The 105,666-nt window shown below is 45.5% G+C and overlaps 3 protein-coding genes across 8 annotated transcripts; 2 read left to right on the plus strand and 1 right to left on the minus strand.

Moving 5' to 3' along the window:
* Positions 1-1,810: 1,810 nt before the first annotated feature.
* On the plus strand, positions 1,811-8,084 carry C13H22orf39 (chromosome 13 C22orf39 homolog). Its single transcript, XM_036104247.2, has 3 exons — positions 1,811-2,060; positions 2,208-2,375; positions 5,097-8,084. Exons 1-3 carry the CDS (start codon positions 1,884-1,886, stop codon positions 5,223-5,225), a joined length of 474 nt encoding a protein of 157 aa, XP_035960140.2. The 5' UTR covers positions 1,811-1,883; the 3' UTR covers positions 5,226-8,084.
* Positions 8,085-9,793: 1,709 nt separating this feature from the next.
* On the minus strand, positions 9,794-14,385 carry MRPL40 (mitochondrial ribosomal protein L40). The gene is made up of 4 exons (XM_036104246.2): positions 13,518-14,385; positions 13,119-13,202; positions 11,098-11,256; positions 9,794-10,233 (listed from the first exon to the last, which is right to left on the minus strand). The coding sequence occupies exons 1-4, from the start codon at positions 13,568-13,570 to the stop codon at positions 9,909-9,911; spliced, it is 621 nt and encodes a 206-aa protein (XP_035960139.1). The 5' UTR covers positions 13,571-14,385; the 3' UTR covers positions 9,794-9,908.
* Positions 14,386-14,527: 142 nt separating this feature from the next.
* Positions 14,528-103,273, plus strand: HIRA (histone cell cycle regulator). Of its 6 annotated transcripts, XM_036104253.2 has the most exons (25): positions 14,531-14,733; positions 33,182-33,244; positions 35,106-35,216; positions 36,461-36,551; positions 37,914-38,008; positions 44,761-44,856; positions 46,475-46,635; positions 48,441-48,608; positions 50,715-50,828; positions 52,784-52,854; positions 53,541-53,646; positions 55,728-55,943; positions 56,909-56,994; positions 61,404-61,601; positions 62,742-62,903; positions 80,763-80,967; positions 81,341-81,445; positions 82,711-82,859; positions 84,022-84,183; positions 84,788-84,846; positions 85,263-85,368; positions 86,797-86,919; positions 87,408-87,571; positions 89,718-89,806; positions 102,386-102,641. In XM_036104253.2, exons 1-25 carry the CDS (start codon positions 14,697-14,699, stop codon positions 102,500-102,502), a joined length of 3,054 nt encoding a protein of 1,017 aa, XP_035960146.2. In that variant the 5' UTR covers positions 14,531-14,696; the 3' UTR covers positions 102,503-102,641. The 6 variants fall into 6 exon arrangements, with proteins under 6 accessions (XP_035960144.1, XP_035960143.2, XP_077916755.1 ...); XM_036104250.2 differs by lacking the exon at positions 89,718-89,806 and having other exon boundaries at positions 14,530-14,733; positions 102,386-103,273; XM_036104251.2 differs by lacking the exons at positions 61,404-61,601; positions 89,718-89,806 and having other exon boundaries at positions 14,528-14,733; positions 102,386-103,273.
* Positions 103,274-105,666: the final 2,393 nt, after the last annotated feature.

Genomic DNA, 105,666 nt, shown 5'->3' on the forward strand with positions numbered 1-105,666 from the left:
TGATGAAGCACAAATATGAATATTAGAATAAATAAGTGCTAAAGATACATTTCTCCTTCCCTACCCCCCACTCCCAGTTAATGTATTAAATTATCCAAGGTTCTGCTGGCCTACCTTTTTTATTAGCATTAATTTGGTCTCAGATCACTTTCTATAATGTGAGATCTTTTGACATGTTAATCTAATTTAATCTCTTTTGTTCCTTGAAAAGAATTTTACATCAAGAATTTCAAATAAAAACAGGCAATGATTAAACCTGGATTGCCTCTAAATGTTTGATTAGGTATCAACATGGGTTGGTGGTTGGGCCACCAGCCAGGAGTTGGAGGAAGACTTGCTTGCAGGTGTCCCTTGTTCCATCCTGCCATTAGAAAAGAGCTCCTCTGGGGGGCTTCTGGAGAATGTATGGAGAAATGAGGCTCTCTGACCCCTGCATTGGGGATGGTCAGCCTGAGCAGGGTCTCCTCTTGTAGGAGGACTCCTGCTTGAAGGTAGAGGGGTCCATCTCTGGATAGAGCTCCTTCAACACACAAGAGAGGATGTTCCCTTCAGGATGGTGGCCCAGGGTCCACCCACATGTCATCAGATCAAGATCATAGGTGATTGTCATGAAGATGAGGGCTGGGCTATGGCCCAAACAGTCACCACTGATGATGGACAAGGTTTCAAGAGGCATGAAGCACTGCTGTGACCCGTGATCCTCCACTTAAGGCACATCTGTTTCACTAGCCGAGGCAGAAGCCCTCCTTGGTGGGTAGGCAGCCTCCATTTGCAGGATCACATTGGCTAATGTGTCATTTGATGCATAATGAATTTTACAGGAAGGCACTGACTGGCCTTGGGTTTTTGTCTTCCCTAAGCAACACCTACTGTGTAAGCAATGAAATCACTCATGGTCCTTTGCTTGAGCCACACTTCCCTGCCTGGGCCAGCTTCTGGTAACACAAGCGGGGAGGGGTCACCCAGAGCAAAAATCCTGGTCATTACTGCTGCACCCTGGCCTGCAGCCTTCTCTGTCTTCAAGCTTGGTCTGTGAGCCAGCTTAGCAGGAGCCCTGGTAAAATTGCATCTTTCTGGCCCACCTTCAGGGAGTCTGACCCAGTCTCGTTACTGGGGTGGGCCCAGCAACCGCGTTGTAAGGGACTCCCCCGTGGAGGATTAAGTTTGCGTAAGTTGGAGAACCTCTGCATAGGTATTGCAGGGCTACTCTGCAGATTACCAGCCACTTTGCTTTTTACTGCCTCTTGTGCACCTCTCCTGTTTATAAACGTTCCATGTCTTCCCACGCCTCAGAGTAAAGCCTTCACTCCTTTTTTTTTTTTTTTTTTTTAAAGCCTTCACTCCTAATCAGACATGCAAGGCGCCCCACACTTGCAAGGTTCTCTCCTCTACCCCGTGACACACACAGCCTCCACGCCTTTGACCAGCCTACCACTGTGCTCAGAAAACCCTTCGCTCGCCTCCACTACCAGCCTGCGTTCCCTCGGGAAATCATCCGGCGCCCTAGACCGCCAACTACCTACTGGTCACGCCCAGCCACCCTCACCGAGTCCGCTGCAGCCGCAGACTTGGCAGCTTTGCCACAGGGCGTTGATGCTCAGTATGTGCTTATGAAAGCGAACCCTATCTTTTGAGATTTCATTAAACTGCTGAAAACCGGCCCGGACCCCGTGGTTTCAGAAATAGCTAACTTCAGGTGGCTGTGCAGCCCGGGACGCCCGCCGGGCACCAGGCGAAGGGCCGCTGTCATCCATTTGGCCTGGCAGGCTGCACGCCAGGCGTTCTACCTCCGGACACGTCCCCGCCCGCACGGTCCCTAGGCCCTCCTGGGCGTCTCCTCCGCTTGTCGCCGCCCCCCGGCTGTTATTGGCGGCTCAGCCCGGATGTCTTGTTTATCGGCGCGTGTCAGGGTGGGTGCCGAGTCAAGCGTCACATCTCGGAGTTCATTGGTTCCTATCCGTCAAACACGCGGTGCGTCTTGTCTTCAATCTTCATTGGCTAGCGAGCGCAGAGGTGGGGTTCGCAGTCGCCCGGACATGGCGGACGGCGGCGCCTGGCGGGTAAGCGCGGGGGCGCCCGGGACGTGCAGGAACCTCCTTGGGCCCGACGGCCGGATTACCCGAGCCTTCTCCCAAGGAGGGGACGGGATGGGGGTCCCTAGGCGGGCAGTGCAGCGGCCTCCGGCTCAGGCGTGCTTCTCGCTGCAGCCGCCGCGCCCCTGCGAGGCCTACCGCGCCGAGTGGAAACTCTGCCGCAGCGCCAGACACTTCCTGCACCACTACTACGTCCACGGCGAACGGCCGGCCTGCGAGCAGTGGCGGCGCGACCTGGCCAGCTGCCGGGAGTGGGAGGAGCGCCGAAGCGCGGAGGCCCAGGTGCACAGGGGAGACGGGGGTGGCGCTTGGGCCGCGGGGGTGCATTGCCCCGGCGTCCGAGTGCGCGGACCACACCCTCCCCCACATTCCAGGCCCCGGGACACTGGGAGAGGAGTACTGCCTGGGTCCCTCCTTTTGTTGTGCTTCCTTTCTCTTGAGAAATATCAAAAATTAGTATATCAGCGGGGCTTTCAGACATTGAAGGACAAAGAAAGGAGAACGTGGAGTGGTTTGGAGAGAAAGGAGAGATCCCCTAACAGTGATAGTGTCCTCAGCAGGCCTGCGGAGGGGTGATATTGCTGAGGCCTGAAAGACCAGGAACCAGCCTTAACAGCCTTCACCCGGCCCAAGGCGGGGCGCATCTGAGGAACACAAAGAAGGGTCAAGTGCTTGGAGCAGAAGGAGGGTGGGCTGTAGAGGGGTAGGGGATTAGGCTGGAGAGGTACCAGGGACCTGGTGGGCCTTAAAGAAGGGTTTAGATTCAGCCTAAACGTGTGCTGGGAAGCATGACTTGATTTATATCTTTAAAAGATCAGTCTGGGGGTCCTGGGTAGCTCAGTTGGTTAAGCGTCTGACTCTTTGATACCAGCTCAGGTCTTGATCTCAGGGTCATGAGTTCAAGCCCGCATTGGGCGCCAGGCTGGGCATGGTTAAAAGGGGGGGGGGGGGGCAGTGCCGGAAGTGCCTGGGCGGCTCAGTTGGTTGGGCAACTGACTCTTGATTTGGGCTCAGGTCGTGATTTCTGGATTGTGGGATCAGGCTCCACGCTGGTGAGGGAGCCTGCTTGGGATTCATTTTCTCTCTCTCTCTCTCTTTCTCCCTCTCCCCCCACTCCACTCCTCCCCACCTCTCTTAAAAATATATAGATATAGATATTTATCGGTCTGACTGCCAGGGTGGGAGAGTGTATTATGGAGGACCAAAGAGACCAGTGAGGAGGTGGTTCTGGTTTTCCATTCATTCAGCAAATATTTATCATGTTGGGAGCTCTTAAAGATACAGGAGTGATGAGAACAGAGCCCCTGCCCTTCTGGCACCTTCGTTCTAGTCTAGAATAGGCAGTGGTGCCTTGGAACTATTGTGGATGGGGACATGAAGAGAAGCTTGAGGGTGCAGTGCTCATGGGGAAGGGGGAAGGGGACCCAGCAGGACTGGCAACTGCTTCAGCATGGTTAAATGTATGTGATTATCGAAACAAACAGATGTGGAAAGCAAGCTGCTGTATAAAAGAAAATGATGACAGGTCCATTATAAGTGGAAATCAAAAAATTGGGAAAGATAGCTTGTAGCCTATATAGCAAGAGATTAATAACGTTTTTTAGAGAGACCTCATATATCAGAAAAATGGGGATGATTTCAGAATAGAAAAGTGGGCAAAGGGGTGCCTGGGTGGCTCAGTCGGTTAAGCATCTGCCTTCAGGTCGGGTCATGATCCTAGGGTCCTGGGATGGAGCCCCGTGTCAGGCTCCCTGCTCAGCTGAGAGCGTACTTCTCCCTCTTCCCCTCCCTTTCCCCCTGCTCCTGCTTTCTCTCTCTGAAATAAATAAATTTTTTAAAAATCTTAAAAAAAAAAAAAAAGTAAAGTGGGCAAAGGGCACAAAGAAAGAATTCATTCAAAAAGAAAATCAAATGATCTGGTATACAAGGTCAAATGACAAGTGCTTTCTGCCCAGTGAAATATCAGAAGTGCCGATAAGGGTTTGGAGAGTCAGGGGTACTTGTGCAGTGTTGATGGAGTGTTACGTGTTCTGATTATCCTTCAAAAGGATACCTTTTGACCCCCTAGTTCTACTTCTGAAAGTCCATCCTAGGGAAGTAACTGGGTAACAGTGCAGTTAAAAGTTCAAAATATCTGGGGCACCTGGGTGGCTCAGTCAGTTAAGCGTCTGCCTTCAGCTCAGGTCATGATCCCAGGGTCCTGGAATCGAGCCCGCATTGGGCTCCCTGTGTGGCAGGAAGCCTGCTTCTCCCTCTCCCACTCCCCCTGCTTGTGTTCCTGCTCTGTCTCTCTCTCTGTCAAATAAATAAATAAAATCTTTTTTTTTTTAAAGATTTTATTTATTTATTTGACAGAGAGAGACACAGCGAGATGAGAGAGAGAAGATGAAATTATATACGTAAAAAGGCCAGCATAGTGCTTGGCACCTACCAAGTGCACCTTTCATGGTCATAAGGTACTGCCCAGTGTTTATTGTGGGAGGAGAGTGGCAGAGAAAAGCCCGCAGGTTGAGTGGCACCTATTGTGTCTTTCCTCTGGATTCCTTGCCTGTCCAGGGCTCCCTGGGCATGTGTCTCTTGCCTCATCCTCCCCACTGTGGCCACTCTTTCAGACTCCTGTCTCGTGCTCGCTTTGGCAGCACATATACTAAAATCAGATTCTTGTCTCCTCTCAGCTCAGCCTCATGCTGGTCCCAGCAGGTAAATCTGGTTAGGTCAACTGAAGACATCAAGTCCTGAGGCCCAGAAGAAGACATTTTAAACTTTACTCAAATTCTGGTGATCTGCACAATAGTTTTTCACAGTAGCTTGGGAGAAAGAATGATACAGATCTGTGTGTTTTAGTATGGAATAGTCGCCAAGGTTTATTAGGTAGAAGCAGCCAAGTTCTGGAGTGGTATGTGCCATACGCTTTGTTTGTCCAGCTTGTTTGGGAGGGTGCTGAGGAGGAGGGAGGTACAGGGGCCACGTGAGCCGGAAGTGACTGGGGTCTCCTTTGCACAGCGGTCCCTCTGTGAGAGCGAGCGTGCAAGAGTCCAGGCTACACGGAAGCACGCCCTGGTGTGGGCCCTAAGGCAGAGCCCTCCTGCAGACTGGCACCTCCCTCTGCCACAGGACGAGAAAGACCAGTGATGAGCACTCCTGAATGGCTTCCTCTGATCTGTTTCAAATGGGGCTGTCGCAAGACCCTGAGGACGGTGACGGGCCCGAACAGTCTAGTGGGTCCCTGAAGCTTCCACTCGGCTTAGAACACAGAGCCTGAGGTCTCCAGCCCTAATTGCCCACTCCTGCTGCTGCCTTGCTCTGACACAATTTCACTCACTGCACAGCTTCCAGGATGCCGAACACCATTGCAGATCCCGGTGAGCAGCCAGGTCAGGCTGGTTCATGCTCCCCGCTGGGGACAACAGCATTCTCAGGTAAACTCTTGAGTGGTAGCCCTGATCCAAGTGGACACATAGGACGGTCAGAACGAGGTAACTAAATGGTTGTGCTGTGGTGAACACCTGTCCTGGTCCTGGTTTGGTGACACTGTGCATTGCCAGCCCCTGGTGCTTACACGGAGCTATTAGCCCACTCACTTAGTTCCTCTGTGGACACAGACAGGGTGTTGCTCCTCATAGGAGATAGGCCCTCTTGAAGACTCTGGCTTTTAAGAAACGCACACAGCTACAGAATACACAACCTCACGTTAAAAGGGTTCATAGACCCTTGGCTTAAGAAACCCAAGCCCAAGACACGTGGAATTTTAGTCTCTTTCCTTTAAAATTTCCCTTGGTCAGTTTTAGAAAATGTAGATTATATCAAATGCCATTTCGCACATTTGATTTCAAATAGAAGCTGAAAATTAAATCCACAATTTAATAGTTGAGATTGTTAGATTTAGCACCTGACATTATTGTGCTCGGACAGTATTGGAATTTTGTATACTTACACTCTTGTAGATGTTTTTAAAATATATGTTTATGAACCAACAAGAACTCTAGTTCTCGAAGAGGTCTTTTTTTATCACTAATAAAATGATTTAGCATCTGGTGGCTGCAGAGCAGGCCCCGTGGTGTGGGGCCGAGGGCGAGGCTGGCTGTGTGCCCCGAAGCCTCGCTGCTCCTTCCTGGACCAACTGCCATTTTAGTACCTCCCTCACAACTGGGCCCCAACCTGGCCACAGACAGTGGGTCAGACATCTTTTAACTCATTCTTTGGGGCAAAATAATCCCATCACTTCAGAAGGGCGTACATTAAAGAATAGACTTTGCCCTCTCCTGTGTGCATTTTCTCCTGTGTTACCCCAAGAGTCCCTGTGACTTTGCGTACCTGTAAGTGCTGGGGGATCTGCACATAGGACCCCAATAACCTCTCCCTGTGTATGTACCTGTGAGTGGTAGGGGTGTGTGCACACAGGTCCCCAGTGATCCTTCCCTGTGACTGTGTGTACCTGTCAATGGGGGAGAGGGGGTGGGTGCACACAGGTCCCCAGTGGTCCTTCCCTGTGACTGTGTGTACCTGTCAATGGGGGGAGATGGGGTTGTGCACACAGGTCCCCAGTGATCCTTCCCTGTGACTGTGTGTCCCTAGGAGTGGTGAGGGGTGTGCACATAAGTCCCCAGTAGCCTCTCCCTGTGTGTGTGTGTGTGTACCTGTTGAGTGGTGGGAGCGTTTGCACACAGGTCTCCAAAGGTCCTTCCCTGTGACTGTGTGTACCTGTGAGTAGTGGGGGGTGTGCACATAGGGGCCCAGGAGCAGAGGTGAGTATAAAGAAGAACCTATCCCAGGGTGGGTGCCTTGATATCGAAGTCAGCCAGGGTATCTGCCTTGTGTCTGTGGCTACTTTCTGGAGCATTTCCAGCCAAGGAGAGAGGGAAGGCTGCTGGGAATCTACAGGCATTCTCTTCACTCTGAAACACAGGAAGGGACATTTGAATTTTGCAATCTGCATATGATCCCTTGGGGTTCCCGGGCTGGGGCTGCGGTAGCAGCCAGCACAGCAGTCCTGAGGGGCTCACCTCAAGGGATCCACATTCTCTGTGTGCTTGTTTAGGGCTGGAGGCTGCCCGCCGCTGAATGCTGTGTTAGGAAGTCTTATTCCTTCTCTGCTGCTCAATGAGTTCCACACTGACAGATAATCATTGCTGGACAGAATGTTCCTACATCTGCTCCTGTGTTCACCCATCACAACATCTGAGCACCACTACATGGCCAGGTGGGGGTTGAGGCTCTGGGATTGCAGTCTTGAAATGGGCAAGTTGCCTTCAAAGAGTTCCAGTTGAGTTTAGGGGACAGACATAAACATTGAAACCTCATTAAGTAAGTCTAAAATAATGGTAAGTGCTGTGAAGAAAATGGGCAGTGAGAAGATAGAGCAGCAGCTCACATTTTTTGCACAAAACCCGTAACAAGTTTTATGATCTGGTATATACTTTATATACTGCATATATGGTTCAAACAAGCCTCACAGAACAGTCCTTATCTGTACAATGTGTGATACACTGACATTTGCGGTTCTGTGCGACTGAAAATAAACTGCTGTATGTGCAGCAACTTGGGTGAAACTCAAATTATGCCGAGTTAAAAAATCTTAAATGGATGCATATGACATAGTTCCATTTATGTAACATTGGTGAGATGATGTAATAATAGAGATGGAGAATGGCTAATGGTGCCAAGGGTAGGGATGGAAGGAGGGTGTGGATGTGGCTAGGGTACATAAGGGTATCCTGTGGTACTGGAACCTTGACCTCTACAGAGCTGCATGTGTGATGAAATTGTGTACTGTTAGACGTACACACAGATGAGTGCAGACATAGTGGGAAACCCGAATGCATTCTGGGCTGTGCCTGTGTCAGTCTCTAGTCTCTTTCACACGGACTGTACATGGTGTGTAAGATGTTAATACTTGGGGAGGCTGGGAGAACCACACACAGACCCTCCTTGCATCTTTATTTCCAACCTCCTGTAAATCTGTAACTAGTTCAAAATAAAAAGTTAAAACTGCTGGCCCTGACCCCGTGAACTGATTATACAACCTAATGGATGACACGTACTGTTTGAAAAGCACTACTACAAAGCACCTGCAGGGATGCCTGGGTGGCTCAGTCGGTTAAGTGTCTGCCTTTGGCTTGGGTCATGATCCGAGGGACCTGGGATCAAGCCCCACATCAGGCTCCTTGCTCAGCGGGGAGCCTGCTTCTCCTTCTGCCTGCTGCTCCCTGTGCTTGTGCTCTGACAAATAAAATTAAAAAACAAAACAAAGCACCGGCCATGGGCAGGGAGGTGGGGAAGGCCTCAGCATCTGAGCCCAGACCTGGATGAAGAAGCCTGAGCCTTGTAGGGGAAGGAGCACACAGTCCACAAGGAACAATTAAGTGCCGTGTGCTGACTGGGGGGGGGGGGGGGAGGGGGGGGAGGTTGGAAGGTGGAGGGGGGTCTGTAAGGTGTGATCAGGGGTGGCGAACAGCCAAATGCCTGCCCTGGCTTGTGCTTCACGGAACCCTCTGGTTGCTGTGCAGAGGAGCTACAGGGGTTGGGGGGAGTGCCCACCTGGAGAGATCAGTTGGCTGCTGCAGTGGAACAGGCAAAATGTGGCAATGGTGTGGACCTCAAGATAGCAGTGAGGTGGTGAAAAGTGGCCAGATTCAGTATTTGTCTCAGAGGTAGAGTTAAAGAACTTAGAATCCTTCGGCAGCATTTTTATCCAGTAAAAATGTTTATCTAGTAAGTTTTTAAACCAAAAGTGAACCACACACCAGGAAAACAATCTGAATTCTTCCTCAAATGAAATGTTTCCCTGGTTTATCTACACTAAGGCAGCGAAAAACCCAAACCCTTTCTGAGGTAGCAATGCAAGTCACTAGGAGAAATGGCTCTGTTTGCTCACTGGACCTTCACTGTTATGGGCTGAATTGTGTCGTTCCCCACTCCCTCTAAATTCCTGTGTTGAAGCTCTAACCCCTAATACCTCTGAATGTGACTATTTATAGAGATAGGGTGCTTAAAGAGGTAATTAATTTAAAATGAGGTCATTATACTGGGCCCTAATCCACTGACTAGTAGTATCCTTATTACGAGACAGGCACAGAGGGATGACCCTAGGAGGACCCAGGGAGAAGGTGGCTCTCTGCAAGCAAAGGAGAGCAGCTTTGCGGAAAAACCAATCCTGCCAACACCTTGATCTTGGAGTTCTGGCCTCAAGAACTATGAGAAACAAATTGCTGTTGTTTAAGCCCTCGGTCTATGGTACTTTGTTCTCACAGCCCCAGCACACTAATATATTTACTATTCCAGACTGACACTTGAATGAGTCAGGTGCTACGCCCTCCTAGGGAACACAGCAACTTTAAGTAGTGTGTCCCAGGCTTGCTCCACTCTCTTCAGCCTCCCTCCCCAGCTTAAAACCCAAAGCTGGCCCTGCCAAAGATGTGAGGAAGCTCCCGTGCTCCATTTGCCCAATGGAAGGCCCTGCCTCTCCTGTCTGCACAGGTATGCAAACACACAGCACATAGGCCACACATCCTTCACCTCTGCTCCTTGAGGTACTTAGCTGCCTCTTGCTGGTGGTGTCTACTCTACACAACTGGAATCTTCCTTTTTACTGGGGAGCAGCGGTAGATGTCTTGGTCATTCTCTCCCCAGTACAAGGGCAGCATCTCTCACCCCCATCAATCCTCAGGTGAATTAATTCTGACTCAAACTTAAGACAGAGACACTTGATTAAACATTATTTATTCACAGCATGCCTGACTCTGTGACAAGCAGGCCTGAGCCCTGGTCATTCTGGCTCTAAAGGGCAGTGTGTTCTGCACACAGGTGCCTGCCGCTCTACCTCTTAAACTCCACCTGTGTGTACACCTTGGTGATATCATGGTATCTGCCTTCAGGGGGCTGGTAGTTGGAGATTGGTGGCGTGTAATCTGGCCCTTCTCTTTCAAAGGGGAACAGATTGGGGTCCCGCTTGGTGGCCTCCACATGTAGCTCTGGGGACATGAGTTGCAGCTCCTGCAGAGCTTCCTGCTGGGACTCAACCATGGACCTGATGGCATCCCTCTCCTTCTCATGCTCTTGATGCTTGTACAGAGACCACTTCTTCAGGAGCAGAGCTCTCCGCTCACTCTCCTCAAAGGGAAGCTCCACGTGAGGCCGCTGTCTAGGAACACACAAATCCGAAGGTGTGAAGCTGGGAAGCACCGACCTCACTGGCCAGGTAGTCTGGGCGACTGCATACGACCCAAGCGTCCCCACTGCCAGACACAGATGGGACTTAGGGAAAAACGTGGAAGTTAGGGATAAATTAAAGCATGGAATGTTGATGTGGTAGCAGCTGCAACTGATGTTGGAAGCCAGTGCCATTTGCTTTCCATGGACATAAGAAACAGTGATGCTCTAAGAAGAGTGGTAGCACTTCCTCTACCCCATGCCTAGACTACCTTTGGTGAGAGGTGACTGTGGAAATGTAAAGTGGTGTTATGAAAATGGAAGCCCAAGTCCCAGGGAGTCAAGAGCCCAGATCAGCCCTAGAATACCAAAAAACCACCCGCCATGTCCCATCTGTACGGCAAGATGCTACTTTATAAATGGTACACACTTTTTTACAAGGCAGCAACCCTGCCAGGCCTGTACACAACACATCCCAACTATGAGCATTTGTACCGTAAAGCTAGAGGCTAAGGGTTTTCTACCATCAAGATGGGACAAGGGCTGCAGACCCAAGGCCCAAGTCATCAGTCACAGCTAAAACTCATCTTACAAAAAAGCAACAATACGAACTGGCTTATCAAATAGTTATTCTGAGTTTCCTTCCCATTTCTGCCATTCAAGAGCATCACCCAGGAATGCTTTTGCCAAATCCCACAAGAAACAGTCAAGGAGAAAAGGACTCAGACTGGGACCTAGTCTGCCCATGCCCACTCACCTTTTCCTGTCACAGGTGTGAAATGCATTTCACAGACAGAACTACCAGAAGGTGATGGAACTCTTTGTCCTGAGAACCTCGACCCTAGAGAACACTTACCTTGCTTTATCCAAGAGCCTCACAGGTGTAATAAAATCTTCGATGGGAATTAGCTCCTGGCTAGCTTTCTCCAGTCGTCTGATCCTCTTTTTCAACCGGTCCTTTACTGCTTGGTCTTTTTTAGGATCTACCTTTTTCTTCTTTCGCAGAGGTTCTGCTCTAATGGATAAAGCAAACATTAGACATTTTCCTCCTCAGTGTCACAACCATGCTGAGAGACATGGCACTAGGTGAAGTGCCCAGAACTTGTACCATGCTCTCCACTGGGGAAGGAACTATGCATGGGTCTAACCTCATGAGCTGAGTGTGAAAGGGAGACGGCCTCCAACCCAGGGTACTTGTCAGAACTGTGTGTGCACAGTCAACCCAGGAAGGGCTAGAAAAACTTAATGGGGCATCAGGGTATAAATTAAGAATAAGTACTCATCTTTCATGTTGGGTTTGGGTGTGTCTTGGGATTGCAGTGGAAACTGAAAATACCAAATTGATGAGTTAGAAAATCATTACTCACATTTTAAATGGATTTGTGATTTTTTTTTTTAATTTTATTTATTTATTTGAGAGAGTGCACTAGCCGGGGGAGGGAGAAGAACAAGCAGACTTCCCGCTGAACAAGGAGCCCCATGCAATGCGGGGCTCAATCCCGGGTCCCTGGGATCATGACCTGAACCGAAGGCAGATCCTTAACTGACTGAGCCACCAAGGCACCCCTGGAATTGTGATTTGTAAAAGTGATTTGAGTAATAAAAGTGACTGACACGTCCCTGTTCACTTTTCAGGATTTCTTAACAAATTTCCCCATCTTAGAGCATTAACAAAAGTCTGATGTACTCTCAGAGAACAGATCTCCTATGGTGATAATATACTATTAAAGATAAGTAAATCCTCTGGGTCGCCTGGGTGGCTCAGTGGGTTAAGCGTCTGCCTTCCGCTCAGGTCATGATCCCAGGGTCCTGGGATCCAGCCTCGAAGCCAGTCTCGAAGCCAGCCTCACAGCCAGCCAGCAGCCAGCCAGCAACCAGCCAGTGGCCTCCCTGCTCAGCCGGGAGTCTGCTTCTCACTCTGCTCCTACGCCCGCTTGTGCTCTCTCTTGCTCACTCTCATAAATACATACATACATACATACATAAATAAATAAATAAAATCTTACAAAAAAAAATAAGTAAATCCTCTAGCATCAAGACTGAGCTTTGTGCAGATGAATGGATAAAGAAGATGTGGTCCATATATACAATGGAATATTACTCAGCCATCAGAAAGGATGAATACCCACCATTCTCATTGACATGGATGGAACCGGAGGGGATCATGCTAAGTGAAATAAGTCAAGCAGAGAAAGTCAGTTATCATATGGTTTCACTTATTTGTGGAACATAAGGAATAGCATGGAGGACGTTAGGAGAAGGAAGGGAAAAATGAGGGGGTGGAATTGAAGGGAGAGATGAACCATGAGAGACTACGGACTCTGAGAAACAAACAGGGTTTTAGAGGGGAGGGGGGAGGGGGGATTGGTTAGCCCGGTGATGGGTATTAAGGAGGGCACGTACTGCATGGAGCACTGGGTGTTATACGAAAACAATGGATCATGGATCACCACATCAAAAACCAATGATGTATTGTATGGTGACTAACATAACATAATAAAATTAAAAAAAAAAAAAAAGACTGAGCTTTGTGAATCAAGTCCCTAGAAAGCATCCAGACTCCTCTAATCCTCATGCCTCCCCCGAGCTCTCCAAGCAATCAGATGTCTATGCTGTGTCCTTTAAAACATACAACAATCCCTTTAAAACTGATTTTTATTTAAACCATTTTTACGTTTAATTTTTATTTTCTGATTACAGGCAGCAGTATTCCACATACAGAATGCTGAAAAACAGAAAACATCTACCTAAATTTAAACGACAAATTTCGCAATTAATTTTGCAAACCAAATGTCCAGTAGTCTTGTTTTGTTCTGTTTATATGCACATCAGTCTCCTGCTGACACCCCCAAAGAGGTCAGGCCCACGGTAGTTTACCTCATGGGAATGAGCTCCCAGAAGGACAAAAATGAAGCCCGCTGGTGGGTGTCTCTAGTCTGTGTCTGCCAAGTTCCCAGAAGCCTGAAAGAGACAAAAGGATATATAAATATCTGATTCTCCCCACTAACCAGGAAAAGAGGAAAAAATTATGCTACCCTCAAAATCTGGGGCCCTGGTAATTGCTATGTGACGAGGTCAACGTGCGAGACTTTTCCAAAATCCCCCGTTCACACCAGAGAGCACTTGGGCAGGGTCCCTGCTCGCCAGGGTCCTTGTATTTTCATCCACAGGAAGAGGCACGATCAGCTAGCTCCTCCCTGAGATAAAGTGGTCAAGGGCGGTCGGCGAGAGAGCACAGGCGAAGGACCCTACGCCCCTGCTGGGGTCCACACTCACCAACTCCGCGAGCGCAGAGCGCGAGCGGAAACTCCCAGCGCTGCTAAGGCCATGGCCCCTCTGGCAGTCGACCCGCTGCTTCCGGGCGCGCGCCCCTTGGCGGTCCGGCCCGCAGTGCCCCTCTCAAAGGTCCGGCCTTCCCGTCGCTCCGCGTTCCCGCGTTCCGGCTGCGGAGGGCTGGGCTGACCTGGCCCGCCCCCGACGTGGCCCCGCCCCGCACGCCCTGGCGGCGCGCGGGCACGCCCCGAGCGCCTCGCACCTAGGGCGGCGTCCTCTTTTCCGCCTCTGCTTGACGCTGAGAGTCTTTCCCGGCTAAAGGCGCAATCCCGCCAGCGGGTGCTCCAGCTAGTCGGCTTGCGTCCCTGCGAGGGTTAAGACCCCGCAGTGCAGCCGGAGTGGCCGAGAGGTCGTCCTTCCGGGTCCAAGTGCCCACGTCTGTTTAAACGGCCCTGATCTTTCCTAAACGCGCTCGTCTCGGCCTCCCCCGTGACCACCTCCCTCCGCCCTCGGGGCTAACTCGTTCCCCCGCAGTCGTCCGAACCCTGGGGCCGCGGCCACTGCCGGCCACATCATCCCGGCTCCGGCACGTGGCCTGGCGCTCGCGAGATGCCCAATAAACGCGTATTGATGAATGACGGAAGCTAGCTAATTAGTCGGACTCGGAATCAGCGAGGTAGAGCTGGTGAGAGGCCGTTCAGGCCATTCCGACCCCTCCGGACTCCGCCGGCCCAGGCTGCAACTCGAGGCCCGGCTTGCCAGCCGCCCTCCTAGCCGACCCCTTGTGGGCGGCCGCGCCCCGGGCGGGCCCCAAGCGGGGTCACCCTGCCTTGCCCCTGCCCGCGAAGGAGTCCGGGCGGCCCCGTCCGCGTGGGGAGCGGTTTCCCGCCGGGGCGATTTGGCAGGTGCGCGCCGTGACTTCCGGCGTTGCCCGGGAGCCGCCGGAGGAGGAGCGGCGCAGGGGATGCGGCTGTGGCGGCGGCGGCGGCGGCCGAGCGCGGGGGGCGGCTGTGGCGGCGGAGGGGGGCGCGGGCCGGCAATGGCGCGGCGGCGCTGAGGGCGCGGGGCGGGAGGCGGCCGGAGGGCGGCGCGGGAGAAAGCAGCGGCGGTGGCTCCATGGCCCGGGCGCGCTGAGGGACGCGGCTCTCGCCTCAGCCCGGCGGCGGCGGCGGCGGCCGAACAATGAAGCTCCTGAAACCGACCTGGGTCAACCACAATGGTGAGTGCGCGCAGGGGTCGCGGAAGGCCGAGCCCGGAGTCGAGTCGGGGTCTGGAGTGGGGTTGGAGACGCGCGCAGGCCCTGCCCGCCTCGCCCCCGACGCACCCGGTGCCGGGTGCCCAAACTGCGGGGTCGGCGGGAGCGGACTTTGTCCTCCGCCCGGGGAAGCCGGCGAGCACGGGCACGTGCTCCGCCTGTCCTCAGCGAATCCGCCCTCACTCCTGGCACTTGCACTGAGCCCTCGGTCGCCCACCCGTGGTCCGTGGAGGAGCCGCGGCCTGCCTCCGGGGAGCGGCCCTGGGCGCCAGCCAGCTCCTGCCACTCGTCTGCATCAGCCAGGATGTGCTCAGATGGTCCAGTGTGTGAAACTGGGGCCCAGTCCCCTCTGTGGCTTTTCAGTGGCGGGGTGAACACCTGAAATCTGCCTGTCTCTGCCCCGCTGGAGGGGCTGTTACTGTTCCTGCCAGAGGCCTGAATCTGGTGACAGTGCCCTCATTTGGGGGACTATGGCTCGGTCCCCAAGGTCCCCCAGCTGAATGAACCACGTTTATGCTGAGCTGACACATCAGGGTGGCTTGGGTTGGAGCCCATAGGGCCAGGGGTGATCTAGGAGAGGGCTTTCCTTAGCCCTGTGGCAGTGGTCCCAAAGCACACCCTGGGGGAGCAGACTCTTCCACTCCTCTGGTTGAGTACAGATAAGCCCACAAAACTGGTAGAGCGGTTTGTCATAGTTGTACTTTGTTGGCACAAGTGCTGCAGGAGTTGGTCTTCGCTCCCTGGAGAGGTGAGGGGAGAGAGACCCCCATCCTCTTGCTGACAGCACTGAAGCCCGGGGAGCGCCCCTCCAGCCTTGGGCCTGTAGCCCTGATTCCAGCCTGTCTCTGCTGACAGGAAAAGGGTCACCCTGATTCTGTCTTGTTCCTCATTTCTACTTTGCAATGCGACTAGAGGGAGCTAGTGGTTTTTTTTGAGAGCAAGTAGAGGCCCCTTTTTTATACATGTGGAGCTTTTTAGTTTTGAACTTAATCCCGGGACGCTTTCTACTACCGCAACTGACCTGAACATCTGTGTTCTTTCAGTCAGAAGTGTTCTTTCCTTCTGTCTTCTTATGTGACATCTCTCTCATTTTTCAGGGTCCAGATGAGGTCACCTTTTTTGTTGTCGTTGACATTCCTCTTTATTTTTTTTTTTTTAAAGAAAAATATTTTACTTATTTATTTGACAGAGAGAGAGCACAAGTAGGGGGATCAGCAGGTAGAGGGAGAGGGAGAAGCAGGCTTCTCGCTGAGCAGGGAGCCCGATGCAGGGCTTGATCCCAGGACACTGGGATCATGACCTGAGCTAAAGGCAGACACTTACCCTCCTGACCCACCCATGTGCCTCTACATTCCTCCTGTTTTATTCCACTAGATGTGCCCTGTCCCTGTGCATGTACTTTCCATATGCTCTCCCAGGGCAGGGGACTGCCCCATTCCCCTCTGTATTCCCTGCTACATTCAGCAGTACCTTCACACAAAGGTATATGGTAAATATTGGTTGCAACAGGTAAGCTGAGGTTTCCATAATTTACAAAGATACAGCTAGGCTTACTGTGCATGAAAGCAAAAGTGGTGAACTTTAGTTGCATTTCTCCAAGTGCTGATCTCCAAGAGCATTTCCTGATGTGTAGTGTGTAGATCTTTCCCTGGAGAATTGGGCAAATGTTCAGTGATTATATATTATGGTGCTTGTGAGTCAGGAAAGGAAAAATTTTGCTGTGTAAGTGAAGATCTGAAGGAATTTTTATTTTATTTATTTTATTTTATTTTAAAGATTTTATTTATTTGACAGAGAGACACAGCGAGAGAGGGAACACAGGCAGGAGGAGTGGGAGAGGAAGAAGCAGGTTTCCCGCTGAGCAGGGAGCCCAATGCGGGGCTTGATCCCAGGACCTTGGGATCATGACCTGAGTCGAAGGCAGACACTTAACGACTGAGCCACCCAGGCGCCCCGGAATTTTTATTTTAAAATGCTTTGTCTAGATCATTTTTTAAAGATTTACTTATTTTAGAGTGAGAGAGGGCAAGGGAGGGTAGGAGGGTGGGCAGAGGGAGAAAGAATTCTCAAGCAGACTCCCTGCTGAGTGCAGAGCCCAACAAGGGGCTCAATCCCAGGACCCAGAGATCATGACCTGAGCTGAAATCAAGAGACAGCCGCTCAACTGACTGAGCTGCCTAGGCACCCCACAGATCAATTTTTGTGTATAATCTACTCTTCTTCAGTCTTTCTTCTATTTCTTGCCATATAATTTCTAACTTTGTGATAAGCTCCTTAGTAGGACCCAAGTTTTATGCTATGTAAGCATAAGTATGTCAAGATGCTTAAGCGATTATCTAGGTACAAATGAGTGAGAGTCTGCAACCAGGCCAGCAGCCAAACATCCCAGCCTGGCAGAGTGGGCAGAGCAGTGGGCCCTGGCCTCTTGTTGCTGCAGTCTCTCTCTCTCCATGGTCCTAGAATGGAACAGGATGATATTTGCTCTGCTTTCTTCACAGTACAATTGTGATCTTTGGTTGCAAAGGTAAACACAGAAGTGCTCCCCAGACTATAAAGAGCTTTAGAAATCTAAGAGATAATAATAAAAGAAATTGAGACTCTGACAGGATAGGATTTAACTTTCCTTTCTTTAAAAATCTCCTGAAATCAGCCTCTGTTTCTTCAAGTGTTTAAAAGGACTGTCAGGGTAAATTACCACTGTCCAGAAGGACATGATAATAATCTGGATCACTACTGAGTGGTCTTTTAAAGACTGGTAAATAGTGGGAGCTGCTGGGAGCAGGGGCTGCTTAGCCAGAAATCAGAGTTGTGGGCAGTGGCCAGTAAAATCACGCTTACTTTGGATTAACAAACCCAAAGACGCATGGTGCTGTGGAGAGTGCATCATTGCACTTTCAGGCTTCCTGAGTCTGCATTCATACTCCTGACTCGTTAATGTGGCTTGAACATACTTTTTCTGGTGTCTGGGAGTCCAAAGAGGGAAGGAACAGAGAGCCCAGCATTTTCCCTGTGGTGGCAGGGTCCATTTAGCCATGGTGGAGAGGACAGCTAGAATAAAGCAGGTTAAAGGCAAAGGAAGAAATATCTGTTGGGATGTAAGCATACTTTCGGTCTCCATTTTCCTGGCTGATAATAGTGGTAAGACCTTTCCTCTAAGGTAGGGTTTCTCAGCCTCAGCACTATTGACATTTTGGACCACATAATTGTTGTGGGGACCATACTGTGTGTTGTAGGATGTTAGCATCCCTCGCCTCAACTCATCAGGATACCAGTACCACCACCCCCACGCACACCCAATTGTGACAACCAAAAATGTCTCCAGACATTGCCAGTATCCCCTGGTGGCCAGAATCAGCCCCAGTTGAGAATCACTGCTCTAAGGTGATCAGTAAGTTAATAAATTTTGAAGTTGTTATATTCACAGTGAAATGAGCCTTGAACATGGAATCAGACTGGATTCGAGATGCAATCATTTATTAGCTGTAAATTCTTAGGCTTGTGACTCCACTTCTAGGCCTTGTTAAAGTTGAGGAAATAAAAAGATTCATTCCTGTCTTTCCACCCTGTACCCAAATATAAAAAGACTGTCCTATGATACACAATAAGAGCTAATAATATTTATCACATATATGGAAGTATGTGTCAGCCACTGTTAACACATACACCTGTTTTACTCTGTGTTCTTGGATATAGTATTCCTTATATATTTTATTTTATTTTTGAAGGTTCATTTCTAAATTAGGTTATAACCATATATTGGTCACAAAGTGAATGATTGGGTTTTTGGTTGTAGAAAAATGTAATTTATGTGTTTAGAAAATTTCATTGAGACTCATGGTTTTTCCCATCCCTGGGCCTTTGCTTCTGAGAGTTTCTGGAAGTCTTCACTCCTCGGCAGACGATGTTCATGCTCAGCTCTTCAGGGAAGCCCATTCTAACCAGAAGGGCCAGAACTGAAAGAACTCTTGTCCTCCCTTGGCCTCTGGCTCACACTTTGATGACATTGTTGTAAAAAGGCATTTGGCAAATTTTCAGTACTGGGATAATTTGTCAGTTAATCACATTTGCTTTATGGTGTGTGTTTTTCCTCCTGCCCTGTAATTGGATTATTTTTCCCCCTACCCTGTGTCCTTCCAGAAAGGATTTCAAGACATCTTTCGGGGCGCCTGGGTGGCTCAGTCGTTAAGTGTCTGCCTTCAGCTCAGGTCATGATCCCAGGGTCCTGGGATCGAGCCCCACATCGGGCTCCCTGCTCCGCGGACAGCCCACTTCTCCCTCTCCCACTCCCCCTGCTTGTGTTCCCTCTCTCGCTGTCTCTCTCTCTGTCAAATAAATAAATAAAATCTTTAAAAAAAAAAAAAAAGACATCTTTCTGAGACATATACTGGTGAAAATAAATAAATAAGCTTGAAGGGGAAATGCAGGCTGGGTGGTACAATAATGAAGTCAGCAGTGGGTGTGGAAAGGCCCTGCGCAGCTGCTAGAGGGGCACTGCAGACCTATCTCTGAGAACAGTCTGGGAGGGATCCTAATAGTGATATTTTATGATTGCAGTGGTCATTAAGATAAGCTTTGTAGTTTGTCTACATCAGGGGTTCTCAAAGAGACCAATGTCTGGAAACATATTTTGTTTTCACTACTGAAGGGGGGCACTACTGGCATCTAGTAGGTAGAGGGCAGGACTACTGCTGAACACTCTGCAGCATATAGGACATTTCCCCACAATAAAGAATCATCTGGCCCAAGATGTCAGTGGTGCTGAGGTTGAAAAACCCTGCTCTATATAAGAACATTTTTATTGTTATTTGCCTTTTCATGTATTTGTCTCATGGTTCCAACTAGATTGTAAACTTCTTGAGGACAAGAATTTTGCTTTTTATTTCAGAGTCAGATAGTCTTGTTCTTGAATCTCCGTGCTCTGCTGCTCACCAAATATGTGTTACAGAAGGTTCTTTTTATATCATCTCCTGATTTGTTAAATGAAGCCAATAATACCTGCCTCATCTGCTCCCTGTGAAGGCTCAGGAAATCTGAGCTCTCTCCACTCTGTCTCTCATTGAGTTATACCTGAAGACAGTAGGTTGATTTAAAAAAAAATAACCAGAAGGCATCGGAAGATTCAGAAGAAAATGGGTGGGATTTTGCCTTAGATAATACACATGCGGATCTTTCACTTATTTATGGACGAAACTTTGAACCCTTCTGGAGAGAGGGTCTATGGTGATCAGAGGTAAATAAGACTACCCCTTTGTATGTAGGTGGGAGAGGACATATAGACCACAATCTAGAATACAGGGCAGGTGGAAACCCGAGCTACACAGTGAGCCATGCTAGCCCTAGGGACAGGAGCCTGGTTTGTGGGTGTACCCTGGGGCTGAGCCTTGATGGGATGTGGAGTGTGGTGGTAGAGAAGGTACTGCCACTGTGGAAGTGTCAGAAGCAATAGGCCCGGGGAGGGTTGAGAGCATTTTAGGAAAGGGAGTAGATGAAACAAACAGCAAGTGTTTTAGAACACCTCTGGCAAAAAGAAAACCTTTTTGACCATTTAGGTCAAAACTTGTTGCTTTTGAAAGCATTACCTGCTTTGATGCATTAACCAACCTAGGACAGACCAAGTCACAGGGAAGTTGCCCTGGTCAGAGCCACTGTATGAGGGACAGACAGAAGAGGCAGTGAGCTTCATTTGAGGGCCAGGAATAGACCTTCATAGGAACGGACTCCAGGTCTGCTACATCGTCCATCAGAAGGTCCTGTACAGAGAGGCACTCAGTGAATTCATCCATTCAACAAATAATGAGTACAGATTGCGTGCCAGGGGCTAAGTGCTGGAAATATAGCAGTGAACCAAGCAGCAGAGCAGGATCTTTTGAGGAGCAGCATGTGATGCATTCTAGCCAGTGAGACTAGGAGGGCTGTCTGCTGGGGGCATCCTGTCTAAGCGGACAGGGAGATGGAGGAGGGGAGAATTATTGGGGAGTGCTAGACGCAGGACTGGACAGAAAGAAGTTGAGCTGTAGTGCAAGTGCAACAAAAGCTGCAGCTGACCCTGTCAGGGGCTCTGCAGCTAGTCCTTATGAGTTGTCCTGAATTGGGGTGAAGGGCCAGGGCTTTCTAATGCCACATCCACAATCATTGGGCGCAGGCTGTCCTGGGGAGGGGACCTGACCTTGATCAAAGCAGTTCTTCCACTGAGGGCAGGTCCCCTATGGAGAAGACCTCAGCTGGGAGTTTTCACAGGCTGCCAGCACTCCCACAGCTGGGGGCAGGTGCTTCAGTTCCTGGAGGGAGGGGGCCTGGCCTGGTACCACAGCATCCATGACAGGCCTGATGGAGGTGAGAGGAAGGCAGCTATCTGAGGGAGGAGCATTCCAGGCAGAGAGAAGAGCCAGAGCTTGCCTGGCAGGTTTGAGGAGTAGCATGGATGTCTTACGATTGGAGTGAGGCTGGAGGAGCAAATGGGCAAGAGCATTAAGAGATGAGGCTGGAGAGAGCTGTGTACTGACTGGGAGGACCTGGTGGCTGCTAGACTTCAGTTCCCAGTGCCATGTGAACAGAGGAGTAACGGTGGTCTGACTTGACTGTTAAAGATCCTCCTGATTTCTTCACTGGAACTAGAATGAGTGTGGGGGCAATGGAGAGAGCTGGGAGACCCATTAAAAGGCAGTCGCAGTGATCCAGGCAAGAGATGACTGTGGTTTGGACCAGGGAAGTGATGGAGGTGATAGTGCTGATGAGAAATGGCTGGACTTTATGTGAGTATACGTATATTATTTTTTTAGATATAGTTTACATGTTATTTCATGTAATAATTATATATTGTAATTATATAAAATATGTAAATTATATATATTTAAGTATATTTTACATAGGGAAATGCACAGTTTGTATACAATTTGATGAATTTTGGCAAACAAATACACTCTCTAACTCATTCCCAACCCAAGATACGAACGTTTGCACCTCTCTAGAAAGTTTGAGTTACAGACATATTGTGAAGGTAGAGTCACCAGGGTAGAATGTGGGATGTGAGATGGGCTGGCTCCCAGGTGAAGAGCAGAGTTGTCATCCACTGAGATCAGTAAGAGAATAGAGCAGAGAGGAAGAGCAAGGATTCAGTTAGAGGGGGTGGGCCAAATGAGGCCATCACACAGGGCTTCCCCTCAGGATCCCCTTTGATAAATGGCTTCTTCACCTTCTCCCTTTTGAAAACACTAGAGCTCCATTCTAGAGCTATTGTTTTTGTTCTTGTTTTTGTTTTTTTTAAGATTTTATTTATTTATTCATAAGAGAGAGAGAGAGAGGCAGAGGGAGAAGCAGGCTCCCCGCTGAGCAGGGAGCCCGATGCGGGACTCGATCCCAGGACCCTGGGATCATGACCTGAGCCGAAGGCAGATGCAACCAACTGAGCCACCCAGGTGCCCTAGAGCTATTGTTAAGGAATAGTACAAACACCTACATTTTTGGCTAGAGACAATCGCCATGTATAATTATACTAGGATACATCTTATAGTGTATGAGTGATCTGGATAATGAAGCATTTTGAACATAAAATTATTTTTCTTATTATCACAGTAATACCTGTTCAATTTAGGAGAAGTTAGAAAATGCTAAAACTTTATATGGTCTTTGAGACCATTTGGGAAAAAAATAAATGGATAACTTGGTGCTTTTAAAAAAACCCACACACATTTTATTTAGTGTACATATCACAATGTAAAAGTATCTGCATTCTTTAAGACCTTAGCCAAATCCCTGATACCGTAGCAAATTCAGTGTTTTTATTGTATAGCCTCCCTTCGGACCTTGGATTACACATATAACTGGAATAGCTAAAATGTTGCTTTGCATTTTCTACTTAAATAATACTGTAGGTTTGTTATTTTCTCTTTTTTTTTTAAGATTTTATTTATTTATTTGATAGAGACACAGCGAGAGAGGGAACACAAGCAGGGGGAGTGGGAGAGGGAGAAGCAGGCTTCCCACTGAGCAGGGAGCCCAACGCGGGGCTGGAGCCCAACGCGGGGCTCAATCCCAGGACCCTGGGATCATGACCTGAGCCGAAGGCAGACACTTAACGACTGAGCCACCCAGGCACCCCTCCCTTTCTTTAAATTGAAGTATTGTATATAGCATTAATGTTTCAGGTGTACAACATCATGATTCCATATTTGTATATATCACAAAATAATCACCACAGTAAGTCTAGTTAACATCCATCACTGTACATAGTTACAGAATTTTTTTTCTTGAGATGAAAGCTTTTAAAATTTACTCTCTTAGCAACTTTCAAGTATGGGATACAGTATTATTAACTGTAGTGTTATTTTCTTAATTGTTAAACAGCTAACAGATTCCCCACCCCCATAGAAGTGTTGTTTTTAATTGCTCTTAATTTTTGAATGAAACTGTATAGAAGAGATGATTATGTTTAGAGAAATCCATTTTGTGGATAACTTTTTTTTTTTTAATTTTTTTATTGTTATGTTAATCCCCATACATTACATCATTAGTTTTAGATATAGTGTTCCATGATTCATTGTTTGTGCATAACACCCAGTGCTCCATGCAGAACGTGCCCTCCTCAATACCCATCACCAGGCTAACCCATCCCCCCACCCTTTTTGTGGATAACTTTTAAGGAATATCTCTGTTCTGCAAAAGTAAAGGAGAAAAAAGTATGAAGAAATAGTCGCTGTTACCAAAACTTCCTAGATTATGCATTGGCAAATGCTGCAGAAGTGATTAAGATTCATAACTGATATACCTGTAACTTTCTTTTTACTTTAGTTTGTGGCAACACACACACACACACACCCAAAACGGTTGCATGATTGCTACAGCTTCCTTCCTGTGCTGTGTTTTGAATCTCTCAGCCACCTGATACCTATGAGATGTCATCGTGGTAGCGCTTACCTAAGGAGACCCGAGAAGTTTTTGTGGTTGAAAGTGGTAGACATAACAGCAGCAGATGGCTTTGTGAGCCAGCCAAGGCCATGCTTCCAACTTGCAGGTGCTTGGTGACATCTGAGTCCTCACTTGAGGAGATGAGGAGCCTGCCTTTCAAAGATTGGGATGCTAATGACACTGAAGGTGTTTTTGAATTTTGGGCCTCTGCTGCAGTCTTTCTCCAGCCATTAACAATAAGTACTTATTGAGTGCCTACTGGTACTCTTGAGTCACCCTGGTACCTAGAGCTGTGGCTTGACTCTAGGTACCACAGTGACTCTGTGACTAAAACAGACAAAAATTGCTGAGCTCCTGGAATTTACATTCTGGTGGTTGGGGTGGACAGACATGCAATAAAGGAAATTATACAGTATGTAAGAAATTGCTAAGAAAAAAGTAGATGAGAATTGGGATTGGTTGTGCCAAGTTGAGGAAGTAGTACTTTCAGGTAGGGTGGTAAGGGCAGGCCTCAATGAGAGGGCGTCATTTGAGCAAAGACTAAAAGGAGATGAGAGAGGTATGTGTGTGTCTGGGAAGAAACCAGTTCAGGGCACTGGATGGAAACACTCCTGTGCAGTCTAGGAACAAAGGGAAGGCCAGGGCATGGGGCCAGTGATTGGCGGAGGAGGCAGAAGATGGAGGCCAGAAAAGTCATGGGTGGGACCGTTGTGCTGCGCCTCTTGGCTTCCCCTGTCCCAGGCATGATCTTTGCTGATGGGGAGCAGGTTTGGGCCGGAAGATCCGGAGTTCCGTTGTGGAGAAGTTGAAGATGAAATGTCTGTAGATAGCTGGATAGAGGAGCAAGCTGCACATTAGAGTGCTTAGGTGCAAGTCTCTCCAGAGAGATGACTGGTTGTAGATTTGCATGTTATCACCTGCATAAGGAGTCAGTTTTATTGACAGCCACGGATGTTTTGGTATTTGCCTTTATTTTATATTACTACACACAGACATATTTAAAAACATCATATATGTGTGTGTATTTATTTTTTTATTATTGAGAAAGTTGTAGATTACCACACAGGCTAATGAAACAATACTAAGAGATTCTTTGTACTCTTTTCCCAGTTTCTCCCACTGGTAACATTTTATAAAACAGCAATATAATATCACATTGACATTGATATTGACACAATCCAACTGTCTTATTCAGACTTCTCCACTTGTATTTGTACTCACTTGTGTTTGGATAGGTGTTTAGGGTTTTGTTTGGTTGTTGTTGTGTTTTTTGTGTTTTTTTTTTTTAAGATTTTATTTGTTTGAGAAAGAGAGCAGGAGGAGGAGCAGAGGAAGAGGGACAAGCAGACTTCGTGCTTAGCACAGAGCCCGAAGCAGGGCTTGATCCGAGGACCCTGAGATCAGGACCTAAGCCAAAATCAAGAGTCAGTGGCTTAACTGACAGCCACGCAGGCGCCCCCGGGTGTTTAGTTCTATACAGTTTTTCACCTGTGTAGGTTCATGTATCCACCACCACAGTCAAGACACTGAGCAGTTATAATTAATACCTTTTATAGCCCTTCCACACCCCTGTACCTTATAGATAGGTAGGTAGGTAGGTGGGTAGAGTTATAGAGATATATATAGATAGATTGGTTTGGTTTTCGTTAGCATTTTTTTAAGTTGTGGTAAAATACACTTAACAAAATTTACCATCTTAACCATCTTTAAAGTGTATAATTCAGTAGTGTTATGTATGTTCACACTGTTGTGGAACCAATCTCCATAACTTAGTCATTTTGTAAAACTAAGACTATATACACATTAAGCGACAAGTCCCCATTCTCCCTACCTCCAGCCCCTGGCAGCCACCACTCTACTTTCTGTCTTTATAAATTTGACTGCTCTACAGACCTCATATAAGTGGCATCATATATCATTTGTGAATAGCTTATGTTAATTATAACATTTTCAGGGTTCATCCATGTTGTAGAGTGCATCAGAATCTCCTTCCTTTTTAAGGCTGAATGATATTCTGTTGTATGTATATACCACAGTTTGCTTATCCATGCATCTGTCAATGGACACTTACATTGCTTCTATCTCTTGGCTGTTCTGACTAATGCTGCTATGAACACGGGTGTACAATATCTCTTCAAAACCTTGCTTTCAATTCTTTTGGATATATACCCAGAAGTGGAATTGCTGGATTACGGGTAATTCTATTTTTAATTTTTTAAGGAATGCCCATACTATTTTGATAGTGGCTGTACCATTTTACATTCCTACCAGCAATGCACAGAATTCCATTTTCTCCACATCCTTACCAGCACTTGTTATTCTCTCTCTCTCTTTTTTCTAATAGTAGCCAACCTAATAGATGTAAGGTGATAATCTCATTCTGATTTGCATTTTTGTGGTAGCTAATGATGTTGAGCATCTTTTTATATGCTTGTTGGCTCTTTGTATATCTTCTCTGGAGAAATGTCTGTTCAAGTCCTTTGCCTGTTTTTGAATGGGTTTTTCTGTTTTCTCTCATTGAGTTTTAGGAGTTCTCTGTATTTCAGGATATTAATCTTTCATCATATATGTGGTTTACAATATTTTCTCCTGTTTTGTGGGTTGCCTTTTTATTCTGTTGATAGTGCCCTTTGGTGGGCAAAAGTTTTTAATTTCCAAGAAGCCCAATTTGTCTATTTTTTCCTCTTAATGCCTGTGTCTTTGGTATCATATCTAAGAAATCATTGCCAAATCCAGTGTCGTTAAACTTTCCCCCATGTTCTCTTGAGTTTTATAATGTTAGGTTTCACATTTGGATCCTTGATCCATTTTGAGTTAAATCCTTATATGGTGTAAGGATCTAGCTTCATTCTTTTGCATGCAGATGTTCATTTTTTCCAGCACCATTTGTTGACGAAACTGTCCTTTTCCCATGGACTGGTCTTGGTGCCCTTGTCAAAAATCACTTGACCACATATGCAAGGGTTTATTTCTGTGCTCTCTATTCTGCTATGCTGGTCTCTGTGTCTGTCTTCATGCCAGTAACACTGTTTTGATTACTGTAGCTTCGTAGTCAGTTTTGAGATCAGGAAGTGTAAGACTCCAACTTTGTTCTTTTTTTTTTTTTTTTTAAGATTTTTATTTATTTGACAGAGACACAGCGAGAGAGGGAACACAAGCAGGGGGAGTGGGAGAGGGAGAAGCAGGCTTCCCGCTGAGCAGGGACCCCGATGTGGGGCTCCATCCCAGGACTCTGGGATCATGACCCGAGCTGAAGGCAGACGCCCAATTACTGAGCCACCCAGGTGCCCCTCCAACTTTGTTCTTTTCCAAGATTCTTTTAGCTATTCGGGGTCCTGTGAGATTCCATAAGAATTTATAGGATGGGTTTTTCTATTTCTGCAAAAAATGTCATTGCCAGTTTTTGTTTTGTTTTGTTTTGTTTTTTTCAAGTGAACACAGGGCTGGAACTCACAATCCTGAGATAAAGATTCACACACTCCGTACTGATTGAGCCAGCCAAGCTCCCCTATCATTGCAGTTTTGATAGGGATTGCATTAAATCTGTAGAGCTTTGGGTATTATTGACATCTTAACAGTATTAAGTCTTCCAGTTCCTGAACACAGGATGTTTTTCCATTTATTTGTGTCTTTAATTTCTTTCAGCGCTGTTTTCTAGTCTTCAGTGTACATTCAAACATTTCCCCGTGTTTCATTTTTAGTTACAGATTTACCAAAATTTGTTAAAACCAGGTATTAATGGGCTGTATAGGAGAAGTGTTTCCAGGAGCAATGTGCAGTGGGCAAAGGCCTCAACTTCCCCTAAGCTTCCATTCCAGCAGTACGTGCTCACAGATGTTCCAGTTGGATCTGCCCAGTGAGCTGTCAGAGCATAAATGCCCAAAGACAGGAGCCCAAACCAAAGATCTGAAGGCCACCGAGAGGGCCAGCTATTCTCATTTGGGCCCTCCCTGCTTCTCTCTGGCCAGTGCTGTCTGTTCGGACTTTAAGTTCCACATTTGGGCCTCCTCCAGGAGTCTTTTCCCCTGATGCCAAGGAGGAAGATTCTGTCTGACCACGCTCTGTGAAAATCCAGTTTCTGTACCTTACTCTTTATTCCTGCCAGATGGAGAGCATTCATGCTGCAGTTGTCAGATCAGCAACCCCCAGGCAGGGAACAGTGGCCAACTGTTGTAGCTCTGTGGAGAGAGTGACAACAGGGTGCTGTGTGTGGTCTGAGGAGGGGTACAAGACAATGTCCAGGAGGGGTGACCTGGAAGCAGAGCCCCAAGGAGAATGGGCTTTGGTGGGTGTGCAGGGAGAACATGCTGGCCACTGTCATTCAAAGGATGTGAGATTGCCTGGCAGCTCTAGGGCCCCGGGAGGGGATTAATTTCTCTTTTGTCTCTGTTTAAAAAAAAAAAAAATTAAGACTTTATTTATTTAAAAAACAAAAGATTTTATTTATTTATTTATTTATTTGACAGAGAGAGAGCACAAGCAGGGGAAGGGGCAGAGGGAAAGGGAGAAGCAGGCTCCCCACTGAGCAGGAAGCCTGATGCAGGGCTTGATCCCAGGACCCTGAGATCATGACCTGAGCCACCCAGGCACCCCTTGTTTCTGTTTTTGTACAAAGAAAGATGGAATGCAGGAAGCAGTTAGGAATTCATATTTAACATTGTGCCACAGGAAAAGTTCTCTAACTAGTCAGGCCATAGATCCTTTTCCTCAGCTCCACCTCAAAGAGCCCTTTAGAAAAAGGAGGTCTGTTCCTACTGAGGGAATGTGAATCACTGTATTCCTTGGACCACAGAGTCTAGTGCTGGAAGGAGGTAGGGAGCTGATACCATGCTGGTGGCTTTGTGTAGGTACATTACAATATTTCATCGACTCTGTGGCCCATCTCTACAAAAGGAAATATGGTGCCCATTACCCCAGTCACACCTTTCACCAAAGCACATCGTGATCTAGGAAACTTGCACATGTGAAATGTGTGCATCTTTGAAGCAATGTGGCTCAGCATCTTAATCTCTCTCAGAAGGTGCTTGTAAAGGTGACTGTGACTTCCACACCATTCAGATTAGGAAACTGGTGTTTGGAGGCATTCAGTAATTTACTCAAGGCTGCATAGTTGTTAAGCGTCAGGGCTGAGAATTCCACCCACGCTTGTTCATTGTTCAAACCCAGGCCTGTTCCCAGCCCTCGTTTCTGCCTTCCCCTGGAGCCTTGAGGCCCTCTCTGGTCTTAGCAAAAGCCCATGCTCCACACAGCTATGTGGAGCTGAAATGTGAGTCTGACTTTAGCGTTCCCTTGCTTCAGAGGTAGCTGTAGAGGAAGGTCTGCGTTCCTCAGTGGTGTCTTGCTGGGCCCTACCTATCCTCTGAGCCTCCTCTCTCCACACACTCTGCAGCAGCTTGTCAGGATTCTTCTATGCCATGTCCCCTCTGCCTAAAATTCCCTTCCCTACTCTTCTGGCTGATCCTCCTCAGCCTTTGGGACTCACTTCAGTTGTGATTTCTATAGGAAGCCCAGGCTGAGTTAGATAGCTTTCCATTTGTGCAGACACCCATCACTGGGAGCATCCTAAGGGCAGGGCTGAGCCTTTCGTAGCTTTACTTTTCCTCTGCTTAGTCCCATAGCAGGCTCATAGACAACCACCAAGGTGGATGGATGAGAAAACATCTCATTGATGCTGTGAGTGGGTGTGGTGGGGAAGACTTGGGCTGTGATGGGTACCTGTGCAGCAGAGCCCCTCTGCTCACCTACCTAGGCTCAGCTATGTGTGCTCTTGGGGAGTCAGGTTTGTCTTTTATTTGCATGTAAGTCATTTTGATGTGCTTCTTGAGGGGGCATATAATACAATATCTCACAGACTTAAGGAACTGAAAAGCACTCTTATGGCCAGGTGAATGCTCTTCTCTCCCCCCCCCCCCCCCGCCCCCCCATTGGCCTTCTCAAGACTGATGCTGAGTCAGCTAGAACTTTTTTGGTGAAAATGACAGATATGCAACTCCAGTTGCCTTAGGCAGAAAAGTGAATGAATTAGCATAACAAACTACCCCAAAACTTGCTGGTTTAAAACAATAGCTGTTTTATTATTTGTTTGTGATTGTGAAACCTGGCCAGGCTCAGCAGGGACAGCTCATCTTATTTCTGCACTGAATCTGCTGGGATGGCTCGAGCAGTTTGGGGCCAGAACAGTTCACCCTGGGTCCTGTGTCAGGACCCTGATTCTCACTGTTGTCTGGATTCTTTGACCCTTCTTCTGTGGCCAGCTTGGGGGGGGTTGTCTCAGCACAGTGGTCTCAGGGTACTTGGACTTCTTACATGGCAACCACCTGGCCAAAGGAACCAGACAAATGCCACAGGGCTCTGGCTTCCTCCAGAGAGCAAAAGTTGAACTGCGGACCTTCTTTAGGCTTCATCTCAGAACTGGAGCAGCGTTACTTCAGTCACATTCTGTTACTTAAAACAGATCACAGAGCCAACCCAAATTCAAGGAAAGGGACGCACACAAGGGCAGGAGTCCTGAGAGATGGTTCCAGGTAGCAGTCACCCCAGGCCTGTGGGACTGAGGTGTCCAGGGTGATAGATGCTCAGTATAGCAAGTCCAAGGCCAAGTCCAGGTCATTAGGACTAGTTGTGCATGTGTGCATAGCTCTCGCTCTCCCTCTGACTCCCTACTTCACCTTTTACCTGTGGGCTTTGAATTAGTTCCCTCCAGGCAGTATCATCCGAGCCCTCCCAGCCATCTCCAGGCATGTCCCCTCCCAGCTTCACCTGGAGGGGCAGCACATTACATACTTAAAGCTCAGGCTCTGGGGGAGGCAGCTGTGTGGCCTTGGGCAACTTTCCTAACTTGTGTGCCTCAGTTTCCCCCTCTGTCAAATGAGGATGTCAGAACTATCCACTTCACGGGGCAGTGTGAGATTTAGAGAATACCCTGGGCTGTGCTGCCTGCACAGCTTGAGGGGGCACATCAGATGCTCAGTAGAACATGTCATGGGCTGGGAAGAAGAGTTACACAGGGCTTACCCCACTGTGGCTCTGCCTCTCCTGAAAGGAATAGCAGGCTAGCACCTACAAGGACCTCTCGGGAAGGTCCTGAGTGGAGATGGCAGGCACTGATGCGGTTGAGACTCCCTGTCTCTGTCTTTACCATACTTGGAGACGTCTGCTCTTCTGAATCTCACAAGGCTCTTAGTGGTGCTAATTGGTTGCCTTCCTCTGGTGTCTGGCAGGACACTGAACCTCAGTCTCAGCACTAGATGCCATGGTCTGCACAGCTCAAGCCTGGGCCCAGAGCCCTAATTGTCCTTTCTTTTTTCTTGAGGCTTCCCTGTCAGACACTTGTCATGGCCCAGATGGTCAAGAAACCCACCTTCTTGCTACTGCTTCCCTCCCAGGTCCTCAGCCTCTGGGAAAGTATGGCACATTCTCAGCAGCAGCATGTCAGGCTCTCTGGCTTAATACACATGGCAACCACCTGACCTAGGAAGGGCGTGACATGCCGGTGTAGGTCTGAGTGCAGAGGCACAGGAACACCAGTTTGAAAACTTCCAGTCCTTCTTACCCTGTTCTCAGTACCTGCCTTTTACCTACTGTACATAGTTTTCTGGATTCTTCTCTTGAGGATGAAGATGGGGCTAATTAGTGTCTGCCCATCTGGACTATGGAAGAAGAATAGCAATAGCTCTCTCTCCTTGGGTCCTTGTAAGTGCGCTCCACTGCTGGTTCTGGCTCCGGCTCCTTCAAAGCTACATAGAGTGCCAAGCTGTGTTGGGGCTTGTCCTGGGAATCCTTGGAGTGAAAACTCAGAGCAGACCAGGGCTGAATTTCCTGTATGTTTGTGCTCCAGGAAGGCAATCAGTAGCGACTTGGCTGAACTTGACCTGTCACTGTAGAGCTCTGGCTCTTAGATGTGGACCTGGAGGTAACTGAGGGTCTCAAAGACCTGGCTAGAGCTGCCAGCATGACAGGGTCCTGCTGTAGCAGCCTTTGTTGTTTTGGATTTCAGTAAGTAGTAGAGATGAAATAATATGAGATGTGATTTCCAACCTCCCTAGGGTTTCTGCTTGTTCTTTGAGACAAAATTAGGGCCCTTGCATTTGGCACACCTGCTTGCTGGTGGCCTTACATAGCTGTTTCCCCCTACTGTGTAATGACAAGAAGGAGAGCACATTTCCTGTTGTCTTGTGGAAGCTCAGGCTCAGTTTGCCTCTTAGGGGTATGGCTCTGTGGAAGAAGATAAAGTGAGCTGTCTATTCCTTGGGGCCCATGCTGGCCATTGCCTTTTTTGGGTACCAATATTTGATTTTCCATACTTGGACAGTAACCCTGGCAGGACTTTCAGCTGTTAGGCGCCACGGCCTGCCCCTGCCCCACCCCTACCCTGTCTGTACTTGCCATCCTGTGATTCTAGAGCTGGTAACCCTCCTTCTGGTGTCCATGCCAACTCCTCTTGGGTAACGGAGACAGAGCATCCTCAACCAAGAGACTCCTTGGCAACAGTACCTTGTCTGTATTAGCGATTGCTGATGTTCAGTGTATTGTCATGCCTCTAATTTGTCACTGAATAAATGTTACTGAGCCACCACTCAGCAGGCCTGTGCTAGAAGCTGAGGATGTGGTGATAAACTCGACAACAATTGACATGCCACTCTTAGCGTGGAAGCAGACTGGTTAGCCACAGGGCCCAGGGCCCAGGAATACTTCCAGTCTTCTGGGTTTCAATTTGTCATGACTCCTTTGCCAGTCTGGTCCACCAACCTAGCCATATAGCTTCACGGGGTCTTGGTGTGGGTCTGCATCCTGTGGGGACTCCAGGAGCTAGTAGCTACAGTTCTTCCCCCTATAGGGACTGAACATCCAGTTGAAGAGAGCACATCCTGTGGCGGAAGTTCAGCCATATGAAATGCCGAGAAGGCTGACTCTTCACAAACTTTGATGCAGTACAAATACACAGGAGGGCTTTTAGAAACAGAAGCATGAGGGAAGTGATACCTGTGGTCGAAGTCAGCTCCTGGTCCTACCCAGCTGTCAGACAGCAAGGCAGAAAGGCCAGGATGCTTGTGTCCAGGCTGCCAGCCAAGTGCAGGTCCATGGGATGGAGAGGTGGCTGAAGATGTAGCCACTGTGACCTAGAGCTGTTGTTGTTAAAACTCATAACCTTTACAAATGTGTGTCCCCAGAAAGTGGCCAGCTCCTATCCGTTGGACCTCTCTGCAAATGCTCAAGCGACCTATGGACTCAGTTGTGCTAGTGACAGAATGCTTTGTCCTCCTTTGAGACTCAGCTATTTAATGTCACTTGGAGAATCTTTCAGCAGTTTATACTTTAACTAAAACTGTTAGATCATTCCATTCTTAGAAGAGGTAATTTATCAGCAGCCTATTATATTTTCCTAGGAGCAGTGATTAGAGATAGTACTCAATTAATCACTGTTTCAAATTTTTTTACTTTGTTGCTATCCTCCAGTGAATATAAGCCAAGATAGATGTTGTGTGTTTTTTTTTTCCTTTGTTTCCAGGCAAGCCAATTTTTTCAGTTGATATTCACCCTGACGGGACCAAGTTCGCAACTGGAGGACAAGGTATGTTCACAGAGTAACAGAGGGAGCACTCACAGTCCTGACACCTTGCTCTGCTTCTCCTGGTTGCCCACTGAGCTGAAGATAGAATATATTTGTTTTTCAGTATGGATATGACTCCATTTAAAATGTACAGTTATAATCTGTTATCTGAACAGGTTAAATCAAAATCCTTTTTTGGTTCTAGTGTGTTTGCTCCATATAAACATTTTGGTAGTGGGTGTACCTTTCTAATTTCTATTCATTGGGTTAATATTAAAATCAGTTTTCATCTCCAAGTCCCAGCTTATTGAACATGGAGAGTGACAGGTGGTCCTTTGGATAGATCCCCAGCCCCAGAGGTTGAGGTTGGGTCTTCATCTTCGTTCTGGCAGTACTTTCTCATCTGAAAAAGGGGAAGAGGTGGTTAAACTAAACTACGGAGTTAGTTGTATAGTTATTAGGCCCATTTTCTGGGCTCAGAGGAATTCAGCTAAGATAAAGAAGAAGTATGCTGTGGGCAAGTAAAAATGCCCATGCCATTTGAAAATACGGTCCATAGTGTTATTACTGTGCTTCATCCAGTGTTACAGTGTCCCAATAACAGCCCTACTTGGAAAGACAGTCATTTTTCAGACCAGGACACCAAGATGTATATATATGGTGGCACAAGGTAGCATTCCCACAAATCTCAGCCCCCGACAGCTTCACTCTAGAGCAGCGTCTTCCTCTGGCCAAGGCCTCCCTGGACAGCACCTGCAAGTGCCTCTGTGAATTCCAGGACCTCAGGCCAGGTGCTGCAGGGTGGGTTGTCTATGGGCTTCCTGCTGCAGGGGTATGCAGGGAGCCCATGGTCTCCTTCTGGCACATCGTGGACTGCACCCAGAGGTACCCACTGATGTCATCTACGACCACTGGACTAAGCTGGGGGACAGGGTTTTTTCCTCATCCATAAGAAGAGGCATACCTTCCCACCCTTCTCAGTATATAGTAAGGTCAAGAAGAGCTGTTTAGGAAATATCTTTATATACTGGCCAATAGGCAATTTCAGGTATGCCTTATGATAATTCTGACATGTCCATTTGTAGGCATTTATTGGTTTTTGCTCCTCTATAATAGTTAAATGAGGGGCCAGACTTTCATTAGTTATCAGTAAATGGAAAGCTTAGAATGAAAAATCATTGCAAAAAAAAAAAAAAAAAAGAAAAAGAAAAATCATTGCCAAAATGCATAGATAAATTTTTTAGCAGAGTATTACATAACCTTATGACCCCAGGATCCCTAAATGCCCTCTTTTGATTGATCTCCCATCTGTAGGTGATGGCAAAGGGTAGATAAGAAGGGAATGAGCCTTTTTTCCTATCTTTAGTGCACATTTCATTTAGACTTGGGTCTCAAAGCATCCAGTCAGCTCTGGGAGCAACCCTGGACTCTAGGCAGCACCTGGAAAGGGATCAAAGTACTGGTGGGGATGTGCTGTTGCCCTTGGTTGCTAGGGTTCCTGTGCATAAACCTGAAAGGGCCCTGGGACATCAGCTTTTCCAGCTCTTCAACTTACAGATGAGGAGTCTGGGTCCTGGGCAGAGATGAGGACCTTCTAGGGGCTCCTGAGGGATCTGTGTTAGAGGACAGACTAGAGCTCGGTCCAGAGTTCTTTTCAAAGTCAGGTTGGCTTCTCTGTACTCCTAAATCCACATGCTTTTTGATCCCCATCAGCGCTTATCTTTCTTCATTTCTATTCTATAAGTTAAATTAGTAATGCAAATTTAGTCTCCTCCAATCTAGTCCATTATGGTTTATGAAAGCTAAGTGAGGATTATGTCTCAGAGTTAATACCAAATTTCTACTTCTTGCACATTGAATTATTTCTGCTCCTTCATTCCAGGACAGGATTCTGGGAAGGTTGTGATCTGGAATATGTCTCCAGTCCTCCAGGAGGATGACGAGAAGGATGAAAATATTCCCAAGATGCTTTGCCAGATGGACAATCACTTAGGTATTACAGAGTGGCCCTTTGCAGGCTTTGCGTGTTGGCAGAGTGCCCAAGGTTAGCACATGTGTTTGTAATTAGAAAGATAAGGCCCCGTGCGGCGGTAACTCCCCTCGGCCTGCTGTCTGAAGGCACAGATGTTGGCTGCACACCTGGGTGAGTTATTCGGCAGAAGACTCGGCCCGCCCACAGAACCATCTTTGGACAGTCTGCAGGTACCTCTGGTGATTTCCTGCTCATGAGTCGTTACTGCCTGATTCCATGGGGCTTTGGGGCCAGCGACCTGGAAGCAGTAGGGTTCTGGGGAAGGGTGTTTTAAAGACAACTCACCAAAATGTCTCAGAATTGCCACTGTGTCACTCTGAGGCCCTCTGCCAGGATCCTTTTGATGGTCGGACAGTGTTGTGGTTTCCTTTCCTACATTTAGCGCCTTAGTTTCCTGCTTCTGAGCATCAGGGTGACTGTATCTGGCTCTGGTTTCCAACCTAGCTACCTCCCCTGAGATGCTCCATTAACAGCTATGTCCCCTTCCTTAGCTCTGTGTGTTCTTGCTCTCTCCCAGCGTGCCTCATTGCCCTCTGACCTAGAGCACAAGTCACTCACGGGTCATGTGTGGGCTACAGCTTGGACAGTGTCCCTTTTATTGCAGGGTTCCCAAAGGCCAAGCTGTGAGTGCTCCCAGAGGCTCTAACCCATCGGGGGCCTAGGAGGCATTTCTGCTGGTCTTAATTTATAAGTGCAGAACCAGTCAACCTGCAGTGTTGACAAGTTTGGAAAATCTAAATTTAAAAGGGCTACAGATGGGATGAAGTCAGAGTTTTATGCTCTAGCAAGCTGCTCCCCTGAAAGTTTTGGGAAGGGCATTTCAGCCTTTTTAGTACATGCCCTCATTTCAAGAATTCTCCCTGCCCAGAAACACATCTCATTATGAGATAGCCCTTTTGAAATAATGAGATTTAGTTACCAGTTTTCATGGAAATCCACCTCCTGTTGATTGTTTCATCCAGCACTAACACTTCTCAGGTTATGTAGACTTTTCCCTTCCAAACTCTGTCCTGGTCATTTGTTATTACAGCACAAGTAGGATAGTATTTAATCTGGATTTTTCTTCTGGGACTCACCCACAGTGGATGCCTTGAAGAGTTGAGAGAGAATAGGTTTTATGAACCCTTTGCATCTTGCCAGACTCTGCATAAAGCAAATGGGCGTGACTATTGGATTTTCATCACCCTATTTTTTTTTCTTCCCAGCATGTGTGAACTGTGTGCGGTGGTCAAACAGTGGGATGTATTTAGCTTCTGGGGGAGATGACAAACTGATTATGGTGTGGAAGCGGGCTACGTAAGCATCATTTTCCTTTCTTCACATTTTATTTTTAGAAGCTTCTTTGCTGGTCTTAATCACAGTCACCTTTCCCCACTCTGGCACTGAAGTCCCTAGAGCTCCAAACTTCCTGAGTAGCGGGAAGCACACATAGGCCAGGAGCAGCTGGGGCCTGACTAGGGCTTGGGGAGGCGACCCATCTGCCTGGAGACCTGCTCAGTCGCCCCCTCACAGGGCTGCAGGGTTTCTACCGGCAAAGCAGTATTAATCCTTTGCATTGCTGACATTGGTAGCTTTGTTTGTTTTGCTTTTCAAATGAAATTTCCCAACATACAGAATAGGTAAAAGTCAAAGTGCTCTGATGGAATCAGGGGTGGCGGGGGGAGGGGATCTGGATGGAGCCTACCCTCTTTGCCATTCACCTCATTCTCTGTCAGCCAGCCCCACCCTGGGACTCTAAGGAGCCCCCCCTTGAGAGTGCCTGCTCTGTACCCACAATGAACTAACCATCACCTAGAAAACTTTTTCTGTAATTCTAGGCAGAGTCTCTCAGGGTGGGTCCTGGGTCTCTGTTCCATGACCAGCTCCCCAGGTGACTCTGGGGGCTAGTCAGACTAGGGAACCAGACCCTTACCCCACTGCTTAGCCAGAGTGGACCTCCGTGTTCTTGCTTATGGCCATGCGAGCAGAGGCATGCTGTCTCCTTTGGCCCACTCAGTGAGCTCCTCTGTGAGTTTGTAAAGAGTTCTGTGGGAGCAAAGTGTGTTAACAGAGGCTCTGTGCATCAGTGGTGTCAGCGCCACGTCCATGAGGACCTACTCGACTGCTTGCATGGCAGGAGCTAGTAGCCATGCTTTGAGTGCTTTGCAAGAGAGCTTTAAAAAGACTTTTGGCTTTGCTGCTTTAGTCAACATAGGTAACACAGCAGATAATTTGGGAATCTGAAAATATATAAAAATCACCATCCAAAGAAAGCCATGGTTAATATTTTGCTATTTTTCATGTGTGTGTTTCTGATCCATTTTCCATGCATAGATGATACCCATTTACATGTACTTTTTTTCTTTACATAGTGGTGTCTGTCATATTGTATAGGATGTCCTGTGGCCTGCTTCTTTTACTTAATTATATATGGTGAACATTTCCCCATGCAGTGGACTGTCTCTTACCATGAGATTTGTGATGGCTATGTAGTATTTCATTAAGTGCATGGAACATACCTCACCTAATCAGCCCCTGTTGTTCAACAATTTGATGCTTTCCAGCCATTGTCTGGTTTTGCTTTGTTCTGTCTGCCATGATAAGCCATGCTGCAGTGAGCATCTCTGTGCAGTGCCTAGAGCATGCTTGGAGTACCTTTCTGACTCCTCTTTCACACAGGTACATCGGCCCCAGCACCGTGTTTGGCTCCAGTGGTAAGCTTGCCAATGTGGAGCAGTGGCGATGTGTCTCTATCCTCCGGAGTCACTCAGGCGGTGAGTGGGGCTGCCTGTTGGGGTGGGCGGCCCTGGCAGCTGTCTGAGGTCAGCAGCAGCACCTCCATGGCCCCTGTGGACTGTTTTGGTCCTTAAAGCAGCCTTGTGTCTGGGCCGTCCCTCCCCATCACCATCGGTCACACCCTGCCTCTCCCTCAAGGTCTGTGTAGTCACTGTACCCACTGCCTGCCTCCAGCTGCACTCAGTGACCCCACTCCTGCCCTCATTGGGTATATGTTTATATCTTCAATGTAGAACTCCCCATGTTCTGCTGTTTATCCTGGTGAACTGAATCACTACCTTCATCAGTGGATCACTAAGTCCGTAAGCACACTTTATTTATTCCACAGAAACCAGCACACATGAAAAGGGGCCCAATGAAAAGTTTTTTACTTGACCTTGAGTATATTTGAAAAGTGTTTCATAGACTTGGAAAGGGGCACATCTTTACAGATTTGGACTGAAGAGGAGGAAGGTCAGTCAAGAGCAGTCAAAAGCCATGTGCTGTACACTCAGATTCCAGGGATGCTAGAGTGACTATACCGCAGAAAGCCTGTGGTCTAGCCCAAGAATGGCCTGAAGCATTTCCCAGACAGGGGGACAGCAGAAACCAGAAAGGCCTGGTGCACATGGTGGGTCAGCAGCATTTCACCACAGCTGGATCTTTACATACAAGGCAGGGAGCAGTACAGAGTGGAGCTGGCTGAGTGTCAGGGGCCAGGTCATGGAAGGTTTGTGTTCCCTGTTAATGAAGGTGGCCTTTATTGTGAAAGAGACAGGGAGCTTTTAAAAGCTTTGAGGTGTAAGAGGGAGATCATTCAGACAGGTAGAAAAGGAGCTTGTTTCAGTGGTTCAGATGAAAACTGCAAGGGCCTGAACCAGGCCTGGGATGATAATTGGGATGGAGGGGGAGACCGACTTGGGAAATTCTTAGGACAAAGCGGGGAGGGATGAAGGAGATTCCTAGCTGGTGCCTGCATAGCCAATGGTGTCCTCTCTTAGACCATAACGATAGTGGGCTTACAGGATGGACTCCAATTCAATGTGGGATGTGCTGAGTCTGGGAAGTGGGGGCAGGGAAGAATGTCACAAGACTTGGAATTGAGCCTGGAGCTCTGGGAGAAGATGGGGCAAGAGTGAGTGGTTTGGAAGGCATTGGCTGTAATCCGCTGACAGTTTATGCCCTGCAAGTACTCTACAGACACTTCAAAGGTAAACAGACCCACCTCTTGGTGACCATAGATTAAGTCCACATTTTTGAAAGCTGGCAGAGTAGCATTGTATAATTGTTGATAACCATAAAAATGTGTAACTTAACCTCACTTATTCACAGTTGCTCACAGCAGAGTCTAATTGGGCTCCTCCGGAACTTGGAGAGTGTCCATGCAGGTGTTCAAGTGTGTGGTGGGGCCTCAGTGAGGCCTTTGATGGGTTCCCTAACCTGAGACATGGGCTCAGCCATAACCTCAACTTCTTTCCAGGCGCACCATCCCAGTGCTCTCCTTTACTAGGCAAGTAGGGTTGCCCACTTTCAGCAGGGACACCCATTCCTTGTTCAATGGTCCTGATAGCAGTTATGAGCAGAACTCTTTAAGAAGAAAAACCAGTGAAAAAGCAGAAATAAATAAGTAGAAAGCACTGGGTCTTTGAAAGTGAAGTGTGGAAAACATATACTTGGCATATTTAATTGGTGGGGGAGGGGAGGAAGAAAAAAACCTAGATGAAATTAGAAGTAAAGGGTCTAGGAAAACATTTAACCTAGAGGGAAAAAATTATCACAGAGGACAGCATAATGTTTATTAAACTAAAAAATAATAATAATAATGCTAAAAGAAATAAAATTTTCTAGAAAATATAAATTTTCAGAATTGATACCATAAGGTTAGGAAAACTTACAGTAGTAACCAATGAAAAAATTGGAATCATCAGTAATGCTTCCTGATCCTAAGTTATTTTTTGATTTGTTGATGCACTGTTTCAAGCTTTTAAGAAAAATTATTCCAGAATGTAGACCTATTTATTCTTCAAAGGAAGCTGTCACCCTGGGTTTCCAAAACCTAAAAAAATAACAGTAAAACAAAAGCTTAGATGAATATGAAAAAAAGATAGAAAAATCAGAAACATAATGCTTGTGAATTTGGTAACTTTTGAAAACAGTAATTCATTTTGACTAAATATGATTTATAATGGAAGAATTTTCTGTAAAGGGAATCTATTACTATAACAACATACTAGGAGGTTAAATAAGAAAAGACACTCGGGGCGCCTGGTTGGCTCAGTTGGTAGAGCATGTGACTCTTAATCTCAGGGTCGTGAGTTCAAGCCCCAAGATGGGCATGAAGCCTACTTTAAAACAAAACAAAACAACAACAACAATAAAACACAAAAAAACCAGTCATCTTAGGAGGTGTTCTGAAAGGAATATTAGATAATTTAGCCTCAGTTTTTAATAAAAATATTTTTTAAATGGCCGTAGGAAGCTATTTCCTTAACATGAAATGTCTTTTTCAAACCGATGGCAAATATTACAGCACACAGCTATTAGAACTTAAAAAGCATTGAAAAGCACCTAGGGCTAATAATGAGTCATTGAGTTGGTCTCATATAAGAAAATTTTTAATTATTCATCTTTCACTAGTAATAGCCAATTAGAATATCTAATGATACAAAGAGACTCTTACACAGCAGGAAGAAAAACTGTAAATACTCAGGAATACTCTTACCAAGAAATGCATGAGATCTGTAGGACTTAAACCACAAACCTTTTTTGAGAGAGATAAAATGACCACTTCATAAATGGAAAGACCGAATAAAATAGACACTATTTTTTCCCAAATTCATTTAACAAATATTTATTGAGCACCTGGTATATTTTGGGTGCTCTTCTACCCCCAGGGAGTTTACATTCTTATAAGAGAGACAGACAACTAGTCACATCAGAAACTAGAAGATAAGTGCTGAGGAGCAAAATGAGATGGGGTTTTCTAGGAGGCCTCACTGAGAAGGTGACATCCAAGAGGAGACCAGGTGGAGGTTAGGGGACAACTGTGTGCACATCCAAAGAGCTTTCCAGGCTGAAGGAATAGACGGGACAGTAGCTTTGGAGTGTGGATGTGTGCTTGGTGTGTTCACAGAACCACCTGAGACTAGGACATGGCCACTGTGAGGGGCTCTTCTCTGAGTGAGATGGGAAGGCTCAGTAGGATTTTGAGTAGAGGAGTGAGGAGGCCTGTGGCAGCTGCCCAGACTACAGGCAGCACTGGAGAGACCACTGAGGAGGCTGCTGACATAATCTCGGTGAGAGACAGTGGACCTGGGTCATAGCGGTGGAAGTCAGGAGGAGCAGTGGTCAGATGCAGAGTTCTTGGTGGATGGGATGTAGGGTGTGAAATAAGCAAAGGAATCAGGACGGTTTGGACTGTGGTCTGGTGGGTGTCAAGGATGCAGTTGCCATCACCTGATGGCAGGTGTGTAGGTGGGACAGAAATGTTTGCTGAGGGAAATGTTTAGAATTGGCTTTGGGGCATGTTTAGTTTGCATTGCCTAGCAGAGGTGTAAGTGGCCCTGCTGCATAGGCATTTTGATATGTGAGAGTTGAGTACAGGGGAGAAGTACATGGGACTGGAGGCCAAGGGTGGAGGCTGGGTTTCGGAGGGTGATGAGAACCAGTGAAAGAGGCTGAGATGGAGAGGAGGCCAGTTAAGATAGTGGAGAGAGCGTTTGAAGGAGAAGCGATCGAGCAGTGTATCACGTGTTGTCTTGAGGTCAGGTGAGGACTGAGGATATTGACCATTGGACTTGATGACATGGAGGCCTCCCATGGCCTTGGCTGGTGCCCATGGCCTTGGCTGGTGCCCATGGCCTTGGCTAGTGCTGTTCATGTTGGTGCAGTTGGGTGGAAGCCTCATTAGAGGGTCCTCAAGAAAGACCCACGGGAGTACAGAGCTAGATTGAACCAGGCTGGGTTTTGTCAGGCACCCGTGAAAACATAGAAGAGCAGAGGGTATGGTGGACTCTAAGCCAAACAGGGAGACAGACAGCAGAAGGCCCGTAGCACCTGGAAGTTCTGTTGGAGTTGAGAGGAAGCTGGAAGCACCGGTTGATGGTAGGATTATGGGAGGGCTGGAATTCAAACGAGGGAGGAATTACAGTGATTTGTTTTGGGGGATCTCTGGGCATGACTGGGAATGAATGCCTGAGGTAGCAGAAGCCAAGGTTACTAGAGGAGGAGGCGGAGTTTAAGGATCCAAGAGCCTTGGGTATTTAACAGATCATCCTCCCAGAATCACCAAGAATGATGATGAGAATATCTGGAATGACAGTGACCAGAAACTTAACTCTTCAAATGCAGGAGGGTCTCAGATGTATGTAGATGTGCAGTGGGAAAGAGCGGGAATGGTATAGTCTGAAGAAAGGAGCTCCAAAACTGGGGTTTAGGGAGAAAATTAGTGGAAAATTAGTCCATAAGTGGCTTTACTGCATAACTCAGCAGTGACTCCAAAGGGCATTTGGAAGAATAAGGAAGGTTGCAGAAGAAATCATTCAAAGCTGCAATGATTAAAATGTCGTGGGTTTGGGGGCAAAACTAACAACATTGAAGTAGACTTACATGTACCTAGGAACTTGGTGTATTATTGTGAAGGAGGCATCAATTAACCAATTATGGAAAGAAAGAAGTATTCCCCACTTGTGATAGAATAACCATTACACAGTTTGTAGAGAGTAGTGTAGAGCCTCATTACAGCATGCACTGAAATAAATTCCAGATATTAAAGAGAGAAACATTCTAAATAATTAAAGCAGAAGAAAACAGAGTTGAATATTCATCAAACCTCTAGCAGAGGGAATATTTTTTAAGGTTAAAAGGCAATAAAAGACCTCACAAAGGATAATAACAGACTTTACTATATAAATCTCCTACAGTATAGGAAGATAAACTGATAGAATTTGCAGCTAATGCCTGTATTATCAAAGGTATTCACTACCATAAACAGACCTGATTCAACAATGAACTATTAACTGGGTCCCAGGTTTCAAGCTAATGAGCACATGGGTAGTCCATGGAAATTGCTCAGAAAATCACATCTCCCTTCTGGAGTTCCCAGCTGACCACCTCTCTGCTCTAAGACTTAGGTACCATGGTGAAATTCTGATGTTTACATTCTGCCCCTCCTGGCCTCTGAGCTCCTAGAGGAGGTTTTTATTCCTCATTTTTGTAGGCACTGCATTGGTGTTCATTAGACCCGCTGCACAGAAGGCCTCTCAACAGACAGAAGATGGAAGCAAAATAGTTGAAGAAGACAACTTTAGACAGATATGAAAAATCTTCACTTTCATTAGTAAAGTGAAGTTAAAATATAAAAATGTACTTAATAAGTTAGAAGAGAGAATCATAATCCCCAAGATAATAGAATTTTGAAATGGACATTCTGCTTATAAAAGTGTGAAATTATAGAGGTTTCTGGAAAGCTGTCTACAGGGTTAAGAGAATCCAGACTTGGGAAAGTCTTCAGGCATTCTGCCCAGAGTCCCACTTTGGGATATCAGTCACAAGAAATAAGCCAGAGTGTGGTGAATGGCATACACCCGTGTGCTCATTAGCTTGAAACCTGGGACCCAGTTAATAGTTCATTGTTGAATCAGGTCTGTTTATTGTAATGAATGCTCTCAAAGACATAGAATGCAGAGCAAAACAAAAGGAGCCCTTAGGATCACATAGGCTATGAGGATACTAAATGCAGCACACTAGTGCATATGTAGTGTGAAATACAAAGTGCAATACCTTGGAAAAAAATCATCAAGCTGTCCCTGAAGATTGTAAATAATAGAAAAAAACAAAATAGAAGTTTTGAATATTTTGCTTACACCTTTTTTAAAAATACTATGAGAAGAGGACTAGATAGCTATTAACTTGCTGCTGTGTTTCTGTTTCTTCACCTCACCAGCCATTCTTCTGTACACCTAGCATTGCACCAGGCACAGAGGTTAGAAAAATCACACCTGCACGGGGAGATGGGCCCGGTCATCGTCACCGTCACAGTCACAGCTGACCTTTATTGATGCCTTGGTGTGTGCCTGGCACCGTGTTACAGCAGCTTCTCACATTTAATCCTCATAATAATAACCCTCTGAGCATAGGGGTTTTTTTTTTTAATCTGCATTTTATAGATAAGAAAACTGAGTCACAAAGAATTGAACATGAGTGATTATGTCTGGGGGCTCTCTAGGGAAGGGATACTCTGGTGGGGTCTTGGAGCTGAGGTCCCGTTTGTGAGGAGAAGGGCCTAAAGATGGCCTCCCACTCATTGGGCAGCTATTGGACTCTGGCTGTGTGTGCTAGGCATTCTGCTGGGTGCTGTGCCTGTAGTGCTCACAGGGCGCTCAGAAAGGCCCAGTTGGGATCAAGAGAAGCAAGCTTAGCGAGCCTGAGGCCACAGACCCAGCAGGTGTCAGAGCCAGGGTTCTTACACGTGGCCCCAAACTCTCAGCTATGCCCTCAGTTACCTCTTTTGTGAGGGGTGAGGGAGGTCACTTAGATGCCTCAAATGTCATAACCAGTTCATAAACCTTAGTGGGGAAGTTTTACAGATTGGTTTTTAAGAAAGAGTCTAGTTATGATTTCAAGTCAAGTTTCCTCAAACATGAGATGCTAGGGGCTGCTGGCCCACCTGGCAGACGGGTGTTGCCAAGTGCCCCCCTCACTGAGTCTGCACACCAGGTAAGACACTCACCACCAGCCCTCTGTCTTCCAGATGTGATGGATGTAGCATGGTCTCCCCATGATGCCTGGCTGGCCTCGTGTAGCGTGGACAACACTGTCGTCATCTGGAATGCTGTGAAGTTCCCAGGTCTGGGCCTCTGACTGGGTGGCGGCAAAAATGGGCTGATCATCTGGAGCAGGGTGGGCTCTCTGTCTCCTAAGGCTGGTGGTAACAAGTGTCTCACAGTGAATGGGAGGGAATTCATGTGTCTTGTCAGCAACTCAGTTCTTTTTTTCTTCGTCAGTGACATTTGTTTAAGATTTTAAAAGAGGTTTATGTTAAAAAGAAAAATAGTAACTGAGTACTAGCGTGGATGTGCCACAGATCATGAGGGTGATAGGGTGGTGGTGCATGTGCTTGGACACCTGGCGTTCCCCCTACACACACATGCCCTTGAGGGCATGCCTCCCCACTGCTGGGCTCTGGCCTCCACTCAGTTGCCATCTCCTCTCTGAAGCTCTTAAGCAGATATAGGCTAACAAATCCAGTTTTGCAAAAGATTGGTATTTCTTACTAATGTGTTTAAAGTCACAACAGATGGCATAACCTGGCATATCACTGCAGTTTATAACCAGTAAGATACTTTTGTTCCTGTTTGGTATCTGGAATAAGTTTTGTTCATGGGCTAAAAAAGCATCCTCCATGAACCTGGTCCAAGTCATTTTCTCTCTTTGTAAACCACCGGGGTGGGGGGGGGCATTTTCATTGTGGTCACAGCCAGATTTAGAGTTGGGGCGGCATTTAGATCATAGATCTCTAGGACGTGCTGTTTCATACTCCTTTGTCCTCAGTGATGACTTACAAAGAACTTTCAGCATAGTGCTCCATCCCCGAAGCTGTTAGTCCTGCTCATTATCAGGGAGCTGCCAGGGAGGTTCAAATCAGAAATATTAATGTTACAGCCCAGGTGGGCATGGCCTCCTGTTCAGATGGAGAAACCACTGGCAGAGCTGCCTACCACAGACAAGTCAAAGGGGCAGAATTTGGCTCTGGCCCAAGCCTGGATCCCTGCTTCCCTGCCCTTTAGGGGGCTTGTGCAGGCTTGGTATTAGCTGTGGCTAATGGGAAATCACAGTGCCTGTCTCCTGGGTGCAGTCCTTCTTTCAAGTTGCTTTTGCCTTCTGGGTAATAGACATTGGGGAGGGTGTGTGCTATGGTGAGCGCTGTGAATTGTGGAAGACTGTTGAATCACAGATCTGTACCTCTGAAACAATACAATATATGTTAAAAAAAAAAAAAGAAGAAGAAGAAGATAGCAGGAGGGGAAGAATGAAGGGGGGGGGATCGGAGGGGGAGACAAACCATGAGAGACGATGGACTCTGAAAAACAAACTGAGGGTTCTAGAGGGGAGGGGGGGTGGGGGGATGGGTTAGCCTGGTGATGGGTATTAAAGAGGACACGTTCTGCATGGAGCACTGGGTGTTATGCACAAACAATGAATCATGGAACACTACATCAAAAACTAATGATGTAACGTATGGTGATTAACATAACAATAAAAAATTTTTTTTAAAAAGTTGCTTTTGCCTTGATAGGGATCAGATTAGGATGCTTGTGCCCAGGGATGGGAGCTGGCCAAGGTGGACTCCTGAGGTCCCTTCTCTTGGCTAGCCGTTCCATAGCCCATGGATTGCAGCTCATGTTTCTATGTAGACTCATCATTTCCCCCTAGCTAATGCTTTTCCAATCTCTTTTCCTCCACAGAAATTCTAGCTACTCTGAGAGGCCATTCTGGCTTGGTAAAGGGGTTGACTTGGGACCCTGTTGGTAAATACATTGCCTCTCAAGCTGATGACCGCAGCCTAAAGGTATGGAGAACGCTGGACTGGCAGTTGGAGACCAGCATCACCAAGCCTTTTGATGAGGTAAGGAGACAGCTCAGGGAGCTCGGTCCAGCAGCCTCCCTGGCCTCTATGCACAGAAGAGAAGCTGACTGGAGTCCATACCTTGTGGGTGAATGCAGAGTCTAGGGGCCTGAGCAGACTGTCAGGGTTCTCTGGGGATGGGCACTCTGGCCCAAAGAGTCAGATGATGAAAATCTTTCATTTCTCAGACGGTATTAAGTGTCCAACTTTGAAGTGAGGAAAAAGCTGAAGAGAACCTTAGTGATGCCTCCATACCATTGTGCCACACAGGTAGAGGAGGCCCTCTCTTTTATTTTTCCTGACTGTGCTGTGGCTTTACTCACTGACTTGCACTCTACATGCCAGCCAACTTCTTTCTTGGGTAGTGTAAGCAGTACAGCATGCAGAATGTCTGGATGTCAGACTGCAGTGACTTGTGTAGTATTTTACTACCTTTTCTTTTATTTGGGTTCTCGTTTCATGTGGAATCAGAGTTCAAGGTCTCCATTATTTGTTAGATATTTCTTAAGTGCCTACTATGAGAAGGGCAGTACTGGATAAAGGAAATGAAAGTGGACTGAGATGGAGTCTTTTCCTTGAAGCTTAGAGCCTGATGGGAAAGATAGACTTTCACATCCGTTGTGAGTATGGTGATGGAGTTGTCCAGAATGTGCAGAAACAGCCCAGGAGTGCTGATTGCATCAGATGAAGGGCTGTGAGCAAAGTTTTGCAGGAGATGTAGACATGTGCCCCCGGGTCAGGGCTGGTTGCAGAAGGAAGGTGGAAATCATGTATTCAGTTTTCCCCAAATCAACAGCACTACATTAGCACTGGTATTCACCCTATTTAGTCCTGCCCTCCTTGGCTGCAGCCTGGTACAGACAACATGAGTCCTCATGCCTTCTGGAGCTCTTCCTCAGGGCTCCACCAAGCAGGCAGCGGGGTCCCACTAATATGGGTTTCTGGGGTCAGCTATGGAGATAGGCAGGAGTGTTTGGAATCCCAGTGGGAGCTGGTGGGACTCCTCAGCCTCGGGTGGGCCTGAGTGGGCTTGAGGCAGGTATGTTACTACACTCAAGGCCACGCCTTGTCCTACCCTTCTCTGAGGCTATGAGGCCAAGATCTTAATTCCTAAGTCTTTAAGGCTGCCCTGGACTGACCTTGAGCTTTAGGGGGCAGGCTTTCTGACCCATATCATCTCACTTTGCAGGAATAATATGGAGGGATGCCTCACTTCAGCCCTAGTCCAGGTCAGGGGAACAGTGCCTTTCTGCCATGCGTTTTATGGTTTATATGGACTTTAAAATGCTCTTCTCCTTTGCAAGTAGCACCACCAGGCTTCAGTTGAGTCAGGCTGGAGAAAGTGTGTAGTGGCTTATGGTCACTGGTTGCATCACAGAGACAGGCTCCTAAGGGTCCCCAGAGCTCTTTCTCCACTGAAGTGAATGCTCTGCAGACCTCTTGTGGTAGGGTTAACATGCTAGGCAGAAGAAAGAGGTCAGCGGCCGGACAGATTTGTCCCAAACAGAACTGACAGTTAAAAGAGGTGGCTGTCCTACAGATCCCCTCAGGCCTATGCCACTCTGTTGCACTCAGCTCCCATAGGGGAGTGTAGGATGCTGCAGCTCCCAACCTCATCTGACAGAGCCTTTTTTATTAGATCACCTAGAGAGACTGGAATGTTATAGCTATCAGCATAGCCAGAGCTCGTGTACATGCTCCACCATCATACATTTATAAATCAGAATTCAACTTTATTCTTGAGGACAGAGTTTTGGTCACACAGTTGGTCTTGAGCTCCTTCCAAGTGCAGATGTTTCTTTCAGTGTGGAGGGACAACCCATGTGTTGCGGCTCAGCTGGTCACCTGATGGGCACTACCTGGTGTCTGCCCATGCCATGAACAACTCTGGCCCCACTGCCCAGATCATTGAACGGGAGGGCTGGAAGACCAACATGGACTTTGTCGGGCACCGGAAAGCTGTGACTGTCGTGGTGAGTGTACTTAGCCTTCACCTGGGTGGTGTCTTGCCCCAAGGCTGGGTCACATGTGGGACTGAGGTTGTGGGCTCTGAGAGTCAGCACATGCCACATTCTTGTTTCATTTTAATTACTTATGTTTCATAATTTTTAATTTTTTTAAATTTTTTTTTAAAGATTTTATTTATTTATTTGGCAGAGAGAGACACAGCGAGAGAGGGAACACAAGCAGGGGGAGTGTGAGAGGGAGAAACAGTCTTTCTGCTGAGCAGGGAGCCCGATGTGGGGCTCAATCCCAAGACCCTGGGATCATGACCTGAGCCGAAGGCAGACGCTTAACGACTGAGCCACCCAGGCGCCCCGTTTCATAATTTTTAAACAGATTTTATAAAACAGAATACATGCTCACATGTTTTAATGAATATCACCAAAATCGGTCTTTGATTGGGAACATTGTAGCTCCACACTAGCCATTTTACACATTTGGGTCAGGTCCTGGGTGCTCGAGCATGGTAGTCCTGACAAGTGCCCCAGTAGCATGTGCCTGCTAAGCACGTGTGCCTGCACCCCAGCAATGGCCAGGCATAGCTGTGAGGCCGTGCTGTGGATCACCTGAGTCTGGAGCTGCCCCGCCCAACCTTGTCGTGGAGGGTGAAGGGTATCAGAAGATGTGGACTACCATTAATGAGGATTTTCTCAGCACTGGGCAACCAAAACAAAGTAAATAGGTTGGTGGGCTAAGGTTGATAAAAGTGAAGGATCATCCAGGACCCTGATCTCAGTTTTTCATGTTCCTTAAAATGGCCTAATCCTTCCGACTATTTAAATTAATAATAAATATTACAGGGGCGCCTGGGTGGTTCAGTTGGTTAAGCGTCCGACTCGTGATTTCAGCTCAAGTCATGATCTCATGGGTCATGGGATTGAGCCCCTCATTGGGCTCCAGGATCAGCAGGGAGTCTGCTGGAGATTCTCTCCCTCTCCCCCTCCCCCCATGCACTGGCTCTCTCTCTCAAATCTTTAAAATAATAATAATAAATATTATATGTTGTGACTTAAGATATATATGTTTTATACAAATAAAATATTGCTTCTTTAATTTTTTTGTATTGGAGCCCATGGAGGACTTTGTTTGAAGCCAGGTCCTTGTTATGAAAATGTTTGAAAATCACTGCTTCAGGGTAGCACAGGGCTTCCACATGACTGTCAGGTGGTCCTCATAGGCACTGTAAGAGTATCTCTGTGAGACCGTGGTACTGAGGCCTCTCAGCCAACTCAGAGTGAGACTCAAACCCAGGGTGCACACCTCCAGGTTCCGTGTTGCCTGGTCTCTGTGCACCACTAGCCATTCCTGCCTGCCCTCAGGAATTAAAACCCCTGTGGGCCAGGCCTGCTGATATCAGGCTCCAGGGAGCCACCCTTCCTCCTCAGCTGTCCTGGCTTGGGGATTCCAGCTCTGAGTCTAGAGTACCCATCCCTTTCAATCCAGGAATGTGGCAGGAGCTCTTTGTGTGCTTCCAACCTTGCCAAAAGCAGCACCCAGGTTACACCGAGGATAGCCCCCAGTGCGGACTTTAGCGTGACTTAGCCATCGTCCCTGGCCAAGTGAGATTATTCAGGGCTGATCAGTATATGCTAGACAGTTTTGACTCTGAGCAACAACTACAGTGAAGGGGAAGGGATTATTGGAGTGGATATCTGACAATCCCATTGACCTCTGTCAAGACTTTGTCCGTAAAGCCAGGTCCTGGAACTGGCCTTGGTCAGGCCAGGAGGAATTCAGAGAGCCAGTTTCAGTAGCTCCCATGCCATCAACCTGGCTGCAGGCCCAGAAATGGGGAGTTGGTAGAGCCAACTTCAAATCCTTGTCCCACCACTTACTCATTGGGTGACTTGGCCAACATTTCCTGGCCTCCCCAAGACTCCATTTCAACCTCAGCAAAATGCCTCCTGGGTAGTTATAAAGATGAAGTAAAGCATGACGAGTGCCTGGGGCTCGGAGGATATGTCATTGTGGGTTTCCTGCAGACAAGGCTGGTATTGTGGTATATTTCTAATACTTGGCATAGGGTATATGCTTGATGCTTGATTAATTATTTTAACGTTGTTATTTGGCTTTAGAAATTCAACCCAAAAATCTTCAAAAAGAAGCAGAAGAATGGGAGTTCTGCAAAGCCCAGCTGCCCATATTGCTGCTGTGCTGTTGGCAGCAAGGACCGTTCTCTCTCTGTCTGGGTGAGCCCCCACTCCCTCCCCCCAACCCCCTACCAAGAGCTTCTGTGGCTCCTGCAGGGGGAAGGAAAAGGAGCTGGTGAAGGAGGCGGAGCCCAGAGGCCTGGAAGGGGAGAGACCTCCCCCACACTTCTAGTGGTGCTCAATGTGTCCTTCCGCCCTACACCTGGGATCAGGCCCCCTCATTACCCCAGGAAGAGGGAAGGACTGAAGACTGGGCTCGGGCCCAGCTTGGAGAGGCCACCCTGAGCCCCAGTCAGAGCAGCTGTGTGTCCAGACTCAGGGAATACCCTCAGTTGGTGTGTTGTGTTTGCTTCCTTTTAGAAAACCTTTCTATCTATATATAACCTACAGCAAATGTATTCACCTAAAGTATACACCTCGGTGCATTGTCATACATGTATGACATGCATACATACAGTCTAACCACCACGCCATAACCCCTCATCCCTGCCCAGTCAAAACCCCACTTCCCAACCCCCCTTGGCCAAGGCAACCACTCCAGTGATGTCTGTCACATTGATGAGTTGTGTAGTTGTGTTGCTTTCACTTGGCATAATATTGTTGAGATTCATGTTTGTTGTTGCATTTTGTAATCAGTGGTTTGTTCCTTACTAGTTATTACTTTCCCCCATAAGCAGAATGGATTTGTAGTTGTAGACTTGAAGGTTATCCTCTGGCTCCATTTGTTACAGTTTTTTGTCACAGAGAAATTGCGGTGTACACTGTGGGTTTTTTTCAGGCCCTTATTCACGTGACATTTCAGAACCTGAACCCTAGTGCCATCATAGGCAGTTCCAGGAATGTTCTTCCCGGGTTCCTTCTGGCCTGGGGCTCCATTTGTGGTGCTTTGACCAAAACATCACTGATCGTGTCCTCATTTTCCTATAATGCTGAGTCAGGTGTTAACACAGGCTCCAGATTTCTGAGTGGTCTGTAGGCACATTTTTGGGAGGACAGACAGGGCTATTTTTTTCTGGAAGTGGAAATTAGGGGAGGGGCAAGATTCTTCTTGTGGATTCCAGGTAGCTCAGATTCCCTATTCTCAGGACTAGGGTAGCTGCAGCAGCTCTTCCCCCACAGAAGCAGCACCTGATGGGAACCATGCAGAACGTGTTCCCTCCCAGCCCATTACGCTGTGGCCCCTAGACCTGTCAGCAGGGTGGCCAGACACTAGCATGTGAGCTGTGGGGTTGTGGAGATGGCACACAGCCCAACCTTTGAGTGACTAGATACAAGTATACATGTGATGAATGTTGTGCAGTCATCAAAGAGAGGTTTTTACAGTGTTTAATTATGTACTTATTATGTATTAGATGAAAAAGCAAGCACAATCATGTGCCAAAGAATAAAATATTTGCATAAGAGAGACCAAGAGAAAATAACTCAAGTGTTATAGTGGTTAACTGTGGGTCTGGATTCAAGGCAACTTAAACTGTTTTTGGTGTTGCTGGATTATCCGCACACACTTTGTAGAATGAGCCCATGTGATGTATGTAGCCAGTTACACCGAGCTTTGCATTAATACGTACCAGAACTCCTTGGGCCCAAAGAAGATGTGCTGGCTTCTCTCCGAGGCTGTTTTCCTCTCCTGGGTGCTACTTTTGCTGCTTCATTTTCTACCCAGGCCTTGGCATCCTACACCTGCTTGTAGACGTCTGCTCAGGTCATGGCCTTTCTAGAGCCCTCTTCTCCATTTTTGGTTGTCTATGTATAAAGCCATCTCCTCTGCCAGACCACAGCGAGCCCTTCAGACAGGGGCCACACTAAAATGCCTATTTTGGCAGGTTTTGGTTTCCACAGTTTGGGATCTTGCTGATTGCTGTTTGAATAGAGTCAAATATGCCCTATATGTCAACAAAAACTCAGACCAAGGCTTCTAGGACTGTTGGTGAGCTGAGTGGACAGAAAGCAGTTTTCATTCATTTCATTAACCTTTCCCGCTTCTTTCCTTCCAGCTCACGTGTCTGAAACGGCCTTTGGTTGTCATCCATGAGCTATTCGACAAATCCATCATGGATATTTCCTGGTAAGATGGATTCTTCTTACAATGCACAGGCTAGGAAAAGAGAAGCCACACATTGGAACACGAGGCCTCCGGATGTGATTAGGGTCAGGCAGCCAGGGATTCCCCCCCACCTCCTACTCCCCAAGGTGTGGCAGCCAGAGCAGACCCCTGGGTGCTGTCTGCACATGATTCAGAAAAGGGCAGCTTGGGCCTGCCATTGGGAGAGTGTCTGCTGCTGTGCTCCTTGCTTTGTTGGCATTTGCCCCTGGAAAATACTTATTAGGCAAACTGGCATTTGGGAAATGGAGAGTGCTGTGATTCTGGTTTCACTTTACTTTGTCATTGCATGAACCAGATGCGCACAAGTGCGGAGACACATTTTCTGCTTCTCAATGACTTCATTTAGATGTATACTTAATGTTTTTTTAAAAGTGGTTTCAAAAACAAATAAAAATGAAATTCTTACAAAATACAAGATGAGATATAATTTGCACATTTGCTTAGAATTAGAACTAAAGGACACCAGAACCTGCTAGGGTGTGATTGTCTCCCCTGCCCCCACCCTACCAGGGAATGCCACAGAAGGGAATGAAGGGTTTCTGGCATCTCTGTAAAGTCCTGCATGCCATCCTCCTGGTCCAGCCTTGGAGTTGTAGTAAGCCCCATAGGCACTTGCTCCCCAGGCTGCTAATAGCCATCTCTTTCAGGACTCTGAATGGGCTGGGCATCTTGGTGTGCTCCATGGATGGCTCTGTGGCATTCCTAGATTTCTCCCAGGATGAGCTCGGAGACCCCTTGAGTGAGGAGGAGAAGGTAAGAGAACAGTACACCTTCAGCTAGTGGCCTGAGTGCTGCACTTGCTATCGGGCCATGGAAATAGCCACCACCACTCTGACAGGCCTCTTCAATTGGACCCTCCTCTTAGGATATACACAGACACATTGTTTCTTAAAGTATTATTGGGTATTTGTCTTTATAGCTCATAATGCTTATCTTCTTTACAAAATAGATTAAAGATGAGACTCTTATTCATGTCAGAAATCAGTTCTGGAATTAAGAATAAAACAAGTTGGGCATCTTTTCTTGAGCTTATAACTAGCCACACACCGGAAGGTTTTCACCCTGGGAGATAGTGAGAGTGACTCCCAAGGGTCCCTGCTCATGTCACTTTCCTTGTCTTGTAGAGACATAGTTGCCACAGAGCAGCAACTATAACAGTAATATTCGTCATTTCTTAGGACTTACTGCATGCCAGACTCTGGGCCATGCATTTTGCATGTATTATTTCATATGAATTATACAAAACCCTTCAAGCAGGGCTCATTCATTTTATCAATGAGGTAACTAAGCCTCAGAAAATAGTGTGGCTCTTTGCAGAGACCATACATGACCCTTAGGTGTGAGAACAGAACCATGAGCCATGCCCATAGGCCTCCCCACTGTGCTTTGCCCAGGACAGGGTGGCCCATGTGCTCTTCTTCAAGGACTTTGGGAAAGGCCCTGCTTAATGGACCGTAGACTTAGAAAGCAGACATTTCTATAGATGGGCCTTCGATGACACTTAGTGAAATGTGTTTGTCTGAAAGAAGCCTTATGAAAGCCCAGAGGAGGTGGGCGGCTCTCCCCTTCAAGGTGCAATTACTGGTAGAGGCTCCCTCATAAGCTACTGTGTGGACCTCCCACAATGATGTAAACCCCTTGGGGATAGGGGTCTGCCTTCTTGACATACCTAGAATGGCCTGGCTCCCTAGGAATCACTGGTCAGTGAAGGGATGAGTATCTCAGTGGCCTCAGGTCTTCTTTCTACCCTGTCACTGTTGTCAGGTATCCTGGGACTGCTGTGCACTCCCCTCCCTCTTGTTGAGTCCTGGTTTGTCGGGGGGAGCCCTACAGAATAATACTGTCTAGCTTACCATTTCCCAGGTGTCAGGCAGGGACCCCATGTTTAAGAAACATAGGTAAACATCTGCCAAACTCTGAATTCTGCCTCCAGATTTCAGGGAGGGATTGAGGGGAGAAGGGACAGGTAACAAGGGAGGGAGGTTCCTGGCCACATACAGCACACCAGGCCCTGCAGAAATGGATCCCAGGGCATCACCTCCCCCTGCCCAGTATCCTCTGCTCTGAGGCATATGTCCTGTTGGCCTCAGTTGGTCATTAGCACATCCTTGTATGAATCTGCTTCTCATCACACCGGTCACTCTGATGTGCTGTGGACACTGTCCCTGCCCACTTGGGGTCCTATCTGGTTTGTTGTCGCATGGGACTAGTGAGACCTGGGAAGGTGGAGGGAGGGGCCCTGCTCAGAAGCGTCAGGACATGTTAGGGAACAGCAGGGGCAGAGAAAGATTTCCCTAGGTCTGTTGTGCCAGGCCTTCCCTTACTCTAAGACACTGTTAGTAGCCTCATGTCAACTTCCAACCACATGGGGCTGATGACTGCAGACAAGAACAGGGAAAGGAAGCTCAGGATTTTAGCATCTGATTCCCAAAAAGTGTTTGGGGTCCTTGGAGTGATTTAAGAACCTTACATTAGCAATGTGAGTGTCTTAATTACGGTTCAGCAAATGTTTATTGCCATTCATTCTGCACCAGACCACGTGGTAGGTGTTTCATCAGTTACTCATTCACTTTCATCCCTGGTTCTAGATACACAAGAGGCTCTAAACATCTGGAGAGGGTGTAAGACTTCTCCAGAGTCATCTAGTCAGCCACAGGCAGAAAAGTGTGGGAGGCGAGGGCGAGCTGGCACCCAGGGCCCTGGGACCACTGCCCAGGACCCTTTCCACTCTCAGAATCAGGAGAGCCAAGATGCAGCTCGCCCACACCAGTGGGCACTAGCCACCACTTTGCTGCTCACAACTGGTCTGTTGCACTTCTCTCTGCTTCCCATAGAGCCGCATTCACCAGTCCACATATGGCAAGAGCTTGGCCATCATGACTGAGGCCCAGCTCTCCACAGCCGTCATTGAAAACCCAGAGATGCTCAAATACCAACGCAGGCAGCAACAACAGCAGCTGGATCAGAAGAGTGCCTCGGCCAGAGAGACAAGCTCAGCTGCCTCAGTTGCTGGTGTCGTCAATGGGGAAAGTCTGGAAGACATTAGGAAGGTGAGGGCTCGGCCCCATAGCACTGAGGACTTGGGTACATACCCAGGGACAGGGCAAGGGGAGCATGCAGTCTGTTGAACAGAGTACAGACACAAGTGGTAGGGAGGCAAGTGTATGCTGTGCCTAGAACAGGACCCGGGGTGAGCCAGCTTGGGGCTACTTGGCCCTATTGCCATCAGCTGCATGAGGTAGTAATGGAGTCTAAGGCACTTTATCAAAAGCCTCTTTGTCCCAAGGAGCTCTAGAGGAGGTCATCTCTTGTGGGAACTTCCAAACCTCACTTTTAGCCTTTCTAGGAAATTCTCCATACTGAGAAGAGTAGGTTTCAGATTCTGACCTTAGGAGATGTATGTGGACTCCCTGCTTCTTCCTCTGGAAGCCCATGTCTCACTGTGGACATGGGGCAGGAACAGAGCAGGAAATGTCAGGATCACCTGGGGAGCTTAAACCACCTCCAGGAGCTTGTGCAGGGTAACAAACCTCCCCAGGTAATTGAGACACAATGTGTGACTGGAAACCTTTGATTTTATGAGCCTTCAGTGGAAGAAATGACTCTGATGAGAGAATGTCTGGAGATCACAGCTTAGAGACAAGAGTGGCTTGCAGATGCAGGTTTCCTTCATTCTTTCCTTCAGTAAGCCCCATAGCTGCTGGGCAGGAGTGGCCAAACAGCGCGTGCTCACTGCCCAGGAAACCTGGCCGGGCCTGCAGTACTGGTGGTGGAGAGCAAGGTGCTGCAGCCAGTTCAGCTGGGAGCTTTCTGTCCTTGCTGCTTTATTGTGCAGGAAGTTGAACACCCACCTGACAAAAATGCTTGTTTTTTGATTCAGTGGCTTAGTTTAGTTGGACCAGAAAGGCCATAGAAAGGGAAGTTAAAATTCATTTCCTTGGAAGCCTTATTTTTTGATATGTGGAAATACTTGGCCGGAACTTTTCTATTCATATATGTCACTCTACTTTGCCAGAATCTTTTGAAGAAACAAGTTGAGACTCGGACAGCAGATGGTCGCAGAAGAATCACGCCTCTCTGCATAGCACAGCTGGACACCGGGTACTTGTTCACTCAACGAGCTTTCTGTGGCCTTATCTGGGGAGGTCTTCCTCTCTCCTTTCACCAGTTAGCACTTTCATAATCAGGGTCTTCACAGGCTCTTGGGCCAATCTGACCCATAGAATCTGGAAATGGGGGCGTTGAGCCCGGCTCCCACCAGCCTCAAAGCCCTGTGGTTCCTACAGAGCCCTTATGCACATTTGACTCATGCAGAAGGTGGGCAGGGAGGAGCCCGTGACAAGCCAGAGGGCGAGGGCGCCTTCACAGGGCCAGTGTGTCCACATGGCCAGCTCTGCTTCATTGTTGGTGGGGCATTGAAGACACCAGGGAGAGAAGTTGGACTGATTTTTTTCTGTTTCATTTTTCCCTTTTATACCCTTCTATATACACACTGTTGAATAGTAAAAACCCAAAGAAGGACATAAACATTACCCGTAATCCGGTCTCTAAGATATAATTACTGTTAACATTTTGGCATCTGTATCTCTGGTCCTTTTTTCCCCACTTGTTCCTGTATCTTGACCTTGCATCCTTTTTAATAAATAGTCCTCTGAAGCATTGGCTTGCTGATTGTCCAGGTTCCCAGGCTGTGAATGCACCATGATTTACTTGACCAGCCCCTTAACTGTGGACTTGTAGTTTGTGTCCAGTGTTTTGTGATTGTAAATGAATCTTTGAGCACAACTGTGACTGTTACCTCAGGATACTTCCCAGAAGTGGAATTGCTGGACAGAGAATAGGGCTCTACGGCACATTTCCCTGAGGGGGCAAAGAAGGGGGAAAGTGGACTCAGTCACCATTTGCTGTGTAGCATCTGTAGTCAGGCTTGCTTTAATATTGGTCATTCTCCCCAAAACAGTGTAGGTTGATTCAAAGGATGATAAGGCCCTGCATGAAAGAAATAGACCCCCACTGTCAAGGTGATTCATTCTGGTTTTATACTCATTCAACCAGTCTGCTCAGGGCACCACACACACAGTAGTCCTTTGCACTTTGCAGTTGTTCGTCCATGAGCTATCCTAAATCTTCCTTGAAGTCTGAAGTGACCTTCAGTCATATGATATGCTGATCTGACCTCCTCATGTTAGAGTGTGCAGGTTCTGAGGCCCTGGAGGGCAGAGACCTCACCAGATGGAGCCAGAACCAGGTCTTACTCCTCCCGAAGAGTGGTTTTCCCTTGATCAAGTCTTTTTCCCATTATTAACCTACTAGTGGGTAATGCCATATGCTTACTTTTTATTCGGACCAAATGAGACAGGTATGTGACTGAGCTTTGAACACTGAAGGGCTTGTGGGAGTGAGGGTCCTGGAGGTGGTGGTGATGGTGGCACTTTTCTTCTATGGATCCTTTCAGGCCTTACTTGATGAGGAGACAGAGGTGGTAGGTGGCTTTCTACCTGGCCTTAAACCAACTTTCTGCCACAGGGCACATATTTCTGGCACCAGAACTTGATTCTTTTGGTCTTAAAGGCTGTTTTGCCCTCTTGATTTCCATGTTAAAACGAATAGCAACAGAATAGGTAATGATTAGCTTAGCTAATCAAGCAAGAAAAGAAAAAGCGCAAGTATTTTAAATGGAAATAATCACAGATAAAGAATGAATCAAAAGTTTGGAGGACTTCTGTACTGAATTCTGTGCAAATAAATTTGAAAGTAGATGATTTTGAAGAAAATAAAATTATAAAAACTGAAGAATCTATACAACTAAATTATTATAGAAGAAATAGAGGATGCTATCACAGAGCTAATCTACCAAAAGCCACCAGACTAAGAAGGTATCACAGGGAAATTCTAATAAAGTTTTCATTCTAATCATTCTAATGATTAGAAGGACAGATCATTCTCATACTATTAAAAATACTCCAGTGCATAGAAAAAGAAGGAAAATTTGCAAAACCTTTTTTGAAATGAACATAATATTTACACCAAAAACATGACAAAGATAGAACATAATAAATGCGTGATCAATCTCATTTCTGAATGTCAGTGCAAAGATGTTAAGGAAAATAGTAACAGAAACTTATAGTGTGTTACATTGCTAATACACTATGACCAAGTAAGGTTTATTTCAGGGAAGCAAGGTGGTTCAAATTTTGGGAAACTTAATTTGCTTCTACATGTCAAAAGATCAAAAGAAATACATGATCATCTCCACAAATGCCTAAGAGACATTTTTACTAAATTCAACATTGTTCTGATTTAAAATTTAGTTAAATATGAATAGATGGATACTTCCTTAATTTGATAAAAACTCTCCCTTATTTTAAAGTAACTTCAAAAACTAAACAAGTGTCCACTCTTGCTGACTATACTTTAACATAGTTCTGGAGGTCCTAGCTCATACAGTTAGTCAAGAGAAAGAATAAATTGGAAAGGAGGTGGTAAAATGTATCATTATTTAAAGATGGTATGATCTACAAGAGAATCAACTGGGAAAACTGCCATAGATAATAAAAGAAGACAATAAAATGACTGGATACAACCGATCAAGTAGCAGCAACTACCTTTAGAAGATATAAAGGAAGAAATCACTTTCACAAATGCAATACCTAGAATGTAACAAAAAAATGTAGATCCTTATGAAGAAAAAATTTAAGACTGAGAGAACTAAAAGAAAATTCAAAGAAATAACTAGAAATGCATACCATTTATTCCCTAGGGTGACTCAACATCATAAGATGATCGATCTCTCTCAACATGAGCCCATACAAATAACTAACAGGAGTTTTCAGAATTAGGCTGATTCTAAATTTATGTGGAAAAATAAGTAAGAATAGCTGAAATATTTCTGAAAAGGAAAATCAGAGAATACTAGCTCCACCAGAAATTAAAACTTATAAACTATAATAAAATGGATACTAACACATGAATACAGTAATAGACTACAATGGAAAACACAAAAGTAAACCCAAATATTTATGGGAATTTTAAAGGTAGCATTTTGCATCAGTGATGAAACATCAGCTAATCTAATCAATGAGAGTCAGGACTATCTACCCTCTAGAAACAAAGTTACCTCACAACTTAAAATTAGATTCTGAACAGCTCAGAGATTTTTTTTTTCTTAATGTTTAGCTTTTTTGTTTAAAATTTTAGAAGATTCCCTGAAAGAATATTTTTATGATCTCAGGGGTAAAAAAAAAAAAAAAAAAAGTCGTTTTTTAAAAATGGCATAAAATTTAGACCACACAAAAATAACGTTTTGGGGGCAAGGAAAATTGCACCATAAAAAGTCGCTCAAGCTCCATGATGGTTGTAGATATTACTTAAAAATAAGATCTTAAAAAAAAAAATCCTAGGGAAAATACTTCTTGCTCATATAGGGAATTTTTTAGTATGTTAAATAGGTCTTACAATCAATAATAAAGACCAGTAACCAGATAGAACAAAATACAAAGGATATAAACGGTTCACCAAAAAAGGAAATCAGGTGCTTCTATATGAAAAAATTTCAATCTCACATCAAAATAATTGCAAATTAAAACTACAGTAAGGTACTGTTTTTCATCAGATTGTCAAGTTATCAAATTGGTAAGACTGTTGGTGGGAGTTTGGGGAAATAAGCACTCTCATACACAGCTGGAATTTAAACCTCCAAGGAAGGCACTTAGAACTATTAATCAGAACTCATTAATGAACATTCTATCTGCTGCTGCAATTCCACTTCTAGGAATTTATCCCATGTAATATGTGAAACAACTAGTGCAATGACGATTATGATAGGGAGCATCTTTGAGCAGCTACTGTGTGTTCTAAATGTGTGCTACACTGACCACATTAGTCCTGACCTCATGGGGAGGGTCCTGTCACTTTCTGTTTTGCAGATAGGAATCTGAAACACAGAGTGGTTGAAGTGCCCAAGGTCCCAGCGCTTGTGTATGGCAAAGGAGTGAGACCTGGCTGGATTGGCCCAGGGCCCTTAGCCTTAGCACTGCGGTATCTTGCCTCCTGTTACAGCAGTGTCTATTACAGAAAAAGCTGGGATACAGCCCTGGCATTCCTCAGTAGAGGCTGGTTAGGTAAATTATGGTATATCCATACAGCCCATAATGAAAGGGAGTTTTACTCCGTATGCTGCATTTCATGACTTCTGAGACACATGTTGCACATTTTAGCATCTCTGAAGTCGGTACATTTTATAATCAGTGGCATCTAACAATTACATTTGGTAGTAATTTTTTCTTTCTTAGTGGTACATAAAGTACCAGTTCATCTTAGATTCAATTACACATAGTGTACGACATAATTTTAGTTTTCTTTTTACTTTTCTGTAACTTTGCACATTTTCTTCCACAAAAAGACTTCATCTTTGGACCCAGAAAAAAATTACTTCAAACATAGAAAGTACTTGATGTGGTGTCTAATTTCCCAGGCTGATTTCCCAGGCTGATTTTTGTTCTTGACAACAGGGACTTCTCCACGGCATTCTTTAACAGCATCCCACTCTCGGGCTCCCTGGCGGGCACCATGCTCTCCTCTCATAGCAATCCACAGCTACTGCCCCTGGACTCCAATACCCCCAACTCCTTTGGCGCCTCGAAGCCCTCCACAGAGCCTGTGGCTACAACTGGCGCCAGGCCGGCTGGTGATACTGTCAGTAAGGACAGGTGAGTGGGCATGCCAAGGCTTGCTCCTGTCCCTGGGGAAAGTTCAGGTTTGGACACAGTTCCACTGACACTTCATGGCTTCTTCAATAAAAAAAGAAAGAGATGCTTGATTTTTTTATGAGGGCCTGCTTGGGAGGGGGACCTTGTTCAGGTGAGTCTCTTGATACACAGGACCATAAGGACTTCACCTCCTGGGGCAAGATGCAGTCCCAAGATGTGCTCCTAAAGGTGGGAACCGGCCAGGGACACATCGCCGGCCGCAGGGTCAGCCCCACCTCTCAGCAGGTCTGCACTGGAAGTGGCTTAGGCCCTCACTGCACAGTCAGGAGCATTGCCACACCAGTTATCTCAGGAAGGGTATCTGGGGAAGGACAGACAGCTCCAGATCTGTGAGACATTTTAACAGTTGGCCCTGCAGATCCTGGGAGAGGAGGAGGGGGCTCCCAGATGCCTGCCAGGTGTCTGGTATGGGGTCCAGGCAGGTAGATGTGGTCAGTAGGAGGCCCCGTGGCTTTGGGACTCAGCATGTGTGATGTGCTTGGGCATGGGGGAAAGTTTACAGGCTCAAGCCTAGGCCTCTCCTGTGGAGAAAACAAGGGCTATGGGGTGTGCACTTGGAGGAGAGTATGAAGAATGCATAATTGCCAAGGTAAGGTGAGAGGGGCCACCCAGGCCACAGTGTGTTTGGCCAAGGATGAAGGCCAGGGATAGACCGTGGCTTCAGGACTCTGGGTGGGGACTTCTCTCATCAGACCATTTGTTGAAGCAGGAAAAGCTGGTGGTTTGGGGTGGAGATGCTGTATTCAGGTTGTGGAGATATGGCTGTATGGAGAGAAAAAAGGGTTGTAAGAGCCACTTTCTAGGCCTCATGCTACCCCAGAAGCTCTCAGAACAATGCAGTGGGGCAAATGTGAGTGCATTTGCTCATGACCTTCTTAGATAGCCAGACTTCAGATTTTAACACATGAAAATATTAAAAGAAATAGCAGTATTAGATTACATCTTGAAATTGGGTTTATATAACTTTGGTATTTGTGCCCCTTTTAGTTGGCTCCAAGTAACACAAATCTAGGACTCCCAAATGCTTGATGGATTGTGCTTGACGTGCTCTCCAATCTTTTTACCCCCCCCCCCCCCCAGTGTGAATGCTACCTCTACTCCTGCTGCATCGTCACCCTCCGTGTTAACGACCCCGTCCAAGATTGAACCCATGAAAGCATTTGACTCCAGATTCACGGAGCGGTCCAAAGCCACGCCAGGTGCTCCTGCCTTGACCAGTGTGACTCCAACAGCTGTGGAAAGGTAGGTGGTGGTTATGTGGGGCCCCGAGAGACCAGGGAGGGTATAGGCTCAGCCAGCAGTGCAGTGTCTGCTTTCCCACCCAGCAGCTTGCCTTCCCATGCAGGAGCAGACTCTGGTCCCTCTGTACTCGGGAGCCTCTGGGTCCAAGGAGAAAGGAGCAGCTTCTTCAAGTGGGAAGATGGTTGGAAGGAGCCATGGGGGCCATGGAACAGGCATAAAGGACAATGAAGGCAATGACATCAGGGCTGGTCAGTGCAGAGGCTATGCTGAGAATAAGGTGGTCATTTGAATAGAGCCCAGAGTGCCCAGAAGAGGAGCGGGAGATTGGCTCTGATACTGTTGCACCATGAAAGTAATGGCCCGCTCAGACACTGACCAGGCATTTGGGAGCTTGAGATAAAAGTGATAGAGGAGAGGTTTTTTTTGTTTGTTTTAAAGATTTTATTTATTTATTTGACAGAGAGAGACACAGCGAGAGAGGGAACACAAGCAGGGGGAGTGGGAGAGGGAGAAGCAGGCTTCCCGCGGAGCAGGGAGCTGGATGTGGGGCTCGATCCCAGGACCCTGGGATCATGACCTGAGCGGAAGGCAGACGCTTAACGACTGAGCCATCCAGGTGCCCCTAGAGGAGAGGTTTTTATGAAATTAGGCTTCTGAGCTCTTCCAGGCTCTATGCCACTCGCCCATTCTCTGCACCTCCCTTAGCACACAGCAACCAAGCCATGTAGGATGTAGTCTGTTTCTTGGAATTGTAGGAGTCCTCTTGAGGTGGCTTTGGGACTCAGCATGTGTGTTTGTTGGCACAGAACTTTTCTGATTCCTGGGGAGCATATCCCCACCCCCACGACTATGAACCCACCACGACACAGAGCTCATTGCATAGCCAGTGAGGTGGGGGCTGAGGGAGTTAGAGGTGGGCTGGGCCAGCTTCCTACAGAGAGTCCAAGGGCTTAAGTGATGTCCTCTTGGGGTTACACTCCACCTTGAGGCCATAGGAGCTCAGCAGCCCTTTGCCACTATCAGCCGAATTCAGGGACATTGGTCACAGACTCTTGCAGTAGCCACACAACCAGCAGGTGCTTAATGAAAGGAGCATTTGTGATGAGACCTGACCTTGCAGTAGATGATATCTTGGAGCTAAAGCTGTAGTACACTGTCCCCAGGACTTGACTCATCTCAAAATTGCTTATCTGATCAGGATTTGTTCTCCTTGAGAACAGCCTCTGGAAACCAGCATGGGAGGACTCTCCCTTCAAGTCAGCTGCTGCATCTATGACCTTGGTGCAGGACCTCATATTCTACTCTGTAGTGTGATCACGCCTATTTTCGTATACAGATGTTCAATGTGATCTCTTTATCTAGCAGTTCCTCTGTCCAGCAGTATGGAGGATCTGAAAACCTTCCTGCTGCTTAGTACTCTGAAATGGTGGATGAACTGCAATATATATCCTTAAAACATGTAACCAGTTCATGAGAAAGTAAGGGAAGTCCCCAGGAGCCAAAATCTAAGGGTGGTAAACAAAACAACCAGAGCAGTGGGCAGGACCACTTGAGATAAACACTGTGGGTGTTGGGCTAGGGGTTACTGACAAGGTGGGTGACGTTGAGTTTTAATGGCCACACAGATTCAAGACGGGGCCTTGGACCTGAGCCATGTAGGGGTTTAGAACTAAGATACTACCATTAAGTCAAGCTGCTTGAGAAAGTACACCTCCAGTGAGGGAGAGGACAGAAAAAACCTGAAGGGCAGCATGAGAACATGGCCAAAAAGTTGAAATGTCTCAGCCAGTCCTCAGGGTTAGGAAAACAGACTGTGTATCCACAGACCTGCGTTCCTGTGGACTGGGGATGTTTAACGCTACCCAGGTCATCGGGAAACCAAGCGAAGAAATGAACACAAAAGGAGATTTTGGCCTAATTAACACCCAGAGGCACTTGGCAAAACTGATGCAAACTCCCCCTGCCAGCGACATTTCCCTGACCCCCCAAGATGTACTGCATTCCCACTGATGAAGCACAGCCAAAAAGGGACTCAAAATCCAAAGGAACAAAACACATGAAGAAACAGTGCATTCCACACAAATGTCAGGAGAAATAATGAGCAGGTTAGACCTTTTTATAAATTTGATCATATATCAGAGAATTGCCAGATAAAGACAGATAAATAAATACGCTTAAATAATCAAAGACATGAAAGATAAAATAGGAAATGTGAGGAAAGGCTAATTTACCATCCCTTATACAAAAATTAACCCAAAGATGGGTCAAAGAACTAAATGTAAGAGCTAAAACTTTAAAACTCAGAAGAAAACAGATGTAGATATATATGACCCTGGATTAGGAAACTTTCTTAGATATACCTAAAGCACAAGCAACTAAAGAACTAAACAACTAAAACCAACTAAAAGATTTAGGATCCAAAATGTATAAAGAACTTAAAATTCAACAATAGAATTAGTTAGAATAACCCAATTTAAAAATGAACAAAGGATTTGAATAGAAATTTCTCCAAAAATATACAGATGACCAATAAGCACATAAAAAGACTCTCAATGTCTTTAGTCATCAGGGAAATGCAAATCGGAAATCACAATGAGATACCACTAGGATGGCTATAATCAGAAAGTCATAATAAGAAGTATTGGTGAGGGGGCGCCTGGGTGGCCAATCAGTTAAGCGTCTGCCTTAGGCTCAGGTCATGATCCCAGAGTCGGGATAGAGCCCCACATCGGGCTCCCTGCTCAGCAGGGAGCCTGCTTCTCCCTCTCCTTCTGCCTGCCACTCCCCATGCTGTGCTCTCTCTCTCTCTCTCCCTGTCAAATAAATAAATAAATCTTAAAAATTAATATATTAAGAAGTGTTGGTGAGGATGGGAAGAAATCAGAACCCTCATAAATTGCTGCTTTAGAACACAATCTAGCAGTTTCTGAAATATAAAATAGAGTTATAAACATACAGTTACCATATGACCCAACAATTTCATACCTACATATATACCCAAGAGAACTGAAAACATATATTCATGTAAAAATTTGTACACAAATGTTCAATCAGTATTACTCATAATAACCACAAAGTAGAAACAACCCAAATGTCTATCAGCTGATGAATGGATAAACAAAATGTGGTATACCCATTCAATATATTATTTGGCAATAAAAAGGAGTAGAGTACTTATACGTGCTGCCACACATGCAAGCTTTGAAAACATGCTAAATGAAGGGAGCCAGTCACAAAGGACCACATGTTGTTTGATTCCACTGATAATGAAATGTCCAGAATAGACAAATTTACAGAGACAGAAAGTAGGTTAGTGGTTGCCAGGGATGAGGGGAGGGGAGGTTGGGATGATTGCTGGTGGATACAGAGTTTCTTTTTGGGATTATGAAAATGCACTGGTGTTAGATAGTGGTGGTGGTTGCATAACCTTACAAATACACTAAAAACTACTGAATTTTATACTTTAAAATGATGAATTTTGTGGTATGTGAATTATGGCTCAAAAGGAATAATGCACCATCAAGAAAGACCAGATAGATTTGGAAAGAAACCAAAAATTACATACATACATTTATTTATTTATTATTTTTTAGAGAGGGAATGGGGAGAGGGAGAGGGAGAATCTTAAGCAGGCTCCACGCTAGGCATGGAGCCCGACGCAGGGCTCAATCTCACAACCCTGAGATCATGACCTGAGCTGAAATCAAGAGTTGGACACTTAACTGACTGAGCCACCCAGGCATCCCTCAAAAATTACTTTTAAAAAAGAAAAATAAAAATCATTGCAATTGAAAAGCCACAGAGAACATTAGAAACAGCAGATAAGACCAGCTGAACAGAGCATTACATCTGAGGAACTGGCTGATGCAGAGGTGAGGAAGTGAAACTTAAGGAGGAGAGGCTAGAGATAAGAGGGCAGACAGTAAGGACAATGTGTACCTAGCAAGCGTTCCCCCAAAGAGGGCATGCTGTGGGGTACTTGTCAAGAGGAAGTAGCTGATATTTTACAGGCTTAACTCAAATGTTGAAACCTCAGTTTGGAAATGGAGTGAGTTCTGAACAGAATAAGGAAAACTAAACCCCCCACCTTACAGAAACTAAGAGCACCGTAGACAGAAATTTCTTTGTTGTTGTTGTTGAGGAAGGCACCCCACGTTTGTCTAATAGGTTTCCATGACCTTTGTCATACTGTTTTCTGTCTCTTGGGGAATACAAACCCTGATTAGGGAAGCACATGGAATACCCCTTGAATTAGGCTGCTAGAAAGGAAAGTCTTGACAGCATGATCTGGTGCCACCATGATTGGCCCCTCAGCAGCTGTGTCCCTAAGGTCACACAGGACCTTTCAGCCTCACTTACAGCTCCAGGAACGACTATAGAATAAGGGAGCATCAAGTTTGTCATTCACTTGAAATTGGCAGTGAGTGAGCATTCACTTAGGGCTGATTTTCCTGCCTCTAAGCAGTTAGGAGCATTTGGTGAGACTCCCAAGAGCCTGGTGCTAAATTCTAAGGAGTTATGTTTAGATCCTCATATGAGGAAAACAGAATAAAATAAAGCACAGTATCTTTAATAAAAGCTTTACAGAAAATGCAACTTTTTTTTTAAAGATTTTATTTATTTATTTGACAGAGCAAGTGAGCGAGCACAAGCAGAGGGAGAGGGAGAAGCAGGCTCCCCACCTAGCAGGGAACCCACTGCAGGGCTCAATCCCACTGAGCCAAAGGCAGTCGCTTAACCAACTGAGCCACCCAGGTGCCCCCAAATGCAGCTTTCTTGATATGGCTGTTTCTTGTAACCCTTTAAATCACCCATCAGTGGAGGTCTTCCTTTGGGGGCACAGTGTCATGCATAGTTAGGAGCAGCACTCAGAACCATACACGTTAAGTCCTAACCCCCCACTTTATGGTGGGGTGATCTTAAGACACACAGTCTTTCTCAGCCCATCTCCCCCCTAGGCAGAATGGCTCTCTGAGGAGCACCTGACTCATAGGAGATATATCTTGAGGACTGAAAAGTAAGGGACTGCCTGTAAAACCATATCTTGATCCTGGTCTCACAGTGAGCAGCACATATCAGTTCTGCCATTACTCCTTCATTATACCTCATGGTGGTTTGGCAATTTAGTCTCTGCAACCTGACTGGTACTTCTTTGCCAAGAGTGTTAGGTGAGTCTGGGGGCCTAATGCTAGCCTCCCAGGTGCAGGGTGGCAGTCCTAGTTGAACCTGTGGGTGGGTCCTCCACTCCACCCTGCCTTAGGGCTGTGTGTCAGTGAAAGGCACAGAGCGGGGGTTCCAAGTTGGCCTGTGCAGGCAGGACCTAGGTGGGAGCCCATTTGTAAGTGAGGCATCTCTGGCCAGCTGTGCTCTTCCTAAGCAGATATCTGGATCTAGAGGACAACTGCTATAGATCCATAGCCTGGTGCTCGTAGGAGTACTAGTGATCTCTGGTACAGGCCCACACAGGCTGGGAAGTGCAGTTTTCAGTGGGTCCCTAGCCTTAGGAGCCCTGAATGGGATGTCAGGTAGAGGCAGAAGGTGGGGAGACTACTGAGGGCTCTCCAAGAAGTCTCAGCCATAGAGAGTGGTGCAGCCTGAGCTAGGGCAGTGCTAAGCAAAGTGAAGTTCATGCACTGGTACTGAGCTTAGAAAGTGATCAAATAATTTTGAAGCTTATATGATAGTTTGACATTGCTATGACATTCTTATTGTATTGTATTTTATAAAACTACACACAAAAGTCTAAAAATTTTTGAAAGGATTTTGGGAAGCACTAATGTAGTGTCTCTAGAACATCAAGCTACACCCAGAGGTGGATGTTTTGCCCTTCTGTAGGGCATCAGAGGAATGGGGAGCAGGCTCTTTGGTTTCATGGAGCAGAACTAGGAGTTTCTGGGTTTTCCCAGTTCTGTACATGGGTACAGATAGAAAGAGTTCAGGATTTGTAGACCCTGGTGTGCCTGTCTACCTTTCTATAACCTAGGGTTACCAGTAGGAAGAACAGCAGAAGACATTGCCCAAAGGAGGGGCTAAAATTGCATACCAATAAATTAGATAAATGAAATGGAGACAGTCCTAGAAAGACATGAACTACCAAAACTAACACAAGAAGAAATAGACAATCTGAATAGACATATAACAAGTGAAGAGTTTGAATTAGTAATCCAACAACAACCTACAAAGAAAAGCCCAGACCCAGATGGCTTTACTGATTTATTCTACCAATCAATTAAAGATTTAATGACAATTCTTCATAAACTCTTTTTTTAAAGATTTTATTTATTTATTTATTTGACAGAGAGAGACACAGCGAGAGAGGGAACACAAGCAGGGGGAGTGGGAGAGGGAGAAGCAGGCTTCCCGCGGAGCAGGGAGCCCGATGCGGGGCTCGATCCCAGGACCCTGGGATCATGACCTGAGCCAAAGGCTTGACAACTGAGCCACCCAGGCACCCCTCTTCATAAACTCTTAAAAAATAGGAGAGGGGCACCAGGCTGGCTCAGTCAGTGGAGCGTGCAGTTCTTGATGTCAAGGTTGTAGGTTCAAACTCCATGTTGGTGTAGAGATTACATAAAGATAAAATCTTTAAAAAAAAAAAAATAGAGAACATTTCCCAACTCATTCTATGAGGCCAGTATCATCAGGATACCAAAAGCAGACAATGATATCACAGCAAAGAAAACTACAATATTTCTTATGAATAAGGACACAGAAATCCTCAAAAATACAACAACATATATATATTCTTTTTTAATCATATACAGCGACTAAGTGGGACTTATCCCAGAATACAAGGTTGGCTCAACATATGAAAATCAGCTGATGTAATATACTATATCAATAGAATAAAAACAGACACCCCATGATTGAATCTAGCACCCATTCATGACCTAAACAATTAACAAACTAGGAGTAGAATGGACCTCCCTCAACATGATAAAAGGACATCTTTGAAAAACCCACATAACTAAGATCATACTTAATGGTAAAAGACTGGATGTTTTCCCCCTAAGGAAAATGAACAGGAACAAGACAAGGGTGTCCACTCTCGCCATTTCTTTTCAACATTGTACTAGAGTTTCTAGACTAAATGACTTCAAGGTTGCAAGATACAAGATCAATATACATTTCTATACGCTTGTAAAGAACAATCCAAAAAAAAAAAAAAAAAACTTAAGACAACAGTTCTATTTACAGTAGCACAGAAAAAAATAAAATGTTTAGAAATAAATTTAACAAAAGAAATACAGCATGGGGCGCCTGGGTGGCTCAGTTGTTAAGCGTCTGCCTTCAGCTCAGGTCATGATCCCAGGGTCCTGGGATCGAGCCCTGCATCGGGCTCCCTGCTTGGCGGGAAGCCTGCTTCTCCCTCTCCCACTCCCCCTGCTTGTGTTCCCTCTCTCGCTGTCTCTCTCTGTCAAATAAATAAAATCTTAAAAAAAAAAAAAAAGAAATACAGCATAAAAATTATACTTTGGAAACTACAACACGTTGTTGAAAGAAATTAAAGACCTAAATAAATGGAAAGACATTCCATTGAATGTCTTGATATTGTTAAGATGGTAGTAGCCCCCAAATTGATTTACAGATTCAATGCAGTCCTTTGCAAAATTCCATGTGGGAAGTCAAGGGCCCCCAAATAGCCAAAATAGTCTTGGGAAAAAAAGAGCAAAGTTGGAGAACTCACACTTCCTGAATTCAAACTTTAGTACAGAGCAGTAATAAGACAGTGTGGTACTAGCACAAGGATAGACATGTAGATCAGAAGAACAGAACTGAAATCCCAGAAATAAACTCACATGTCTGCGGTCAGTTGATTTTCAACAAGGGTGCCAAGACCATTCAATGGATGGAGAAAGAAGAGTCTTACTAACAAATGTTGCTTGCATATGTGTTATCCACATATGCAAAAAAATAAAGTTGGATCCTTCACACTGCATATAAAAATTAACTCAAAATCAAAGAACTAAATTTAAGAGTCAAACTACAAAACTCTTTGTGACTTTGGATTTGTTAATGGATTCTTAGATATGACAGCAAAATCACAAGTAATCAAAGAAGAAATAGATAAATTGGATTTCATTAAAATTTAAAAGTTTTGTGCTTTAAAGGAAACCATTAAGATGGTGGGGAGAAAAAAATGGAGAAAATATTTGCTAATCCTATATCTAATAAAGGACTTGTGTCTAGAATACAAGTATTCTTACAACTCATACAACTCAGTAGTAGACTAATGATGCAATTTTTAAGTGGGCCAAGGATTTAAATAGGCGTTTTTAAAAATATGATACACAAGGGGTGTCTGGGTGGCTCAGTCAGTTGAGCATCTGACTCTTGATTTCAGCTCATGTCATGATCTCAGAGTCCTGGGATCGAGCCCCGCATCAGGTTCCATGCTCAGTGGGGAGTCTGCTTGGGATTCTCTCTCTCTCCCTCTGTCCCTCTCCCTGCTCACGATCTCTCTAAAATAAATAGAAATCGTTTTAAAAAATATATACAAATAGCCAATAAGCAAATGAAAAGATACTCAACATTATTAGTTATTGGGGAAATACAAGTAAAACCACAAGATTCTACTTCACACTGCTAGGAAATCAAAAGATAAATACTAAGTGTTGGCATCAATGTGAAGAAATTGGGACTTTCATGCACTGCTGGTGGGAATATAAAAAGGTACAGACACTGTGGAAAATAGTCCGGCAGTTCCTTAAAAAGTTAAACATAGACTTAACATTTGACACAGGAGTTTCAGTCCTGGGTAAAAACACCCAAGAAAAATGAAAACATGCCTACACAAATAACTTTTATATGAATGTTCATATCAGCATTTTTTACAACAGCCAAAAGCTTGAAACCAACCAAATGTTTATTACCTGAAGTATGGATAAGCAAGGTGTGGTTATCCATACAATGAAATATTAGTCAATCATAAGAAAGGAGTAAAGTACCAATACAGTCTACAGCATGAATAAACCTTGAAAACATGCTAAGTGAAAAAACCAATCCTGAATATTTCATATTCTGTGATTCTGTTTATAGGAAGTGTCCAGAATGGGGACATCTATGGAAATAGAAAGTAGATTAGTGGTTTCCCAAGCTGTGGTGAATAGGAGAATTGGTTGGAGGGGAGGGGTTATAATGAAGAGGTATAGGGTTTCTTTTTGAGATAATGAAAATATTCTGAAATTGCTATTGTGATTGTTGCACAACTTTGTGAAGACACTAAGAACTATTGAATTGTATTCTTTAAATTCATGAATTGTATGGTATGTGGGTTACATCTCAGTAAAGCTGTTCCCAAAAATACACACATTGCACACATACATACATACACGTACACATACAGGTATACACAGATTGCAATGGAGAAGTGCAAGAAAAGGCATGAGATACTGTGTTTCTATGTCAGCAGCACCTAGGACTTTTTTTTTTTTTTAAGATTTTATTTATTTATTTGACAGAGAGAGAGCACAAGTAGGCAGAGCAGCAGGCAGAGGGAGAGGGAGAAGCAGGCTCCCCGCTGAGCAGGGAGCCCAATGCAGGGCCTGATCCCAGGACCCTGGGATCATGACCTGAGCCAAAGGCAGATGCTTCCTTGTCCGAGGAAAACGGCTGCATCCTCGAGACGTACTGGGAAGCAAGGGTTTTGGGTGAATGTGCTAACCTGCCTCTGGACTTCCAGCCTACCTCCGGGGCCCAGCCCAGCCGTCCCTGCTGCAGCCCAGCTGTCCCCACAGCCCGCGTCCTTCTGTCCTGCCCGTTTCTCCTGCCTAGTGGGCATTTGTGCAATTCGGGACTTTATTTCCACAAACTGACCCTTGTATCAGTAGTCTTGAGATTTAAGGACCTTCCTTCAGCTCTGAACAGCTTTTCCCCTCCATTCCAATCCAAAGATTTAACATGAACCTTTCCAGTTGACTCCTTTGTGGGTGGCTTCTTTGCTGTTGACATTCTCAGTCCTGTTACCTTTACGTCTCCAATGGTGAAAATCAGTCAAATCAGTCCAATAAAATACGAACTAAGTTAAAAAAAAAAAAAAAAAGGCAGACGCTTAACCTACAGAGCCACCCAGGCGCCCCAGCACCTAGGACTTCTAAGTGGAGTTTTTTATAGGCTTTTGTTTTGAAAGCTTCCCAACCTTCAGCAACATTAAACATCTTTGTAGCCTTCACCTAGATTCACCAGTTTTTGTCACTTTTGCAAGTTTTGATTTTACTTTTACTCTACAACACACATGATGGAAACACAACGCTTCTTCCTGCTGTGAGAGTCGCTTCCTAAGCAAGGATGTTCTCCTTCATAATCCTATTCACACTCCAGTAGGTATTTAGTCCTACACTTCAAAGTTTTTTTTTTAATTTTTATGAAGTACTGTCCATCATTTAGAGTTTTCTCTTTGTGCTGTACAGTTGTATGTGTTTTGACAAATGCGTAATGTCTTTTATCCAGCGTTGTAGCATCATGCATGGTAATTTCACCTCCCTAAATATCCCTTGTACTTCAGCTATTCATCCCTCCCTTCCTCTTCCCTGAACACCTGACAATCATTGAACTTTTTCTGCCTCCATAGTTTTGCCTTTTCTAGAATGTTGTATAATTGGAATCATACTGTATATACCGTTTTCTGATGGGTGTGTTTCATTTAGCAATGTAATGTTCTTACATGCATTTTCATGGTTTGATAGTTCATTTCTTTTTATTACCAAATAATATTCCATTGTATGAATGTACCACAGTTTGTATGTACTACCATAGTTTATCCATTCCCCCATTGAAGGATACCTTGATTGCTTCCATTTTGGGGCAGTTATGTATAAACATTATATAAGGCTGCTATGAACATTCATGTGTAGGTTTTTGTGTGAATAAATGTTTTCAACTCAGTTGGGCAAATACCTAGGAGTGCAATCGCTGGGTTGTGTGGTGAGACTAGGGTTAGCTTTATAAGAAACTGCCAGACTGTCTTTCACAATGACTGCATTTCCACCAACAATGAATGAGTTCCTTTGATCCACATCCCTGTCCACATTTGTTATAAGTTTTTTTAGATTTTAGCCATTCTAATAAGTGTTGAGTGATCTCTTATTGTTGTGTTTATTTTCAGTTCCCTGATTTTCACTTCTAGTGTTGACCATCTTTTCATATGCTTATTAGCCATCTGGATCTTCTTTGGTGAGGTGCCTGTTTAGATCTTTTTATTTTTTAGATTAGGTTGCTTGTTTTCTTACTGTCAAGTTCTACAAATTCTTTGTATATTTTGGATACAAATCCTTACTCAGATAATGTGATTTACAAGTACTGTCTTCCGATCTTTGGCTTGTCTTTTCATTCTTTTAACAATGTCTTAGAGCAGAAACTTCTAATGTTAATGAAGTCCTACAGAACCAGATTTTTTCTGTCACGGATTGTGCTTTCAGTATTGTATCAAACACTCATTGCCAGTATAGTCAATAATATTGTAGTAACTTTGTATGGTGACAGATGGTAACTACATTTACTGTGGTAAGCACTGTAATATAAAAATAAATTTGCCAAACCCAGGCTTATTAGACTTCCTACCATGTTTTCTTCTAAGTTCTTCATTTATAGTTTTGTGTTTTACACTTAGATCACTTTGAGTTAATTTTTATGGGAGATGTAAGGTATGTGTCTAGATTCTGGTTTTGCATGTGGTTGTCCAGTTGTTTCAGCATCATTTGTTGAAAAGACTATCCTTTCTGTGCCTTTGCCTTAATCACAGATCACTTGATTATATTTGTATGGATCTATTTCTAGGTGTTTTATCTTTCCATATAAATTTTAGAACCAGTTTGTCAATACATACAATATAATTTCCTGGGACTTTTATTGGGATTCCATTTAATCTCTAGATCAAGTTATGAAAAATTGACATCTTAATATTGAGTCTTCTGGGGCACCTGGGTGGCTCAGTCAGTTAAGCGTCTGCCTTTGACTCAGGTCATGATCTCAGGGTCCTGGGATCAAGCCCCACATCAGGCTCCCTGATCAGCGCAGAGCCTGCTTCTCCCTCTGCCTCTGCTCCTCCCCCTGCTTGTGTGCGCACTCTCTCTCTTTCAAATAAATAAAATCTTTAAAAAAAAAAACTTTAAAAAGTATATATTGAGTCTTCTTATCCATAAACATAGAATATCTCCATTTATGTAGATCTTTTATTTCTTTCATCAGAGTTTTGTAGTTTTCCTCATGTGGAATTTAGACATATTTTGTTAGATTTATATCTGATTATTTCATTTTTTGATGCTAATGTAAATAGTATTATGTTTAGAATTTCAAATACCAGTTCAATACTAGTATGTAGAAAAGCAATTGACTTTTGTATATTAACTTTGTATCCTACAGCCTTGCCATAATTGCTTATTAGTTCCATTTTTTGTTGTCTTCGATTCTTTGAGATTTTCTACAAAGACAATTATGTCATCTGCAAATAGAGACAATTTTATTTCTCCTTCCCAATCTTTATGCCTTTTATTTCTTTCTCTTACTGCATTAGCTAGGATTTCTAGTACTATATTAAATAGAAGTAGTGAGAGGGGACATCCTTGCCTTCTCAGTCTTATGTGAAAGCATCTAGTGTCTCACCATTAAGTATGATGTTAGCTATAGTTTTTTTGTGAATATCCTTTATCAAATTGAGGAAATTCTCCTCTAATCCTGGTTTGCTAAGAGTTTTTTTTATCATGAATGGATGTTGGATTTTGTCAAATGCCTTTTCTGCATCTGTTTATATGATGATAAGATTTTTCTTCTTTAGCTCTATTAGATGTGATGGATTACATTAATCACTTTGAATGTTGAGCTAGTATGCATATCTGCATATAAATACCATTTGGTTGTTGTGTATAATTCTTATACATTGTTGGATTCAATTTGCCAATATTTTGTTGAAGATTTTTGCATCTATGTTCACGAGAGATACTGGCCTATAGTTTTTTTTCTTGTAATGTCAGTATCTGGTTTTTATATTTGGGTAATGCTTGCCTCATGGGTGTTAGGAGTTATTTCCTCTGCTTCTCTTTTCTAGAATATATTGTAGAAAATTGGTATAATTTCTTCCTTAAATATTTGGTAGAATTCACCAGTAAAACTGTCTGGGCCTGGTATTTTTTTTCTTGGAAGGTTATTAATTGTTGATTCATTTTCTTTAATAGGCCTGTTCAGATTAGTTATTTTTCCTTGTGTGAGTTTTAGTTGATTGTTTTTTGTTTTTTTCAAGAAACTGGTCCATTTCACCAAAGTTATCCAATCTGTGGGTTTAGAATTATTCATAATATTCCTCTATGTTCCTTTTATTGTCCATGGGAGCAATAGTGAAAGCCCCTTTTGCATTTCTGACATTAATGATTTTGTGTCCTCTCTTTTTTTCTTGATTAGCCTGGCTACAAGTTTAATTTTATTGCTCTTTTCAAAGAACCAGCTTTTTATTTCATTGATTTTTCTCTGTTGTTTTCCTGTTTTGAATTTCATGGATTTCTGCTCTAATTTTTATTATTTATTTTCTTCTCCTTGCTTTATATTACTTTACTTATTATTGCCTTATTATTATATTACTGTATTGCTATTTGTTATTTATTTGCTTCTGCTTGCTGATCTTTTTCTAGTTCCTAAAGGTAAAGTTTAAGGTTTTTATTGCAGGTCTTTCTTCTTTTCTAAAATATGTATTCTCAGGGCTCCTGGATGGCTCAGTTGGGTAAGCAACCGACTCTTGATTTTGGCTCAGGTCATGATCTCAGGGTCAGGAAATTGAGCCCCACATCAGGATCCATGATCATCGGGGAGTCTGCTTGAAGGTTCCCTCTGCCCTTCCCCCACTCTCACTCTTTCTCTCTCTCAAATAAATAAATATTTAAGAAAAAATAAAGGAGTTGTCTGGGTGGCAATCGGTTAAGTGTCTTACTCTTGGTTTTGGCTCAGGTGGTGATCTCAAGATCCTGAGATCAAGCCCTGTGTTGGGCTCCACGCTCAATGTGGAGTTTGCTTAAGACTCTCTCCCTCTGCCCCTCCCCCCCAAAAAATAAATAAATCTTTTAAAAATAATAAAAATAAAAATATTTCCTGCTATAAATTTCCTTCTAAGCACTGTTTTCACTGCATCCCACAAATTTTGATAAATTACATTTTTGTTTTCATTTAAATATTTTTACATTTCTCTTGAGACTTTTTCTTTGACCATATATTGTTTAGAAGTGTGTGGTTTAACCCTCTGCTTGGGGGTTTTCCAGGTATCTTTCTGTTATTGTCTAGTTTAATTCTGTTGTGGGCTTAAAGCATACTTTGTATGTTTTTTATCCTTTTAAATTTGTGTTGTTGTTGTTGTTTTAAGATTTTATTTATTTATTTGACAGAGAGACACAGCAAGAGAGGGAACACAAGCAGGGGGAGTCAGAGAGGGAGAAGCAGCCTCCCGCCAAGCAGGGAGCCCGATGAGGGGCTTGATCCCAGTACCCTGGGATCATGACCTGAGCCAAAGGCAGACATTTAACGACTGAGCCACCCAGGCGCCCCATTATCCTTTTAAATTTGTTAGAGTATGTTTTACGACCCAGAATGTGGTCTATCTTAGTGAATATTCCATGTGATCTTGAGAAGGATGTGTATTCTGCTATTGTTACATGAAGTATCTTATAAATATCAACTAAATTCAAATGAATGATAGTATTGTTCATTTGATTAATTCCTTATTGATTTTCTGTGTGCTGGATATGTCAGTTACTGATAGAGGTAAATTGAAATCTCCACTTATAATTGTGGAGTTGTCCAGTTCTCCTTGTGGTTCTATCAGTTTGCCACATGTATTTTGATGCTCTGTTGTTAGGCATGTATACATTAAGGATTGCTATGTATGTATACATATGTATACATAAAGGAGAGTTGGCCCTTTTATCATTATGTAATGTTCCTCTTTATCCTTAATACTTTTCCTTACTCTGGTGTCCACTTTTTCTGAAATTAATATAGCTACTCCAGTTTTCTTTTAATTAGAGTTAGAGTGGCATACAGGCATATGCTAAGAGATACTACAAGTTTGGTTCCAGACCACCACAATAAATCAAATATTGCAATAAAGCAAGTCAAATGAATTTTTGGTTTCCTAGTACATGTAAAAGTTATAGACTGTAGTCTATTAAGTGTGCAATAATAGCATTGTATCTAAGAAAACAATGTACATACCTTAATGGAAAAAATACTTAATTGCTAAAAAATGCTAACCATCATCTGGGCTTTCAGCAAGTCATAATCTTTTTGCTGGTGGAGGGTCTTGCCTCAATGCTAATGGCTCCTAACTGTTCAGGGTGGTGCTTGCTGAAGGTTGGGGTGACTGTGGCAACTTTAAGACAATGAAGTTTGCCACATCAGTTGACTCTTCCTTTTATGAACAATTTCTCTATAGCAATGCCATTTGACAGCATTTATACACAGCAGAACTTCTTTCAAAATTGGAAGTCAGTCCTTTCAAAGCCTGACAGTGTTTAATCAGCTAAGTTTATGTGGTATTCTAAATCCTTTGTTGTCGGGGCACCTGGGTGGCTCAGTCGGTTAAGCGACTGCCTTCAGCTCAGGTCGTGATTCTGGAGTCCCAGGATCGAGTCCCGCATCGGGCTCCCTGTTCGGTGGGGAGTCTGCTTCTCCCTCTGACCCTCCCCCCCTCATGCTCTCTCTATCTCTGTCTCCCTCCGTCTCTCAAATAAATAAATAAAATCTTTTTTATTTTTTTTAAGATTTTATTTATTTATTTGAGAGAGAGAATGAGATAGAGAGAGCATGAGAGGGGGGAGGGTCAGAGGGAGAAGCAGACTCCCCGCTGAGCAGGGAGCCCAATGCGGGGCTCGATCCCGGGACTCCAGGATCATGACCCAAGCCGAAGGCAGTCGCCCAACCAACTGAGCCACCCAGGCGCCCCTAAATAAAATCTTTTTTAAAAAAAATAAATAAATCCTTTGTTGTCATTTCAACAATCTTTACAGCATCTTCTCCAGGAGTAGATTCCATCTCAAGAAACCACTTTCTCTGCTCCTCCATGAGAAGCAACTTCTCATCCATTCAGGTTTTATCATGAGATTGCAGCAATTCAGTCACATCTTCAGGCTTCACTTCTAATTCTAGGTCTCTTGCTGTTTCCACCACATCTGCAGTTACTTCCTCCACTGAAGTCTTGAACCCCTGAAAGTCATCCATGAGGGTTGGAATTTACTTCTTCCAAATTCCTGTTCATGTTGCTATTTTGACCCCTTCCTATGAATCTTGAGTGTTCTTAGTGGCATCTAGATGATGAATCATTTTCAGAAGGTTTTCCATGTACTTTGTCCAGATCCATCACAGGAGTCACTATGTATGGCAGCTATAGCCTTACAGAATTTATTTCTTCAATAATAAGACTTGAAAGTCAAAACTACTCTTGATCCATGGCCTGCAGAACAGATGTTGTGTTAGCAGGCATGAAAACAACATTAATTTCATCTGCCTGATGAAACAGATGTCCGAAAGCCATCTCTATCAGAGGTCTTGGGTGACCAGGTGTATTGGCAATGAACAGTAATATTTTTAAAGGAATCTTTTTCTGAGCAGTAGGTCTCAACAGTGAGCTTAAAATATTTAGTAAACCATGCTGTAAGCAGATACTAGGCTTTGTTGTTCCACTTATATAGGGTAAGGCAGAGTAGATTTAGCATAATTCTTAAGGCCCTAGGATTTTTGGAATGGTAAATGAGCATTGGCTTCCACTTCAAGTCACCAGCTGCACTGGCCCCTAACGAGAGAGTCAGCCTGTCCTTTGAAGCCAGACATTGACTTCTCCTCTCCAGCTGTGAAAGTCCTAGATAGCTTCTACTTTCAATACAAGGCTGTTTCATGTATATTGAAAATCTGTCGTTTACTGTAGCCACCTTCACTAATTAGCTAGATCTTCTCAATAACTTCCTGCAGCTTCTACATTAGCATTTGAAGTTTCACCTTGCACTTTTAGTTATGGAGCTGGTTTCTTTCCTTAAAACTCATGAACCACCCTCTGCTAGCTTCAGACTAGTTATTCTAGTCCTATTGTACCAGAGCCCTGTTGAAATGGTGAGTTTTTTGGGGAGGAGAAGCATTCTATTATCTCATGATTAAATCTTGTTGTTGTTGTTGGACCGGTGACCCTGGGCTATGACCTTCAGAAGAATTCCTTAGCCCACGCGTGCGTTTGTGCGTGCATGTGTGGGCTAGGCTATAGGTGGTTAATTGCCCTGCTGCTAAGTCACATGGGGTCTAGTAAAGTAGTTTCCCTTGAAGGCAGGCTTTTGTTAAGGAGAAGGGAACTCTGAGTGTGTTTCAAATGGTTCATTTTCCCTCCCCTAGCCCAAAGCACACAGGGGATTTTTCCATCCCTGATCTTCACCCATGACAGCCTGTTAGAGCTCCTGGAGGTAAAGCTAACATAAATGTGGGTACCCTCCTGCCACTGGACCCCCAATAGTTTTAACTTACAAGCCAGCCCACGCTCAGCCTCCAGCAGTGTACCAGTTACTTTAAGTCTTCCTACCAGTTAGGGCTCCAGGGCCTTCAGCTCCAGGTGAGCTCTAGCTTTCTGTCTTCACCTAGTATCTCTGGTTTCCAGGGTGGTAATTTGCCTTGTGACCTTACTTCTCTGATGAATCCAAGAAAAGTTGTTGATTTTCAGTTTTTCAGCTTTCCTCTTTGAGAATGGGAGTGACAACTTCCAAGCTCTTTGCATGTTGGAGCAGAAACCAGAAGTCCTTTTTTACTATTTTTATTTATTAACTTTTGGTGATGAGTATGGATTTTATAATTATTTTAAACTTAATAGTCATATGGAGTAGGCCATGGATGTCTGTGTTTGTGCAGGTTGAAAGAGCAAAACCTTGTGAAAGAGCTGAGGCCCCGGGACCTCCTGGAGAGCAGCAGTGACAGCGACGAAAAAGTCCCTGTGGCCAAGCCTTCCTCGCTGTCCAAGCGAAAACTGGAGCTTGAGGTGGAAACGGTGGAAAAGAAGAAAAAAGGGCGGCCTCGGAAGGACTCTCGGCTCATGCCTGTGTCTCTGTCTGTCCAGGTGAGGCCAGCGGGCCCATGCGGTCTCCCCCAGCCCAGCTCGTGAGCTCAGTGCTGGAATCCGCACATGCCCGAGTAGGATAAGAGAGGCCGTGCATGCCACTGTGTGCCTCATCAGTGTGGAAACAGTTGGCAGAGACATGCAGGCCCCCACACCTGCCCTCAGCCTACTCAGAGTCCTTGAGCAGTTCCCTGGGGTCAGCTACTCATCTGGAAAGTGGGGGTCTTTATAGCCTTCATCTGCACTTTTACCCTCACAGAGTAGGCAGAAATGCCTGGGGAACTGGCCTGGCCTCACCACTGGGTGACTCACCTTTACCTGACGTTGCCCTACAGTGCTGGGGCGGGGCTCAGAGACATTTCTGCTCTTGCAGTCCCCAGCTGCCCTGACCGCAGAGAAGGACGCCGTGTGTTTGTCTGTACCAGCACCTGCACTGAAACTGCCCATGCCAGGCCCCCAGAGAGCATTCACCCTCCAGGTGAGCAGGCTTCCTACCTCTGCACACACTCTCCACGCTCCCCCTCTGTGTAAACCCTGAATTGTCACTTACTTAGGGCTGCTTTTCAGTGGCTCTCCATCACTTCCCACATCTAGGGAAGTTGTAGTTAATCAGGGCCAGATCACTAGCCTCTTCCTCAGGGATTCCCTTGCTGCCCTCACCTCACATTTCTCTCCTCTATGCTTTGCCCTTACAGTCCTGCTGCCATCTTCTGGATGGCCAGCCCCTTCAAAACTTGTTTCAGGTATTCCCTTCTGGAAGCCTCCTTGAGCTCCACACTCAGCCCTGGGCAGCCTCAGGCTTGGTGCAGTTGGACTGCATGGTAATGGCCTATCTCCCAATCAGTTTGCTGGCCCTGTCCCCTTCCCAGGACCCAGCAGAGTCGTCATCAGGGCTATTTGAGTTCTTGGAGTAGAGCTTATGACCATGTGCTTGTTCAAAACACAGCTCTAGAACAAAGAATCCATTATGCCCAGAGGCCTTCCATTCATTCCATCTAGCACCTGACCTTGGACATGCCACAGGTTCACGCCTGTTGTTCCTGAGCTCAGGTGCACGTCCTCAGGAAACCTTCTGGGACCCCACACACAGGTCACTTTCCACTGGGCACACAGTGCCCCATGCAGGCTGGTCCTCATGGGACACTAGAGAGCCAATGTCAGCCCCTCCCACCACAAGTCTTTCTGGGCCTAAGGATAAGGACCCACGTGGTTTGTTCCTGTTGCTGTTCTGCATGGAGACAGGGCGCACAAACCCCCTTCCAAACTCTAGCCACTGCCTCCCCACCCCCACCCCGCCCAGGGGCTTTACCACTGAGTGCTGCTTGGGACTGTTCTTGGTTTCCAGGGGTCTATGAAGGGGCCTATCTCCCAGTCACATCCAGCCCTCTGCCCCAGTTCACGAACCCACTTTTGTGGCCACACAACTGCAAATTGTTCAGCCGTTCTGCCTGGGTTTTCCATATGGGGATATCCAGTCCATCAGCTCCTTAGGCATGAGAGATGAGGCTGAGCAAGCTCCCAGCCCTCTCCCTGCCCTGGGGGCCACACATCCAGACGTCTGGCCTTCTTGTCCCACCCTGTTACTGCACACATTGCCACCCTCCTATTTACCAGCCAGTTCTGTCTGCCTCTCTGTCTTCCTCCTGCTTTGGGGCCTTTGATCATCTCACCTGTCACATGACCCAAGTCTCAGTGGGCCCACCATCACCTGAAAAGACATTGTGTTTGCTTTCCTCCACCCAGGTGAGCTCCGATCCCTCCATGTACATTGAGGTGGAGAATGAAGTGACTGCCGTGGGAGGTGTGAAGCTAAGTCGTTTGAAGTGTAACCGGGAAGGGAAGGAGTGGGAGACGGTACTCACCAGCCGGATCCTCACTGCTGCCGGCAGCTGGTAAGGGCAAGGGTCTTTGCCCAGCCCAGCTTTTAATGTCAGGGAAGCACCAAGTGCTATGCTGTGTGACCCTGTTACTGTCTGAGGCGGGAGGAATTGCCCTACATGCCAGCTTCCAGAGGCCTGTACCATGCCTTGCCCTAAGCTAAGCGTGTGCATGTCTTCTCAATCCCCACAAGACCTAATAAAGTCACCATCATTATCACCATGTTATAGGTGGGGAAACTCTCTTAGAGGGTCAACCAAGGCAGGATTTCCACCCAGATGTTCTGATTCCCTTATCTGGCCAGATTCCTAAAATCTCAGGTTCCAGGCTGAGCTCTGTCTGGCTCTCTGACATGGGATCATTGTTTCTCTGGACCCCCAGATTTTCATCTAGGGAAGTCAGGATGGATTTCTGATTGTCCTATGAGTCCCCAGCCTAGCCCTCTCCATATTCTGCACTTTGAGAGGAGACCTTAATTCAATGGTTAGTCCCCCAGTGTCTTCCCATGGACTTCCAGCCATGATCCCCTAGAGCTGTTTTTACATGTGCTTGATCTGGAAAGAGGACCAGCATTTTCCTCAGGTGCCTGTTGAGGCGTAGGACCTTCAGTCAGGTCCATGTATTTGATACTCTTAAAAGGATTTTACAAAGATAATTGGCTTAGATACAATCACTTTGACTAGACCCTTAATCAGTTATCATGAGGCTGCATGTAAAATGCTTTCATAGTGTCTGTGAGTACTTGGCCTTCCATCTTGGGTCAGCGTTCCCATGGGCCCTGAGTGAGTGCATGGTGTTGCACCTAGAAGGAACCATCATTCTGTACCTCCTTTTCATTCTCTGCCAAGATGAGCAAACTGAGCTTCCTGATCCCAGGCGCCCACAAAGGACAAATAGGCCTGTGTGCTGGGTGTTGCTGTGGGCTCCCCCTGGATCAGCATTAGTGTGAGCTCAGAAAAGCTCAAGCTGCCCCTGAAGGGAAAGAGAACACATTCTCTTTAATCAGAGGTCTCATTTAGGCTAGGCTGCATCAGCCCTGCTGCCCCGGTCCTTGGGCAAGCCCTCGTAGCAGGCACGGGGCAGGCACAGACAGAGGGAAGGCTCTGCATTTCAGGGCTGCTGCCTCTGCCACAGCTCCCGATGATCATGACACCTGTCCCCTCTGTGCCTTTTCAGTGACGTGGTATGTGTTGCCTGTGAAAAGAGGATGCTGTCCGTGTTCTCCGCCTGTGGTCGCCGCCTCCTCCCTCCCATCCTCCTGCCGTCCCCAATCTCCACTTTGCACTGCACGGGCTCCTACGTCATGGCGCTCACTGCTGCAGCCACGTTGTCTGTCTGGTGAGAGGCAGGCCCGGGGTGGGGCAGGCTCCAAGCAGGATGGGATGGGGTTGTGCAGGTCCCCTCTCACTTCAGGGATAGGGAAGGCAGCAAAGGGGGCCACTCAGCAGACATGTCCTTAGGCCCTGCTGGCCTGGGCATCTTAACGCCTAAGGAGGCCTGAGCAGTCAGTCACGCATTGCTTGTGATAGCCACCCCGCGTTGAGGGAGGGAGAGTGTGCAGTGGAAGTGGCGCAGGCTGCCTGCCCCTGCTGCCATCCTGATAGCAGCAAAGCTCATGACAAATCACACAATGCCTAATTGCATGTGCCAGGGTCCAGAAAAGGGATCTCAGCTACCAGAGCATGGCCACACTTCTCCCAGAGTTGGCATGGTGTTGGTGGCAGGCCCCACAGCTCTGTTGCCTAGGCCCTCTCCCATAGACTTGTGCAGAGGTAGCGTAGTGACACATGGGGAGTGGAAGCCCTTTCCAGCACAGAGCCCCCCTCCTGGAAGCAAGGGCTGGGTGTGTACCGGGGACCATGGAGTGGGGTCTGATCACCGAGGCACATTCTGGTGCTTTTACCCCAGCTGCAGAGTAAGCTGTTCCCTGTCTCCCTCCTAGGGATGTTCACAGACAGGTGGTTGTGGTGAAAGAAGAATCTCTACACTCCATCTTGGCAGGTAACCTCAGCAGTAGACCACCCCTTGTTCCCTGGGGTGGGGGCAGGGCAGCTTGGGTTCGTAACATGAAAGCATCCTGTTCAGCCTAGATGGAGAACCAAGCTCTGGGCCCAGCCCGAAGCATTTCGTGTTGTAGGGGATGTCGTTATGTTGTAGGGGATGTCGTTACGTGGTAGGGAGATGCGTTCTCTCCAGGGGCATATTTGAATGGGTCCCTAAGAGGTGACAAACAGCTTGTGGATGGCAGTGAGACCAGCATGTGCAGAGTAGAGCAGTGACTGCCTAGTTATGCGTCAGTGTTAAGATACCTGTTGCTGGGACTGTGGGAGCTGTGGTTTGCATTTCTCCTTAGGTGCATATGCAGGCACCTGCTGTTCAGAATGCACCCAGAACCCATTCTTGTGCTGTCTCCCCAGGAAGTGACATGACAGTGTCACAGATCTTGCTGACACAGCATGGAATCCCAGTGATGAACCTGTCTGATGGGAAGGCATACTGTTTTAATCCGTCGCTTTCTACATGGTAAGTAAGCCAGCTCCTGGCCCTGCCCTTCTGGGAGAGTGTCCATCTGAGCTGGAACAAAAGCAGTCAGGCCTGCCTGGCCCAGCTTCTGACAGTCAAGCCCTGGAGTGGATGCTGTGGTGGCAGCCCTGCTGGTCTCTGTCCACTAGAGGAGAGCAAGAGCTCAAACCCACCAGTACAGGCCCCACAGTCCCTGTGGGCAGAGGTGCTTTTCTTCTACATCATTTTCTGGGTCACTTTGTTTGGAACAGGCATTTGAAGATTCTTATGGTTGTCGATACACATTTCCAGCCTCGCCTCCTTAGCCATTGTCAGCATAGGTGAGTTGGCTTCACAACAACTTCACCACCATTCCTCAATTTTTGTAGCTTAGCAGGAGCTAGGTAGCACTTCTGGCTGACTTTGTGAATTAGTGAGGTTGGACAGTCACTTATCATGTGCCATGGTCTGTGTCTTTCCTCAGCCCATTTTGGAGTTGGAGGCTTTTTCTGTATTTGTAAAATCTCTATTCCTCCAAGACTTTAATCTAGATGTGTAAAGTGTGTACATTGTGTGCCAGCCAGTCAGAAATTCTTTTCTTCTGCCTGCACCTTTGGTCCTTCATACCCAAACCAGCTGCCTTCCAGCCCTCTTCTGTTAAGAGTTGCCAGGCACAAGTTTATCCTCCCATTGAGATTTCTTTCTTGAGTTTAAAAAAAAAAAAAAAAAGCAGCGGGTGAGGGGGCGGAGGAAGGGCGCTGCACCTGGCTGGCTCAGTCATGAAAGCATGCAACTCTTGATCTCACAGTTGTAAGTTCAAGCCCCATGCTGGGTGTAGAGATTACTTAAAAATAAAATCTTAAAAAAAAACAAAAACAAAAGTTTACCTATTCCCAGCTCTTCCAAGTTGCAAACTTGTATATTATATGTGATTACTGTAATAATGGAAACAGGCTGGTTGTCTAAGAAGGGGAATGTTGGCTTAGTGTTTTACAAAGGCACCTGACTATTTTTAAAGTGTGGCTAGAATGTTTTCAACAAAGATGTGAAAGGTCCAGAGAAGGTGAAGAGCTGACTGCTTGGGATGCTACAGAAGCTCGAGAAGGCTAGAGCCTGGCATTCCTGGAAGCTTCCAAAGGCCGGGCCATGTGGGCCCTGGGCAAGTGGGCATCCTATGCACACTTCATACGCAGGCCCCTGTGCTCAACTTCTGAGACCATGGAGCTCAAGTGGTCCCAGCAAGAGCCCCGTTGATGACCTTCACCGTCACTGATTTTGCCTTGTTATGAAACCTGTCCCTGAGGGCCCTGTGGAGAGAATGCAGTGACAGCCTCAGCTGGCACTCTGGCTGAAGGTCATGTGGTGCCTGCTCCTTGGTGGCCTCACCGCCAGCCTTTCTGGTGGATCTCCTGGTTTTCCTGACCTCTGCTCCTGCTGTTGCCTCCCCAGGAACCTGGTTTCTGACAAGCAGGACTCCCTGGCCCAGTGTGCGGACTTCAGGAGCAGCCTGCCTCCCCAGGACGCCATGCTGTGCTCCGGACCTTTAGCCATAGTCCAGGGCCGTGCCTCCACGTAGGTGACCCAACTGCTGGGGGAGGTGGCCGGGTCATGCAAGCACAGTCCCACCGGCCTGCTCTCTGACTGCCCACCCCCTATGCCTAGCTGCTGCTTAGCACAAGCAGGCTCAAGGGTGCCAAGGGTTGTGGGCCCACATTGGGTAATATCTCAGGGTGCTAGGTCACAAGCCCTGTCACTTCAGGGCACAGATAGTGGTCTGAGGTGCTACGAGTCATGGACACGATCATGGGCAGGATTTGGGGTGGGGAGGAATGAGCTGCTGACCTGTCACCTCGGGCCTAGATAGGAGGTACAGGGTGGGACAGGGGTGCTAGAGTGGCCAGGAGGCCTGTGGCTGGGACATGGGGACAGGTTAGCCAGCATGGAGTCTGACACCTGCCCCTTTACTGGCTCCTCACTGGTGTCCAGGGGCTCGCGGTAGCAGCCTCCTGACCTATGTAGTACCCACTGCCTCATGATGCTTGCTCTGCCGGTCTCTGCAGTTCAGGAAGACAGGCAGCCCGGCTCTTCTCCGTGCCTCATGTAGTGCAGCAGGAGACCACCCTGGCCTACCTGGAGAATCAGGTTGCGGCGGCACTCACCCTGCAGTCCAGCCATGAGTACCGCCATTGGCTCCTCCTCTACGCTCGGTACCTTGTGAACGAAGGTGAGGTTTCTGGTGGCCCTTCCATCTTCTTGGGCCTGACTCAATTTCTGTCCCAACATGACCCTCCTGAAAGCCCATGAATCAAGGCAGAGTGCAGTGGTCTAGGGCTCTCTGCACTCTTCTTCCTCCCAGTCTCCTATGTTCACCCCCAGAGGCCCTGGCCTCCAGCTCCCCCATTAACCAGATGGCCCTCAGCCCCCATCTCTTAGCCTGAGCTATAATCGAGGCAGCTCAGCAGGCATCCAGCCCATTAGAGGCTCTGAGGCCCTGAATCAGGTAGGCCCTGACGGCCAGGAGGATTGGCAGCGGGAGGGGGTGGGGGCACAGGATGCTCGGATAGACTTGCTCCAGAGGAGCAGATGAGATGCTCACCCTCCTGCCCTCCCTCACACCCTGGATCTGCAGTGGTCAGCCAGTCACCCCAGGGAAGGGCATCTTCCGGCAGCATCCAGTGAGCCTGCATTTCTCTTCCTCTAAGCCCCTCCTGCCCTGGAAGGGCCAGCCTGTCCAGCACCTCCCCCATGGCCTTCCAGCCCAGCTTTCCCTGCGAGCAGTTCTGTCCCCCCCCCCCCCCAGTATCTCCCCCACCACTTTCTCATCCCCTTTCAGCCAGTAGAAAGCTAGGTATGTTGGAAGATGTGGCCATCCTGTTCTCAGGGCGACCTCCAATAAATAGCCTTTCATCTCTTTGCTAGGCAAGTGTGGGGTTGTTTCTTACCAGCCTTCCTCCCCGCTGAGCTTAGCCTCCAGGGTTGTGGCTTGGGAACCAGCCCTCCCAAAACTCCCTGTGTTACCACACAGCTCCAGGCCTGATCACAGAACAGCCTTCCCCACGGCCTCTCATGGCCTTCCTGCTTTGCTTTTGACAACACCCTGCCTATTTTGTTTATAATTTAGAGTACAAAAAAGAGAGAAAACCGTGCTGAACCCCTACAAATGTCACTCCCAGAACTCAAACATATCACATTGCCTCTGATGACATAACTGTGTGTATGTATACACCTCTGATGACAACAGACATGGCTGACCAACTCGAAGTCCCTCGCCCCTCCCCAGCAGACTCCAAACACGAGTTTAATTTTCCTCTTCCTGCCCATTCTGCGTGGTTCCCCAGCCTGTGTGGTCACTGACTCTTCTAAATACTCAATCTTCCCAAGCCCATACCTTTGCTGGGGTGCTCCTGTCACATCTGGGCCTCATACCCCATTCCACTGGGGAGACTTCTCCTCTGGCTCCTCTAATTTGCTTCATCCTGGGTATTGATCAGGACTCATCCTGATGCCCTGCACAAAGTCGCTGCCTCCTCAGGGGCCTGCACCAGTTTGTGGGATCACTTCTACCACTTGCTTCTCTTTCTCATCTTCCACACGCCTGTTCCTGCGTCCATACACAAGTCACCTCCACTCTATCTCTTGCTTCCTCGACCATAAAAGGACTCAAATTGTAAAGGGAGACCCCTCTCACTTCTAAAATTCCTCAGATTCCAGCATCACCCTCTTATTCTCTATCCTCATCTTTGGGTGATTTCATCATTCCCTGTGGCTTCAGCTGCCGCCAGTGCTGACAGGCCCCCAGATTCTGCCACCAGCACTTCTGGCACTCCACGTGGCTGTGCCATAACCCATGAGTTGACAGGCCTGTGACTGCTTCTCCTGTCTTCTCCACTCCGTCACCACCTCCTCAGCCTAAATTCATACCCTTGCCATCTCTTACCTCCTGAAGGCTGCCTCCTGACCCTGCTGATCTCCTCTCACTACCAACACGTCTTTGTGAAACAAATCTGACTAGCCCACTCCCCTCCCTTCCACGATTCCTACATTTTCCCATCACCTTGGGGAGTTTGTCCCAGAGCTGGCCACATCTCATTTTTCCCATGGGCCCAGCACACAGAGGGGCTGCTGTATATGCTGTCATGGGAGTGGGTTCGTGAGTGAGAGTCTGTCATTATGGATCTCATTGCCCCAAACTGAGAGACGGGCAAGAGGCATTTTGCACAAAGCAGGCAATAAAATAAACATTTGTTCAATCTGGTTTGATATACGCGACAACTTAGCATATTCTTGATTTTTTATTTCTTTTTGTAATGTGTTCCTATTTCTGTTTTGTTTTGTTGTTTTGTTTTGTTTTGTTTTTTTTCCGTAATTAGGGTTTGAATACCGACTCCGAGAAATATGCAAGGACTTACTGGGTCCGGTTCACTACTCCACTGGAAGCCAGTGGGAGTCAACGGTAGTGGTAGGTGCTGCTTTCATTCTTGCCACAAGAATTCTGTCTTGAAAAGTGAAAGTGGAGATGAAAAATAAGCCGAAGTGCTTTGAAATTCTTCCCCATTAGACTTCTTGACCACACCGCCTTGGGCCCCAGCGTCAGTGGGAGGATGAGATGCCAGCCCTGCACTGCCGGGCAGCAGCCGGGCCCTCGGCGTCAGGAGCCCAGGGAGTGCTCAGCCACGCACGCACCTGTGCTGAGGAGAGTTGCCTGCTGGGGGCTGTGGGTTTGTTCTGTAGAGAAGGTGAAAGATCCTTCCCTGCCTTCGTGGAGCTCCCAGTCTAGTAGGAAGGCACAGAAGCAAGGAAGCAATCAGTTAAGATAGTTTCAGACTATGGATTATACTATGCCCAGAAATAAGCAGAGCAATCAGACGAGGGTGCCTGGGAACAAGTGGCCAGGGAAGATATCAGAAGGGGTCTTTTAGGATGAAACCCGGGGATAAGAATGCGCCAGCTCTGTCAAGACCTGGGAGTCTCCTGGTAGAGGTGATAGTGAATGCAAACCGGGTGTGGTAAATGAAGGCCACTGTGGCTGCCGCATAGTAGGCAAAGGAGAGGGTGGTATGAGATGAGGTGAGACAGATGAGCAGAAAGGAGATCATTGAGATCTTGTGAGCTGGAGCTTTTGGAGGAGTTTGTGACATGAGATCAGTTAGCAGGGGTGATGTGAACTGACGTAGGAAAGCAGTCAGGGCTTGTTTTTGCAGCAGTCCTGGCAATAGACGAAGGTGACTTGGATCGGTGTGATGGCCATGGAGAGGGGAAAGGACACAGATGCAAGTTGTATTTTAGAGGCAGACCCAACAAGACTTGGTGGGTGGATGGGTGGATATGGAATAGATTAAGAGACAGACAATAATGAACATGCATATAGTCACCTCCAAATTTTTTGGCTTGCACTGTGCCTGCTAGTGCCTTGAAAGAAGCAGGTTGGTGAGGGATGGGGTTGTGGATATAAGTTAGCTCCCCCGCTTCATGCAGTCACTAAGCAAATACTGATGGAGCACCTGCTCTGGCCAGGCACGGGACAATGAGCAGGGAACAAAGCCAACGGGCCCCAACTTCATAGGTCTACATTCTTGTGCAGAGAGGCAGATTCTAAACAGCGGAGCAAGTACATGTATTGTGTTGGGTGTGGGGGCGGGTGCTGTGAACAAACGTAAAGTGGCCAGGGGGTTACTGGCAGGATGCTATTTTATATTGAGTAATCAAGGAAGTCTTAACTGAGCAGAGACCAGAAAAGGTGAGGGGCAAAGCCCCACAGATATTTAGGGGAAGAACATCCAGGCAGAGGGAACAGCGAATCCAAAGGCCCTGAGGTGGAAGGGCTTGCAGTGTGGAAGGAATAGCCAAGCAAAATAGCAGTGAGAGGGTGAAAGGGGCTGCAGTCAGAAAGGTTGGAGGGTCAGACCTCACAGGCTCTGCAGGCCTTGGTGTGTGATTGGCCTGTGTGTAAATTATTTGATTTTTATTTTGTTGCAGTAGATCTTAATCTGGTTGGTTACTAGAATTGTAACTTCAAAGTCCAATTCCCCTTAACATCTTTGAAGGTATGGCGCTGCAGACTTTGTTGTAAAATCTCTGCTGCAAATCTGATTTCCATTGCTGTGTAAGTTCTTTTGGCTCCCTCTCATTGTTTTGAAGTTTCACAAAGTTCAAAGTTGGTTTCCTTCATTCATTCTATGGATTTTCCTTAGCTCTCTTCTTCAGTGATATCTTCCCTTCCATTTTCCCCATCATCAGAGAGATATAATGTCCTCTCTTTTCAAAATCTGCTGTATCATTTTTTATAGTTTGAATTCTCCCCCCATATTTTCAATTTAGTCTTTTATCTGCTTGAGCGTAGTAAGCTTAGTCACTTTAAAGTTGTAAGTCTTATAGTTCTGCTATTGGGAGCCCTTGTGGATCTGTTTCTCTCCTATAAATGTCTCTGCCAGTTCTCATTTATATTATCTTATTTCCTTACATGTCTGATTATTTTTAACTCTCTGCTGGACATGTTGTCTGGAAAATTATTTGTAGAAATGGTTTGAGGTCTCAGGTGATGTTACCTTCTTTCACAGAGTACTTTTGTTTGCTGTTGCCAGTTCTGGAGGCACCAGCACTGCAGAGTCCCCTCAACCCAGTTCAGGGATTGAGGTTTTCTGGGCTGTCTCATGACTCAAAGCCAGACACTCATTTGTGCAGGGGCTGGTTTACTTCCAGTTTACCCTTATTCTAGGGTACATCCCTTTGGGGTGTCAGCACAAGGAGGGATGACTTACCAGGAATCCCCACTTCTCATTTTGGCCCCTGCTTTGGTCCCCCTAGGCCCTCAAATCTGACAGAAGCTTGCTCAGCCTCTTTCTCATCAATAAATGTTCCCAAGGCAAAGGCATCCCTCTCTGAATTTCTACCTTCCCCACATCCCAACTCAACCCTAGGTCACTAGCACATTAGCTCTCTGAGGTCTGTTTCTCTTTGTGTACCTTGGTCCCATGTCCTCAACAGGAAGGGTGGTTCTGAATTACCAGTAAGAGTAGAGCTGTTTCCCTAGCACACGTCACTTCCAGGGTACCCTGACAGGACGTCTTCTTGGGTGGGAGATAGGTCAGCATGTGCCTGACCAACGTCTCCCCTGGCCGGGTTGTAGAGCTTCACTCTGTGATCCAGCTGCCACTCTGGGAGCCTTAGCCCATAACGTCAGTTGGAGCTCTACATAGCAGTTTTCTGTATCCACCTGAAGGCGAGAATGCTAGGCCAATATGATGCAGATGGAAGGAGGCACAAACAGGCCACCAGTTACTAGCCATGTGCTCTTTTCTTCTACTCCTTCCTGCTGCTTGTTCTTGCCAGCTCCAAGCAGGACACCTCATTGGAGCTTTGTCCAGAAGAGCCTGGGGCTCCCTTCCCAGGAGTACCATCAGTGTGGTCCCACCTGCTTTTCACCTTCTGTAAACTGCCTAACATAGGTAGTCTGCTCATGGTCCCTGGTATCTATGACAAATGCTTTCAGCTGCAGGTAAATGATACTTCCAATGGTGGCTGAAATTATTGTTGTTGTTGTTGTTGTTGTTGTTGTTTCCTCTCCTCCAAATAAGTCATCTGGAGGTAGGTGGCACCCTATATGTCTGTGACTTTCCTGGCCTTCACCTCATGGTCACAAGGTAGCTTTCATATCCGAAGTTCAAGGAAAGAGGACAGGGGGAAACCAGTACCAGCAACATCTACCATTCTTACCAGAAAAAGAAAAGCTCTCGCAAAGGCTAGTCTGTGCCTCACAGGCAGCCAACAAATCACGTGAGCACCCTCATTGCAAGGGAGTCTGGGGAAGTGAGCAGTAAAGCATATGTAGGAGAAGACGTCTTAGAGCAGATGTGGACATAGCCAACTCCTGATGTCTGCCACATTCCCTCCTGACTTCAGCACTATGCTGAATTTATTCCTTTTTTTAAAAAACTTTTTTACTAGATATTGAGGGCAAGTTTGAGTATGAACACTCTGCTCTCTTGTTGAGTTTCTTCATGATCACTTTTATGGTAAGAATTGATCATTCAAATGGAACTGGTTCTCAAGGTGGCTGGGAAAATGGAGCAGTAGATGGAAGATGGACTTACAACCAGCAATGCTGACTCAGCAGTCCTCCCAAGAGGCTTATTAGGAAGCATCATTTAGTATATTTAAGAGCCACTTATATTTCCTTTTTTTTTTTTAACTGTTGAAACACTTCATTGTCATGTGTCTTTCTTATTGGTTCGTAGGAACTCTTTATATATTGGGAAATTAATCTTTGTGATATGAGCTACCAGTTTGCTTCAGGAGACACCAAAGGTCCAGGCTTCTTTCCCTCAAAGATCATGGCTCAGTTTACACAGGAGGGAGACAGGAAGCCAAGGGTTGGGCCACTAAGCAACCATCCTTCAGGTGCCTGAGCTCTTTGCTGGCCACTGTCTCTGCAGCCAGATCCTGCTTTTGGAAGCCTCCCTCTGCCGGTCTTCACGGTAGGACCTGTGACCAATGGCCAGAAATGTGGTGATGAGCTATGTCCCTGGCTGCTGCCTTAAACAGTAGGGAGACATACTGAGAGCCCAGAGTGGGAGGTGGTACTTTGTGGCAGTTGGTATTAGCACCAGCCTTCAGTTCAGAGGGTGGATCCTCTTGGAGCTTGCCCCTGGTGCCACAGCCAGGCAGAATGTTCTGCTTTGTTTATAGCAGTTTACTTCATTTTTTTAATTAAATTTTTCAGTTTTTTAATTTTAAATTTTATTTTGGTTGGTAATATAGTCACATAGTTCAAAAATTAAAAGGTACAATAGTTCTGAAATAAGTTTGGGGGGGGTTGTTTTTTGGTTGTTCTTTGTTTTTTGTGGTTTTTTTTTACTTATATTTATTTTATGCAGAATTTACCCCCAAGCCGTAAGTTCTTGTCTCTTTATTTTCTTCAATTTCATTTCTTCTGGGATATCTTTTTCTTTTTTCTTCAACATCCTCCTCCGGTTTAGAAACAATCTGCTCTTTTTCAGTAAGGATCATCTCTGTGGCAGGGAGAGCTCATGTACAGATTAATCCAAACATGCACTCTGTAAGTTCTCACCACATCTTGGGGGTTTTGTTCACCTGGGTATGCTCAGTGACCAGAGAATCTATATCTAAACCCTTAAGTTCAGCGTTACTCTGCATTTAAGCATGTGCAGTAAAAATTCAGCAGCACTCTGTTCAGGTCACTGACACTGTGTCCAGCCCCAGTGTTTGGCCTGATCCCACCTACCAACTCCACCATTGTAGCAACAGAGTGGCACACACTGCTTCTGTAAAGTGACATCCTTCAGATACATGGTGGCTTTTTGGATATGCATACTTTTGATGCATTCATAAAGTGAACACAAAGCTTTGAATCTCTTGATTTGCATGATTTTGTTGGGCTTTCTGGGGAATTGAATAGTGAACCATTTTCAGAGGTCATCTCAGGCAACTTAATGGGAAGAGCAGAAATAAGTTTTGAAGTCAGAAACTGTGAGGCCTCCACCTTTCATCTTCTTTTTCAAGATTCTTGTGGCTATTCAGGGTCCCTTGAGATTCCATATGAATTTTAGGATGAATTATTCTATTTCTATAGAAAAACACCACTAGGATTTTGATAGGGAGTAAATTAAATCTATAGATTGTTTTTGGTGTTACTGACATCTTAGCAATATTAAGTCTTCCAATCCATGAACCCCTAGGGGATGTCTTTCCATTTACTTGTGTCTTCTTTAATTTCTTTCAGCAACATTTTGTAGTTTTCAGCATACTAGTCTTTCAACCTCCTTGGTTAAGTTTATTCCTAAGTATTTTATTCTTCAGAAGCTATTGTAAATGGAACTGTTTTCTTAGTTTTCTTTTCAGAATGTTTGTTGTTGGTATATAAAAATGCAACTGATTTTGGTGTATTGATTTCCTATTCTGCAAATTTGCTGAATTCACTTATTCTAATAGGTTTTTTGTAGAGTCTTTAGGGTTTTCTACATATAAGATGATGTCTACAAACAAAAAAGTTTACTTCTTCCTTTCCAATTTGGATGCCTTTTATTTCTTTTTCTTGCCTCATTGCTCTGGCTAGAACTTCCAGTACTATGGTGAGTAGAAGTGTGAAAGCTGGCATCCTTGCCTTGCTCCTGACCTTAGAGCAAAAGCTTTCAGTCTTTTTTTTTTTTTTTAAAGAATTTATTTATTTGAGAGAGAGAGAGATAGTGAGCATGAGCGGGGGCCAAGGGGGGAAGGGGAGAGGCGGACTACCCGACGAGCAGGGAGCCCGATGTGGAGCTCGATCCCAGGACCCTGGGATCATGACCTGAGCCGAAGGCAGACGCTTAACCGACTGAGCCACCCAGGTGCCCCAAAAGCTTTCAGTCTGTTAACATTGAGTGTGATGTTTTCACATATGGTCTGTATTATATTGAGGTAATTGACTTCTATTACTAGTTTGCTGAGTGTTTTTGTAATGAACGAGTGTTGAACTTGATCAAAAAAATTTTTGTATCAATTGAAGATTGTTATTAATTCTTCTTTAAATGTTTGGTGAAATTCACCAGTGAAGCCATTTGGTCAGTCATAGGCTCTTTTTTGTTGGGAAGTTTGTGATTACTGATTCAGTCTCCTTACTAGTTATAGATCCACTCAGATTTTATATTTCTTCATGATTCAGTCTTGGTAGGCTATGTGTTTCTAGGAATTTGTCCATTTTATCTAGGTTGTCCAATTTGTTGGTGTACAGTTGTTTATAATATTCCCTTATTTATAATTTTTACTTTTGTGGCATCAGTTGTAATGTCCCTGTTTCATTTCTGATTGTCATTCTAGTCTTCTCTCTTGTTTTCTTTGTTCATCTAGCTAACAGTTTATCAATTTTGATGATCTATTCAAATAGTACATTTCGGTTTCATTATTGTCTCTATTTTTCTATTCTCCATTTTATTGTCACTCATATATGTATGATTTTCTTGCTTCTGTTTGATTTGGGTTTAGCTTGCTTTTATTTTTCTAGTTTCAAAGGATGGAAGGTTATGTTATTCTTTTGAGGTCTTTCTTTGTAGACTCTTACAGCTATGAATTTCTAACAAGTGCTTTTGCTGGATCCTGTATTTCTTGGTATGTTGTTTTCATTTTCATTTGTCTCAAGATATCCTAGAATTTCCCTTGAGATTTCTTTTTGAATCATTGCTTAACAGTGTGTTCATTCCCACATATTTGCAGATTGTCCAGTTTTTCTTTAGCTTTTGATTTCTAGTTTCATTCCATTGTGATTGGAAAAGATACTTTTATGATGTCAGTCTTTTTAAACCTATTGAGATTTGTTTTGTGATCTAACATGTGGTCTCTTCTGGAGAATGTTAAATGTGCACTTGAGAAAAATGTATTCTGCTGTTGTTGGGTAGAATGTTCTATATATGTACATAAGGTACAATTTGGTCTATATTGTTTTACAGGTCTTCTGGTTCCTTATTGATCTTCTATCTGGTTGTTCTATCCATTATTGAAAATGGGATATTGAAGTCTCCTACAATTATTCTAGAATTATTTTTCCTTTCAACTCACTGTCTTCTTCATATATTTAGGAGCTCTGATGTTTGGTGCATATGTTTATAATTGTTACATCATCTTTGGTGAATTGACCCTTTTATCATTATACAATGACCTTCTTTGTTTCTTGTAACAGTTTTTGAAATAACATCTATTTGGTATGATACAAGTATAACCATCTCTTCTGTTATATTTTGGACTATCTTTTTCTATCCTTTCATATTCAACCTGTGTGTCCTTAGATCTAAAGTATGTTCCTTGTAGGTAGCATATAGTTTGACTCTTTTTACCCATTTTTTTTTTTATTGGGGAGTTTAACCCATTTACATTTGAAGTAATTACTGACAGGGGTGCCTGGGTGGCTCAGTCAAGCATCCAACTCTTGATTTCAGCTCAGGTCATGATCTCAGAGTTGGGAGATTAAGTCCCATGTCCAGCTCCACACCGAGCATGGAGCCTGCTTAAGATTCTCTCTCTCTCTGCCTCTCCCTTTGCCCTTCCTCTCTCTCTCTCAAAAAAATAATAATGAAGTAACAACTGACAGATAAATACTGAATATTGCCATTTTGTTATTTATTTTATGTTTTATATCTTTTTGTCCCTCATTTCCTCCTTTACTATTTTACTTTGCATTTAGTTGATTTTTTTAGTGACATGTTTTGATTCTCTCCTCTTTTCCTTTTGTGTATATTCTATAGATATTTTCTTTTTGATAACCATAGGGATAACAAAAACATTCTATAGTTATAACAATCTATTTTAAACTAATAAACTTGCTTCTGTTTGATTTGGGTTTAGCTTGCTTTTATTTTTCTAGTTTCAAAGGATAGAAGGTTATGTTATTGTTTTGAGGTCTTTCTTTGTAGATCCTACTGTGTATAAACACAGTAGCCAGAAGGGGGGCTAGGCAAGGGAGAATTTTCTTTTCTTTTTTTAAAGATTGCTTGCTTGCTTGATTGATTTGCGAGAGAGAGAGAGAGAGAGCGTGTGCACGCACATGCGCATCCATGTGCGCCCGTAAGCAGGTACAGTTCCACTCCACCCACTTTATGTTATTGAAGTCACAAATTGTATCTTTATATATTCTATAACCTTTAACATAGATTCATAGTTTCTTATGCTTTTGTATTTTAAATCTTATAAAAGAATAAAAAAATGGAATTACCAAACAAAATTACATAATATGGGTTTTTATATTTGTCCTTACTTTTACCTTTACCAGAGAACTTTATGTTTTATTGTCTAGTATCCTTTCATTTCAACTTGGACACCGTCTAGCATTTCTTGTAGGGTAGATCTAATGGTAATGAATTCCTTCGGTTTTTATTTATCTGGGAATGTGTTTGTTTTTCCCTTGTTTTTGAAGGGTAGTTTCACTGGATATGGTATTCTCAGATGTCAGGTTTTCTTTTAGCACCTTAAATATGTCATCCCACTGCCTTCTGGCCTTCAGTGTTCCTGCTGAGAAATATGCTTATTGAGTATGCTTTTTACATAATGAGTCACGTTTCTGCTTTCAAGATTATCTCTTTATCTTTGATGTTCCATAGTTTGATTAAAATCTGTCACAGTATGGGTTCCTTTGGGGTTTTCCTACATGGAGTGTTTGTTGAGCTTGGATTTGTAAATCCATGCCTTTCCTCAAACCTGGGAACTTTTCAGCCATTATTTCTCCAAATAAGCTCTCTTCCCCTTTCTCTCTCTGTTATTCTTCTGGGACTTGTACAATGCATATATTGGTCTGCTTGATGGTATCCTATAAGTCCCTTAGACTATTTTCATTTTTCTTCATTCTATTCTCTTTTTGTTGTTCAGATTCAATAATTTCAAATAACTTGAATTCACGTTCATTGATTCTTTCTTTTGTCTGTTCAAGTCTACTGTTGAACACTCAAGTGAATTTTTCTATTTAGTTACTGTGCTTTTAAGCTCTAGAATTTTGGTTTGGTTCTTTTTTTATAATTTCTACCTCTTTGTTGATACTCTCATTCTGTTCACATATCATTTTCCTGATGTGGCCATCTGTTCATGTTCTCTTTGAGAATATTTAAGACAATTGTTTTAAAGTCTTTGTCATATAAGTTCCAGGCCTATGTTTCTTTAAGGTCAGTTTTCTGGAGATTTATTTTGTTATTTTGAATGGGCCAATACCATTTCCAACCATATCCATGTTTCTCTGTTTCTTTGTATGCCCCATGATCTTTTGTTGAATATTGGGCGTTTGAAAAAATGGCCACCTTTCCTAGTCTTTGCAGACTGGCTCCCCTACTCAGCTGGTCATGCAGGTCATTTTAAAAATATTTTTTCTGATGTCTCCTTCTTTCCTTCCCTCCTTCCCTCCCTCCTCCCTCCTTTCCTCCCCCCGTCCCTTCCTTCCTTCCTTCCACCCTAGGTTAGACTCAGGTAATTGGTTGTCATTCTTTTATGTTCTCTGATATAAGATGTTTTACGTTTGTAAGTATCCTTAAGCCCCATTTCTGTGGCATTTCTACAACAGTTTTGCAATGGTTAGTGTTTTTATTACTATTTACTTGTAAATCATTTTTAATTTCTAATTAACTAAATTAACTTTTAAATTTCAATTAACTAAATTAATTAACTTAATTGATTAATCAGTCATGAGTTCTACTCAATTGTATTTTGGTTAGAGAACGTGATTTATATCAGGGGTTGGCAAACTTTTTCTGTCAAGGACCAGAGAGTAAATATTTCAGGCTTTGCAAATCCATACAGTCTCTGCTGCAACTACTCCACTGTGCTCTTGTAGCATGATATATCAACAAATAGGCAGGTGTGGCTACATTTTGATAAAATTATTTACAAAAATAGATAGTAGGCTATATTTGGCCATGCCAATCTGCAGTGTACATGATACCTGCTATTTTGTTCAGGTTTCCTTTTAGAGCAATTTTTTATATGTCCACATGTGCCAAAGAATGTTTGTTTTCATTTTATATATGTCCATTAAGTCATGTTTACTAACTGTTCAGTTCAGATTACCTGAATCTGTAGATTTTTGCCTTTCCGTGACCCATCACTAGTTGAATGTGTATTAAAATCTCCCTGAGGGTGGTTTTGTCCCTCTCTTTTGACTTGCTCTTTCCCCAGTGATGTTTTTGTCACAAAATCTACTTCGGTAATTATAAAATACTAGCTCTCTTTTTATTCTTTACTAACGTATCTTTCTCTGGCTTTAATTTTTAACCCTTCTGCATCAATGTTTATATGTTTCTTACTAACATCAGATGGCTGACTTTTATCCAGTCTGACAGGTTACTATTTTTTTTTTATCACCAAGCTCAAACCATTTACATTTTTTGTTTTCTTGGTTTTCTTAAGGCCAACATAAACTTCAGCCAAAGTTAACCACATTTCTTTTCATATCTCTTTTAACGTTACCTGGATTTATCTCTTCTTACTTTGAATATTTCCTCCAAAACATTTTCATGGTGGATCCTTCCTGTGGCAAACCTTTTGAGGTCTTAAAAGCATAAGAATATTTTTTATTATACTCTCTTATATGAGTAACTGTTTGGGTAAAAAAGTCTAGGTTCTGAGGTTTTTTCCAATATATTAAAAATACTACTTTATTGTGTATCTTGATCTCTCTTCTTTTGTAGGTGATATGATCTTGTTTTTTAGAAACTTTCAGAATTGTTCTATCTTTGATACTCTCAAATTCTATATATTTCATCCTACATGTCAGTTATTGAAAAAATGGCCACCTATATCAGTTTTTCCATATCTTATTTTTTTTCCTAGTTCTACGAAAAATGTTGGTATTTTGATAAGGATTGCATTAAGTCTATAGATTGCTTGGGTGATACAGACATTTTCACAATATTGGTTGTTCTAATCCATGACCATGGAATATCTTTCCATTTATTTGTGTCATCTTTAATTTCTTTCATCAGTGTTTTACAGTTTTTGGAGTACAGTTTCACCTCCTTGGTTAGGTTTATTCCTAGGTATTTTATTATTCTTGGTGCAATTATAAATGGGATTATTTTTTTAATTTCTCTTCTGCTACTTCATTATTAGTGTGAAGAAACACAACAGATTTCTGTATATTAATTTTGTATCCTATGATTTTGCTGAATTCATTTGTCAGTTCTAGTAGTTTTTTGGAGTCCTTGAGGGTTTTCTATATAGTATGGTATAGTAGTACCATGTCATCTGCAAATAGTGAAAGTTACTTACTCCTTACCAATTTAGATTTCGATTTCTTTTTCTTATCTGACTACTGTGGCTGGGACTCCCAGTACTGTGTTGAAAAAAAAGTAGTGAGAGTGGGCACCCTTGTCTTACTCCTGATCTTAGAGGAAAAGCTCTCAGTTTTTTACCTTGAATATGATGTTAGCTGTGGGCTTTTCATATATGGCCTTTATTATGTTTCCATATCTTACATGATCAGCACTCATGGAGGCTTTCAACCTAAGGCCATTTGACTTTCTTTAATTGTGTGAAATCTACCTGTATTATTTCCTTAAATATTTCCTTCTTTCTTCTTTCTCTGTCCTGTGGGACCCATTATGTAGATATTGGGCCCTTCTGTCATCCTCCATCTGCCTTTACTTTTCCTGTATGGTTTCTCTGCTTGCATTTTCCTCTTTGTGTACCTCCCTCCTCAAGCATCATCTGGTCCTCCATCTGACTCCACTCTGACTTGGTCTTCAGCAGTGTCCATTCTTCTGCAGATCCCATCCCTTCAACCACTGTGTTGTTCAAATTTAGTATCTACACTTGGTTCTTTTCTATAATTCCTTGTCTTTCTGCCATGCTTATTTTAACATCTTGGGCCTTCCTTCTCTTCCAGCGGTCAGAGTTGTCATTTGGTGGTTTTTTTCTTTGCAGCAGCTGTGCCCCTCAGGGTTCTGTGCAGCAGAGACCCCTCCTTGCAGTGCATGTTGCAGAGGAGCCCAGGCAGACCATGGTGCCAGTGCACCCAGGCATGAAAGAGTCCTGGGCAAGACCCAAGGGCAGAGGCCCCAGGATTGTAAAACCAAGGCCAGCCACTGCCTCCCAGATGCCTCTTCGCCCCTAGACTTGACCTCAGGCCCCCAGAGAGCATCCACATTAGGGAACAACTCCTCCAGGATGGCCATCCACCCACCTCTCTCCCCTAATATCCTACTTCCATCCTACTCTGGAAGGCCAAGCTACTATGGCCAGTAATCAGTGCAGTTGCAGGCCAGTGGTGACTGTGCAAGCGGACTTAGGGGACACAGAGGAGCAGAACCTACCCTGGTTTTCTTTGCTGTATCCTTGCACTGTGCCCCTCCCCTGCTCCCTGCCACTCCACCCCGCATGCCCCAGCTTAGGCGTTTAGCTTGCCTGGGACTTCCCAGCATGTGGAGAAATTGTTCTCATCCATCTGTGGTTTCTCCAGGGAGTGTCTGGGGGTCAGATGGGCAGACACAGGGTCTCTGCCAGGCCAGGGAAGCCCAGCACCGTCCAGGTCTCCTCACTGACACTTGTACTCAACTGTCACGCTTTGTGTCCACAGGGTCTGCGGAAGAGGGAGCTGCTGAAGGAGCTGCTGCCAGTCATCGGGCAGAATCTCCGCTTTCAGCGCCTCTTCACCGAGTGTCAGGAGCAGCTCGACATCCTGAGGGACAAGTAGCCTACCCAGGCCTTCCCTGGCTGCAACAAGGGCAGGGCCACACTCTCGCCGCTGACAATGCACAGGGCCACCTCTCACCTCGTCAGACTACAGAAGGACGAGGAGACACTGGCACGAGGTGGGCTGTCCTGTGCCAGCGCTGGCCCAGCTCCCTGGGCGGACTTCCCCCATATCCTGGGCCTGTTGCTCCCTCAGAGGGGGGCAGCTCTGCCTGCCACTCATCCCTCCCTCCAGGACCCCTGTGCGGAGCTGGGGTTGGGGCCCTGCCCTGCTGCCCTGGGGTCAGTGAGGCACTCCCAGGCCTGCCGTTTCCAGCACGGGCCCGAGGTGGACACTAGTCCCTGCCACAGCAGGCATCGTGCTGCTTCAGCTATGACGAATGAGCCATTTGTGAAAGAGAGACCCCGGAAATGTTAGTGTATTATGCAGTCAGTAGACTGACCCGAGACCTATGTAAAAGGAAAGGCTATTCCAACGCGGACTATTTTTGTACTAGAATTTGCTAACTTGTAATATGGAATTTTCCTTTTGGCCAATAATCAGGATTTCCCTATAAGTCACTTGGACATTGGTCACTTGTAGGAAATTTAAACTCTAATTATGACAGCTACATTGAAAAATAATTGTACTGAAATTAACTTGTCTATCTTCATTTGGTTTTAATTTTTAAATGTTTGTAAAAAGAGACTGTTTTTTGGGGAATGGGGCAGAGGGGTGGGCGATTTCTTTTGTAAGTGTAAAATAAATGAACACGCATTGGATACCAAATCATCCTGGCTTCCCCTGCCTTTTCCTTCTAACTTCCACCTTCCTCCCCTGCCGTAGCTCCCTCTTCCAAAATGGGCAGTTATGGAACATCAGAACTGGAAGGAATCTTTGATGTCCTCTAATGGCCCCAACCTCTTTGTGCAGAAATTCATTACCCAGCATGGAGGTCACTTCATTGACCATGAAGCATCTGAGGCTTCTGGGGCTAGCAAATAGGCCACCTCACCTGAGTCTCCTCCCAAGCCAGTCATCAAGGTCCTTGCTTCTGGCTGTGCTGTGCCCCTTGGTCCCCAATCATGCTGGGCACCGAGGGCTACAGCTGGCTTGCCAATTTTGTGGAAGGAAATCATTAAGTACAGACTGGGGTTTTCTGAAGAATTATCTGAAAGCTGTGATTTTCCTAGAATGTGGTCCAGAAGCTGACCCACAGGAGAGGAAATAGCTAGAATCACAGAATCTTCAAGCATGGTGAGGATGGAGCACCTTTACCTCTGTGTTATGCACCTCTCTGTTGCCTCCCTGCCAGCTGTGTGGGATCCCAAGTCTCAAGAAAGAGGCGTGGATTTGGAATTAGAAGACCTGGGTGACTCTGGCCACTGGTATCCCCTCTCTGGATGCTTTCCTACCTAGTGGCCATCTTACTGCCTTCTCATTCATGTCAGGCAGCTGGATGAGACACAGGCATACATGCATGCCTGACAAAGCCAGAGCACAGAGTGCATGTGGGTATGAACACCTCAGAGGCCAGGCTGCAAGTATGAGCTATTCTTAAAGGAATGAGGAGCCAGGGATGCTATGCAGGTCAGGCAGCTCCCCTGGCAATTCATCAGCAAGGCATGGAGAACTCTGGAGCCACAGGATGCACATGGCCTTGGGACTGACAGGCTTGTCCGGAATCCAGACCAGCAAAAATCTGGGCCTACTTTTCAGCTGTCAATTGGAGATGAGGTTAAGAAAACCTGCATGGTTGTGAGGACTAACCAGGATCACACAGGCAAAGTCCTGGTGCTTAACAAATGCCTCTTTGAAGAAAACTTTTAACAGTCAGTGTTTTACAGTATTATTTGTGGGTTTTTTTGTTTATTTTTTAAATAGGCTCCACACCCAGCTCAGAGCCCAATGTGGGGCCTGAACTCACAACCCTGAGATCAGGACCTGAACTAGGATCAAGAGTCAGATGCCCAACAACTGAGCCACCTGACACTGTTACCTGGAGAGGAGAGGAAAATGAAAGATGTCACGGACTTCTGCTTCCAGCCAAGATGGAATAACAGGAACCAAATTGACCCACCTATCTGAACCAACCAAAAAAGCCAGTCAACATACATGAAACAATGATCTCAAGACACTGAATATCAGAAAACAAAGGACAATAATCCTGGGAGATGGAAAAAACAAGATGATCCCTATGACTGCCCCAGCTTACTACCCAGAGAGTTTCCAGGCTGTAGCAAAGGGAGGAGAAGCTGAGGTAGAGCCCAGCTGACTACTTGAGTTGAAGAAATAAAGCTGAGAACCCAGGGAGACCAGGGCAGCTAGAGTTCACAGGACAGAATACCAGAAAGGAAAAGCTCCATAGAGAACCTTACCCTCAGTAGAGAAAGCCCTACCCTATCAGTGCATATTTAACTGAGCACTGATCAGGGTGTAGAAATGAGACAGCCAAGGGTAGACAGAGAACCACCTGAAAGGATTAGAGTGAAAATTGCTTAGGTATCACTTAGGGCTAAGAACAGTACCTGTTCCTACTAACCAGATTAGAAAACCTTGTAACTCACAGGCTTGGAGTAGAGTACTCAGGAAGTATTGCCTAAATATTGAATAATTAGAATACTGCTCCAGATTCATCTAACAAAAATAAAAGCAAGACCCAAAAGGATCAAACCGTTTCCAACTAATTACATTGCAAAGCAAATTTCAAGAGGTTTTATAACAATACTAAAGTATGCAACATCCAACAAAGTAAAGTTTACAATGTCTGGCATCCAAACAAAGACTACCAGGCACAAGAAGCAGGGACATGATCCAAAACGAGAAAAATCAATCAAAACTGACCCTGAACTTACACGGATATTAAAATTAGCAGAGGATATTAAAATGAACACTATCCATTATGTTAAAAAAAATTGAGTGCAAACATAGAAGACCATAAGAAAGCCACAAACTTCTAAAGATGAAAAAGATGAAATAATTGCAGAAGAAAAGATTTGTGAATGTAAAGCCATAGCAATAAAAATGCTCCAAAACAGAAAAAAATTCATAAAAGGAAAGAAAAAAAAATAGTGTCAACATGCCATGGGACAATGTCAAGTAACACAATATATAAGCAATTGAAGTCCTCAAAGGACAGGGGAGAAAAGGAGGTGACAGAAAAAAGTATTTGGAGAAATAATGGC

The sequence above is a fragment of the Halichoerus grypus genome, chromosome 13, assembly GCF_964656455.1.
Source record: "Halichoerus grypus chromosome 13, mHalGry1.hap1.1, whole genome shotgun sequence".
NCBI lineage: Eukaryota > Metazoa > Chordata > Mammalia > Carnivora > Phocidae > Halichoerus > Halichoerus grypus.

Bases quoted from the DNA above. Each gene is read 5' to 3' on its own strand.
- C13H22orf39 (XM_036104247.2), top strand. From the start codon at position 1,884: ATGTCTTGTTTATCGGCGCGTGTCAGGGTGGGTGCCGAGTCAAGCGTC. The intron at 2,061-2,207 runs GTAAGCGCGGGG...TTCTCGCTGCAG, and splicing joins CGGACGGCGGCGCCTGGCGG to CCGCCGCGCCCCTGCGAGGC. The intron at 2,376-5,096 runs GTGCACAGGGGA...TCCTTTGCACAG, and splicing joins GCCGAAGCGCGGAGGCCCAG to CGGTCCCTCTGTGAGAGCGA.
- MRPL40 (XM_036104246.2), bottom strand. From the start codon at position 13,570: ATGGCCTTAGCAGCGCTGGGAGTTTCCGCTCGCGCTCTGCGCTCGCGG. The intron at 13,203-13,517 runs GTGAGTGTGGAC...TGTCTCTTTCAG, and splicing joins GCTCTGCGCTCGCGGAGTTG to GCTTCTGGGAACTTGGCAGA. The intron at 10,234-11,097 runs GTAAGTGTTCTC...GTGTGTTCCTAG, and splicing joins AGGCTCTTGGATAAAGCAAG to ACAGCGGCCTCACGTGGAGC.
- HIRA (XM_036104250.2), top strand. From the start codon at position 14,697: ATGAAGCTCCTGAAACCGACCTGGGTCAACCACAATG. The intron at 62,904-80,762 runs GTAGGTGGTGGT...GTGTTTGTGCAG, and splicing joins ACTCCAACAGCTGTGGAAAG to GTTGAAAGAGCAAAACCTTG. The intron at 84,184-84,787 runs GTGAGAGGCAGG...TCTCCCTCCTAG, and splicing joins GCAGCCACGTTGTCTGTCTG to GGATGTTCACAGACAGGTGG.